At 30.1% G+C, this 144179-nt stretch overlaps 11 protein-coding genes across 14 annotated transcripts; 6 read left to right on the forward strand and 5 right to left on the reverse strand.

Annotated features, from left to right (window-relative positions):
* Window positions 1-17918: 17918 nt before the first annotated feature.
* Window positions 17919-26247, forward strand: jhamt (juvenile hormone acid methyltransferase). Its single transcript, XM_015317725.2, has 5 exons — window positions 17919-18273; window positions 18417-18588; window positions 18685-18817; window positions 19450-19597; window positions 19718-26247. Exons 1-5 carry the CDS (start codon window positions 18087-18089, stop codon window positions 19939-19941), a joined length of 864 nt encoding a protein of 287 aa, XP_015173211.2. The 5' UTR covers window positions 17919-18086; the 3' UTR covers window positions 19942-26247.
* On the reverse strand, window positions 21299-38637 carry Plc21C (Phospholipase C at 21C). 2 transcript variants are annotated; one of them, XM_015317698.2, is made up of 18 exons: window positions 36703-38636; window positions 36240-36386; window positions 35324-35595; window positions 35149-35233; window positions 34602-35019; window positions 34362-34482; window positions 34084-34279; window positions 33652-33994; window positions 33361-33552; window positions 33068-33277; window positions 32668-32987; window positions 31985-32302; window positions 31859-31903; window positions 31529-31733; window positions 31238-31460; window positions 30837-31152; window positions 30503-30694; window positions 21299-30413 (listed from the first exon to the last, which is right to left on the reverse strand). In XM_015317698.2, the coding sequence occupies exons 1-18, from the start codon at window positions 36799-36801 to the stop codon at window positions 30291-30293; spliced, it is 3825 nt and encodes a 1274-aa protein (XP_015173184.1). In that variant the 5' UTR covers window positions 36802-38636; the 3' UTR covers window positions 21299-30290. The 2 variants fall into 2 exon arrangements, with proteins under 2 accessions (XP_015173184.1, XP_015173186.1); XM_015317700.2 differs by lacking the exon at window positions 31859-31903 and having other exon boundaries at window positions 36703-38637.
* Window positions 38638-39059: 422 nt separating this feature from the next.
* On the reverse strand, window positions 39060-41294 carry cnir (cornichon-like protein). Its single transcript, XM_015317664.2, has 4 exons — window positions 40998-41294; window positions 40618-40686; window positions 40025-40278; window positions 39060-39934 (listed from the first exon to the last, which is right to left on the reverse strand). Exons 1-4 carry the CDS (start codon window positions 41076-41078, stop codon window positions 39868-39870), a joined length of 471 nt encoding a protein of 156 aa, XP_015173150.1. The 5' UTR covers window positions 41079-41294; the 3' UTR covers window positions 39060-39867.
* Window positions 41295-41471: 177 nt separating this feature from the next.
* Window positions 41472-43539, forward strand: LOC107064687 (ribosomal protein S24). Of its 2 annotated transcripts, XR_001475510.2 has the most exons (5): window positions 41472-41608; window positions 41978-42040; window positions 42123-42446; window positions 42795-42875; window positions 43393-43539. XR_001475510.2 is itself a non-coding variant. In XM_015317665.2 (4 exons), exons 1-4 carry the CDS (start codon window positions 41606-41608, stop codon window positions 43393-43395), a joined length of 393 nt encoding a protein of 130 aa, XP_015173151.1. In that variant the 5' UTR covers window positions 41472-41605; the 3' UTR covers window positions 43396-43539. The 2 variants fall into 2 exon arrangements, 1 of the variants encoding a protein (XP_015173151.1); XM_015317665.2 differs by lacking the exon at window positions 42795-42875.
* On the reverse strand, window positions 43533-44359 carry LOC149032942 (uncharacterized; the record flags this gene model as incomplete). Its single annotated transcript, XM_089170954.1, is given in 3 exon segments — window positions 43533-43882; window positions 43884-44035; window positions 44125-44359. Coding segments are annotated over 3 exon segments (612 nt in total), but the record flags the coding sequence as incomplete, so codon positions are not given.
* An 888-nt stretch (window positions 44360-45247) lies between these two features.
* On the forward strand, window positions 45248-47301 carry RpS24 (ribosomal protein S24). Of its 2 annotated transcripts, XR_016176126.1 has the most exons (5): window positions 45248-45373; window positions 45743-45805; window positions 45888-46211; window positions 46557-46637; window positions 47155-47301. XR_016176126.1 is itself a non-coding variant. In XM_089171171.1 (4 exons), exons 1-4 carry the CDS (start codon window positions 45371-45373, stop codon window positions 47155-47157), a joined length of 393 nt encoding a protein of 130 aa, XP_089027297.1. In that variant the 5' UTR covers window positions 45252-45370; the 3' UTR covers window positions 47158-47301. The 2 variants fall into 2 exon arrangements, 1 of the variants encoding a protein (XP_089027297.1); XM_089171171.1 differs by lacking the exon at window positions 46557-46637 and having other exon boundaries at window positions 45252-45373.
* Window positions 47302-47394: 93 nt separating this feature from the next.
* LOC107064685 (uncharacterized) lies at window positions 47395-48451 on the reverse strand. The gene is made up of 3 exons (XM_089171170.1): window positions 48310-48451; window positions 47878-48078; window positions 47395-47789 (listed from the first exon to the last, which is right to left on the reverse strand). The coding sequence occupies exons 1-3, from the start codon at window positions 48380-48382 to the stop codon at window positions 47413-47415; spliced, it is 651 nt and encodes a 216-aa protein (XP_089027296.1). The 5' UTR covers window positions 48383-48451; the 3' UTR covers window positions 47395-47412.
* A 2054-nt stretch (window positions 48452-50505) lies between these two features.
* LOC107064684 (uncharacterized) lies at window positions 50506-55538 on the forward strand. The gene is made up of 2 exons (XM_015317662.2): window positions 50506-50664; window positions 51106-55538. Exons 1-2 carry the CDS (start codon window positions 50506-50508, stop codon window positions 53806-53808), a joined length of 2862 nt encoding a protein of 953 aa, XP_015173148.2. The 3' UTR covers window positions 53809-55538.
* A 233-nt stretch (window positions 55539-55771) lies between these two features.
* On the reverse strand, window positions 55772-57287 carry LOC107064688 (BOS complex subunit TMEM147). The gene is made up of 4 exons (XM_015317666.2): window positions 56905-57287; window positions 56668-56806; window positions 56328-56549; window positions 55772-56240 (listed from the first exon to the last, which is right to left on the reverse strand). Exons 1-4 carry the CDS (start codon window positions 56979-56981, stop codon window positions 55989-55991), a joined length of 690 nt encoding a protein of 229 aa, XP_015173152.1. The 5' UTR covers window positions 56982-57287; the 3' UTR covers window positions 55772-55988.
* Window positions 57288-57493: 206 nt separating this feature from the next.
* On the forward strand, window positions 57494-107819 carry LOC107064717 (uncharacterized). The gene is given in 23 exon segments (XM_089171169.1): window positions 57494-57991; window positions 58141-59322; window positions 73121-73220; window positions 75124-75177; window positions 83988-84048; window positions 85851-85971; window positions 86579-86696; window positions 86699-87137; window positions 88008-88352; window positions 88518-88888; window positions 88999-89126; window positions 89692-89812; window positions 90634-90797; window positions 93011-93209; window positions 93608-93760; window positions 97922-98221; window positions 98622-98763; window positions 98994-99172; window positions 99292-99481; window positions 99593-99746; window positions 99847-99970; window positions 100160-100308; window positions 100581-107819. Coding segments are annotated over 21 exon segments (3780 nt in total). The 5' UTR covers window positions 57494-57991; window positions 58141-59322; window positions 73121-73141; the 3' UTR covers window positions 100770-107819.
* A 1897-nt stretch (window positions 107820-109716) lies between these two features.
* On the forward strand, window positions 109717-112914 carry Bx42 (Puff-specific protein Bx42). The gene is made up of 7 exons (XM_015317714.2): window positions 109717-109856; window positions 110049-110202; window positions 110293-110768; window positions 110840-110975; window positions 111047-111305; window positions 111381-111762; window positions 111830-112914. The coding sequence occupies exons 1-7, from the start codon at window positions 109843-109845 to the stop codon at window positions 112035-112037; spliced, it is 1629 nt and encodes a 542-aa protein (XP_015173200.1). The 5' UTR covers window positions 109717-109842; the 3' UTR covers window positions 112038-112914.
* Window positions 112915-144179: the final 31265 nt, after the last annotated feature.

Raw genomic sequence — 144179 nt, forward strand, 5'->3', positions numbered from 1 at the left:
TCAATCTACAATCATCATACTCGATTACAATTTTTGAATCAAGTGACATTTTTGTAATTAATCCTTAACGAATTATAGGATTTGTTTTCTTACATAATCGAATACTTTTATCTTTTTTTTTTTTTTTTATTATTTGATCAACATGAAAAAATATCATTTAACTTTAAAATAATAAATTAATAAATTTTTTGTACGCGTAATGCTTTCGCTAAGAGATTGTTAATAAATAAATAAAATTAGAAACGTTGATTCTATCATTCAGATTTTGGATTTGTAACTTTTATGAAACCAAGCCAGATGATTACAAATAAATCAAGCATTAAAATACTTTCGATCAGTCTACTTTTATTTCATTTTTATTTGTCACAAACAATAAGATCGTCGATACTCGTGGTATAGTGTGGAATGGAAGTAAAGAAGTTTTTCCTCGATAAACAGATAGAAAGGTGATCTATTTCGAGTGTAAAAAAAATTCAAGCCTTTTCCAAGAAGAACAACGCTTATATTTATGTATGTATGTATCTATGTATGTATGTACATATGTATATATATATATATATATGTGTGTGTGTATGTGTATGTATAGTAGTAAGTAGGTATATCATGTTGATTTTCTCGGAAATTGTTTCTCGCTCTTTTTCAATCGGCGTATACCTTAATGAAGTGTAAACGCACGGCTCATTTGTTCAACGGCATCAACGGTGGAAGAAGAAAAAGAGGGAGCGGCGAAGATGCGCGTTAGACGATAATTATAGAAACTTGTGGCGCTCCTGGTTTCTTCGGTATCAAAGCACTCGACGAAATAATCAACGAACGAACAAACCGACGAACGAACGAACGAACGAACGAACGAAAGAACGAACGAACGAACGAACGAGAAGCCCAACGAACGAAGGGTCCATTACACGACGAAGGGTGGACCAAAGGGATGAGGGATAAGAGATGGAGGAAGACGAACCGAAACTTGAGGACGATATTCTTTGCGTCATTATCGCGATTTAATTATGTCGATTCCTTTGAGTCTCTTCATTTAGACGGCTCCTTCTTGTCTTGCTTGAAGTATCTCCTGATTTTCTCTCTCTCTCTCTCTCTCTCTCTCTCTCTCTGTCTCTCTGTCTGTCTTTATTTTCATCCGTCGAGGCCCCATCACCCTCCCGGAAATATCGTCCGGTGTAAATATTTTCTAAAACGTTAATCACGCTAATTCTTTTAATCATCTCTCGCCGAATTAAAGTCGAAAAAATTTCTAGATATTATTAATTAACATAATGTGGTTTTTTTTTCTCTCTCTCTCTCTCTCTCTCTCTCTCTCTACTTTTATATACTTTATTTCTATAAATATTGATTTGTTTTGAAATTATTAATATTTACTTGAATTTATATTGGAAATAAATATTATATTATTTTACAATTTATTCATTTTAAAACAACTAATCGATCACACAATTCTAGGTCAAATAGATCATACAGTTGTTATCGATTTAAAGAAAAATTGTTTGTATATTAAAGATTAGAAACTTTAGTGTGAGTCTATAATATATTAAACACATAAATGTAGAAAAAAAGTATTCAAATGAGTTCCCCTAAAGTTTGATAACCATGGTATAGAGAGATGTAAGAAGAGTTGCGGTTCTTAAGGCGCAATCTTTCTATCTTACCGTCTATCTTTCTCTTTTTCTTTCTTTCTCTCTCTCTCTCTCATACTTTCTAAGGACCCTCGCTTTCGTGATTGATTAACTTCTTTTTTTCCCCGGACGACGAGGACACTGAAGGCTATGTGGAAGGACGATGAGAGAGAGAGAGAGAGAGAAAGAGAAAGAGAGACAGAGAAAAAGAGAAACGTAATTATAATTTTTATTCATTAGTATGGTGTCGGGGGAGTCAGGAAAAGAAGAAAGAGAGAAAAAAGGTGGAATGCGAAAAGACGAAGATAAAGTAAAGAAAAAAAGAAAAAGAAAAAGGAAAAGAACAAGAAAAAAAGAAGGAGATTGTACAGTTTGATTTTTCCATTGGAAGTTTAATCACTCGGCTTGCGGTTTCGAGATATGATTCTTTTCTTTAATAAATAAGGACCGAACGTAATCAATATTCATTTAAAAATAACTCTCGGAGGGATGTAACGAACTTTTTGTAAATATCTTAATTATTTCAGATATAGCCATATCTTATCTCTCTTTTTACGTCCTTTTTCTTCCATTTTTTTTTTGTTTTTGTTTTTTGTTTTCAGCGATATGTAGCTTGAAAAATAAAGGATATAATATTTCGTTAAATGATGGAGAGAAAAAAAAAGATGAAGAAGGAGAGAGAAAATGTATTTCAAAAAAACTAGATTTATTACAATATTCCAATAACTGAGTATCGGAAGATAACCCGTCGAAATCGTAATCATATTATGCTTCCCATAATAAAGTCCAGTTCTTATGTAAACGATAGGCAAAGCTTGTATAACGCGTTCGTGTTTCTCTTCATCGCTTAGTCTGTGTTTTCTAATCAGTAAACCGTCCAACATTTCACGGAGAAACTTTGAGAGAAGACACTCGATTGATGATTCTAAAGGCACTTCCTTTGTCGTACGAATAAAGAACTTTTAAGCATTTCGACTTGACGAACTTCTTATCAGACTTTTAAAAGGAATTAATGACTGTAGAATAAGAAGAAGTAAGAGAGAGAGAGAGAGAGAAAGAGAGTAAGGTTCCAAGAGAGAGAAAAAAAAGTAAAAAAGAAAGAATAAGAAAGTGATAGCCAAAAAGAAAGAAAATAAGAAAACGATAAAATAGATAAAATGTCAAGCAGCAGTTATCGATCATCATTCAAAAATTATCGCTCACTCATTCTTCTTTTCTTTTCATCTTTAAATGTTAAAAGATCATTTATAATTATTTCAAAGAAAAAATACCTCTAATCTTTGATGTCGTCTGGTATTTATCGTGGAAATTTAGAATTGTATTATTAACACAAAAACACACAGAAAAGTCAATTTATTCGATAGCGAACTCGATGGGCAAAGTAAAAAAATATAGAAGCAAAAAAAAAAAAGAGAAAAAGAATGAAGGAAGGAAGGAAGGAAGGAAGGAAGAAAGGAAGAAAGAAAGAAATCTAAATCGTCTTTTCCCCAACGCGTGCCGCCGGCAACGATTCGCCAACGACGATGATTCCACTCGACACAGGGCAATAACTTTAAACCGAATCGAACCCCCGAGACATCGTCCGTGAGTGGCTTATTTGCATGCCGACCTGAAAATCCCGCACCCTCTTCTTATGCCATTCGAAGTCAGCCGGCACTCGACATAAGGTGGCCCTGGCCCTGCTTTGCCAAAGACTAACGCGTCACTCCGCCACGTCGCGATCGTTTAGCACTTTCCCGTAATTTTTTTTTTCCTTCCCAGAACCCCCTCTTATATTTGCATAGCCGCGAGCCCAGCTCTCCTTTTCTCTCTCTCTCTCTCTCTCTCTCTTTCTCTTTCTCTTTCTATCTTCATTCGTTGCTCATTCCCTATACGCGTTATGGGGAAAGCGTCAACTATAAAAATCGATGTGCTCTAATCGAAGCAAAACACTCGGCCCTGTTCATTATATTTGTATTCAGTTCTGGGTTCTATTTTGATCGGGGGTGGAAGAAAAAAAAAAAGAAGGATAAGATCCTTCAAGTATTCGAGAAAATAAGAATCGATCCTGTAGATAGAGAATATGTAAATAATAGGTTACATCCGTCCCCACTTTGGTTTTTATTTTTATAAGCTGTAGATTATTTACACCTTCCCATCAATTTTACTTTTCCGTTTACTGTTAGTTTGTTTTAAAAAATTGGTTCCTTTTTTTTTGTTTTTTAATCACAAGAAACATAAATGAGTAAACACTTTTGTACTTGAGAATAAATTTTTATGTATATGAGTTGTTACGCGTCAGGGTATATATTGAATTTAGAAATTTTGGAAAAACAACCCTTGTAAATTATAGGAGGGAAAATTTCTGACCCTATACGTGGAGACATCTAGAGTGAAAACAGTAGAGAAACGAAGCAAATACCGCTCGGTCGATATGAAACGGAAGAAGACTCTTATGTACTTATATATACATGTTATATGTATAGGAAGAGAAATCGTATCGTATATCCTCCTCAGTTTACTCCCGAAAATATAGGCACGATAAAATCCAGTCGAAACTAATGGACAAGACGTGGATCTGATATTCCAATCAAATTTTATTACAAGGACACGTAATACTAATTATCTTTGACGTCGTCGACAGTAGATTATATTATCGATACTAATTAAAATAGATAATCCGAATTAAAGATATTTCCTTTAATAATTAAATATTAATAGTCATCATCCCCTTCCTCACGAACACACACAACACTTACACATATACACGGGGGCTTACAAAAATATGGTAAAAAAAAATGTATAAATACAAAGAAACATATAGCGTTGAAGAAGTAAAAAACTAAAACTGAAGAATCGCGAAGATGTCGAGACCCGTGCTAGTGTCCGAAACAGAAAAGAAAAGAAAAGAAAAGAAAAGAAAAGAAGAAAAAAGAGTCGAAAGGCTAAAGAAAGATGAGGGGACGTGTTAGGGAGAGATGTCTTTTACTCGCAACAGGGTAGAAACGCTCGGTTCGTTTTAAAAAATAAAGCGACGTACGTAGTGGATTTGCGGCTACGAGGAACGTGTTTGCACGGGGGATGGGAAAGAGATTTGCCAAGAGAAAGATAGAAAGAAAAAAAAATCAAGAAAGAAAGAAGCAGAAGCAAAAGAAGAGTAAGAGGAAGAAGGAAAAAAGGGGGGTGGCGTGTGTCGAGTCTCTGAGCGGGTGCAAAGGCAGACGCCTTCGCTGGTTTCATTAACCCCACGCATTCATAATCTCGAGTGTGTTGGACGTGCGAATATAGATTGAGATGGGAATGAGACCGTTTTGTTTCTGCGTCGTGTATTAGCGCGACCTACGCCACCTACCATCGTGGATAAAGAAAAAGGGAGAGAGGAAGAAGAGAAAAATGCACACCCTCAAAGAAACTAAGGGTGCATTTGAAAAGAGAGAAAATAAGAGAGTCGTGTGTGTATTTGGCTGCGAGAAAAGTACTGTTTGTATCGGGTAAATAGGCAGTCAGTCGATTCCGGTGTCTCTTTGGGATCCTCGATCCTACTCGACTTCACCCCTATCCGATGATCTAAGCGAATTTAGCGGCTAGGATACGCGCCTAATCGACGACCACGACCAAACACCGATTCCTCGAGGGTCCTCAATCTTCAGATCGTCTGATAACGTTTCAACTTATCTCCACTTCGTTTCAAAACCTTTTACTTATACTTCTATACCCAGTTTAATATTTCGGAAAAATGATTATAAACTTGCCCTTCGTTTTATTCAGTTCTATTAATTTCATGTAAAAGAGATTAACATTTTCAAAAGTATCACGTAAAAGAAATACGAAGGATATGATAAGGTGCAAACTGAGAGTTCTTTTTTGAAAAACTGTTCAAAAGAAAGAGACATTATTTTGATATCGCTCTCTCTCTCTCTCTCTCTCTCTCTCTCTCACTCTTTCTCTCTCTCGCTGGCTCGCTCGCTCTCTCTCTCTCTCTCTCTCTCTGTTGCAAAGTTAGTTGCATTTAGGATTGCTGTGGTAGAGGTTGTCGACTGGCCGTGGCTTGCAACATGAGAGGCGGACACCGGTGGGATTGTTCGAAGGGGTGGAGAAGAAGGGGTGGTAGCTCTGTGGTGTTCGAGCTCCGACGGTAGGCAAACGTGGGATGCTGCTGTTGCTGCTACTGCTACTGTTGCTGCTGCTTCTGTTGCTGCTACTGCTGCTGCTACTACTGCTGCTGCTACTGCTGCTGTGAGGACCGACAACTCGTAAGGAACGGAGGAAGCGAACGGAAGAGAAGAGAAAGCAAGAGCCAAACACGGACGAGAGAAGAGAAGAGAAGAGAAGAGAGAGAAGAGAGAGAGAGAGTAGCTTAGGGTGTGCTATGTGTAGCCGGGTCGATTCAGCCCCGGGCACTCGACTCCAAGCTACCTCTATCTGCTGTATTCCCTCTATTCTCTCTTACTCTCTCTCTCTCTCTCTCTCACACACTTTCCGCAACCATCACCACGGTGTTACCTACCGACCATCCCTCCACCATCTCCGCATCCTCCGTTGGCTCTTTCTCTTCTCCCAGCAACCCCAATCCTCTCCTCACCACCACCCTCCTGTGGTCGTGGCACTAGGTGCCGATACAACTTCCCCACCGACTACTACTCCGAACTACTCCGTGGCCACCGGTTATCGCGCGATTCCCAAGAACGAGAGGACTAGATCAACCAAGCACACTGATCTTTCCTATCATCTTAACATTTGAAAATCATCATATTACTAGTAGAAAATCTTACAATTTATTTTAACCTATAATAGTATTTAACGTTTTTTTAACGTTTTTCATTTTTCATTTCAGATTGGTGAAAATGCAAGGGGAGAAAAATTAGGATAGTTTCTATGACATGAAACAAAGTCAGAACATAAAGACACCAACTTCGTCGTCGTAGTAGTCGGCGTTGTTCGCCATCTTGCGCAATTGCACATTGGAGTATGGTCGATGGCAAAGTCGGCCGAGAGAGAAAGAGAGATGGGGTAGACGGGGTAAGAGTCTCCCACCGAGAGAACTAGAGACTTCCGTTCCCCGATTACATCTTGGAGAAACGGCGTACAATGGCAGCGGGAGCTGAAATCAGGCGGGACCCAACATCTCCCTCTCCCCCTCTCTCTCTCTCTCTCTCTTTCTTTCCGCGACTTTCTCTTTCTCTCTTTCACTTGAGCTTAGCTGTACTCAGGTCCCAGGTCGTGGCTTCGTAAGAATACGAGGTTCTCTGCATAGGGGCGGTTCTCCGGAGAAACGGAGAAAGCGTTGAACGAGAAGAAGAGAGAAAGATAGAGAGAAAGAAAGAGGTAGATAGGGTAGGAGGGCGGGAGGGAAGTAGGGAGGTATAGAGAGAGCTATTTGTACGCAGACGTAAACCCACCTGGACTCTCTCCACGCGCATTGGTTTCTACATCTGTGCCGTTTGTCTGTACGTCTGATGACGTCAACGACGAGGCTCCACCCAAGCCGCTTTTGGATGTGTCTGCTCTGCACTGGCTCGATTCCTACCACGGGGTGGCAAACTCTCTCTCTCTCTTTCTCTCTCTTTGATGTTAGTGTATCTATGTATTTGTGTATATATGTGTAAGAGAGAGAAGTGAACCCGCGGTGGAGGTGGTCGTTCCAAGACGGATCTTGGAAAAGCGCTTGCGCACCAAACTACTGGATCGTTTATTTGTATCTGTCATTGCCGGCTAAGGAAAGGGGAGGAAGGTCTTTCTCGTCTGGGTGAGAAAGAGAGTTAGAAAGAGAGAGAGAGAGAGAGAGAGTGATCCCCTTCTTCTTTCTTCCAACCTCTCCTCCTACTAACTTTATCTATCTCTCTCTTTCTCTTTCTCTTTCTACTCAAACTCCTTCCACCCTTATTCCTTTCTTCTTTCCCTTCGCTTCTCTTCCTTCTTCTTCTTCTTCTTCTTCTTCTTCTTCTCTACCTTCTCTTCTATACCTTTCCATGCCACCCACACACCAATTCACAATTCAAAGTTTCTTCCAAAGTCACCGATGGAAATTATTGAACAACGTTACTTTTTAAACGTCTTCCTTGATTAGACTCAAATAGACTCGTATTCTGTTAATAATTATGTTACTAAACATATATATATACATATATACACATTTCCCTATGTATTATTATGGAAATGTAAGCAGGACTATAGTACAGTTAGTTCGATATATCCACGAGTAAAGGGTAAAAGTAAGTTTCCCGTCGACTTTATTTCTTGAAGGAGAGAAAAAGAGATGAGGGTTTGCGTACTCTCACCCTACCCTTTGCCGAACCTTTCGCTAAGAGGTAGCCGTGGCTAAAATTTATTTCTCGTCCTACGTTAAAGTGCTGTGAAACAGAAAACTCCGAGCGTAGACCCGTCGGAGCTGTGGTCCAGACTAAAGGGTTTTAACCTACGTCTCTCTCTCTCTCTCTCTCTCTCTCTCTCTTTCTTTTTCTCTCTCTTTCTCTTTCTCTCTCTTTTAGCCGTGACCTCGTCGACTTGGTCGACCCGCAAGAACGCTCCTCGATGTCCAGGAAATTCAGAATAAGTTTTTCCAAGCAACGTGAAAATAAATAAAAAGAAAATTACGTATACACTCTACATACACGTACACGTACGCATACGTAGTAGAAAAACGTCAAACGCGTTCGATGTACAAATAAAAGAAGGCAGAGATTTTTTTTTTCTCTTTTTTTTTTCTTTTTTTTTTTTTTTTTTTTTTTTGTTATCAGGACAAAATTCACACGAAAATTTCTAGACGCAGAAGAATGTGTATCGGCGAGGATAAAAAATATTTAACGCTAGAAATTCTTCATCGTGCGTTTCGGATGGCAAAAATTGGTCGGCTCTTGACGCGAGAGTCCCTCCGAACATCACTCTATCCCTCTCATTCCCTCTTTTTCTCTCTCTCTCTCTCTCTCTCTCTCTCGCTCACTTTGCCGGCGGCGGGCATCGCACGCTTTGATGAAACCAATTAGCTCGTTTTTAACGACAGCTCGTGCCAGCCCTCCGGTTATGGGTACGCGAGTAAAATGTCACCCCTCTAAACCATTCTCGACCCTCCATCTCTATCTTTCTCTCTCTCTCTCTCTCTCTTTCTTTTTCTATATATATATTTCTTTCTCACTCTTACTGCATCTATCTATACACCTATCTATTCATCTATTTATCTACGCTGATCCAAAGACTCGAAACACACAGGTGCTACGATAACCTTGACTTATAAAAATAAGCAGCACACATCTATTCATACTGACACATACGCACACACGCAAGCGGACACAGCAGACACACACACGCACACATATCTATAAGGAAGCTCATACGATCGTCAATTAACCGTAACGAAGGAATAATAGAGAGTGGTTCGATAAAAATGGCATTGCTCGTAACTTGTTATCGATGCATGTTAGAAGGAAAGAGAAAGAGAAAGAGAGAGAGAGAGAGAGAGAGAGAGATAGATGCCGATCTCGTAAAAGCTTCGTATTTATTCGTTCGCTTGGTCTTTTCTCTAGAACGTTACCTACTTCTATACATACGTATAGGTAATAAGTAAGTATTTAAGTACATAGTTTCGATCGATCCTCGCTATATTTAATGACTTCACCGTTATCACGCAAGCTAACATATCTAATTAAAGTTCCTCGATTGTGACGCACGAAATATTAACATCTAAAATAGAGAGAATTGATGGAGAGTCAAGAATAAAGGAAGAAACATAAATCTGCATAAATCGTCTTCCACATATATGTCTAATCGATTTTATTTAGATGCAATCGTTTAAAGAAATAAATCAAATAAAGAAAAACAAGAAAAAAAACTATTTGACACCAGTTACATAAATAAGATTCTTATAAATAAATAAAATATATACATAAGAGTAATAATAAGGAGAAAACCTACATCAATTGAATGTATTTAGATACAATCGTTTAAAAAGGTACAACACGAAGGAATTATATTTTACAGGAGATACATAGATAAGATTCTCATAAACGAAAATAAAAAAATATATTATTTATATGCAAGATTAATAGTAAGAAGGCACTTATATCTAGGCAATCTTTTTAAAATGCAATCGATTATAGAAAAAGGGCAACTAAAAAAACAAACTCGAAGGAATAATATTTTACAGTAGATACGTAGATAAGATTCTCATAAAGGCAACAAAAAATATAAGTAATAGCAAAAGGAAAAAATATGTGCAATACGTGGTGCTTTCCCATCGTAGAGAGTAGTGTACAGTCGAAACGACTTGGTTCTCTTTCCAGCCTTATATCCATTTGGGCCGTTACCCAAAGACTCTTCCTCTCTTACCAGCATCTGTCCGTGGCATAGAAGAAAAAAGAAAAGAAAGAAAAAAAGGAAAAGAAGAAGAAGAAGAAGAAGAAGAAGAAGGAGGAGGAAAAAGAAGAAAATCTTAGTGCCCAGGCTGCTTCTGATTCCGGGCTTGCTCTGGCCGGAGAAAAGGAGAAAGAGGAAAGAGGGTTGGTAGGGAGAAGGAATGGGAGAATAGGGGACGAGGGGTTGAAAGGGGCCATGGAAGAGGAGGAGGAAGAAATAGGAAAAGAATAGCCGCGATATACCGTTGGAAAAGGCGCCGGAAGGAAGGGTGGCAGGGTGAGAGGCTGCCACGACGGCGGCAGCTCGAAGGTGCTAGAGGAGGAGGTAAAGGAGTAGGAGAGAGGGAGGGTTTAAGTGCTGCCGAGTGTCTACCTCCTTGTGGGATCGAAGCCAGCTCTCTCTCTCTCTCTCTTTCTCTCTCCCCTTCTCTTCTTCTCTCTTTGCGTCTCTTTCTCGGATCGAAGCGAGGCAGCCCTCACTTCCACCCCTTCTCGACCTCCTCACCCGCCTCCTCCTCTCAGAGCTCTTTCTACTCTGGGTACTCACCAATACATACTTAGAAACGTCTACAGAGATACGAGAAGAACGTTTTGCAGGCAAGCAAGCAAGCAAGCAAGCAAGCAAGCAAGCAAGCAAGCAAGCAAGCAAGCAAGCTAGCTAGCAGGCAGACAGAAACGAAAGTCGTACGTATATACGTATAGAGTGAGGAAGGGGAGGAGGAAACGTTACTACACCACCCAGCCACCCTCTTCTTTCCCTCACTTACTCGGAGACTCAGACTCAGACTCAGACACAGACACAGTCGTAAGGTATATAGTTCTAGCTACTCTTACACCGATAGAAAGTGAGACGAATATACAGAGGGAAAGAGAGAATGAGAGAGAAAGATATCGTCGTTCGCCATTCCCTCTTTCCCTCCCTCTCTTTCTCTCTCTTTCTACTCCCCCTTGCCGCTTTATCCTCCTCGTCGTCGTCCTCCTCCTCCTCCTCCTCCTCTTCCTCTTCTCGCTTATATATACATATATAGCTCACGGGGCGTAACCAACCCCTCTGGTATCCGCACACCAAGCCAACGACAGTCGGCATTCGCCGTGCCATTGGCCCCAACGACACTCGGAAACCCAATGGAAAGCGCAAATACCAACCCGGACTTCCGGTTCTACAAACGAATTCGGGAAACCCACCCGAATCGCGCAGGACTGCCTCCCGTTTCTATCCTTCTCCCTCTCGCTTTCTTCTTTAAGTGGTAACCCGTAACATTTCACACTCCCACCAGAAACGAATCCATTCGAGGACTACAGTCGTATCCGAATGCTGGAAACTCTCTGATTGGTCAACAGAAGGACTGCCTCTATTTTACTCAATGACGAATCCACGATCTTTCCTTCGAGATCTTTTTTTTTGTTTCTTTCTTTTATTTTTGATCTTGCTCTCTTATCCTAATGTGCATTGGTAGCATTTTAAGATAAGGCATGCTATTGCGCAGACGTATAGAAATAAATGTTAAGAATTGTTTCGTAGTTAAATATTTAGTATTTCTTTGAAAGAATTCAATGATTCATTCGATAAATGATTTCGTTTAGAAATTTGAAATAGGTACATGTAATATTACATAGATCAAATTCAATTGATAAGGATCAATGATTTATGTTAAGTATCGATGGATAATAGATACGTTCGATAAGAAATACGTTGAAAGATTTCCATCGAAAGTAAGAAAAGAAGGAAAGAGATCAGGAGACTCGAGGTCATCGTGCCTTAGATTAGCGCGGCCAAGCACACGATCCTGAAGGAGCACCTTACCAACGATAACCATTAATCCCAAGTTATATCGGGAGTATAAAGCTCGAGGTAACGGTCTGCATTCCCCTGAAAATCCATTTCGTAGGGTTTACGCATCTTATGGTGGTCTTCGATCGAAAAGTCGAGAAAAAAGAAAAAGAGAGAGAAAGAAAGAATCATAGAGAGAAAGAGAAAGAGAAAGAGAAAGAGAGAGAAAGAAAGAGAGTCCTTTTGTCAAGGAGCTCGATGACGTAAAGTCGAGAAGTTAGCTTTCTTCTCGAGACTGGATCGTTTGGTGAAAAACAATAGACGAGGAAGGAAAGATGGCAGAAAGGTGTTGAATGCGATTGCGTTCTCTATCGATCCCAAAACAGAGTCTTCTTAAAGAGATGGAACACTACCTTCCTACTACCAACGATACGAACATGTCTTCTTGTAGTTTAAAGATTCGACCATTTTTACGATTAAATTCAATTTCTATTAGTCAAGGATTTCTATCTTTTTTCTTCCTTACGTACTAAAAACGCAGAACGGATGGATCGTTCCTTGGTTCGAATTCTTAAAACCGTTCATCTTGATCAATCTTATAGATACGAAAGAAAAAAAATAAGTTGATATTTAGTTTAATAGTAAAAGTTAGACGTATCGTCAAGTTTTGTATTGTACAAAAATATAACAAGTTGCGAATAAAAGTTGTATTGTTCATAAAGTAGTATCGTTCTACCCACGCGTTATTGACAAATAATAAGAGTTCCTGGTAAAGGGTCAAAGTGTAAAAACGTTTACGAGAATAACTTGGTGTCGCTTAGAAATAAGATAATCTTACTAAGAATAACACGTGTAAGCTTCGATCAGAGATGATACAACATCAAAGGTTGTGACAGACGTATATAAAATTAGAATTTTTTCTATGGATCTGATAAGCCTGTCATAAAATGAAGAAAGGGAAAATATCAGAAATTAAGTAATCAAGTAAGTAAGTCATTATTTTTTGATGTACTATTTATTATAAAATGTATATATACATCCTTGAAATAATAATTTGTTACAATTATGTTGAAAATAGATCAGATATAATTCGTATCGTAAGATTCATCTTTAGATTATATCCAAAGAACGATCTCGAAGTATAACTCCGGTCATCTCTTCTCCGTTTCATCTTGGAGAGAGAAAAAAAAAGAGAAAAAAGAGAGAGAGAGAGAGAGAGAGAAAGGGGGAGAAAGAAAGAAAGAAAGAAAAATAGAAAGAGATAGAGAAAGAGAATTCTCTTTCTCTCGCGGAGAAACGCGAAGGTAGATACGAGATGAGCCGCGCTATTGGATAATGCCAGAGACCCCGGGCTTCTCTGAGAGAACCATCCATTTAAAATGTCTCCCTTAAATCTCCAGCACCACTGGCAACCACTAGCAGCAGCCACCCATACTACCACCACCACCACCACCACCTCCTCCACCACCACCACTGCCGCCACCGCCGCCACCATCAGCATCAGCAGCACCAGCACCAGTACCAGCATCAGCACCAGCAGTAGTAGCAGCAGTAGCAGCAGCAGCATCTCCACCACCTCCACTGTCGTCGCCACCTCCATAGCGTCTACCGACTTTCAGTAGTCACCCCTCCCAACCCACCTCCTTACACAATATCTATGTGTCTGTCTATGTGTCTGTATGCGTAGATGTGCCTCTCTCTCTCTCTCTCTCTCTCTCTTTCTCTCTTTCTCTCTCCACCAACACTAAGAGGAACGTTACCACCGGTTTCTTCCACCCCTCACTTTTATATCCACCTAAATCCATCCATTTTAAATGACGGATATTTTCTCCTAGCGACTGTATGGATTTTCATATTTTTTCCACGAGCAGAAAGGCCCTCTCCTCTTCCTCGCGTATAGAAAGATCCTCTCAGAAGGAAAGAAAGAGATGAGAGAAAGAAAGAGAGGCCAGGAAGAGAGGATTTTACAGAGTGTCGGTGTAACTCCTTAATAAGACCGTCAATACTTTTTCCCCTTTTCTCGTCAGCCATTCACTCACTCACTCACTCACTCACTCCAGCTATTCCGAAACTTTCTCTAGGTTCAAATTCTGTTAGGGACGGGAGGGGAAAGGGGGTTAAATAAAAAGAGAAAAGTAATGAAAGAAGGGAAAAAAAAGGGATAGTTTCTTTAGAGAGGTACGCTGATCTATAATCGATTTCCCGAAATAAAAAATTCGATATCTATCTATCTATCTATCTATCTATCAACCAATGATCTCTTCCATCTTTTCGTTTCTTTTGCTTTTGTGTGGATGAGCTAGCTACGTAAAGATAGAACGAAAGGAAGGAGAGTGTGGTGTAGGGGAAAAACTTTTTGAATGACAATGCAATACGTACTAAAGTCGAGTGTTGAAAGAGGACCAAAGAGGAATAAAAAGAGAAAAAGTAAAGAGAGAAGAATGAACGAACGAAAGAGAATAAGAGTGAAAGAGAGAGAAATAGAAAGAGAGGTCACTTGCGTCAGAGAGCCAGTTATAACCCGCGAAGATACGGAAGACAAGGAAAGAGGGCAAAAGAGTAGGTGGTGTGGTGTGGGCGGCAGACGATATGTATTATTGATGCGCCTCTGTCGCCAGTCGACCTCCTCCTCCCCCCGCCTCTTCCTTCTCTCTATACCTACTCTTCTTCCGAGTATCTCCAACCCTCGCTTTCCTCTTCCTACCTTCCTCTCTCCCTCCCCTCTCTCTCTCTCTCCCTCTCTCTATCTATGTCTCGCTCTCGCTCTCATTTTCTTTCTTCCTATTTACCATGGAAAACTACATACTAAATCAAACTTACGATGCATTCCTTCTAAGGTCACAATAGTTACTTCACAGATAGATTATTTTATCCTTTTGTAAGAAAGAAACTTGAATATTTGACATATACTTGTAAAGAAACATATATTATAAATAACAGACACACAATATATCTTTTCAATATGTTTATAAGTACTTGGATTTATGTGCATATGTTTTCTTTTTTTTATTCTTCTTTTTTCAATAGAAATTAGAATACAAATGTTGTTTCTATTTAAGTACTGAGAACTCTTTTTTTTTCTTTTCATTTTTCTTTTCAAAGGAAAAGGAAATATAAAATGACCTCACAATACTTTAAATAATTGAATTTAAATAGAAATAGTTGTATCTTACTTTTAGAAAAATGATATTAGTAGAATGTTGTTTCCATCTAATTAAACAATTCGAAATGATTAGAAAAAGGAGATTAATAAAGGTTGAGTAAGGTGCAATAATTACAAGTCTAAGGCATTATACATGGTCGAACGAGTAAGGATAAGAACGTCACGTTTCCACCGTCAGGATTCAACGGAGAACGGTGCCTTCTTTCATTAATCTCGTAGCAATCGAAATTAGCATAATTGACGGAGCGGAGAATAGCACCCTGTTCGACTCCGAAACGCCATCTCGCATAATCTCACCATATATCTCACTCAGTGTTTTCCGATAAAGCACGCATCCACGAAAGAACGAACGATCGACCGATCCTGATTCCAATGTCTGGACCATACACTAATTTTCTTGATATTTGTCAAAGACGTTCATATTACTTAACACATTCTTAGCCGGTTATCTTCTTTTTGTTTTTTTTTTTAAATTATAATTATTGTTCCAGAAACATTTAACATTAATTAAACGATCAACAAAAAATATTTACAAAATTGTATAAGTACTTGTGATAATTAAATAAATTGTACTGAAATGAGACCCATCATGAATGTGCTACAAAATTGTTGAAATTGTTTGAAAAGAATTTATTTAATATTAATACTTTCTTTCGATCGTTAAAAAAAAATAAATATTTATCTAAGAGTTCGGTAAACATTTTATTCTCATTCTCATTCCACTTCTATTTCTTTGTCTCTCTCTCTCTCTCTCTCTTTCTCTCTCGTTTTCTTTCCAACCCCCAACGACACATATCTCCTTGAGCAAGACGTATCGACGCAGATTTTTTCCACATCAGTCATTTATCAAAGTCTTTCGTATTACGGCACCTCACCGGCACTCAATACATTCGAAAGCTCTGGCCACGGATTTTAAGTAACAAGACTAGACGAAAGTAAATGAAAAAAAAAAAAAAAAAAAGAAAAAAAAAATAAGAGAAAAAAAGAGAGGAAAAAATGTTTATTAAACATTCACCTCGTATCTTTTATCTCTAACTATTCCAAAGATTACTATCTTTAATCGATCATTATATTATATGAATTTTTTGTTCCATCTAATCTATCTTTCTCTCGCAAATCGATTTTTCTTCACTTTCACCCCTCATCCTATATATATAATCCTTCTCTCATGGTCAACACTTTCCATGCGTTTATTTTCCTCTTTTCCACTCTCCATTCTCTTTCTCTCTCTCTCTAAATTCTGATAGAAAGGAATACCTGAATAATAATTAAATTCAAAATTAGACAAATTGTTTTCTATTTTAAAATAACAATTTTATTCCTGGTTAAAAAAAAAAAAAAAAAGAAAGCATATCTGTTTCTGTTAAGAAAAAACAAAATAAAATAAAAAGAAAAGGAAAGAGAGTTGACATAAAAATTCATCCCTCCCATAGTATTTATGTATAATACGTATGTATATGTGAGATACGAATGTTTGATTAGGAAAGCATCCTCTATATAATACAGGAAAGTGTATGGAGTGTGCCGACGCATATTCAAATACGCTGCTGTCCGAAAGGCAAATACATGCGAACGAAAGATAAGAACGCTTCAAGGGTTCGAATTGCTTGATAGGATTTCACCTCTATTATCATCGATATAATGGAACGTGCTTTAGGTGAACGCGTTCCTCTACAAGCTTTCGCATACCTCGATAAATCTAACGAATAGATCAATCTAATCGATACGAATAAGAATAAGAAAAAGATTTTTTTAAATAAAAAAAAAGTGCATCCACCTGATGAATTTATTTCGAATAATTTTTAATATAAATAATAATAGAAAATTTCTTTATTCTAAATTGTTCATATTAAATGTGATCAAATTGTTTATTTTTAATTATATATTTCTTTATGATCGTAGTAAAGGGATTCGCGAACGTTCGGTAAAAATCGGATTAAACCGAGTTGGCCCACTAAAGTGGTCACAACCAGTTTCCCCCCTATCGTCTTTGGATCTTATGTTATTTAGAGTTCCTAACTATACACCAGATCCACTTGTTCGAAATGCTCAAAGTGTTCACGTTCGCCACAGGACACCTCCTCCTCTCCCCGCCCTAATCTAAGACAGTCCAATCTAACAACAACGAATCGTGACATTTCTTTCGCGATCGTTAAGATAATTGTAAATAAAAATTGACGGAGCACAAATTTTGTGATTATATATTAGGTCATTAAGTATCCAAACTAAAAACAATCGAAATAATAAAATACTTAATAATCTAATATATTTGAAGGTCAACATTTAAGTTTTCTGAAGAAATCCTTATAAGATAACCCTTCACCCCATTCGATTATCGGAAAATTAGGCTGACGAAATGTAAAAGACCAGTTAAAAAAAGTATTACGAAGTCGACAGAGAAAATTGATGGTAATATATTTGGGCGCTAGTGTTATCGCTGGTGAAAGAAAAAGTCAAAGTTGATTATGACAGGTCTAAGATGATAATCAGAGTCCAACGATCATAAATAAAAAAAAAAGAGACATAAGAAAAAAAAACATAACATTTAAATAACGGTAAACATTATACGGGTTGAGAAATATTTCGGATTATTCCTGTGGGTATTTCCGTGGAAAGAAGAAGAGTTTAGTTTTGGAGGTGGGTATTTCCGTGGAAAGAAGAAGAGTCTAGTTTTGAAGCTGGGTCATTGACTCAACGAGGTCTACATGGTCCTGTAGGCCTTTACTTTTTCTCCCCTCCTTTTTTCTTTTTACTTCTTCTTCTTCTTCTTCTTCGTCTTCGTCTTCGTCTTCGTCTTCTGCTTCTACTCTCTCCTCGAGACATGACCGAAGCGAGAGAAAAGAATTTGGATGTTGAGGTAGGCACGATAGAAGTAGGGGAAGAGTGTGGTTTCAGGGAAAAAGAAGTAATAGAGTGGGAAAAAAATGAAATCAAATGAAACGGGTAAGACGGGAAGAGATAAAGACGAAGAAGACGAAGAAGAAGAAGAAGAAGGAGAACAAGAAAGTTGCTCTCTTGTGTAGGGGAGTCACCGAATATAAAAACGAAACTCTGCTCGAAAAGTCAGTAGTGAGAAAGTTCGCGGGCATCATATTGAAGCCATATACACGACTTGAAGATTTGATATTTATATGCAAGAAAAAAAAAAAATCAATTATCATTTAATCAAAGTGTACCTCTTAGGTGTATAAGATCTTAGGATGGAGAAAGTCAATGAATACTTGAATGCAAGCAAATTTCAATACCGCGATACTTTAGAAATCGTAGAGGAATTCGACAAGGAATTAAGGGAGATGCATGGACGATGCATCGACATTGGTTGCGGTCCTGGACTCGTTACCACCGAACTGATTTTACCAAGATTGCCACGGGAATCCTTGATAACCGGTAAGACCATTAACTGATTTCATTTATCGATTACTCACAATTCTCTATCACGTTCCAATGATTTACGTTGTTATTATGATTTATGTTCATGAACATTGTCAAGAAGGAAAAACAAATAGATTTTGTTAATATCCCGGTTACAGGTGCAGATATATCAAATGCCATGTTGGAACATGCGAAAAGAAATTATTGCAACAATTTACGCTTATCCTTTCTTCATCTGGACATCGAAACTTTGAATTTGCCAGAGGAACAAATAGAACTTTACGAAAATGTTGTCTCCTTCTATTGTCTTCATTGGTGTCAAAACACGCGGTATTTATTCTATATTCTTTAAAAACTTTCATAGATGAACAAAAAGTCAATTTATCGAGATTGTTATCGAGATAGATCTTTCGTTTACGTATTTAGGCTTGCCTTCGAGAATATCTTCAAATTACTTCGACCCGGTGGCAAGGCATTGATTATGTTCCTCGCATACAACGATGGCTTCGATGCTTACGTCAGAATACACGAAAATCCACGATTTCAACAGTATATGCAGGTATCGTATTAATCTTTTTATGCATATGTATGTGTCTATATCTGCATTTTTTTTTCTATAATTTTATCATTATAGCATACGTTGTCCCACTATCGCAAACTTAATACCTTTTCCGAAGATTCGAAAAAAAGCTTCAAGAACGAATAAAAATATATGTCGAAAATATTATTCTTTATCAAAATAAATCGATTTTAATATGAACTTATTCTTAACACTTTAACGACAGCTAGCCTATAAATAGGCTTTTTTATTACCAATGCTTATCGAACAAAAATTTATTAATCAGCTTTTAATTATCGGTGTTAATAATCATAATTTATCTTATTACAAAAATGCTCATTCAAACAAATGCAGAATGAACATATTTCAAAATACACTTTTTTATCGAATAGATTAAAAAAATTATATTTTCGCGTATAATTCTATACGTAATCTTAATACGATTGCACATTTGAATAATAAATTGCTAAAGTATAAACAAACCAATAACCTAACATCGATCCTATTAAATACAGCTTGAAGAAAATATCTAACAATAATACGTAAGTGATATTTTACTTGTTCTAATACAATAATCTAATCACTATGATCTTTGAACACTGAAACTCGTGAAAACAAACTCTATATTTCAGGATGCACATAAATACATCCCATACTTTCATTATTGCAACGATTCGAGAGGTGCATTGAGATCCATTCTAGAGGACATCGGATTCAATGTTCTCCATTGCAGTAAACGTGAAAAGAGCTTCATCTATCAAAATATTCAAAGTTTGAAAAGTAAATAATAAAAGCAACGAATATATATATATATATATATTTCTTCATTATTCGAAAAGTGAAATATGAAATTTGATAAAATGAATTTAGATTTAATAATAATGTTATTTGTAATTACAGGACACGCCCTCGCTGTTAATCCATTCATTTCGAGAATACCAGACGATTACAAAGAAGAATTCGAAGACATTCTGATACGCGAAATAATAAGCAGAAAAATTCTATTTACGAATAAAGCTGACAAATGTCAACAAGAATACAGCGTGTTAGACAGATATCATCTTTTGGTGACGTATTTACAAAAACCGTATACCTCAGACAATGCAATTAATAAACATATCTAATGTAATGATATTTAAATTAAATTGAAAAAACGTACCTACCAGCAATATGCATAATAACGAATCTCAGAAACGTATGTAACATTTCGCACTTCTAACGCTGTGATGCATAAAACATTAATAAAAAGAATAACAAAAAAAATAGAAAAGATTCAAACGTCCTACGACAATAAAGTTTATTGTATATACTGTGCCTTTAATTTTACAATACAATACAGCCATTTATAGAATATCGTTATAGACTCTTTGATATCATCGTTTAATTTATTAAACAACAACCCTTTTCACGAAATGCCGTTCTTCATTTTTGTTCACTAGAAAATACATTCAGTTTGACGACTTATATCACTTAATGTTTTATTTAACAACAACAATTATATAGATATATGTGCGTGTATTTTGTGTAATGAAGAGAACGAAAAAATGATAAAAGAAACAAAATTCGATGTCCTACGACAGTAAAGTTTATTGTATATACTGTGCCTTTAATTTTACAATACAATACAGCCATATATAGAATATCATTATATACTCCTGAATTATCGCGTATATTTGTTATCATGTGATTTGTTGTTACTAGACGAAGTATAGTTAACAAGTTTTTCTCTAAATTCCATTCCTCTTTTTTTGTCTAGAAAATACATCAAGTTTGACGGACTTATCTTTAATGGTTTATTAACAACAATTTATATACATATATATATATATATACGTGCATGTGTATATATATATATATCAAATAGAAATACATAAACAAGGTTAAAATTTCACCGTGCACAGTAAAAAAAAAAACATATTCGTATTGCTTTTTTGTTAAACATGAAATCGTTCATTCATTCATTTTTCTTCCTACAACATTGTGATTCTTAATATGGGGTGTACATTCCACAAGGGGGAGTACAATTTAATCTTTAAGAAAAACAATTGGAGACTGGATTATTAAGAGTTACAATTTGTTGCACGGAACTTTCCATTTTTTTTTATTTTTCTCTGTTCATTGATGCGATGTTTTTTGAAAGTTTATTTAAATCAAATTAATTGACCTTTTAAGCTTCATCTACTACACCAATAGGAATTCACTATTCGAAGAAAATATATGTGTCAAAAAGGAAAGGGGGCATTCGAATTCTAAAAATGGAACATGATTAACAATAAATTGAATACTACTGCTTTTAAATCACATCAATTTTTTGAATTTATTAAACAAATTAATACTTTATCTTATTTCAAATCTATCGTGATTGTTATCTTGACATAAACACATGCACATATGCACTCTCGTGCGTATATATATATATATATGTATATTATGCAAATTTTCATAAAACGAGATTGAGAAGGAAGACTTAAAATGGAATCCTTGTTTTTATTTTTTTTATTTTTTTCAAAATACGTTTGGAAGCATTACGAACGATCTCGTCTATGTGAGTTTAAAAAGATTATTTTATCGATACAGATAGATAGATATTTCATTAGTTTCTGTAACACAAAGATAGAGAAATAGACACAAAGTTGTTCCATGAGATACACTTATTGAAGATAATTATTATTTGTGATACAATTTAACTTTATATATCAACACAGTATGTATTATTTTCATTAACTTTTTTTCTTTTTCTTATTATTTTCTTTTTTTCTTTTTTTTTTTTCCTCTTTGTTTTACAACGTGTGAGCTGCGAAAAAGGGGAGACATCGATCTTTTTTTTGTTTTTTTTTTTTTTTTATTTATTTCTCCAACAACAAATCGTTTCCTACCAATAACTAACCTCCGCCTAATATCATTTTAATTATCAAGTAAGTTAATTCATTCATTCATTCATTCAAGTAAATGAGTTGTGATTTTTAATGTACAGTGGATCAAATAAATATTGTCACACCATAATTTTTGTAAATATCTTTAATTATTGAAGGATATTGCTGACATTATGTCTTTTAATGTACACTAGTTGTATACCAAAGTATATTACTTAATAATAATAATAGCAAAAATTATAAAAAAAAAGAAATAACCAAAATTTTATAGTCAATAAAGTATTGGCACAGTTACACTCTGTAATCGTAGATTTTCAGTTTCACTTTTTTAAATATTTTTTATACCATTTCTAAGAACACAAATGTAAATTAACATATTATTTTATATCGAAACGCAGAAGTCAAGATAATATGTTAATTTACATTTGTGTTCTTAGAAATGGTATAAAAAATATTTTAAAAAGTGAAACTGAAAATCTACGATTACAGAGTGTAACTGTGCCAATACTTTATTGACTATAAAATTTTGGTTATTTCTTTTTATAACTTTTGCTATTATTATTATTAAGTAATGTACTTTGGTAAACAACTAGTGTACATTAAAAGACATAAAATGACGTACATGATGTCAGCAATATCCTTCAATAATTAAAGATATTTACAAAAATTGTGATGTACCAATACTTATTTAATCCGCTGTATACCTTCATACGTGATTCATTACTGATCAATTCGATAATTATGAAATCTTATTGATTATATCAACCTTCTCTCTCTCTCTTTTTTTTCATTTTAGATAATGTCTATTTCGCATCAATTTCTTTCAACTATAATTTATTTTATAGCGTATTTATATTATATTTCGTTATTTTCTTTTTTTTTTGTTGTTAAATATAAGATGATATAGCATTACATCATAATCTCTCACGAATATTAAAACTCGTGAAAAAATTCCAAATGACGATTCATCTCGTCTTAAAATTGCCTTCGTTATTAATTACTATGCGATATAATATATATATATATATATATACGTACATTTATTATTTCAATTACATTCTACGACGTTACAATTAACGAAGCGATATATATATATATATTTATATATGCGTATGTATATCAAGTGCGTAATCCTAACTCGTATATTCTTAATCGTAGAAAGAACATCGAACATTGAAAACGTTTAATTTTTTCATTATTTTTTTTTTTTCATAAAAAGGATATTCTGGATAGGGATGAAGGGATTAGATTTAAGGGTTAGGATTCTAAAAATTCGAGAAGGAATTTTAGGACTACTGAATAGTAAAGGATGATCGCGAGGGCAAGGCACAAGTGAATGAGAGGAGAAAACATTTTGGATGAAAACTAATCACTTGGTTTTTTTTTTTTGTTGTTGTTGTTGTCTTACGTTAATTAATTCATTCATTAATTAATAATCTACCGTCGAATGTATTTTTATTTTTTTTTCTCTTTAAATATGTTTTACCATTGACTTTCGCTCGGACGCCTTTATACACCCAGTGTACATCATCAGTTAATTGGACAAATATTGAATTTTTGAAGTTAATTTCTAACTTTCGTTTTTTGTTTTTTTTTTTCGTATTAGAATAAAATAATTGAATGATTTTATTTATCTATGATATAATTTATCAATGCATTTTCATTTTTAGATCAAGTCACACTTGACAAATAACTACGTTAAATGATAGATATTTGTTACATCGATTATATTGCAAAGAAATGTTTCTTCTACTATCGTTTAAAAATGTACTATATTATCTGATCGATAGAGAAAAGACAAATAATAATAGTAATAATAATAATAATTATCGTAGACGAATATTGTATTCATTTTACTAATTTGCAAAAGTTAAAAATTGGAATGTGAAAAGAAACATGAAAAAAAAATCGATTAAAATTATTCAATAAAAATACATGTATAAAAAAAACAAAATGGTACATATTTAATTTGTAAAAAAAAAAAAAAGGAGAATAACGAAAAAAAAATAATAAACAACGAAAAAGAAACAAGCGAAACATGAACACAACAAAAATCATTATCGATACAAATCACATTTACAAAATTATGAAAAAGAGAAAGAAAGAGAAAGAGAGAGAGAGAGAGAAAAAAAAAGGGTGAGAAAAATACAAAAAAAAAGAAAAACTAAAATGAAATGCATAGAAAAAAATATGAGTATTGATTAGGCTGCTAATGTATTAAAAGATTCATTCATATTAGATATATATGTCTAATTGTAAATTAAAACCACTTAATTATGATTGACAAGTATATTCGTCATGAAGAAATAATAACATTTGGTATTATTAATTCAATTTAAGATCACCATTGCTAAATGATTAAATTACAGATAATAATGAATTTTTTCACGTGACAAATATATTTGTCATAAGACAAAATATTACAATATCTTCATGACGAGTACATTCGTCATGCAAAGATAACTGGTTAAATCGCTTATAGCAAAAAAGTATTGATGGGAACATGAAGGAATAAATAATAACAATAATAATAATAACAATAATAATAATAATAATAATAATAATAATAATAATGATTAAAGATTGAATTATTAATAAAACGGTAATAACAAAATTGGAACAATCATAAAGCTAAAAATATTTTCTACATTGAAATACATATCCTAGTTTTGTTAAGGAAGACAACATTTTTGAACTATTTGCTATTTCGAAGCAAATTAAAATACGAAAAAAAATATATATATATATATTTAATAAATATAAAGAGTGCATTTCAATTAAATCGATCAAGTAGAATAAATGATATTCTCGTTGTACAAAGATAAGAAGATTTTCTTCGTAAGTAAATTGATGAATGAAAATAAACATTTATTTGTATTTCTGTTTTAAATATAATTGATCGAGACAAAAAAAAATCCCTGATCCATCTAATTTAAAAAGTACTTTGGATAAACTGATTGGTACGATACTCGATACTGAGGAATATTTTCGCTCTCTCCTGAAAAAACAAAAAAAACAACTAAAAATAAAAGAAAACAATATTTAAATATTAAGAACAATAAAAATAATAATGATTTAATTTAAAAACTAATGAACGCATAATCTATCGCTATGATAATCAACATATACTACTAATACATATTGTTATAGAATACCATGAATTAACGTGAAGAGCAGCATATCCCAAAGAAAAGAAAAATACATATTTAGGTACGGAAAATCGTTGTTACATATTATGAGTTAATATAAATGTAATAGAGTATAATATAATATATTCGATAGAGAGATCAAAGATCGATCGTAAAAAAAAAAATATGGAATATAAGATCTACTTCTTAAACCCGTAAATGGAAGATCCGAAGAAAAGAAAAAAAAAACAAACAGATTATCCATTGCACTTCAAATGTCCTACAATTGACTTTCTATTTTAAATCTATTTCTTTCTTTTATTTAAATGAATAAAAAAAAATAAAATAAAATAAAAGCAAAAAGCAATGGATTATTTCAAAATAATAATTAATTATGTAAAAATTAATTTCTATACGATCTTCCGTAGGCCGTACAATGATACTGTACAATAATTTATACAATATTTATATGTATATGTATACATATATATATAATATCAATCATATATAAATAATATTATAATAAAGTTTACTTACTAATGATATAATATAACTAATAAGTAAATTTTATTTGTATAATATTAATTAATGTTATTATACTTATTAAAATAAGTACAATAATATTACATTATATATTTTATATATACATATACATATACATATATATTATGCATATATATATATATATATATACCCAATACATATATACATATAATTTTTCTTTGTACAATACAATTATTTGCATTCGGAGAAATCGTACTTTCATATTACGTACTTTTCGTATATATATGTGTATATATAATTAACAACAAACTTAATACCAAGATATACATAAATAATATTTGAAATTTGGCAAGATTGTGGCGTTGAAGTCAACGGTTCGTCTTGGTTGATCGACGTAAAAATAATTTTAGAGAAATCATGATGCGTTTCAATTGGCACTAACAAAACTAATACATAAATCTATATATATATATATCAGTAAATTTTTTGTGTATTACATTTGATAAAATCAAAAATTATAATAGTAAGGTATTTTTCTAAAAAATATCTCTTATACACCAGGTCTAAATTATAATTAATCTATTCTACTATTAACAACATCAACAGCAACAACACGTAATATATATTCAACATCGATAATATGTGTATATATATATATATATATATATATATATATATATATATTTATATAATATGCATGCATCTATATATACGTGAAAAATACCCATATTTTTACGTACATGTATACGCATATTATATAATATATAAAAAAAATATCTATAATATAGATACTCTCGGATATAAAATATCTCGTTCGTATAATAAACTTACTTAAAGGTACGATAATTTATAATTATATAAATTGTTAATACAATAACACAGAGTTTGTATAAAAAAAAAAAAAAAAAAAAAAAAAAAAAACAAAGATTCGTTTAAAACAATAATAGGAGTAACTTGACCGAAGTCTAATAATATATTAATTGTTCTTAAATTAAATAGGAAATTTTAATGGCAAAGGATCACACTGGAAATTGGGTTGTACGTCTCTGTGCTTTTTCTTAACGTATACAAAATGTAAATCTTCTTCTTTCACAATTGATTATACGGTAATTATTCTAAATTATCATTATCTCTTTCACATTTTTACACTTAGAGATCATCCTTCATTAAAGCCTAATACAGGCTATTATAAAGTCACACGTAATTTCTTTCTAATTTATAGATAACATCAATGTATATATATATATATACGTATACGTACATGTTTTTATTTCTCCCCCCTCCCCTCCCCTCACCTCCCCTCCTCCCTCTACAGGATTATTTTAAATATGACACACATTTATACGAGCCCATACAACAACATTCTTATCACTTTAAATACAGAGTTCTATTTTGTGCACACTTGTTTTTGTAACTCGGTAATATAGATTAACTTTGTTAAAAGGAAACCAAGCATATTACTGTTTCTTTCTTCTTTCTTGTGAAATGCTCGTCCAACTGCAGTTTTTAACACTCTTCAATTAAATATTCCTTTTTAATCAAATTTGAGCGAGTACGGTCTTTAATAAAAAAAAAATATATATATATATATTAACTTATAAACATAATAATTATATGGGAGGACACGATATAATATTTGTATCTCTTCTTGTTAAAATTACAAATGTAATCTTCTCGAATGAATCTTAAAATCAATTGAAAATTTGTAAAAAAAATTGTATGCCCATTTACCGATAAAATATAAATATATATATATATACTTATATTCTTTGTGAAAATATTTGAAAATATTCAATATAGAAAAAATATTTAAATACAAATTCGACATACAACTTTAGTATTGTATACATAAATGTGCATATGTTATATATAAATTTGTTTCACTCTTAAAGAAGAAGAAGAAGAAGAAGAAGAAAACAAAAAAAGGAATAATTAAAGGATTCCTGTAAAATGAGGATATCATTGAAAGTATCACTCATTTAAAATAATCTATCGACATTTCTATCAGTGGACAAATAATTCTCCAAATACAGTTCATCAAAAGATTACACAAAGGAGAATATTGGAAATTGCAGAGACGTTAAATGCCATGAGATCACGTATTCGAAGTATATATTGTATATATCTCTCTTGTTCTATATATATCGATTATATCGCCTATAAGATCACAAAAACATTGACGTTAGGATTGACCCATCTTTTATCGGGTGGTATTATATTTTTCTTTCTCTTTCTATCTCTTTCTATTTCATTCTTTGTTTCTTTCTTTCTCGCGCTCGACGCGGTGCAAAAAGCTTAACATCAAAGTGTAAAAAAATACCCCATTGAAATAAATAAAGAGGCAGCAGCAAAGTATCAATGATAGATCATAGTTTATCAACAACCCTCATCACTTGGGTTCAGTCTCCAGATCGAAGGGAATAATTTAACATATACACATACATATATATGCAACCCTTCGGAAACTTAAAGGACACAGTAGCAATACAGCGCCTCGCTAAAATAATTCAACAAATATCTATAACGCATTAATATCATAGTCTTTTTTTTTCTTTTCTATAAACTCAACTACATACTATAATATGTATAGTAGTAGCTCTTGTTCTTTCTTTCTTTCTTGTTTTCTTTTATTATTTCTATTTTTTGACAATAACTCGTGATCAATTGAAAGTTAGACACGACAGGATTATACACACACACAAGATAAATTCTCTTACCATTAAATAGATCACTCAGATAAGTTGGTAATATATATATCTGTATACCCTAAATTCATTTACAATAATTATTATAAGATTTTATCTTATACGATTACGTTACACCCTAACATTATTATTATTATTAGTATTATTAGTATTATTATTATTATTATTATTTGTATTATTATGTATATATATATATATATATATATACGTATAACTTATATAGTTTTAAACATATACAATAGAAACAATAAGGACAATGTTACACGAAGTAACATTTTTGATTGTCTTCCTCGAAAGAGGTTCCGCTTGTTATAGTCAACCCAATTGTAGACTATACAGCATTGAATTTATACAGATCATTCTCATATTTACGAATTCATTATTCTTATTACAATCATTCATAATTATATAATTGAGAATGAATATTTTTCTATAATGTTAATAATTATTATAAGAAATGTATCTTCTATTTCTAAATACAATTCCAATTTGTTATCATTGAATATCTTAATAGTTAAATGTTTTTCAATCAAATTCGTAAAACGAGAATTATCTGTATAAAAATATATACGCACGTGATAAAGAAATTCTGAGATTTGAAATCTTTCTCGTATTATTTTCATCTTTACATTTTTTTTTTTTTTACTCCTTCTTCTTTTCTTAATTTTTTCTTATTTTTTTTTTTTTGTTTTTTTTTTTGCTATTTCTTTCGCGTCCAAATAAAACGTGTTTCACACAAACGTGTATATACAAATTATCTAAAAATCCTCTCATAGATCACAGCGCTATTCATCGCGATTTGTTACCAAACAAAACTTGACTAACGCATTTAAAAAATATATATTATATTATTAATTTTATATATAATTTTCATATATATATATATATAATTGAAGAGAAATTTATTCTTGTGTATGAAAACATATGAAATATTATCATTGAAAAGGAATTATTCATTATCAGGCGCGAAAGATTTTAAACAAAAGTTAATGATTTTTTTTTTGTCCGATATATAAATAACTCGGGAATATATACCGAAATTTCATTTCTAAAGATGTCTTTAATATGGAGTACTTTCAGTCAAAAATATATACATAGGTATATATCAGATCATGTATGTGCGCCTTTTCGGATCTTCGCTATGTCTCAACGATTCTCTTTTAGGCCAAAGAGAATTCGTTTTCCTTGACTGTGATCTGCCGATGTCGTATGACGTAAAAGATCAATTATCATTCCTGATTATAGATCATTGAGAACGTCGATATAGACAGCATTTTGGAACGCGATTTAGAAGTAGTCTGATTTAATTAAATAACGCCTTATGCATATAACAACAAGATTAAGTGTTAGCACTTAGGAAGATTTACTCTTTTATTTAGAATTATATATACTCTTACTTTTCCTCTTTTTCTTTCTTTCTTTCTTTCTTTCTTTCTTTCTTTCTTTCTTTCCTTCTTTCGTTCTCTTTTTCTCTTTCTCTTTCCCTACATATAAACTTATATGTTTTCCATGTTTTCACAATTTTGTCATACTTAATAATAATGAGAACGGAAATCAATGTTCCATTAGCTTTCAATGAATGCGTAACTCTGTTAATAATACTGTATAATAAACAACGGCAGATTCGATTCTCTTGGTTGTTTTTTAAAATATTGATATCTCATTAGTAACTGAGTTTCAGTATTTAAGTAGTTTATTTTCTCTTTCGTTTTAAAAGAATCGATGAATTATTTTCGATAACGAAGAGATCGAAAGGCAGCATTCTCGTGTTTGCTAAGTAAAGCTCGATCGATCGATTCGTCATTCAAATTAACTTTGAAATTCGATCATTCGATTTAATATAGTACATACATATATATTTATAGTACCAACATAAGAGATTTATTTTATCTAAGAAGATATATATATAAAATTATCTTATCTGTCATTCGAATTTGAACATCGAGACGTTAGACATTAATATCTCATTTTATGTACACAATGTATGCCGTGCTCATCAAAATTTGTTCTATTATTGACGAGCTGCCTAAGATCATCTTCTCGTTCTCTCTTTATTTTTGATTTCATTTTTTTCTTTCACTATTCAGAAAGTATTATATCTGCCGTTTTACAAATTCACTATCGTATCCTACTACTTTTTCAGATAAAAGTTGCATTAGAATCTATTCAATGTTTGTAGCAACATTTTCCGTACTTCCATTTGGTATATTGTCCAAATTTGTTCAGAGATAATGTTTGTCATTATAATATCTCATCTAATTTATTAATATGTATTCTCACTGAGTGATTCAGGCATACTGGTACCACCTGATGGTGATAAAGGTAACTCTCCACTTTCATATTTGCTACAACGACTATTATACTCTTCCTGTAGAGCTAGTTTTACCTACAAATTCATATTAATCGTATATAATCATCATAAAGTATAAAGAAGAAATATTTTTGTATGTATTTTATATAAAAGAGAATTCTTACTTTAGATCTTTCCTTATCCAACCTCTGTCGGACCTCTTCGTGTTGCCTTTCCAACTCCGCTTTCTTTTTTTCATAAATCTTTTTTAATCTAGTACATTCATTAACACCCTTCTCCACTGTCGACTTAGCCACTTCTCTCTTCATTCGATCAAACTCAGCCTTATCTTTGTGTGCTTTAGCTAATTTCTTTACCTGTTTATGTGTGAACAAAATAACACGAATTTAATTAATATTCTATTCGATATATACATATATATATATATTCTTTTTTTTTGTTTCAAAAACAAAATGAAATAACTGAAAATAAAAATATGTAAAAGAAGTATATACATACTTCACCGTGTCTACTGTCTTGAAGTTTACGCATAACATCAGCAGTTTCCTTATCCTGCAGAACTTTCAACGTTTTCAACTGATTGGACTGAGATGCTCGCATCACCTTCTCTACTGTCGCAAATACACTCTCGTGATATTTCTCTTGTAACTCACGTTCTTGTTGCACGTGTACTTTACACACAGCCAATAATCGTTCACTATGACTTCTAGGTAAACCTCTTGATAGACCTTCAACACCTTCACGATTTTCCATTTCCGAACATTCGGAAGTTTCTGCTAAAGCGAAATTACTTAAACCCACGTCGCTTGAGAAGCTGTTTAAAAAAAAAAATAGAAACAAAAGGATCAATTTTAATCATTATTTCAAATAAGTAAAAAATACCGTACATTGATACTAACATGTTTCTACTTGATAATCGTTTGACTAATTTATGACTCATGCAAAACTTAGATTTATGTTTCTCTCCATCCAGTGAACCCTTTTGAGATTGCACTCGCATTTTTTCCTTCTCGTGTTTTTTCCTTAAAGATTCCAACTTTTTCTCTAATTCCATTTTCTTCTCCTTGACCAATTTATTTTCCATAAGTTTTTCCAAAGATTCAGCTACTATTTCTTCGCTCGCTTTAAAAAAAAAACATAATATTAAGCTTTTTTTCTCTCTGAATATTTATACTTAGTTATATACTTACTACTACTAGCATTAACCGGGCTTTTATTTGCAGTTGCATCGACGAACTGAACTACAGGAGATGGTGCATTATCTTCAACTTCAGGTGTTTCAGCAGTATTTATGCCAATAATCGATGGTCTGCCATGTGTACTACTGCTTGCTGCTGGTTGAAGACCTGGTAATTCACCTACTGATTGTAATCGTTTTGTTTTACCAGTCTCTTCCTGCAAAAAGAAAGTAAGTTAATTAGAATTAATGAAAATAACAAAAAGACAATAAATGTAACAAAAATAAATATTAGTAAGATGAGTTAATTGGTTAATAGATTTCATTGTTATAATAAACTTACGGTAGATTTCGAAGAAGTTGGTGCTTCGCTAACTTTATCTTTTTCCTATAAAATGTTAGTTTGAGTGTTAGTAAATAATGTTGTGTTAATATAATTAGTATTATTTATCTATCACCTAATTCTCACCTCAATTTGTTCCGAAGGTTCGTCTAAACATTCATTAAAAACCATTAATTGTTTCTCTCTCTTTTCCACTTCGCTTTGGTATTTGATAGGATTAGCCAAAGCTTCAGCTAATTCGCTAAGGCCGTGTGGTACATAATCTTTCACAATCACACGTAGAAATAAACTTGCTAATGGTAACGGTTGACCACATTCTGTTCTAAGTGCAACGTGTCGATATCCTGGACACAATCCCACTACAGGTAATACTCTGTGACCAATCAATCGGCCGGATTCTTCATACGCAGCTATTCTTATGGAAGCCAATTCTGGTAATACTACCTAATTTAAATCAAATATATTTGACATAGTATTAAGCGTTTAAATGTTAGATTTAACCCCTTGTCCTACACGGTATCAGCCAATTGCACGTGCCATAGTAAACAAGAAAATCAGTGCCATTCAGCTCTTTGGCCGTGTACCCAAACTGGTTCAAAATGTATATTTTTCAATGTATACTTGATGTGAAACAACTGAATTCGCTGGTTGTAGTAATAATACGCGGCAACTTATGCACAAATTCGTCACCACGTGTCAGAACTCGTAGTTTTCGTTTATAACACGAATTCTTTACCACGAGTCAGACTCGTGGATATATGCCAAGGGGTTAACATGTTAGATAAGACAATAACGAGAGAGTTTCTTACCTTTTTAAATTCAAATGGTTCCTCATCGTAAACAGGATTGATTCCATTATTAGGAACAATTTTTGTACGAAATTTCTTCCTAACCGTATCCGCTGGTAAACCAAACATATCCACCTCCACGTATGTTCCTACTCTTTTATCAGTCAAAAATTGAGCTGATATCACATAAATATGTACTGTCCCTGCTATAATACCATCTACCGTTGATTCCGCAAAAGGATCCAATCGACGATCTCTTCGTCTCATAAATTCTGGCTTTTGTATATAACCACAGCGTTTATTGTATTCGAAAATACCCAAATTAAGCTGCATCGAGAGATCTAATAATACGTTAAATAAACAAATAAATATGTCTAATTATCCGATATTTTATTCATAATTAAACTTTATTAATACTTACCAAGTGTTTGATAATTTAGGGCTACTAATTGGCAACCCGCATTCCAAAATACCTGAGGCATAAAGTTACTCGAATCAAATCGCGTACCAGCTGGATAAACTCTTGACAATTGATGTTTATTATAATTAACAAATTCCAATGGTCTTTCCTTTAAAAGTGTCGTAGCTTGTTTTTCGTCAAATGATGACATTTCGTACATTCGATTTTTTTCTATAATAAAGAAATAAACGTACAATTAATATTAAAGAATTAATACAAAATAAAATGCGTGTGTGTAAATAATGGATATTTACTTTCAGCTGATTCGAAACTATTAAAATGAACAGGTTGCACGTAATTGACTAATGCTGAAATTTCTGCGCCTGCTTCTGTTTCTTTAGCTGCAGTTGCCACTTTTTCGGGTACAGGAACTTTATCACCCAATCTTAATTTAATTTCTTCCAAATTAGATTCATCTTCCTCTGTACTTGATTCGTCTTCATCGTCTACATATGTCAATTAAAAAATATTTATTCGCGTTTATATTAAAAGATACAGTAATATTTTGTTTAAATCTTTATTTTTGTAGATAGATAGATAAATACCATCATCTTCTTGCGTACTATCTCTACTATTTTGCCTTTGCTGAAGCATCGGTGCATGAGATACATCCCCATTTCCAATTTGTTGTTCTCCATTATTAATATCCCCATCGACTACTTCATTCTCAGGTATAATATCCGGCGGAGGACCATTTTCCCCTTCAGCAGCTGGATTAACTATGCCATTCTCATCTGTTTCTTGGGGCGTTTCCCCACCCTCTGGTAATAATGCATGTTGCTTTTTATGAAGCTTCTTATGGTGGTGATGATGATGTTTCTTCTTATTTTTTATTATTATTTTACGTTTAAGTAAAGATGGAGGAGGTAATTCTTGACCAGGTTCCAACTAAAATGCAAGACAAATTTATAATATAATTTATTATTAAAATAAAGATTAATAATAAAATATAAATATGAAAAAAAAAAGATGAATACTTTATGAGATTCAAGAGGTACATCTAACAACATGTCACCAAATAATTCTCTACAATATTGCGCTATTTTAGCTTGCTGCCGTGGATTGCAGTGATTTTCAAAACTGAGTATTACAGGAAAATCTGATGTTTTAAAGGCACTCTCAGCAATTGCCTCTATGACATCTCGTGCTTGGATTTCAGGTACAAATGTATACCTAAGAAAACGACATTAACATAAATTAAAATTCCTATAAAGAATTTCATCATTTGTGTTATTTTTTTTAAACTATAAATTACCCATGTACAATAACAGGTTCATCAAACTTTCCATTCCAAAAGTCTAATTCAACGCAGCGGCAGCCAGCAAGTAAACACTGACGATAAATTTCAACAGAACTTTTTCCAGTAAGCTGATGACCTAAAATCAGAGAATCCACATTTATCCTTTAATCAAAAATAAACTACATAACTAATATATATATGCATAATCAATAAAATAGTTTTTTTCTTTTTTTTTTCAGAAATTCCTACACATACCTGTTAAATAAGTATTGTGACTAGAATTTATAAAGTAATGAGCAAGTGGTTGATCCATATCATCGGAAAGTTCAAATTTGGAGACAGCAACAATTGGATTATCCTCACTCATTAAATATCTTAAAAAGCCATCAAAACTTAATTGTCCTCGATTGGCATTATATTTATTTGGTTCGTATTGTATTATTATGTCTTTTGCTCTTGCTTCGTTTGCGTATGGATAAAGTATTTCATTTAATCGCGGATCCCTTTGCGTTTTGTTTAAAAACTCTACAAACTGTTTAACAGACATTAATCTACGTTTATTATTGCCAACAATTCCTTCAAATACTTTTTCTACATCTGATCTCTGAGTAAGAGATTTATAAAAATTAAAAAAATCTTCGAATTGAAATTTCTGAAGGGGTACAGCGTCGTTCTGAAACGAGATTAAACATTTTCTATTTTAAAAAGTGCAAACTCTTAACATTCAAACTATTATTATAAAGATCAATAATAACGTAGTTCTAAAGTATAATAATATAAATAACAATGTGTGTTAACTTACTTTTCCAGATGGTAGACCTGATATATCAAGAGCTTTTTCAACACGCTTACGATCTTCTTTATTTTGCGTAAACATTCTGATTATACTGAAACATAATTCGATTAGAATATATGTTTAATAGGATCTGACTTTGGATACACAAATACATCAGTTGTAATAGCAAAATAGGACATACTTCTTCACTGGTATTTTACCCAACTTATCAGCTGTTAATACTAATCTTGTGTGTGCCTTCTGCAAAAACATAGTTGTACTTGTATTTAGCTGTGTTAAATTATATGCCAATTGCAGAAGTTGATCAGTCCAAAGTTGTGCGATTTCAGCACGTGTTGTGCAAAAATTAATAAATGTCACATTAACGAAGTCAGATCCATAGCAGATTGTTACAGTTTTGTCTTCTAAAGAATCTTGAGATCCCATAGTTACTAGAGATTTTAGTTTTGGATCCTGCAAATCAAATTATTCCGTATTTAAGAAACCCTTTGAATCTCATAAAAGTAGAGATCATTTAAAATCATTATTTCTTATTAAATATTTCAAGCATTTAATAAGTTTGTTTACATCAACATTATTTACACGAGTAAAAATATTTAAACTGGATTATGCAAACTGTAGAAATATTATTCATTATTATCTATATTGATTTATGGGAAAACCGATAATGGGAACTACTTTCCTTTTTATGCGACTAGCATTGTTTTCAACTATATCCAAGGTAGGAAGAATAAAGAAAAATACAGAAGTTATAGAAAGTACATAAAGTAGGTAATGTTCTATTTATACTTTTATCAATAATTATTATGTAGTGTTGTGCGTCATTATCATCTACTCAAAGGCATGGTTTAATTATAGATATCCCTCAAAGTAATATCCGTATCTGTTGCAGTGATGCATATATGCATTGTTAAATACTCTTATCTTTCTCCGAGTAAGCACAGGTGATACATATATAGCATACAGCATATGTAAGATATTTAATACAAATTTTAAGAACAAATTCATACATCAAAATTATACATTCAAATAGGAAAATAAGACAAATGTATAGTTAAAAAGTATAAGAGTAGCAGGAGATTAAACGTTGTTACTACCTTTGGTATTTTGGCATATTTTCCTGTGCGTGTATCTCGTATTGTAGCTATGTCCAAGATATCCATTTCATTATTTTGATCTACCCAATGCAGATAAAAACCAAATTTATCTACTTTCAATGTTACTGGCGTTGCAACTCCAGAATCCTACATATAAATAGCATGAAAAAATTTATAACTAATTAAATATAATATATATTATTTTAATACATACATATATATCGTTTATATATATATATATATTTATTTAATAAATATTCTAAATAAATGGATGATATATAACAACCAACTTAGAGCATCTAATGGAATGAAAACTCTTTTATCGCATACAAAATAGCTCCGCAATGTAACACAGCATCGACTATATTCTACTTGTCAATTGTAGTATCATAGCATTGATACTAAAATGCCAATGCTATATAGTTGCAGCTAGATAGTTATTACTGAAAGGAATGATACTTACCTCATCCCATTTAATAAACTTCTCTCCATCCTGTAGCTGCTGAGAGACCTCAACGGGCTTGGTCTGTACAGCGTTAATTTGTGCTTTATTGGCTGCCATCCTGACTTAGTGATACCATACAAGTATATAATTTGCAGGCACTGAATAACTTTTAACATCGGCTTGAAAGGAAAGAAACGAGAGTCTGGATGAATATAAACAATGTTGTTTGAGACCACTGGTAGAATATAATCGAGGATAGTGTTGTTAAAGTCGATGGTAACAACGAAGACAGGGATGGTGATGATAATGATGAAGAAGAAGAGGAAGAATAAGAAGAAGAAGAGGCCGACGACGACGATGACGATGATGACGACGACGACAATGACGAAGAAGATGTAGACAGCAATGAAGATAAAGAAAAAGAAGAAGAAGATGACAATAAAGAGAATTTAAAGGGCCACGATGAGGGCCACAATAGCAACAACGACGACGACGACGACGACGACGACGGCAGCAGCGACGACGACGACGACGACGACGGCTGCTGCGGCTGCTGCTGCGGCGGCGGCGACGACGACGACGACGACGACGACGACGACGTCGTCGACGATAGCTTCATGGATAACGTTTTAAACATCAGGGGTACCTCGTGGATCACCCCGTTATGCTCTTAGATCCACCAATCTCATCTCATTTCATTTCATTTCATCTCATCTTATCTCATCTTATCTCATCTCATTTTATTTTATTTCATTTCATTTCATTTCATTTCATTTCATCTCACCTCATCTAATCTCACACACGCACTTACGCACGTAACAAAAAGCAACACAACGATCTTGCGACTTATAAACGGCAGCACGTCGTCGCCGTCCCTGTTTCCACTGTCTCCCTCTGGCTCCCCGCGCCGCTCTCTTTATATTCCTCTCACCCTCGCAAAGTTCTCCCTCTTTCTCTCGGATATGATCTCCCTATCTCCCTTTCCCCAAGAGTACGATCGAGCGAACGTCAAACTCTCTGCCTATCTCTCTCACTCCTGCTTTCTATCTACCTCAATTTATCTTTCGTCTTTCCTTCTTTATAGAAAATAAGTTTCTCGAAATTGTCTTTTGTGATGTATATGATCTTAATCACAGATGATCATCATAAATTCAATTCATTGACACATATAGAAAGTAAAATAAAAAAGTTCTGCATATCGCATCTCCGCAAAATTAGACACACGTGAAAAAGTTTGACACTCGAGTTTCATCAAATGAATTCAAACAGGTAGAATAATAGGAACTCTACACGACCATCGTGCACCTCGTCAGAACAATTTTCTATTGACGAACACTAATAACAAGTATACACATTCACTTGTTTGACTGGAGAAAATTCGCGACAACCATTCGCGCGCGCCGTCGTGCGAAAAAACCACCGAGCAGTAGCCGCCGCCGCTTATTCTAACTACGATTGATTGACACTAGGTGGCACTCCAATAGGCACACCTACAATTACAACGCGCGGGTTTATTACGCTTAAATTGATTTTAATCTTCTGATGCGCCGGCTTTAGCTTTATCAAAGACCATTAAAAATACATTAGTTCGATCATGTATAAATCGTTACTTACGTAGCAACAATGATATCGAACTTTTTTTTAGATCTATAGATATGGAATATTCGAGGTCTTTTTCCGCGTTCTTTTTTTCTTAATTATGCATCGCATCTTTCAAAACTTGTCATATCTTTAGTCGCGTCTCATTTATAAATCTTCTTTATCTTATAAAGATAATCTTTAAATAATGAACAATTAATATTGTAATTATTAATTTTAAAAATGTCGATCTAATCGTTGATATATTACGAGAATATAAAAATAGTTTTGATTATGTTAACTTAGGGAGAAAATTCTGCAAATCAGTACACTCCCCTTATGTACACACTTTATATCTAAAAATAAATGCACGCCCTTCGATGAAAGAAAGACTAATCACCTTTACCGCATCCATTAAATCGATCCGTTCTTTTCTCCTTGCTATTAAACTTAAGTCAATTTGGTATAAAACGAACGTGTAAAATAATCTTCAACGCGTGTGTGTTGTCGAGTATAACATTATCAATATTATTACCTTTGAAATTTAATGAAGCTTATAAAAAACACGTTATATGTATTTACATTAGAGCCACAATTACTTTCGAGACACGTGTTTGTTATTGTGTCGATATACATTTGAAAATATATAATTAACTTGTTAGAAAATAAGATTTGGCACTCAATAGAAATATTTTACATTTAGCAATATATACTTGCTAATTAAACAACATTGTATTTATCTAAATGCATATAGATGCTTTTTGGATAGGATTAAAGATATGAAGACTCTTTAGAAATGATCTTATAAATATTTATAATATAATATTAAAATATTATTGTGTGTACTAGTCTTGTAATTATAATAACTAACGTATTAGAAATTGTTATTGAAATATATATATATATATATATATGTATATATATATTTAAGACTAGAATCTGTAAATTTCAAATATTAACTTGCAACATGATTTACCATTCGAACAATTTATGATATTTCTATAATTTATAAATACTTTCTAATCATTTTCTCATATAAAAAGTGTCTTGTAACTGATAGTATAAACAAGCAGAGAGTGATTCCTCATGAGAAACTAAATAGAAAATGTAGAATACAATTTATTCATATAAGACTTTGTTTTTAAGAAAAATAAGTTTACAAATTTGTCAAGTACGTGTATATTTAATATAGGGAGTATATTCTTTTCGAGTTTTTCATGCCGAATCATCTTCAGCTCACTTGTAACACCAGTTACAGGATACTCTGTATATGCCTCATAATCTCTTTCTCTCACTCTCTCTTTCATATATATCTATATAAATTTTTTTTATTTTAAATAATTTTGTAATTTGTTCTTATATAAAAATTATTTATATAAATTGATGTAACAATAAAATAGTACCTTAAAAAAATATTTTTGATATAGACCAAATATTACTTCACTAATCCAGAAATTTGTTTGAGTACAGACGTCTGAATGTGAAATAATTTCAATTATACGTTCTAAACAACATATATGAGATTAATGTATCGCAACAAAATAATTGCTATACACACAACATTATCGCGCAAGTATAAAACATATACAAGAATTATTTATTTGGTTAGAAGTCTACAAGATCATCCGCATTTCTATTTACCGGATCTCCCTTCAACAATGCAATGATCATGCTACAAAAGAAATAAGTAAGTTATTATCAAAACAAATAAATTAGTTAAGCAAGAAACTGTGAATATATATATATATGAAATATTACTTACCAATAAAGATAAATGAAAAAGAATATTAAATAATATCCAAGATAAATCAAACAATTCCTAGTGTGTCTTTTTAATTCTCCACGATTGTGGATCTCTGTGGGATCATATACACCCATATTTCCACTAGGAACACTGAAATACTCATAGAACAACCATAAAGTCATAGGCAAATTAACCAAAGTTAATATTAATTGGCCATGTATTAATAACAAAAATACCAAAAATGTATGCGTCACTAACTTTGGAGTAACCCACTGCAAAATACAATAAATGATTAGCAACGTTAAATATTAATTATCAATTAAATATAATACAAAAATAAGTTTAAATAATTTCGTGAATTTTATATAATTAACACTTTAAGTGCAGAAAGCGCATAAGGATTGCAATCACTGGAGACGTAATGATTTTTCTGTTAATGTGAACTATTTTGATAAAATAAAAGATAAAAAGACAAAAATCTTAAACAAAGGGAGGTTGGCAAAAATGATAAGAGCATATACGCGTTATTAGTCCACACGAATTGTTTTCGATAGACACATATATGAATAGAATCTAAAGGGTTAAAATAATTAATGAGATATAATATTTACCGCATTCAATTTAGAACAACATTGTTGGGCATTTAAATAATCACATTCGAGATCTGATAATGTGATCATCTATAAATATAAATATGTCAAGTAAAATACAGTGAAAGTGTCACAGAGTAAAACAATTATTAAATTAACAACATTAAAAAACATATATTTAAAATGAAATTTAAAAAATTTTAAGGTGAAATCAAATACAGCGCCGGTACAAGTTAGCCATATTGTGAAAATAATACAATCAATAAAAATCCCTAGTAACAACATGAAAATAATAATAATAATAATATATATGTAAATATGTTATTAAAATACAATACGAGTAAGAGTAAATGTGAATTCTAATTGTCATGTGTAACTTATTACAAATAAAAAAAGGATACGAAGTATACTAAAAGAAACAGCACAGATCCGGTATTAATTAATGCGATTGCAAATAATAATGGCTCTGTTATAAAGCCCATTGCCAAAATATATAAATTTAAATGATAAACACTATCATAAATATTGTTTTTTTCTTTGATATATCTCACTCAAGGCTATTTTCTGAACAGAAAGTTTCATAAAGCATGAGGTAGTAACCATCAAGAAATCGAAACTACTTATACGCCACCTTCTGTTGTATCATAGAATTCAAAGCTATACTGTCGATAACGTCGTCATTCATATTCTATTCAAAATAAGAAATAAACATAAAACTTTGTACGTCTAAGTAAGATGCAAATAAAAAGTTTTAATTTGAGAACATCGTAAGTAAAATAAAATATTAAATTATTTATTCCGTTTGTAACATTTTTATAATTTTAATTAAAATAAGAGAATAATTAATAATAAAAATATTTCTATTTACTTTTAAGATGCACGCGCCAACTTCCAACTTTATTAGTTCATTATTCTTACACACGTGTCGCTGCAGTACGAAATTCTTTTTAGGTTGGAACACTGTTATGTTCTTTCTTATATTCCTTCGGAAGAATATTATTATACAAAAATGGTATGTATTTAATATCCATAAATTGCTGTTTAATCGTAACATAAAATATGTAGAATATAATAAATTATGAGACCGTAATATTCATCTACTTAGATTTTTCATATATTATATAAAACATGTATTTAGATTATAAAGTAATTTTAAACACAGTATTAGGTCTGAAGAAATGTGTTCAAACAACGTTAACATTATTGACTTTAAATGTCAATTAAAAGTGTTTTTCTATGTTTTATTAAGACTAAATTTAAATAATTCCAGTATTTTTTTCATTCATTAGAAGATATTATATCTCTAATGATAAAGAATCTTATCTAGGTACCATGTACACATAACATAACCTAATAAAGATATTTGAATCTTTTATTACAGACGGAAGCCACGATCCGGACACGAAAATTTATGACAAACCGGCTATTATGCCGGAAACAAATGGTAAGTTTTACAGAAGTTAATATCATTATTTTAAGACATAAATCTGTTATTCAATTATACGACCAATATACTTATATTACAGGTAGTTGATGTCCATCATCCTGGACAAGCTTCTGTACGAAAAACTGAGATACGAGAGAAGTTAGCAAAAATGTATAAAGTAACACCAGATGTTGTATTTGTTTTTGGATTTTTAACACACTTTGGTGGAGGTAAATCCACCGGATTTGCTTTAATATATGACACCTTAGATTTCGCTAAAAAATTCGAACCAAAACATAGGCTAGCAAGGCACGGCCTTTATGAAAAGCAAAAGCTAACCCGAAAACAACGAAAAGAACGTAAAAATAGAATGAAGAAAGTTCGGGGTACTAAAAAAAGTAAAGTAGGAGCAGCTTCTAAGAAGGTAAGAAATAGGCAAAATATTTGATCTCAAATTAATATGAAATAAATTATTTTAAACAATAAATGTGTTTAAGGAGAAATCATCTGTTACTGCATGTACTTATTTATATTATACAATGGCAATGAGCTTAGCAATTATTTCTTTTCTAAATTTAAAAACTAAAATTTTTCTTTCTAATATCATTCAAGAACAACAACATCAAAAATATCACAGAGATATATAATTCTTTAGTTAAGCTATATTATTTTAAATTGATATAATAAATAGCAATGATTGTCTTTTATTTAGTCACTTATTCTCTTTTGTGCATGCTACTACGGTGGAATACGATTTTTATTTACTTTCTAGGGGAGGAAGTAGACAAATGCTCCTAAATTTGCTCTACAAACCTCAAGAAGAAATAGCCTCTTATTCTGATGTTTATATATGGTCAGCATGTAACTTCAAATATTATTGTGTTTCATTAGATTATAGATTCTATTTGTATTGAATTTAGTTTGAAGTACATACTTTTGATTGCTGTATTATAACACAATTTTTTAGCACATCAGATAACTATTAGATAACTAAATGTGTGGAATATATTCTTTATTCTAAAAGCAAAGATAAAAGAGTGTATTTTCAATTTTATTTATAACTATTATTGTTTTATTTACTTGCTAACACACTTAGACAATTTAGATGTTGAAAAGTATTATAATAATTCTATTGAAAAATAATACAAATTTCCTAATTAAAAAAAGTCATGCTGACTTGACTTTAACTGCATGCATTTTTTTTCTTTATTACATAAAATAAAGAAATAATTATTTTTCCTAACTTTGCTTGGCTTGGCTTTAACAAGACACGATGATTTTAAATGCAATAATTTAATTGCTAGTTCTGAACTGCTTTTCCCAGTATAATCTTTGAATGCTTAATTTTAATACAATTATTTATCTTTCAGTGAATCCATTACCACCATCATGAAGGCCACAATAATACCGGTAACATCGTCGTAAAAATTGTTTTAGTACATTTGAACATCAATATTAACATGGTAACACTTAAGAACGAATTTACGAAATAAAATTGTGAACTTCCTCATTAAAAAGATTATTTTTCATGTATTTTTTTTTTATTTATATATATACATATAATTGATTATTTAAAAAATAATAAGAAAATAAGAACCGATTAATGTATATGCTATCAATTTTGCAAATATTTTATTAAGGAAATATAACTTCAACAGAAGCTGCTGAGTTACCTGCTGATTCAGTATCATTGTCTTCCATTTGTACTAGAGATATTTCAGTGGAAGTGCTTTCAATTATGTCACTTTCCATTGTAGTTTCTTCCATCAAAACTGCATTTGCTGTGGTTAATGGAAAAAACTTCGTGGTAGTGAATGTATCATCATAATTATCGTTTAACCAATCGTTATCAGTCATTTGTTTGCGAGTTTTGATTAGGTACGAATGAAGTCGTGTCCCATTCCCTTGAATAGTTATAAGCAAACTCGTCATCGAGTTTGTCTCCCATTCGAATAAAGTACCAATGACCAATATGAAATCCAATATCGTATCTCGGATCAAATTTGACTCTAGCTAAAATTATATAGAAAATGTTAAATTCAATATAGCGAAAGTAATCTCTGCAATATCCCTTGGAAAGAAAAGTCTCTGTCACGACTCACATAAATCTACGAAGAATCTACCATAGTCACGAACACGATCTTGTATCTCAGCATTACTGGGATTCATTATTTCTTTGTTTTCTGGACCATTACTACTAAACTTTCTTTCTAACCAATTTACGTTTTGCTTTATAAGATTTTTATTAAACTTTGTAAACTTATATGGATTATTTACAGCTAAAGACCGTACATACGGTGTATAGTAAATAGCTTCCTTTAAGTATAGCTGTTTTATAGAAAATTAGAGTAGCCGTCGTATAAATTTGGTCACACGTCAAATCTAACTCTTCTTTCGTATGCCCCCAAAAAAAGAAATGTACAAAAATCGTTGGTTTCTTCTTACATGCACACCAGAGAGATTACCGATACAAAGCCTAATCTGGTAAGATTTTACAATAAAACTAAAGGCGGTACGGACACTTTTGACAGATTATGTCATTCTTACACGGTGAGCGGTCGAAGCGACCGATGGCCTCAACGAATCTTTTGTGGCATCTAGATGAGCGTGAGAGGAGATGTGAACTATGCGGCGTAGAGGCTGGAAGCACCTGAGGGCACCTGATGGAAGGCTGCACGAAGCTAGAGAGAACAGACCTGAAGGAAAAAGAAATTTTAGAGAGGAAAAAGAACAAAAAAGTGGAGGGATGGTTAAGAAATGTGAAGAAACAGAGGAAGATTTGCAGAGCACATAGTTGTTATTTGAGAATATCCTAAGTAAAATAAACCTTCAAGTTAATGAGATTTGATTTGCATAACAACAATGTAAAATCTAGCATTAAATTATATTGATATTTATAAATAGAAACAAATAACTGAACACAATAAAATTTTATAATATATTTACTATATTTTGAATATTATTCTTTTAAAAATCTTTAGAAGTTGCAGACGCTAAAAATATTAAGAAAGCTATTATTTTTTTGTCGCAGCTTATTTACATATAATCCGAATTTGAACTCCAGATGTCAATCATTTTGTTTTTAAAATTGTATGTATATATAATTTTCCTTTTTTTATATATTTTTATCTTCTTTTCGTTTATCATACTTTATTTCTTTCTAATTAAAATAAAAGAATAATTAATAATAAAAATATTTCTATTTACTTTTAAGATGCACGCGCCAACTTCCAACTTTATTAGTTCATTATTCTTACACACATGTCGCTGCAGTATGAAATTCTTTTTAGGTTGGAACACTGATATGTTCTTTCTTATATTCATTCGGAAGAATATTATTATACAAAAATGGTATGTATTTAATATCCATAAATTGCTGTTTAATCGTAACGTAAAATAATTAGAATATAATAAATTATGAAACCGTAATATTCATCTACTTAGATTTTTCATATATTATATAAAATATGTATTTAGATTATAAAGTAATTTTAAACACAGTATTAGGTCTGAAGAAATGTGTTCAAACAACGTAAACATTATTGACATTAAATGTCAATTAAAAGTGTTTTTTTATGTTTTATTAAGACTAAATTTAAATAATTCCAGTATTTTTTTCATTCATTAGAAGATGTTATATCTCTAATATTAAAGGATCTTATCTAGGTACCATGTACACATAACATAACCTAATAAAGATATTTGAATCTTTTATTACAGACGGAAGCCACGATCCGGACACGAAAATTTATGACAAACCGGCTATTATGCCGGAAACAAATGGTAAGTTTTACAGAAGTTAATATCATTATTTTAAGACATAAATCTGTTATTCAATTATACGACCAATATACTTATATTACAGGTAGTTGATGTCCATCATCCTGGACAAGCTTCTGTACGAAAAACTGAGATTCGAGAAAAGTTAGCAAAAATGTATAAAGTAACACCAGATGTTGTATTTGTTTTTGGATTTTTAACACACTTTGGTGGAGGTAAATCCACTGGATTTGCTTTAATATATGACACCTTAGATTTCGCTAAAAAATTCGAACCAAAACATAGGCTAGCAAGGCACGGCCTTTATGAAAAGCAAAAGCTGACCCGAAAACAACGAAAAGAACGTAAAAATAGAATGAAGAAAGTTCGGGGTACTAAAAAAAGTAAAGTAGGAGCAGCTTCTAAGAAGGTAAGAAATACGCAAAATATTTGATCTCAAATTAATATGAAATAAATTATTTTAAACAATGAATGTGTTTAAGGGGAAATCATCTGTTATTGCATGTACTTATTTATATTATACAATGGCAATGAGCTTAGCAATTATTTCTTTTCTAAATTTAAAAACTGAAATTTTTCTTTCTAATATCATTCAAGAACAACATCAAAAATATAACAGAGATATATAATTCTTTAGTAAAGCTATATTATTTTAAACTGATATAATAAATAGCAATGATTGTCTTTTATTTAGTCACTTATTCTCTTTTGTGCATGCTACTACGGTGGAATACGATTTTTATTTACTTTCTAGGGGAGGAAGTAGACAAATGCTCCTAAATTTGCTCTACAAACCTCAAGAAGAAATAGCCTCTTATTCTGATGTTTATATATGGTCAGCATGTAACTTCAAATATTATTGTGTTTCATTAGATTATAGATTCTATTTGTATTGGATTTAGTTTGAAGTACATACTTTTGATTGCTGTATTATAACACAATTTTTTAGCACATCAGATAACTATTAGATAACTAAATGTGTGGAATATATTCTTTATTCTAAAAGCAAAGATAAAAGAGTGTATTTTCAATTTTATTTATAACTATTATTGTTTTATTTACTTGCTAACACACTTAGACAATTTAGATGTTTAAAAGTATTATACAAATTCTATTGAAAAATAATACAAATTTCCTAATTACAAAAAGTCATGCTGACTTGACTTTAACTGCATGCATTTTGTTTCTATATTACATAAAATAAAGAAATAATTATTTTTCCTAACTTTGCTTGGCTTGGCTTTAACAAGACACGATGATTTTAAATGCAATAATTTAATTACTAGTTCTGAACTGCTTTTTCCAGTATAATCTTTGAATGCTTAATTTTAATACAATTATTTATCTTTTAGTGAATCCATTACCACCATCATGAAGGCCACAATAATACCGGTAACATCGTCGTAAAAATTGTTTTAGTACATTTGAACATCAATATTAACATGGTAACACTTAAGAACGAATTTACGAAATAAAATTGTGAACTTCCTCATTAAAAAGATTATTTTTCATGTATTTTTTTATTTATATATATATAATTGATTATTTAAAATATAATAAGAAAATAAGAACCGATTAATGTATATGCTATCAATTTTGCAAATATTTTATTAAGGAAATATAACTTCAACAGAAGCTGCTGAGTTACCTGCTGATTCAGTATCATTGTCTTCCATTTGTACTAGAGATATTTCAGTGGAAGTGCTTTCAATTATGTCACTTTCCATTGTAGTTTCTTCCATCAAAACTGCATTTGCTGTGGTTGATGGAAAAAACTTCGTGGTAGTGAATGTATCGTCATAATTATCGTTTAACCAATCGTTATCAGACATTTGTTGTGGGTTTTGATTAGGTACGAATGAAGACGTGTCCCATTCCCTTGAATAGTTATAAGCAAACTCGTCATCGAGTTTGTCTCCCATTCGAATAAAGTACCAATGACCAATACGAAATCCAATATCGTATCTCGGATCAAATTTGACTCTAGCTAAAAATATATAGGAAATGTTAAAATCAATATAGCGAAAGTAATCTGCGCAATATCCGTTGAAATAAAGGTCTCGGTCATGACTCACATAAATCTACGAAGAATCCACCATAGTCACGAATACGATCTTGTATCTCAGCATTACTGGGATTCATTATTTCTCTGTTTTCTGGACCATTACTACCAAATTTCCTTCCTAACAGTCGATCCCTTAAATTGCGTAACCACTCTCGCACTCCTTCACCAAATTTAGCATGTGTTGAGTCTCCTCGGAAGGAGGCTTTGTTTTCTGGGAAATTACATGACATGGTTTGTTATTATGATAACAGCACATTTCTTAGTTTCAACAGTTATTTTAGTACAGTATTCATATAGTTCGATAATACAAACTCAAATGCATCTACTTTCAGCTAGTTTACAAATTTACGATATTACTCTAAACGTTTAAAATGATTATTTTAGGGTATGTAAGATTCCCAAAAAACTTCAATAATTCAAGTCTAACTACGTGATACTACACCTTCATTATAAGAGCCATTAGAATTAGAAATCTGATACGTTAATAGAAACAGCAAAAAAATGGGTAACCACATATTAACTTGATAGAAGAAAAGTTTTTATTAACAATAGTTAATTTTTTCTCTTTGCTTTATAGATGTACGAACGGAAGTACACTTCGTGCACGTTACGATTGCATCGTTAGTGCTAGCAATTTTATCAATAATCAAAATAAGTTCCAGTTACTCTTGCAAACGAATTGACCTTGGCCATTGTGATATTGATGTAATAGGATCTTTTCTAGATTGAAATAGGCAAGATAGTATTGCACTATACCGGTGTTACATGATGCATGTTATTGGCGCGTATTGTCTTTTTTCCTAGAGTATACAAGTGCTAGGATTAACTTGATTCTTGTCGACTAAAAATGATCTTGCTGAGAGTTGCATTAGAATTGCATAGGAGCCATAGCACACGATCATAGGCATTTCTAACAATCGTGGTTCATGGGTAGACGATAGGATTTCGATAAGAATTTCGTCATAGACATGACATGCGCGTGTGTGGGGTGATATGCAATATTTACTCTGGGATTTTCATTGATCGGAATCCGCCTATGCTACTCGGCGTATTCTCAAGTTCTTTTTAATCTCTCAAACAGCCCATTTCTAACGGCTGTTAAAGAGACACGTCACGTGATACAGTGACGGAGGAACAGTTCTTTAGACCCGTAGTGTAGTTTGTTGCTCATGAGACAGTCCAACGTACTTGTTGTTCTGTTTCTTGGCAAGGCTTTTGTTTAAAGTTATTGGACAACCTGCCTGCACACATTTGGTTTGGTCAGGTTATTTTCTTATAATCATTTATTGCCGAAGGTTTACACGAATTGATAATTTGAGAATACTGTTTGAAGAGTTTCAACATTTATTGTAGGATAAGATGCTGGCAGTAAAACAAGAACTGTTAGCTTTAATAATGTTATCAAATATTGGTATTTCATGTTGATCTCTTTGCTCGTCAATGCTTGCCTTAAATATAATTACCACGTCTTTTCTTAATATTATGAATCTTTGTTATAGTTTAAGATTAAACTTTTCATAGCATGTTGTAAATGTCGTTTATGATGTCGCTCACATATAAGTGCATCGATAGAAATATATGGAAATTTATAATTCTTCATATCATGATGTCAGAGTAGAATCTGTAATGGAATCGAATGTTGTAGAAATTAATGACGGTCATACAGCGCATGCTGCTCTTCGGTCATCTCGATAACGATCGTTATAGCGATGGAATTTGTTTAAAAGTCATACAACGCTAGAAAAACATGAAAAACGTAGGAAAATGGTTTGTGCAAAGATAAAAGAAACGTTACATATGAACAAATTTGATTAACCTTAAAATACTTAAATGTAACTGTTACAAACAAGTGAGAAAAAATAATGTATTAGAATACTACAATATTCGTATAGTTAATGCAATCGATGTTCCGTAAGCCTTAAAACCTAGCTTGATCGTGCATGTGGGTTTCCGAGGCAAAATATTAAAGATATTTAGGTGTTGCAGATTTTTTGAAATAAAATTCTGAAGAATCTTGAGAAAAACTACTATTATTACGCTAAAGGAAACGTGTTTAGTCTAAAGAAGACTTTTTTGTAAAATCAAATTATTAGGTTATAGAGGATATTTAATAAAAATAGTAATAGTATTAGCGGGCAAGAATTATTCCGAATTGAACGAACCGTAGGAATAACTTGGGCCAGTCCTGTACCTACCCACACTCGTCTAAATATTGTCGGACTATACCCCAACGTATGTTGAAGAACAGTTACCTTCCTACCCAGGCGTGTTTCGTACGAAAGGAGAGCCCGAATTTTATCGATTTAGAATTGATATTTAGTTATAGTATTAAAATAATTGAATTCCTAAGCGCTTGCTTATGCTAAAAAGTAAAGAAATGAAAGAAATAAAAGGATAACCTGAAGACAATAAATCGTTATCGCGATTTCAATTGGAAAAGCTTTGTGCAGCTGTGCTTGCCCGTAACGGAGAAGGAAGGAAGGAACGTTAGAAGTGGTCGTGGAGTGGGGAGACAGAAGCAATATGTCTACTAGTAATCCGTGCCGCTTGAGATCGACTCACGATTCAGTTACGATTGATAATAAATTTTTAACCTTCTAATTATTATTCGTGAAATTAAACTTTAGGTTTAGGTAAAATGTTTGGCGAAGGTGCTATGTGGGATGATTATGGGAACAATAATGAGGACAAGAGCAAAGAAGAACAACCCGAAAGACTTGTGGTAGATGTGGATATACCAATGCTGAAGGTTGAACCATTGTCCCCAACAGCTAGTGACTCTTATGAATCCCCACAGGTATATTACTTTTAGTTTTTCTATCCTAATCTTGTGATCGTTCTTAATTAAGTCGTCTCTTGGATTCCTATTTATTTGACTACTATGCATGTGACTATTATGCATGTTTTCGATGAATTAACTATCAGGAAATCGTGGATCAATTAAACACGCCAGGGTTGTACTTTTGATGTTCAATTCTTGGGGACTCCTCTGTGTAGGATTTAACAATGAAAAGCTTTCCATTCGATTTTTTAAATAATAACAAACTTTTGTGATTAAAATAAGGTCAACTGATCTAGCGAAGATGATAGTTTATTCCCGTTTATGATTATTAAATAAATATTTAAGGGATTAGGAATAATTAAGGATTTTATTTATTTTTGTTTTGTTTTGTTTTGTGTGTTGTTTATGTTATTGTAACTATAATCATGTTCCCTTAATATATGTATTTTATTGCAGAGTCCGTTAAGTTTACCAATTGTTACCCCACTTAAATTGAAGGATCCAATTATCCTTCTTGAAAAATGTGATAAAATTTGGAAAACCCTCCAGTTAATAAAAAATGTACAAAGTAATGGGTCAGAAATGATTACTAGTTCTATGTCTTCTACTATAAAAGATCCACGCATTACATATGAACCAATACTGGGCAATAACAACAGTGCACTTCCAAATTTCAAATTCTCTGTTAAGAGCACCAAAAAATTATATCATTGCAATATATGTGGTAAAGAATACAGTGAAAATCGAAGTCTTAGGTCACATTCACAAAGAATACATGGAATATATATACCACCTAAACGTATACACAATAAACCAAAACTCAAGGAAATTGGTAGTGAAAATATTACTTCTGATCTTACTACAAAAGTTACAAGCATAAAAGTGAATGAAAATAATTTTGAAGAGAAGAAAAATAATGTCTCAGATAAGGATATGACCCTAACAACTTATGATACCTATCGTGTTAAATGTCCACTATGTAAACGCTCTATAACAAGCTTGCGAAAACATTTAACTGAATATCATAAAATTGGGTGTCCAGGTCTTGTTATCAAAGAATTAGAAAATAATGCGATAGAGTCTTCAAATCTTAATCTTCAAAATCTTACGAAAGCAATGATTAATACAATCGCCTTATCTGAGAATTCTGAAAATGATAATAATAAAATGATGCTTGAAGCAGTGAATCCAAACGAAGTCAAATCAACAGAGATTGAAACGTCAAATGGTAAAAATGATTCTCAGAATTTACAGTCAAAAAAAGTGTCCAAATTCCTATGCGACATATGTTATGGAGTATATGCCAGTAGTAGTTTCTCTAAACATAGGCGTATTCATAGGAAGCGTGGTGAAACTAAAGATAATTTTGATATTTTCAATTGTCGTTACGTTAATTCTCCATTAAGTAACAAACGGATATTAATGTCAACTGCTTTGCAAAACCAAGAAAAGAGTAAAGTGGATTTATTGAATTCTATAGCAAATGACAATTTACAAAATCCTAAATCTAATGCTAATAACAAAAATAATAATACAAGAAGAAGAAGACGAAGAAAAGTAAGTAAAAATAATCTTGGTAGATCATGTATTTGTGGCAGAACATTTCGTAATTATCATACTTTAATGTTACACAAAAATAGTTGTAAATTAAGAGATAACAGTGAAACAGACTCCATTACGGAAGACAATCTTGATCGAGATTCCCCTAGTGGTATTAATATTAAAATAAAGAAAAAAAACAATTCTTATGAAATAGTTAACAAAGAAAGCAGCGATGAAAATAAATCTAAGGATTCTGGCCATTCCCGTGATCATTCCCATACACTGTCAGACATTTCAAAATTATTTCTGGGAAGAGATAGTAAAATATCTCAAGAAAAGCATTCACTGGATGTACTTGAATCCTTTAAATACAGCAAAGACCATAACATATTGAAAATAGAAACGATTAATGAAAACCTTGATATTAATATAGAAGAAAATTCGCATGATCCTTTAGATAATGACAGGAAAGAAAATAAACAGATTAAAGAAGAAGAGATACATATTTCCGAGATACAAGAAGGAAAAGGAAATGTTGAAGTAGTGCCTACGTATTTGTGTGAGGCAATTATGTCTGAACAATCAGAAACGACAGATGATTCTTCAAATATTTTAAAAGCAAAGAAAAGATCTATCAGTGCGGATAACACTGATAATCTTATCAAACCTAAAAAACCAAAATTAATATGTATAACAAGAAATATAAGTATTTTAAAAAGAAGAAAAGAGAACTTAATGAAGTATAATAGTCAAAAGTTCATATGTAATATACCATCATATGTGAACACCATCTGTCCCTGCGGTATAATATTTTCAACTATGAATAATTGCAATGCACATATAGCTAAATGTCATCCATTATTTCTCCGATGTGGTTTTTGTACTGAAAGATTCAATACTATTAGCGAATACAATAACCACAGATGTAATGTGGAAGAGGGAAAGATGCTTACTGAATTACAAATGGATATGTCATGTCCTTTTTGTCACATTAATGTAAAAAATAGAAATGAATTTAATCTACACATTAAAGCTCAGCATTTTGATCCAGAATTATCTTATCAATGTTACGAATGCACCAAAAAATTTGCTAGTAGTATAGCATGTCAAAAACACTTTCAAAAAGTACATGGAAAATGTTTATGTAACGTTTGTGGTAAAAAATTAACAGCTGCAGCAAAACTTAGACACGAAGGATATCATTATGGTCTTGGTTTTCCATGTCACATCTGTAAAAAGACTCATTCAACTCGAAAATATTTAAGAAGTCATAAAAGAAATATACACGGAGACACTCAAACGTTAATAACATGTTATATTTGCTTAAAGGGAGTTAAGAAAAAATTATTTAGCCAGCATCTTTATGCTCATACAACTATAACATGGTGCAAACTATGTAAGAAGGTCTGTTCTAATGCAAGAATTTTAGAACATCATATTATATCGTCTCATAAAGGCAAGTATCCTTGGATTAAATGCAATTTTTGTACCAGAAAATTTAGCAATAGAAGGTTTCTGGAAACTCATTTAAAAAGAGAGAAATGTAAATGTGACTATCTTCAAATTCGAAAAAAAATTAAAAGGAATCCAAAGGATCATCATTTACTGCATAGTTAGTGTTTTAAGGCAATGTATTTTTATAACCTTAAAGCAATTTTATTTCCTTGATATTTCCTTGATATTTCCTTGATATTTCCTTGATATTTCCTTAGTAAGGGTATTACATAAAATTATATATTATATATATGTAGTTTTATTTTATTTGATAAATTGCTAAATTACAAATACTTTACATTTTGATTTAGACTTAACAAATTCATCATCAATATTGTTAATATAAAACAGTATCATTCCCTTTATTGAACATAATATTGACCGCTTGTATGTTGCGCTTAAATAAATAATATTTTTTAATATTATTAAACATTCATGAATACTTCTATAAATGTAATATCATTTAAGATAATAATTATAGCTTGTGAAGAATTCAATCTATACATTTTAATGTTATAATTTACTGTACTACTTAAAAATTACCAAAATAATGAATATTATTTACTTATGTGCTTTAAATATAATTCTTGAATATTAGAAATTTTGTAAATATTTCTGTTATAGTGATAAACTAGGTATCTAGATAATACGAATATTGGTTTTTCTTTTTTTTTTTTGTAATTAAAATTAACAATGAAATCTAATTAATAAATATAATAATATATAATATTAAGTAGAATTATAAATATATAGTTATGTATACTTGATATAAAATATAAGAAAAAAATATATTTTTTAAATAATATCAATAATGTCGTCATAAATTAAATCATTTATAAACAAGATTAATATAGTCTATAAAAAAAAGTATAATTCTCCCAATACACATTAAAAAACAATGACTAATGAGTATAGTAAAGTTGTTATGACAGTTCCATCTCAAATATACGAAGAATTTGAAAGATCAAATTATAAATTAATTGTAATACACGTACTACATAGTAGATTACAAAAAGTATTACAAATTATAATGGAATCATTTAATTTATTTATTTAATAATAAATAATTGTAAATATAATGATTTCATTAAAAACAATTTGTGGAACTTTGTATACAATTTCTTTTATACGTGTGTACATATATGAATAAATAGCATAATACTTATTTTTATAACAAATTATTCATTGACTGTGCAAATATTAATTTTGACAGAAATTAAAAATTATAATAGAATAAATAGTATATTTCTTTCAATATTTATTTAGTTAAAATACATCTCAATTTTATTAAGCAGGGTGTTAGATGCTTTTCCATACAAACATTATGAGCACATATACTATGTTTAAAAATAAGAAAAAAAAGTTAGTTTAGAAAGTTTTACAATTTAGGTTTTAACTTTTGAATAAAATTTTAAATGATATATTGTTAGATAATATTCATTTCTTATTTTTGAGTATAGAATTTATTCACAACTTTTGTACAAGAAATATCTGACACCTTTTATATTTTCAATCAGTGATTTAGTCCAATTTCTTTTAGTCTATAGGCTAGTTTTTCTTTAACAAATAGGAGTAGATACACGTTTCTTTTCATTTTAATTATTTATTTAGTTTGGGGTATAAAGGTTAATCTAAATTTTGATTTTTAAAAATACATAAGTTTGCAGCTGCTATCTGAACAATGCTGTTTGAAGTTGTTTAACTCTAATACACTTTAAATTATTTTAATAAAAATAAAATACAAATACACATTACATCTTTTTTTTTCTATTGAAATTATAAAATATGATTGTTATTATTTAGCAAAATATTTATTTGAATTATGTTCAATAAATAAATGTTATAAATTTCAATCAAGTTTCATTTTATTTTTAAATTTAGATAATAAATTGAATCTTCTATTATGTCTTATTAAAAAAGTATGAATAATATTCTCTTCTTATGATAATACACTTAAGATTAAAATATTAATTTTGCTTATGTGCGTGTAATATATAAATAAAAGAAAATAATATATAAGTAAATTAAAATATAAATATTCTTGTTCGTGATACTCGTAATAAATAATAAAGAGAATCATAAAAGATGAAATTGAGGTAATTTATATAATGTAGTAACACAGATAAAATATCATTGTATAATATATTAAAGTTTGTAATATATAATAGCAGAATATAAATATGTACAAAAACATTCAATATTCTTATAAGAAATACACTAAATAGTCATTTCTAAATAGGCTATTTAATGTAAAACTCATTAAATTAAATAACACTACGTATATTACAAACTATATGTTATTTTTAAAAGATTCCAATCGCATATGCTAATCCAGCATAAATATGTAAAGTTATAACTCCCATAATCAAAGTAGTAAGTGCTTTAATAACTAATGTTGACCAAGAACCAGCTAATAAAAGTGATGTTAAACAATCTAGAACAAGAGGCCTATATACCGTTAATAAAAGCATACAGATAACAATAGGAACTAAGCTGCGTTTTAAATCGTGTCTTGACCACAGCCATACAAGTGTAGCTGTGGTTATATGTTGAACCTAAAAAAGATATAATATACATATATATCATATATAGCTTAAATAATTTGTATTATCTTAATCACATGTGACAAATGAATATCTTACCAAATTAATATTAGATTCTAAACTCCTTTGTATATATTTCCAATCAAATTCAGCACCACGTGCACCCACCCATAACAACAAAAATCTTGTGAGAAGAACTTCTGCACCTGCCCAACCTATTCCAGCGGTTAATACTTTAGCATGACCTTTACCAGGAATTCCATTAAGTACTAAGAGAATTCCTACTAAATCTGCTAAATCTATAGAAGACTTTAGAAATTCCTACAAGTAAAACATATAATATATAATTTACAAATTATTACTATAATAGTAATTTTATAATACATCAAATTATAGTCTACGAAAGTGTCGATATGAGCGTTATCATTTTAATACGTACACCGAATAAATCGAAACCTTCTTCTCCAACACTATCTGCGGTAGGAAAAAAAGTAGCGAGTGCTAACATCTTCACCAATTGCGTGAAGATGTAAATACCTCCAGCTTGAATGCATTTCCAAAATGCACCATATTCTGACCTATAAATAATATATTATATTAGACATACTTTCATTTATAATATAATACATAAATTAAAAAAACAAATGTATGAATATATTTATATACATATACTTACAAGCCAGAATATTTATAAGTCATATAATATGGTACATATACTAATGCTAAACAATTTCCAAAATGATACAGAGTCATTTTATTATAAATTTTATTAAACTTATTTCACTATTATATGTTTAACATACAAATCACTTCACTAAAACATAGTTACAATTACAAGATAACCTATTTAAAGGTAATATCTTTTTAACTTCATTTTATTCAGGATTACCACTACACATTTTTAAATATTCAAAGTCATCGTACCAACATTTCTTACACGAGTTTTATAAATATAAGCATTTAGAAGCTTATATTTATTATAATATAACGTCTATTGACACATTATTTAACATATATAAATAAATCTGAAGTAATTATTATTTTATTTAATATTTTTAATGATGTTTTTCCCACGCTTCTTCTTTCATTTAAATGTGCACCAATCAGTAACCAAATGTATTATGATATGGAGATTGACATATGGACCTGGTATTGGCAGAGGCGTGTCTTACTCTAGCGGCAAAAATATGAACTAGTCTTCGTAAGTTGCTATGCATTATGTATATAAACAAAATAGAGAACGTTTATATAATTATCATTTTTTAATAACAGCAAGAGGGTGAGCCATAACTAAAGGTCTTTAGGGATTTCTACTTTGTGGTATTGGTAACTGTTAAGGCGTGTTTCCCTTAACCAGAGGATCGTTCCGTGAGTGAGGAAACTGACCAATAGGAGCACTGGGTTAGAGTGAGAGAGATCTCCTTTTTTATTTGCGATCTCAGGGACGAGCTTTATTCACAGACGATGCCGAGCACGTGAACCATGGTGCTGGGCGAGTGCCCGATGGTGCTAAGCGCGGGCAGGATAATGCTGAATTCTGGCCGGATGAAGACGATCTGATCTGCTTCGAGCGTTGGATGAGGGCGAGAGCGAGGCGATCGAGTGATCAACCGTGAGGCCCAATCAGACGGTGCACGTCAGGAAAAAGCGCTTCCTGCTGGGTCATTACCGGTGGCATGAGCTGAAGCTAAGGTTGCTGACCGAGAGATGTCAGCACTGAGCTGGTGCGAGACGCCACAGGCTTATCGTCCAGTTAAGATCAGGTAATAAAAAGATATTTTGTAAGGTTCACACCTTCCTATTACAATATATAAAGAATATAAGGATCAATTATGATTTTTTGAGTATATTTCGACAATTTTTATGATCCTATATCGTATTTTTAATCATTCGAAGTTTGTCTTTATTATAGGTGGAAACAAGAAGTACTGCGCAGTATTTTCGCGCACGCAGTTTTTTAGCGCCAGTTTTGTGTACAGCAATATGGCGAATCTTTCAAATTTTTTAATCTGTCATCTCTATACTTTTTGCAGCGGATTTTGTTATCCCATTAAAGAAGAACAGTTTTTCAACGTATAGGAGGACCGAAAAATTTTCAGTCCAGCATGTAAAACATCTTTAAATAGATATGTAATGGTTATGCAAATGTATATACTTTTAAACAATCTTAAATAAAAGATGAGTACATTAGAGTATTAAAATAATCATTAATTAATAGAAAGGAATGTCTATTGTTGTTTAAAAGCTTTAAACAAAAGCGCTAAAAAAAGAAATATTTAGGTGATATAGTTAGATGCCTTACATTGTATAACATATATATATATATGTATATACATGTATATAGTCAATCAAGCGTGGGCATGGAACTATGTAGAATCGCCCACGCGTATTTTGCAGCAGCTTGCTTTATATAGGTTTACTGCAGGGCGAATAGTTCAGCAGTGTACCTGAGACCGCGATGAACGCACATTTGAATCAGCATTGCAGAAATTCGCGTATCTTTTCAAATTCCCTTGTTGGCTTCTTTCTTTCTTTTATTTTCTTTTATCTTTTTTTATTTTTTATATTTTACAATCATTCTTTTGTCCATTATTTTTTGCAATGAATCCGAGTTTACGAAAAGCTAAAAAAAAAAAAAAAAAGAAATGAAAATAATTAATAATTCGCGAGTGCTGTAGAATATTTTGTCGAAGATTTTTAAATTTGTAAAATGTTTCCTTAACAAATTTCATTGAAATTCAAACTAGTACGAGAATAGGTCGTTTGAATGGGATTGAACTTCGCGCCTTTATTGACGTCCAATGATTATCGTTCGATTGGTTGCTGCGATATCGATAAATGGGTTAATCAATTTCATTGTTTCGTACGTGTAAATAATTTCGAAAAGAAATTTGAATTTTAATTCGGTTTCTTTTTTGTTTTTGTTTTTTTTTTGAAAAAGAAAATAATGTTCGATGAATTATTGATTGGCGAATGATGAGTTAATATAACGAAGAGTTGAAAATTAAACGAAGAAAGGATCATTGAAGAGAATTCAAGATTTCAAAATGTAACTGCATCTTTGAAATGTTAGAATTTATCATCATGTTGCTTTGTAAGTAATATATTTTCAAATTGTAATAATTATATATAATTAATAATTGATGGAAAATGTAGGAAATGCATAAACGTTTCCTCCTTTTTCCTATAATTTTCTATAATTATTAAAATTATTTGTGTATTACTTTCATGATAAATATCTTTCTAATAATGTCATTATGTTCTAACAGATTTGTATCGTTTATTATTAGATAATTAGGTTCTCGTAAATGAGCGCACACGTTTAGTGAATATTAGCATACGATGGTTCCCGATACGATTATTAGTTATGAGAGCTTATTCAAATATGTAAATGATCCAGTAACTTTTGTATATGCATAATACGAAAAGCGACAATACTAACAACACATATATATACATGAATATATATATGCAAATATATAAATGATCTTACATAATTATATACTATACTGAATCGTGTATACTACAGAGTACACATTTACTCGCTGGCATTATTGAAGAATAGAGACTGAATACATGTATATATATATATATATATGAGTACCAGGATGTGAAAGAGAGGATAAAGTATTGAGAATTCATAAAGAGATATAGAAAGATAGGAAAAAAGCTTATCGATGAAGTACTATGTAGTACGTTTATCCGAAAATCTGATGGGACAAAAGCAAGTAAAGTACTGATATTTGATAAAGAACTGATATTTTATATGGAATATGTTATGACTAACAACTCGTCAAATATAACAAATAAAATATCTATTAATATTTTATTTTTTAATATTTAATATTTAATATTTAATATTATTATTATTATTATTATTATACTCGTCAAATATCAAATATATAAAAATGTAGATTTCGTTTGTGCCTAATTGGTAATCTTCAAAAGTACTTTACCGATTGTCTAGAAATTTTGATACAACGTTGCATTCGTATACAGCTAAGTTTTTATTAGATTCAATTATTTATAAAATAATTATTTAATTTTTTACAAATAATTGTTTATATTGCTGTAGATTTCAGTGAATTCTCGAAATATATCAGACTTTGTAAATATAATCACGCAAAACATTTGTGAACATATTATGTAGGATAAAAGAGTATGTATATACGTATATGACTACAAACTATAAAACTACAAACTAGAAAAGAAATATTACTCTTTCTCAGTGTATTTCTATCGATATCTTCTAATACTGTCTAATATTGGAGCATTTACCAATATATATGTAGATATGTTTCTAAATCTGATGCTTCTGGCTAATGTATGTACTTATATACGTATCCCAATAGGAAATACAATGCACACATATAGTCAGTGGCTGCTCGTCAGTGCGAGATGTAAGCTGATTATACGGAATAAACATGTATGTGTGTGTATATTGCAATAGATTTCCGTGCACGTGGCTATGTGCATTTAGATTCGTAGATGTTAATGCAAAAGTGAAAACATTTAATATATCTTAGAGTAGATATTTGCAATTTTTCAATTCAAAGAAAATATTATTATAATCTTATTTTTAACTTAAATTAAAATAATATTTAAGTAAATATTCTTGAACAATTTTTCGAATTATGGAATCATCTAATGTCTTACGAATAAAGATTTGAATATCAGTTATAAAATGACAAATAGAAACTTGATAAATAATTTCCTGTCAAACGTTTCAGTAGTTCAGTAACGGTTTAGTGATACAGGTCGAGATGCAAATGTATGATTCGTATGTAGCAGATCGAAATCGTGCATGGTTGAAATTCAAGCGCATGAAATACACTAGGTCTGTTGTTCACGATGAAATACACGATTTAACCTGGAAATAACACTGGCGTAGGGATGACGAGTATCGTATGGAAACTAGGCTACCTATCTACCTACCTACCTAACTAACTAGTTACCCATATGTGACTTTGTCCTGTTCTCTCTCTCTCTCTCTCTCTTTCTCTTTCTCTCCTGTGGTGCCAAATTGGAAATGTTTATAACATGTGAACAACGAGTTCAATCATAACCAGATATATTGGATAATTCTATTTAATTGGAATTTTAATTTTGATAATTTCATTTATCATACAAAGTTTTGTAAAATATGATTATTCGTTTGACAAAAAGAAGACGAAAAAAACACAAAAAATTGTGGTAGTTTGAAATAATTCACATATGCATACGCGTTTGCTATATACCCGGATATACAATATTAATGTGTAACTTTCCACTTGACTAAGTTAAGAGAAAAGTTTCATCCGATAAACATACGATATTTCCCGTATACTGTATCCACGATATTCGTAGAAATACAAAACGAGTTTTGGAGTGCGAAATGCCCGACAACAAGAGCTCCGTAAACATCGACACCACTTGCATATCCTGCATTTGTCGTCGAATCACCGAAAGTCCCTACCCACTCTGTGGCTGCTGATACGAAAATCCTATACGAAACTTTTCATATTTTTCCTACTGTGATTTGATTGAATTTATTGCGAAAGGGTAGATCAATAGGGTACCTAGATGTTTTGTGTCTGTTTTTGAAATTTGTCAAAACAATTCGTATTTTCTTTATTGACGTACAATTTTTATAAAATATATATATATTTTTAATACGTTAATTGAAATACGAATTAGAGACATTGGAATTTGATTGATAGATTTTTGTAGATATTGTCTTCGATTTTTAAGATCATTAACACGCCCCTCCTCTTTTATCCACTTTCTTTGGATAAATCAATGATAGAAAATAGGACAACGAATCCGTAAAATTTTATAGCCTTTTCGAAAGATTTATTCCTTCTTTTTCAACAGTTCTTTCAATTGTTCCTTGATATTTTTCTAGTTGCCTTCTTAAATGGTATTTAAGAGAACGTTCAAAGAAACAGAAGAAACTGTGCATTCCATGAACGTTTATCTGATTGGAATACGAAAGAAAGTTCAATTTGATACTTTGATGAGTTTTTACATTTTTGTTCTTTTTTTGTTTGATTTCATTTTAAACAAAGCTAAAGATTTCATTTTATCAGTGTTACACGCTTCGTTTCATTTTCTACAATAGCAAATATCTGCTTTGACTTCGAATGAGTGTTTACAAAAATTGACACGAGCTACGTTCAATAAAATTTATAGGGAACATCTAAAAGTCATCAAAGATTTGACATACTTTTGTCTTCCAGTTGAAAAAATAATTAATAGACCTATAAAAAAACAAAAAATTAATTCATCAAAAAAGCAGACACACAATTAAAGACCATTATTTTTTGTAGACACCCTTTAGAATTCTCATTGAAATTTCTTTATGTTACTTCAATTTTATTTCAATTTTTATTATTGAATATATTTGATGAACATAATTAATTGTAGAATTTAGTAGAAATTTGTTATGTTGTAACTTCATTCGCAGACAGGGATGAAATATACGATGTAGGATTGCATACCATTTTTCAGGAGAGATAAACTTCATCGGCATTATTTTCCCTACTTTCTTTCTTTTTTTTTTTTTTTTTTACTGTCGCTTCATCCGTTCGTTTATTATGGAGATGTTTCAAATTCTTGGCACGTTTTTCTCAACAAGCACTCGTGCGTCTTGCAAGGTAGACTCAGACAGACCGTATCGACTGCGTACAAATGGATCCTCTGTTCCCTTTTGCTCTGTTCCTTAATTCCCTTAGAGACATAGACATAGGCATACACACACACACACACGCACACTCATACACACAGACATCCGTAGGACGCGTATCATTTCAAAAGTATGTAAAATTAATTTGCTTACCTTTGTTATTCAATCAAATTGTATCTTTAAACAAAATGACCTTATCAACATTTTATTTCAATAATTTATCATATTTAAGGTCGAACAGAAATATTTTATAAGATTATTTATACAAAATCTAAATCATTTAGAATTTTAAATTGGATTTCAAATAAAATTTAATTGTATTGTTTAATTTAAAGTAAATTAATTGTACAAAATTGTTGAATAATGATACTAGATATTTTATAGAGGATTAATTAGAGGAACTTTTGATTCATTTTGCATATTTATACGTATACGTCACTTGTGCAGTTTTTGCCATTAAATTGAAATCGGCACAACCACAAAAGGGGAGAGAAGTAGGTAAAGGATCGTGTAAATCAGACATTGGAAAGTGGTCCTCGTGTTAACGTGGACTTCGTAGAGAGTAAAGGAGATCTTCTCGAGTACTTACCTTCGTTGAGAAGTAGAGAAATCGTTGAATTCTACAATAGGATGATAGTCTAAGAGTTCACCTAATTTTTGCGGTACTCAGATGTTGTGTGTGTGTGTGTGTGTGTGTGAAAACTGAATTTTGTTAATAATAAAATTTTCTTTCGAATTTTTCATCATTTTATTTCTTTTTTTTTTTTATCTTCAATTAGGTTTCTGTTTTTTCTTTTCTTTTCTTTTTTTTTTTTCTTCTATTAGAAATTCTCGAAGAAAAGTTACTTGACTTTTTTCGAATGAAATAAATCATCGCGGTAATAAAAACATCGATACGTCTTTTCTCTAAACAACAAAGAACTTTATTAAATAAAGCCACGTGTGTTTGATCGGTTCGGGTAGAAGTATCGTAGCCTATTTTGTTTTTTTTGTTTTTTGTTTTGTTTTGTTTTGTTTGATAATCGGTAGAAAACTTATGTGTGTTTGGATCAACGTGTAATACCGTGAAAAGTAGAACGAGAAAAATCGAAGGGAGAAATAAAATAAGAAATAGAAAAAAGGAAAGAAAATAAGAATGAAAAAAAAAAGAATAAGAAAGAAAATAAAAGATCGGTTGCTCGTATAAAATGTAATTTTCATTGAAATTAATTGATATTACTTGCATCGACGAGTCACATGTTAGAAAAACTTGAAACGTCACTCGTCGAATGTTTCTTTTTTCAAACGTTTTCATATTATCAAGGTTAACAAAAACGGGGTTGTGCATATGAAATTGTAAAAAAAAAAAACGAATTTAAGTAATTTGAAAAAACAATTACATTTTTTTTTTTTGTTTTACATCAATTAATTAGTTCGTACAGTAAAAATATTCGCAAGCATGTATTTTTAATATCCGTAAAAGACAATTAACCTAAAGTATCAGGAAAAAGAGTAATTAATATTTTAAAATCAGCTTAAAAACTTTTAATCGATATTGTAGCACGAAAATACCCATATGGTTTACTTTAGAGAGAAAGAGAGAGAGAGAGAGAAAAAACAAATTTAAAGTAAAGTTCAGGGGTTATTAATGGTTGATATATTTTGAGGATGAAGCACGTTTATTAATTGCCCTTAAGGTAAAAAAGAAAGATAGAAAATATATGAACGATTAAATATATATTAAGTTATTTTCACAGTCTAGATCAGTGTCAAGAAATTTGTTCGGTTCACAAAACATTTACAAGTGTACAAATATATATAGACAGGTGGAATCCTTTTATTTGTTTAATGAGGATTTAAAAATTGATGTTTGTTTTATTTTGTTTTTTTTTTTAATATTTTATTGACACACATTGATTCGAGAAAATGTATCTCATTAAAAGTGATAGAAAACAAAACCCCAAAAATACAATACATACAATAAAATAGAAATGTAATTCTAATATTAAATGTCATTCACATTTCATATAAATAAACGTGCAGTAGAGATATCTAATAATCGATAATAATTTAATTATCGAACGAAAAAAAAGAAAAAAAGGAAAAAAAAAAGATGGTAGTAGTAGATATAGATAACACGTTCGAGAGGAAAATTGGAATTTTAATCAAGCTAGGCGGAAATAGTCGTTCGATATTTCCCTCGATTACACGAGAAATCGATGTGGCACGAGTCGTCGTCGTCGTTTATTTTCACGTCGATTTTATTTCTTTCCTTTTTTTCTTCATGTTAACTTTCCTCCAAGTTTGTATCCTTCTCTTTTCGCACTTTATTACGAATCTTCTTCTTCTTCTTTTTGTTGTTGTTGTTGTTGTTGTTATTGTATATTTAAATTCGTATTTATATTCAAAAATAATCGTGAAGTTGTTTCCGGATATTTCTGTTAATCCAGCCAATGTATTTCTGATTGTCCGAGTTTGTGGCTAAAGTTTCATATGTAGGAAATGCAAATTCCGGTTGGTTAGCGCCGTAACTCTCGCATCCGTGCTTTTGAAAGGATAATTTAACGAACAGATACCTTTGGTAATAATAATCTCGTATACAACATCGAAACTTCTATATTTTCAATTATGATTGACATTTTCGTTTCCACTATTTGTATTTGGGTATGCGATATACATGAACATTTCGATTACATTTATGTGTAATCATTTTATCAATAATCAGTTTTAAGTCTCGTTGGGATGAGATCAATTCGTTGTTTAACAGAAAAATAACAATCTAAAATAAACATGAGTTTGTGCCCGGATACGAAGATGAAAATAATAAAAGTGCAGTAAGGAAAAAAAAAAAAAAGAAAAACCAATTGCAAAGTAAATTATTCATGAGGAATAAAAATAAAGATAGGTGTATAAATAGAGAGAGAGAGAGAGAGAGGGAGAGAGAGAGACAGAAAAGTTCGTTTAAAACGCGAAACGGTCAAAATATTTTCCACGAACTGGATGCCAATAAGAGAACTAACGGAGCATCAATAACGCGAATGCAGGTACTAATGAACTGACTCGCACGTGCACAAATATACGAGCTGTCTATTCAGTGAACGATATATTGCTGCCACAGATTAAAGATAAAACCGATTTCTGGGGTGTTATATTAAATCCTCTGATGATTATTCGTTAGATGTTTAAGTTATAGACGTTAGTTAAACATTAATCTTTCCTTTTTTTTTTCTCATTATTTTCACCTTAATTTATTTTATCTCATAATTCAACATTGAATCTCACAATCAGTTAAAAAAAAAACAAAAAAAAAACAAAGGTACATAGAAATAAGTTTATTTCAATTAAATGATTTAAAAATCCTACCTTTTCATAATCATTGATCTTTAGTTTGGTAAAAAAAATTCTTTTCTTTCTCAAACTAAAAAAGGAAGCAAAAAAATATAAAGGAGATCTTATCTTAACGACGAAGGTTGTGGTCCAAGTTGGATAAGTACGAAACTGGTCCTAGTTTTCTCAGTTAGGATCGTATTTTATATCCACCAGTAGAAACGTCGTCGTTCGCCTTTTTCTTTTAACGAACCGAGATAATTTTTCTTTCTCTTTTTCTTTTCCTATGAGAAAAGAAGAAATGAGGAAAAATGAGAGAAAGTCAGGGACAAAGTTGCACGCGGGGGTAAGGAATCGAAGAAGTAGATATATATCCATCTTCCCCAACCTTCCTCACATCTATAATATACGCTATCGCGTGTGTGAGTATGAGTGTGTGTGTGTGTGTATCGTTAAGGGAGAAGGAAATACGACCTAAATTAAACTGTGGGTTTTGTGCGAGCGATGCCCTTTCTGCAGTTCGACTTTTGGTCGTCTTGAAATCGGAAGTATACGCGTTAAAGGGATGAGACAATTCGCTTCGTTGAACAAGCTACGTTTTCTTTCTACCTTTTTTGTCCCTCTGCTACATTATTGTACATATATGTATGTATGTGTGTGCGTGTGTGTGTGTAAATACGGTTGTATTGGAGAGAAGCTTTCGATTGTTTTCCGATATCGTTGCTAACTGACCTCAAACTCAACCCCTGAACGTACAAAGCGAAAAATAACGAGTAGCCAATTAACGTTCTTCTACTATACGTTATCTCGTATAAAAAGTATTTGCGTTACGGTACCTTTGGAAAACGAATAAATTTTTATTACAGCGAACACAGAATTCTCAAATTGCCTGGAATTAAAAAAAACAAAAAAAAACAGAACAAAGAAATAGAAAGATTGGAATGATTGATTTTTTTTTGATTAATCGTTATTATTTTAAAAATCCCTATAGATCGAGATTTGATTCTATTAAAAAATCTGTTTGGTTATTCAATATTGCGTTACTTGAAAAGTTCGTTTGACAGGACTCTTGTATGGGTTGGTTGTTCATACGAGGCCTTTGAAAGGCCGTTAATAGAGAAAGGGTTCGGAAAAATGTAAAAAAAAAAAAAAAACGCGAAATAATATTTGAACAATCGTTAAAAAGTTAAAAATACAAAATTTGGAAAATAATGAAATCATATTAAACGTCATCATATATGTTCTACTATTGTAATTATTATCAGATTCAAAATTAGGAATGAAATTTATGAAAGGTGGTTAATGAATTCATTAATTACTCTGAAGTAACATGCAAACGTACTTAGTTAGAATTCAGTTAATTTCGTAAAGGGGGAAGGACGATGATTGTCGTTGTAAAACGCGTTCATCTGCATAGTGTTGAGCTTGTTATATATTGCAGTTGGAAGCAGACACAGAGACACGCTCGAAGTTGTCCACGCAGTCTGTGTTGATCCCATCGAGCGTGGTATCCACTTAAATTTACATCTCAAGTCGCAAACTCCTTATCCTAAGCACCAGGCTGCAACTTGATGAAATGAATGGCTGCTGCTTTTGCTTCTGCACTGGTGCTGCTGATGCTAGTGATGGTGGTGGCGGTGGGTGGTGGGTGGTGGAGGTAATGGTGGTAGTGGTGGGTTGGGTTCCACAGTTACTCTTGCTACATAACGCTTTACTATTTCTGAATTCAATCTATATGTATACGTACATGTTTGTCTTTGTGTGTGGCTGCATCTAATATGATATCACCACGTGTCCACGAAGGTATGCGTATTACGATATGGAAGATGGACGATACGAAATAACTGTTATTCAACTATAATGTATAACACTTTGCTTCCTACCTATTACCAGATATAAACTTTGAATACTTTTCATAAATTTTGAAAAAGTTAAGTTTATTTAAAAACGCGTTAGGACAATTTCTTTTTTTTTTTTTTAGCATTATTGAAGTCTATTTGAGATGGTCGATACAATAATAATAATAATAATAATATAAGAATTTTTAAATTTTTTCGTTACATGGCATGCTTTGACACGAGTATTGGTTTTATATAAATTTGTTCGTGCATACGAATCGTCGAATGATATTACACCTATATGGGTAACGTAACGAAAGGGTTAATAAAAAATATCAAATATAATGTTATAATATTTATTGGTCAATTAGATACAATTCCTATTTTATTATTTAATTTTTAATCGGATTAAAGGAAGAAGGGATTATTGTTTTTGTAAAAATTATGGAATAATGTAAACGCATTCTTTTTTAAAGATCGATACAAACGATAGTCATTAGAGAGAGAAATGTAAATGTTATCAGAGTATTCGCTATTCAAATAAAAATGCGAATATATATTTAAACCGAGAGAAAATTACATTTAAATATAATACAAGAAAGAGAGAGAGAGAGAGAGAGAGAGAGAGAGTAATGACAAAATCTATTTACCAAATTGAGGTGAAGGTTGTATTCTTTATCAGCTAATGTTTTTTTGTAAATATTTTCAGAGATCACAGAGAACACAAAGAAAGAGAAACGATTAAAGATCCAGATCAATTAAATTTCCGCTTGCAAGATTTATTAAAAAGAAGAAAGTAATAGCGTCGTGTTGTTATCGATATTGATCGTCATTATTTTTAATATCAATAGAATTCTATTCTATAAAGTTTGGATCTCTTAGATAACTACACACAAGTATATACACATGCACATGGATTTTAGGTACACATAATGACGAACATACATACATTCATACATGAGGATGAATAAGGACAATAGAGAATGGAAATTAAAAGAAAAAGAAGAATTTTGGAGCTTTTCTACTTTCTCTTCTATTCCTTTCTTTCCTTTATCTTTTGTCATTTCATCGAAACGAATTTTCAGATTCAGTCTAGCGGAATGAGGCGGGACAATGCCGTTTTCCGATAGGATATCTCAATTTATAGCTATTCCGCGAGGACAAAAGCATCCTACCCGAATGATCTCTTCTTTATCATGAATTGTCCTTAAATTTGCCGTTAAGTTAATCCGATTTATCAATACTTTCGATTGATTCGTCGATATTATTTTTTGGAATTTTGTCATTTTGTTTTTTGTTTTTTTTGGGGGGGGGGGTGAGGGAGGGGGGGGGGGCAAATTTTTAATCCAAATTACGAAATTTTTTAATTACTATCTGATAAATAAAAAAAGCAAAAAAGTTCATATGACATTGTAGTGATACATGTTTATTATTTTAAAATTTTACAGACAAGAAATTGATATATTTTTGCATGTGAATAAACAAAGTATGTAAAATTGAAAAATTTTGTCTTTGTGACATTTGTAAAATATGATAGATATTGTATTCTCCTCTGTATCAAATAATATTAAATTCATGTGACAGATACTTGCGTATGAGTATTATATGTTATTACTTTGACGAATAATTTCTTTATCGTCATCTATATCTCACTCTTTTTCATATTTTCTACCTGGAATAGTATATACATAAGTCCTTGAAAACGTTTGAAAAGATTTACCGTTGAAATTACACATGATGTCTCTGATGTCTTTCACTAAGCATACAATTTCTACAAGTTGATGTGTGAGAGAAGTGCATTTCTATTACCCGTTGAATTTTAGACACGTCGCATCTCTCGAGTTAGTATTTTATTACTTTCTACGTATTTCATCATATTTACATATATCTTCATACTACTTATTATATACAAATATTACACACGTACTGTAAATATATAGTAAATATTATAGATGAATTCAAATTTAAATTCAACACATCAAATTTGACTACAACGTTTCTTCGTTAATCATTCGATCATATATTTAAAAAAAAAGCCTTTTAGATTTTAATTATAAACAAATTCTAATTGAATTTACCATAGGAAAAATTTCACGTGTTTCTTTATAACACGATATTTGAAAAAATAAATGACAATTTTCATTTGTACGATAGGAGTTGTATGATCATTAACAGTGTTGATACACATTTAGATAAATCTATACTTCATCGTCAGTATAGAATAATTCTATTGGTTTCTAGGATACAATTCACGGTAATTCATTCGCGTGTTATGCAACATAACGAGATACAATCGATAGATATGGATATGAAATGGGTCCATGTACCTATTTGCGACGGTAGCAAGGATTTGGTGGGATCGATAATTCCTTCACCTCTCTCTATCTCTCTTTTACTCATACATATTTACACACATATATAGATTTAGCTTCTCTTTTGCACTTTTGTCACCGTCCTCTCTCTCTCTCTCTATATATATATATATATTTCTCTTTTAGTTTCTTTCACTCTCTCTTGCTTTCGTTTCATCATAGGACACATATATAAAATACATACACACATCTTCATGAATCGTCCCCCCTTTCCTTTCCTCTTGTCAGTGTATCTTCCAGTAATGGCCAGATTATCGGAGCCGAGGCGCCATCCAGTCTAGCCAAATAAAAGTTGGAAGTCGTCTCGTCGACATGAATTACGCTGCCTCTTTTAGGGGAATAAGAGAGAGAGAGGAAGGGAGAGATAGAGAGTTGTGTTATAGGGTAGAAAGAGAGGGGTTTGTTGATGATAACGACTGACAATAAGATCACTCTCTTTTTCTCTGTTAAACTTTTATCCTGTAGATTTGTGTAAACTAAGGACAATTCAAAATTGAGGCGTTTCCCTTGTCGAACTTTATTACTCCTTACGGGACATCTAACGTTGAGTATCTTTAAATGTTAAATCGTGGGACAAAAAAAAACATTGTCCAAGGGTTTCGAAGAAAAAAAAAAAACAAGACGACAGAAAGATATACATTTCTTATTGTGTACAAGTATTTTAAATGCTAAGTGTTTATTTCTTTTTGAAATTTTATAAAATATTTTTGTCTTTCGAATTCTCTTGGGAATCTTAGGTTTTTCATTTCCTATTTGAAAGTTATGATGTTCGTATATATTTAATAATATTGTAATAAGTTATTTTTTTTTGATATAGATTGAAATTAACAAAATACAATAAAACGATACAAAAATCGATGGTATAATGTATCTCACATGAATTTTGTTTTTTATATATATATATAATTTTCGTTATATACAAAAAATAATAGTAATATCTAAAGAAATATGATGAAATGAATTATAAAAAAAAAACAGAAAAACAAATTGAGTAAGAAAATTTAATTATCCTCAGATAATTATGATCCCTTTTCGAATAAACGAGCTTTTATTAACGAGCTTCGCTAACTATATCCCATCCACCTCACTCTCCCTTTAAAAAGACATAAAGTGAAGATAAGAAAATAACACCATATATACTATATATATCATATATTTCTCTCGCTAAACCACGCACGTAATACTACAAAAATAGTCCTTGTTTTTTCATGGTGTCTAGACCTTACGCTTTGGTTTAAAACGCGTGCGAATCGTAAATTTAGTCGACGAATTTTGCAAGATTGTGGACGAGTCAGACGATACTAACTCTCGTACGAAACGTTTATTTTCTTCCTTGGTTTTGTAAATCTCACTTGAGTTTAAAGTATAAGACGTGTTTTCTACTTCTACTTTTTCTTCTTCTTCTTCTTCTTCTTCTTTTTCTTCTTTACCGGTGTATATATACACTCTTTTTATTTTGTTCTTCTTTTCAAACCTTTTTTTTTTTCCTTCCTTCCTTCCTTTTCTTACCCATTTATCTTGACAATTTTTTCTCAACTTTCCCCATACCTACAAGATATACGTACTCTCAACGGGATTTATTACTCGTAATAAGTTATGTACAATGAGATAGCATACTCGCTTTCAACCCCTCACCCACCCTTTTTCCTCTTCTACCCTCTCACAACTTCTACCTACACCTTCACCCTCATCCTCATCCCCCATACCTCAGGCTTCATAGATTCAATTACGAGCGAGTATTCGCATATGTAATTTGCTTTTATCGGTCCTCGAGAGATGTTAAAAGTGCTTTAGTTCAATTACAACGATTTATTACAAATAGTATCTGAAAAAGAGAGAGAGAGAGAGAGAGAGAAAATATACGACGTGTTTTATGTGTACTTATTACGTTTAACGATTACAATAGTGTCAGACTAAATACATAAATATTTTTTATTCCTTACTTTTTTATATTTTATTTTATTTTTTTTTTTTATATATTAGTATTATGCACAATAACAATTCATTTATTTTATGAGACTCTTGGGAAATTAATGAGAACAAGAGAGAAAGATATATAGATTTATTTTTAATTTTATAACGATTAACTTGGTATATATATGGTTTATAAGATTAGAGAGAAGAAAAATATTTTCTATAATAGTAGAAATGTATTAGAAAGAGAAAGAGAAAGAGAAAGAGAATATAGATACAATGATTTAATAGATCGATCTATCAGTTGGTCATACTGATCCCTTTTGTTACATTCGTGGCTTGAGTAAATCTTACCACAGCTTGGACTTTACAAACTTGTGTTTGTGTTCTTTGTATTATTTGTCTATGTGTAAGTGTATGCGTGTCTATGTGCACGAAAACTCTCTTATAATCCTAGGCATTTGTCAGGACCTTCCTATTCTAGTTACTTTCATACAACTATTAGAAAATAAAATCTTTTGTTAAAGTTTGATTATAATTCTATTATTATATTGATTTCATAATGATTTAATAATATTTGAAATATTACAGTTATAGATCAGAATAATTTTGATTAAAATTAAAAAACGATTACGATTGATCTGCAATATTGTCATTAATTTTAATTGTATATACTTTTTCAATAATAATTGAATTAGTATGATCGTGAAAAATATGATAAAATTCTTAATATATGATTTCGTTAATGTATAAAAACATGGCAAGGAAGTATAATGAAATTTTTTGTTGCAAATGCAGGACTTCTAGTTACCAGTTTAAATGAATAGAAGAAAATACAAGAAGAAAAAGAAAAAGAAGAAGAAGAAGAAGAAAAGTCGTTTGGAAGTTCTGAGAAAAAGTAAGTAAAGAGGTGTCCCTTCAATCCCTCGAGGATTATTGCTTCTTGTCGTCGAGAGTCTGTAAGTGGCCCGTCTATCAACTATGTCAAGATACCTCGATGAAAGATTCGTAGTAATTTTTCTTCCTTAGTCTATCTAGAAAACTAATGCATAACTTTTCTAGACAAGATATAACGTCTGCAACATTTTATCGATTTCGAATTGTATGATGGATCGGATTTCATCAAATAGGAAAGATACATTTTATTGTTGCTAAAATTGCAATAAAATTTTCACCAAATGTACCATTCCCTGGTTGATACTTATGAATTATTATGAGATCAGTGACAAATGGTTAACTTCTTACAACGACTGTTTTATTAGATTAATGTTGAAATATAAGATTTTCTTTTTGCAATCTATTATTTGTACTGGGCCACTGTGGACAATGATTGTGGTTTCGTATTAATTTCCAGATAAGTTTCTTTTTTGTTCAAATCATTCAGATTCTAAAGAAGTTTTCAAGTTAAAAATAATCCTACAGGTGAATCAAATTGTTAGGGATATTATAATTTTATTTGTATATATTTTTAAATTTTTGATAATTAACGAATCGTTTGAAACACCCAATCTTCAATTTTAAATTACGAATAAATCGAAATGATTTTACGAAAAGATTTATCAAATATCATAATCGTAATTATAATCGGTATCATTTTAGAAAATGAATAGACGAAAGAAGGGGCTGATTAATTTTCGATTATCGAGGAAAGAAAATAAGAGAGGAGTACTATTAGTGCAACGACGTTTGAGGACGAAGTACGGAGTTTGGCAGGAGCGCAAACTCGTTTTCAGCAGAGGACTCGCAGAGGGCGGCGGAGTTTGTTGGAAGGGGTGGAAGAAGCCGCGAGCTAGGGAACTAGAGGGTAGGGGAAATCGTCAGGATTGGCTTTACAGGAACGTGAAACTCAGTAGTACGCTACCACCCACGCACATAGTACGCACGTAGTTCGTTCCACGTGTTTATCTTCCTACGAAAGATTTCGAACATTCATAGGTGCATCATCGAATTGTTTCCGATAACCGGTGACTTTTTGTGCATTCGACAGTGTCAAGGACACATCGGGAAATTCATTGATTAAAAAATCATAGAATTTAAATGATTACATTTGAACAAATATATCTGATCCACACAATCAAGAAGAAGAGGGAATAGGAAAAAGCTGATCTTATGTGAAATATTCAAAGTAAGATTATTAATTAAATATATATATAGGTCAGATTATTATTTTTTTTCTTTTTAATAATTATAATAATAGACAAGGTGTTAAAAATTTGTATTCTCGTATTTGAAGAATTATTCGCATTTATTTATTTATTAATAGTGTTACAAAAAAATAAAAACCAAATTATTTACCAATATTTATTTAGATTTTGACGCATTGATATTAAAAATTTGTTAAAGTTTAATTAATTCGAATTGTCATGTGAAAACGAATTCATTGATGTGTAACCTCAAGAAAACGGTGATGTAACAAAAAGAAAGATAAGAGATTTCGATTGGTCAATCCCTTTAAGTTAATTATTTTTTTTCTTTTGATAAGAAATCGAGAAAAGTTGCGAAAATAGCTTTCCTTTTCTTTCTTTTTCTTGTTCGTAAATGAATAGGGGAAAAGGGTATCTTAGGATAAACTGAGGGCGGCATGTATCTTAAATCGTTTGGAGATGGTGCGTCTCGATAGGATCAGACGATAAAGGAGATGAATCGGGCTACTGATAAATCCCGATTAGAATACGAAGAATCTCTTTGTCATGCCGAAGTTTAAGATGAAGTTATCTGCGATGGATTGTCGTCAACGTGGAAGAACAACAATTTCGATCAGCAGCTACTAAGTAACTGAACAAACCTTTATCGATCCTTAGATCTTTCGAGGACATCGTGGGAACGAACGCTGTTACGTGTTGCTATTATCGATCGTGAGTATATTCAATAAATTGTATATTATTTTATTTATTTATTTATTTGTATACATTTGTTTGCGTATATTTCGATCGATTGATATTATTGTAAAGAAATTGTATTTTTGAATACGCACAAATGAAATATTTTTTACTTATACCAATACATTCTGTTTATTAATTGTTTTATTAATGAGTAATAATAATTATGGGGGTATAATAATATGTATCTATATAAATTATATTGTTATTAATTCGATTGTTCTTAAATTACATATACGTTATTTTGAATATAATAATAGATTACTATTACTGTGTTTAAACTTGTATAGTTTCAAGTTTGATAGCAATCGATTAGTTGAAACAATTTGAACCTTTGTATGTGTTACATAAGATTTACGAAATGAAATCATATCGAATTTGTATATTTCAACAGTTATTAAATTAGTATAAACACTCGAAGTATATTTATGGATAGACGTATGCATAATTTTGATCGTACGATTTTATAACACGATTATTTATTTTATATTTTACTTTTTTTTTCTTTCTATTTTTATTCTTATTTTTTTATTTTTATTCTACTCCTTTCTTTTTTCTTCTTCTTTTTTTTTTTTTTTTTTTTTTTTACTGCGAATATTATCACGTAATAAAATGAGCGGAAAATAAAAGCACCGACGACGTCGAAATGATATTTTCTATTTATCTCTTTCTCTTTCGTATCAAATCGATTTTCACTTATTTATAATGCTATTAATGCTATTTATTAAATATGCTAAAGTAGGAGAGATTTATTAAATTATTTGACCGATTTAATACATTCGAGAAAATCAGAGAATAGAATTGAAATAAATTGAAAATATCCAGAACAAAATAGACAATCAGAAAAAGAAAAAGAAGAAGAAGAAGAAGAAGTAGAGGAACACAAGATGGAAGAGACAAGTAAAGTTTGTTGAAAACTTTTAATATATAAACGTAAAAAAAAAGAAAAAATTGAAATGAAATAAACAGAGCGATATAGAAAAAGTTGATTCTTTTTTTATTTTTTGTTTTGTTTTGTTTTGTTTTGTTTAAAGAATAGCAAAGTGTATATTAACGGTAACGAGAATATAAAAGAGAAAATGTTAATCTGGATGAGAACACATTTTCCTTTCGAGTTAATGTTACTTCGGTTAAATGGTAAATGAACTTTCTAGAGAGAGAAAGATAGAAAGAGAGAGAGAGAGAGGGGGAAAAAGGTTCTTTGCATTTTACTTGCTTTTACAGACTACAGACTATGTCGATCGCATTCCCAAGTATGCTTGCAATTTCGATGCGTTTGTGGTTGTTCGGTATCCAGGAATATTATTGCGAAGGGTTCCTACGGGATCTACGTCTAAGAATTTCTAAGAGGAAAGTGAAGGAAACGAAAGAAAACGAAAGAAAACGACAAAAAGTACAATCATAAGAGAGAGAGAGAGAGAGAGAGAGAGAAAGTGAAAAGGGGGATAAGGGTTGAGTTTCTTTCTCACACGTTGAGGAAAACAGTTGTTGGGTGAATAGAACGAGGAGGAATGTCAGGAACAGAATTCAATCGCTGCTAGAAAGAGAAAGAGAGAGAGAGAGAGAGAGAGAGAGAGTTGACGGGACAAATTTGCAAAAATGACGAGCCGATTTTCTCGACTCTTTTCTTTTTCCTTTTTATTATTATTATTTTTTCCCCTCAAACATTCTTTTCCGATGTTCACCCTACGGGAATGAACTAGAAGAGAGAAAGAAACTTCAACCGATAACGGTAGATGATAAAAAGGAAGCTGTGCTTGCTTTTTGGATATGCTTGTTTGTATAAGGAGAGAGAGAGAGAGAGAGAGAGAGAGAGAGAGAGATAGAGGGATAAAAGGACATTCTATATTTTTGAAAAAGAAGAAGAAGAAGAAGAAGAAGAAGCTGAAGAGAGGGGAAGTTTAGTAGAAGAAAATATATATAAACGATGTAATAAAAATTCCATACAGCTAGGCTTTTCTTCCTTCTTGACTCGTTTTGAAAGCCATATCGATGATATGGCAGATTTTTCGATTTCGCGATAATCATAAAAAAAATAAAAAAAAAAGAAAATGAAAAAAGAATAAAATAAAGAAAAGAAAATATTGTAAGGGAAGAAAAATGAGTGTTCGTTCATTGTGATATTTCACTAAATATAATATAAATATAATATTCAAATAATATTCAAATAATATTCAAAAATAATATTCATACAATATTTAAAAATAATATTCCTACAATATTAAAAATTAAATATTTATACAATATTCAAAAATAATATAAATATAATTTAAATATAATATAAATATAATATAATATAATAAATATTTTATATATTATAATATAATAAAAAGTAATATTTACATTCCAAAAATATCAGCTAAAAGAGAATTTTTTTTTGTAGTAAGGTAAAATAATTTTTAGGACACTTCTTATACATGTATTATACACGTATATACAGGTATATACAGGAGATATTTTTTCATTAGAGATAAAAAGGAACAGGTCGAATATACAAAGACGAACGATTTTCTATGGGTAGCGAAATAGCGATTGGTTTATGAAAAATGTGTAAGGGGGAGGATGTATGAAATCTTGCAAAGTTGGAGGATCATTGTGGCCTTTCTTTTTTTCTTTACAACCTTCTCAATATTATAACATACATGTATACATGTCTCTCTGTGTATTTATAGAAAATGTCGTGTTCGATAAATTTTTGTCGTTGAAGATGCGGTCACATCGTTTAAACCAAAACACTGGCACTGCACGTCTGTGTTATCAAATTCCGTGTATCTATTTTCTCTCTTGAGTGAACTTTTATGATGTGAAAGAAAAAGAGAGAGAAGATAAATAAAAAACAAATCAAGAAGAAGAAGAAGAAGAAGAAGAAGAAGAAGAAAAGTAGAACATTAGCTTATCTTTTATCTATCAGGAATTTTTTTTACAACGACCTTGACGTTTGACTTTGTTTATATCCGTTTTCCTATATTTATGTAAATACATTTAAATATGTTTACTTTAATTAATTTGTATTTTATAACTATATTTTTGTTTGTTTGTTACGATCATTTCTTTTTATTCTTTCACTTTTTTCTTGACTTGTAAGTTTTTTTATTTTTTTATTTTTGGTTACTTTTTTAACGGATCACGTTTTGTAGATTTTATTTTATTCGCATTTGGTATTCAACACAATGACGTAGTATTATTCTTTTCTTTTTCTTGTTCTTTCTTGTGTTTTCTTTCTTTTTCTTGTTCATTTTATTTTAAAATAAAATGCAAGATCGAAGAACTAGACTCGGTCTCGTCCTGCTTTTAGAAAATCAATGTTGTCAGAGTACGTGGACCGTGGGAGTTTGTCGATAGACCGTCGGTTTCGGATGAAACAATATTAGACTAAAATGACATATATATATGTATATATTTTTGTGTATATGTTTAATTATGTTTACGTGATTTATTCGTTTAATTATTAATTTGTATCTTTACGAAAGAATCAGTATTTCTTTAATTTATGTGTTCATCAAACCTAGTCAACTAGTTCAATAGTTTCGAATAACTCGATCAAAGTTTTTTTCATATCAATTGTACAGATTAAGTCCAATTATTATTGTTAAATGAAAACAATGTACGTCACATATTTTATCGATCTTTTGAAAAAAAGTATAAATCTCTTTTCAAAATTTTATTTTTTATAATAAATCAAAATAAAACAACATACAAATAAATTTCATCAATATCAACATGCAAACATAAATGGTTTACAAGAAATTTCTTTTGGTCGATAAAAATAAATTAATTATTTAAATAATATAATAATTGCAAAAATGCAAAATGCGTACTATATAACATTAAAACGATTTATCTGAATTAAATAAAAATACTAAGAGTTGGTTAGAGTGATTCAGATTTGTTTTCTGTTAAGGGATCTTTTCTGAAGTTTATCCGAGTTGAAATAGAAAGGTTTGTCGTGTCGAAGGGTATTCGTTATATACACGTCAAAAGTATATCCACACATGACGGATGGCAAAACGTTCAATCGTATATAAAGAAGAAACAAACATTGATTTATGGCTTGAAAATTCTTCCTTGATTTATAGCCTCGTACCAGTAACATCAGCATCAACATCAGCAACCTCAACTGTAAACTACAACTGCAACTGCAATGACATGCTGCATATCCACCATGTAACTTTACATTTTATAATATATATATAAATATATATATAAAAATAACACTACACAACTTTTCTATTGGTTATTCTTTTTCTGATAACGCGTCAATCATCAAATGTCATTTGCATTCATATTCGATTTCAATTCGATATTCGGGGACCTTTGCCAGCCATATAAATTTCTCATCAATTTTTCTTCCCCTAAATTTCCATAAATTCGTTTTATTTTTATTTGTATTTTCTTGTTCTCCTTCTCTCTCTCTCTCTCTCACACACTCTCATATATACCATATAAATATATAAACAATTTTGTATTTATCCCTATACGTTACAATTTATTTAGAGATTACCAAGATATATTTTTGATATATTACGAATAGGATAATCATTTTTTTTTTCTGTACTTTCTACCTTCCATTCATTTTGATAGGTTGCAATTTCATATAAAGAATTTTGTTCATAGGATTTATTTTTCATATACACGAGTAAAGTTTTATTTATATTTATATTTATATTTATATTTATGTTTATCTTTCTTTCATATCCGATGTGTGTTAAAAATTCGTTTAGGGATTTCTATCTATATATATATATATATTGGATTTAAATAAAGTAAGATTTACTTTATACTTTATTAGATTATTTCATTTGTACGTGTTATGTAGAATGTTGTATAGAAATAGTAAGAATATATTTTTGATGTACATAAGTAGGTCATCAATTGATATGTCATGGATAGTATTGTATTGATAACGGTATAGTCTACTGAGAAGATTTCATGATGTTTCTTGTTAGCGAAGAGGAAATGTAAGGAATCTAATACTAATCATTTGTATTTTTCACTTGAATGCTTTTGTGAAAAATCGAACCTAACGCGATACGTATTTTTCTATTTCCGTTTTTGTTTTCTCTCTCTTTTTTTTATATCATATCTTTCCTCCTATTTTTTTTTTTTTTTATGACATATGATTAATTTATATGAATTTTTTTTTTTTTTTTATCAGAAAGTCAATAAACTTTCGTTCGAATTTGTTATGATTTTTATCATGAAAATTGTCAGGATATAAACCATGATACAAATTTGTTTATTTTATTTATTGATTTATTTATTTTATTTTATGAAAAAGTCAACAGACTTTTAGTATCATCGTACTTCGTTATGATTATTATCATCATCATCATCATCATCATCGTCGTAATTCAAATTTATGAAAATCAAAATAAAAGAATGCGACCTACATTTATGTATTTCAATCGTTTATGCCTGCGAACATTTTTTTTTTATTTCTAATTTGATAAAGTTACACTTGGACAGGTTGCATGTAATCTTTTTATCGTATAGCGATGGAACATTCAATGACCATTTGTGAGGATCAATTTGAGAGAAAGGGAGTATCCAGAACCATTAGCCGTGTTTTACGTGTTCGACGATTTAATATAGTCGCCCTATTGCGATCGATAAAGGTCATAGTTATTAAAATTCTTTTTTTGCTCTATTCCTCTCTCTCTTTCTCTCTCTCTCTCTCTGTCTCTCTCTCTTCTTCTTTTTCTTATTTTCGATTAAAGTCTAGATTTGTTTCACGTGATATACAAAAAAACAAAAATCAAAGATAAAACTTGTATTATCGAAAGACGATTGAAAAAAAAAAAAAAAATAAAAAAAAAATAAAAAAACAAACGTGCTAGACACGTGTCAATACGTCTTGTATTTATTTTGCATTAAATGTTAACATTATGGAAAGATCAATAAAAAATAAAAAACACAACGATTATATTTATTTTATTGGAACAATATTTGTTATATTTGTTAAATAACGTTTTAAAAGGGGGCATTTTAAACATTTTTTTGGCTTTTTTTAACATATTATCTTTAGAAAAAATACATTTTCTACGGTGTTAAATTGAAAATAGAAAGAAAATGGAACAAAAAAAAGGAAAAATTGTCAAAAGAATCGTAGAAAATGGACGTTTTTTTTTTTACGTCGTTGGGCTATCTCGACGGGTTATCGATTTCGTTGAAGTTCCTTTTATGAATCTTTCTTTTTTTTTTCTTTCTTCCTCTCTTTCAATGGTCCTTTAGTTTATTTTATTTTATTTTATTTTATATTTCTAAAATAATATCATCCTATTTTTTCAGACTAAATTTATTTATTTATTTTTTTTGTTTTATTTAATAGAACGAATTCTATTTAATTGTAAGATAAAATTAGTGTATAATAATTGGAAGTATTATTAATCATTTACAATTGTTTCCTATGATAAATGAGAGAAAGGTACATTTGGAATACTAATTTTGTGAATAATTAGTCCAATTAGAATAATTTGAACAGTTTCTATTGCAAAATTTGTAAGTAGTCTTGAGAGGTATATTATTAGCATTTTATATATATATATATACATATATATTAATAATACTACTACTATTATTATTATTAAAGTTTAATCGAATTTACTATATAGGATTTAATCGCATTTACGTTTGGCTATTTCGAATGTGCTTTAATGTATTTTCTAATAATTATTTATGCGAGTATTTTGATTGGATTTTACAAAGAACTATAATAATAAAATAATTAATAAAATATATTAATTAATTAATTAATTAATTAATATTAGTCATATTAATCATTTATGTATATACAGTAATCATTTAGAATTATTAAAGATAGAACATGATTTATCTTATTCACATAATTTTATTCAAAATTTATTATTAAATAATACATGGTGTGTTTTATGCATTATATCGTAGAAAATAATTAACATTTATATGAATCTTTTTATATATTTTTATTTTCATTAAATAATTTATATTAATTAATAAGAAATAATTTACGAACGTACAACACGTTCATGTTAGAGATTTATTTTAATTGCGATTAAGAATGACAACACAAAAAATGTAATAATTTTTAATTAGATTTGTTGTTGTTATTGAATTACGTGTGTTCGTTTTAAGAAGAACAAAATAATATAAATTAGAACTAAAAGAGGAGATTTGTTAAAAGTAAATGGATTAAAAAGCCGCCTCGTAATAAAAGTAGTTGTTGGGAAAGATTTGATTCATTAAATAGAGTACATATACCTTAGTCCAGGGAGAATTGTTTTGACGGTTGTAAGTTAAAAAAAGGGAAAACATTTCGTCGGGTCTCTTTGGTTCGGAAAATAAAGGAACGAATACAAAGGAGGAAGCAAGAAAAAGGAATAAAGAAACGTTGATGTAAGGTATGATGAAGGGAGGAAAAGTAACGAAAAAGAAAAAAACAAAACAAACAAACTTAGAGAAAGAGAAGAGAAGAATGAAAAAAGGGGCGTTCGGGGTGGAAGATAAAAAAGGGAAGGAAAAATTATTATAAGGGAAACTAACTTTGATAAAGAAAACAAAAATATCATATAATATAATAAAATAATATATATTAAAAAAATATAAAAAAAAAAAAAGAAAGAAGAGTGAGAAAAATTTATTGCAGATCTCGAATAAAAATTTAAGATTTGAGGTACTACGAGATTGTTAAAATATGTATGTATGTGCATTCTCACGAGTAGAAATGTACGAAGGCAGAAGTAGAAGTAGAAGTAGAAGCAGAAGCAGCAGCATCTCATCTAACTGCTGATGCTGCTGTTGGTGGTGATGTTGGTAGTGTTGGTGGTGTTGGTACTTGGATAGGATGGAGGAAGCACATCGATCCCAAAGAACGAAATGTTAGAATGGACCTTCCATACTGTCTGCTGCTAGTAATAGACGATGTGGAAGCGGCTTGAAATTGAATAGTATGTTCCTACTTCGTGTGCACAGTTGCGAAACCATTTTGAATAAAGTATCATCATCTTTCTCACAGATAAGATGATATATTTATTTCCTGACAAATTAATAGAATTCGTCTCATTGTAAAATGACCATTATTTATTATATTAATTTTGTATATTATTCCGACAAACGTGTTCCTATTATTTTCATGGATTTTTATATTTTTCTTTTTATTTTTTTTTTAAGTATTTTCGAATATTACATAAATATATATATATATATTTTATTTTGTGACTTATTATTATTATTATTATTATTGTTATAATTTAAAAATTAATGCACGTTCGTTATCGTAATTTGTTCATTTCATTGAAGAAATACTTGCAAATAATTATTTGAATTGGTTTTTCGAATTTTTTGTCTCTCTTCTTTTTTTCTTCTTTTTTTTTTATAGGGTTTCTCGAACCATACAAAATATTTATTCAATGACGTTTGGATAAGAATAAATATTTATTATTCGCGAATGGTAATTTCCATTGAGAGAATACGTACGAACGTTCCTTTGTTTTTTCACTTCTTTTTATAATAATTTTTTTTTTCTAATCGATTGCAAATGCAAATATTTGTCGATTTACTTGTTTATTTTTGTTTACTTCGAATTTTTTTTTTAATTCGATGGAGTAATATATTTGTTTTGTAATAAATAAAATGGGAACGGGGGTGTGTATGACGTCATGAAAGTAACAAATATTTATATTAACTCGTTGATATTAATTGCATCGAGTGAACACGTTAGAAAATTTTAAACGATTAAGAAAAAAAAAAAACGAATCTTTCAGTTAATTAATGGTTTTTTTTGTTCTTTTCTTTTTTTTTTTTTTTTACAGACAAAACCATGTCGACGATGAATACTCGTGGCGGTGATTTGAGTCCAACTCGACAACCGAGGTAAAAAATATCAACAAATTGATGTTTCATTTAATAATTATTTCATTTTGATGTTCGTGAATTGATAAGAACAAATCTAACTGATTAATTTTTGAAACAAAAATACGAATGAATATCGTAAAATTATAATAATAATCAAATCGTCAGATTATATTAATTCGAAAGTTAACTTTTAAAGGAAAGATGCATTTATTAAAAAAAAAAAAAAAAAAAAAAATAATATTTGTTTGTGGAATTTGAATCATTTCTAGATTTCAATTAAGTTTTCTATAAAATGTATAAAAACAAGAATATTTCATTTCTAAGTAATTTCATTTTTTTATTTTTTTTCATAGAAATGATGAATTTATCTTGACTATGTTTATTTCAATCTAAGAGAGGATTATTATTTTATTACTGACCATTTTATTTCTTCTTTACGAAATATATAGTATCAAATTGATTATATTATATTTATTACGATCATCGTTATAACGATTGTTACAGTTTACAAATTTATTTTATACAACACCAACCTTTTAGATGCACCTGAGTCAGATATTATTTTATCCATTAATCGTTTTAAGTTTGAAAGATTTAAAATAAATGTTTAAAATTATTAAAAACAATTTAAAGCAAGGTAGACATTTTGAAATTTGTAAATACATCCAAGATTTTGATATAAATTGAGAAATATTTTTGAAAAATTGATTTTACAAATATAATATACCATTTAAAAAGGATACTGAAAAGTCTTTCAAAGGATATTAAACCTTTTTATTTAATATTTCAAGTAATATACATTTAAATCGATCCTTTATCAGTCATGAGATAGAATAGCGAATGAATTTCGATTAGCTTGCAAGGAAGCATTCATGGGCTTCTAAGAGTTGAAGTTTGTCGGTTGGTAAACAGTCTTCAAATTAAGATGCAACGAATAGAGAAAGGGTGAGCAAGAACGAGAGAAGATGCTGATGCATATGAAATGGATATTCAGAATACGTAGACTTTCATCCGAGAAATTTTACGTATCCCTTTATGAATGCACTGGTGTGTGTTCATATTTAATCTAAGCTTATACGTTCATTCATCAATGTCTACTAATATTTCTTGCTCTTATTTTCTTTTCTTTATATTCTTAAAATAGATATAAATTGCACATCTTCTTTATCTAATTATCTTTTTGTCACATATCAATTAATTATTAATTGCAAACAACAAATGTTCAATTAATTGTCAATTATTTTAATTATTTTTATATAATTTAGGATAGGTTTTATGATAGAACATAATTTTCTTCTTTTTGTTGTTGTTGTTGTTGTTGATTGAATAAACATAAATATCTGATTATCGAATTATCAATTATTTCTCAATTTACTTTACCCTTTCGATTTCTAATATTGCAAACTTGAAAATGTCGATAGCAGTAATAGTTCGTTGAGTGCTTCTGTCTGCTTCTAACACTTATGCCGAAGCTTCAGCAAATCCTGTAACTTTGGTCGACGTTAATAAGAACTCTTTAGCTTTTGCAGATTTTACATGAGCATTACGTTATAAGTCTTAAGATAATAACGGAAGTGAAATTAAATTAATAATAACAATTACCCAAGGGGATTATGATTTACAACTTCAAAGAGGATATCTGTGCAAAAGAAAAAAATGTATACATAATTAATTGAATGTAACGATAAAAGAAATATAATCATAAATTATAATCTCTTTTACTACACGTGCTAATAATTTATTTATCTAACAGCATGTTAATGAAAATTGAAAATGATGGATCATCGGTAAAAAGCAATGTTTTTTTTTTTTTATTGCAGACAAAGTAGAATTCATAGCGTCGGATTACCACCACGTGCATCACTACTTCCAGAACCACCACCTACCAACGAAAATAATATGCCACCACCTATTCCACGTCGTCATTCGGCGGCACCTACGGTAATTATCTTTTACTTTATAAATATCTGAATTACAAGTACACACACACACACACAGACGTGCCATCATATAAAAAAAAGAAAAATAATGTTTTAATCAATTTGTTGGTTTTTTTTATTTAACAGAAACTATTTTGGATGCGTGCATAATTATTCGATCAATTCGTCATCACACATAAATACACATATATATAAAAGTCACAACACGACACACGTGCAATCTGGAAATACATCTACAAGCACCCATACAGTTATAACATTCTTCAAAATACTACACAGCAAGTATATACGATGTTAACTTTCATTTATTTGAACACGTTCCTTGCCACGTTGAAATTCATTTATACATCAAATGAATAATAATATGTTACATGAATTATGAATGAAAGTATTACATGAAACTATGAATGAAAAATAATTAAAATAAATATATGTTTATAATTATATTTTCTTACATATTCACTGTTGCATTGCTATGAGTTTAGTTATGTTATTTTTAAATAATTTTCTAATATATATTTTTTTTTATTGCTAATTAAATATATTTACAAACACCAAGGAATAAATTAAAAGTAATCAAAGAAAATGTGTGGACGTGTTGAATTTAGGTAGCACCACCTCCAATACCAATACGTCCACCAGCAATACCAAAACGATCGAAAAACGAGAAACCAATACCAATTGAAAAATCAAAAAATAACAGATGCGAAGGTGGTACGTCGAACTGTAAAGGAAAAAAAAAGATTCAAATACGTCATCGTCATTATCATCATCACCACAAGTTGCTTGTCATTTGACGAATTCTTCTTGGAATGGACAGACGGTCCTGATCGATAAGAAATTGATAGACCTTGGACCATTTAGAGCTCATAATAATCATCATCACCAACCATCCCAGGATTTCTCTTTGGCTTTTGAATCGAAGGACATGGCCAGCGCCAATGAGAATAGTAACTTCATAGCTAACTTTCCTAAAGTTAATTTCTCGGATGAGGAAAAGCTTGAGAAACGACAATCAAACCTCGATGAACTTCGAAAGGCTTCACGTGATCTTGAGAAGAACCTTCACGAAAGGACTATCAAGAACAACGAAACTAATTTCAATGATATTTTAAATGAAAGAGAAGATGATAGACAGCAACAAAATCTTCAAAATCAAAATATCAGGTAAATGGACAATTATTTTATTTGATCAATTTTTGGAAATTTTTTTTTTTGTTAAATTTACTCACCCAATCATTTCATAATTTTTTTCGGTGTAAATAACAAATATTCACATTTTTATTATTTTATAGAACAATAAATATACTTTTTTTTTTATTTTTTTTATTTTTTGGAGCAATGATTTTCAATTCGTTTTTTTATTAAATTATGTCTTTCAAATAATCATCATTTTGTTCTTTCTAAAGTTTACTGCTCCATCACTTGTCGTAATAATCTTGACAGCCTATCTTTTATACGTGAGGGGATGACTTCTTTTTTTTTCCCCTTTAAGAAAATAATTAGAAAAATTTCGCAAATTAGTTTTTAATCAAATTCGTTTTGAATTGTCGAGTTGTTCGAGTTGAAAGTAGATTACAGTTTGAAGATTATTTTCAAAAAAAAAAAAAAAATTAGACTATCCCGTATCTACTTATAGTTCTTTAAAGAAATGTTTCAAGTGTATAGTAGTAGTAATCTATCTTAACAATGTTTGAGTCTACTTGATTCGATGGCAATAAGCTTTTCGTTCGAAGATACTTCATTCGAATTAAATTTGAATCATCTAGAATTCTGGACGGTTGCACGTGTAAGAGGTTCGTCAAACCGACCGTAAATTTCCTGCTGCATCTTGATAAAGTATTTGATTACCTTACCCATACGAGTGGTAGGTACTCTCAACATTAAGAATTTTAATCAGCATTTAACCTATTTAATCGATTTATATCGTTTGCAGTGGTTCATTCAATTTCTTACAATTATTTTATGAAAAATACATGATAAAAATGAAATCTTGCAATTGAATTGAAAATGATTGAATATTTTTGGCTCGCTCAGACAACAGCCAGGAGAAGGAGGAGGAGGAGGAGGAGGAGGAGGAGGAGGAGGAAAGTTTCGTAAAGAAGAGAAAAGCATCGAGGGAAGAAGTGTCGAGGAGGAAACACTGGAGGGAATATCTGAAGAAGAAATGTCTGAGTCTACTCGAGACACTTTTCAGGAGGAACGAAAGTTCGTCGGACTGGTTAGATTGTATCGAGAAGAAGAGAAAAGATCGAAGTTTGAGGAACTTCAAGCAGTTTCGAAAAATCTCGAACGACGTCTACAGAGTAAGAACGAGGAGGATGATCAACGTCGTTACAAAGACATGGAAAGACGTTTGAATAAAGATAGATCAATATCTAGGTAAACTTTTTATTATTCTATTCGCGTATATATTATAATCAAGATATTTTCAAATTTTCTATATTCCAAAATATTTCTATTATTGAGAGAGATACATTTATTAAAATGTTAAATAAATCTTTTTGTAATTCTTTTTTTTTTTTATTTAATCAAATGATCAAACAGATACGAAGATCCTTCGAGATTACCGCAAGAATTGGAAAGAAGATTGTTGTCCGATCAAAGATCCGTCATAGATCAATCAACGCGTGCCAAATATGACAATGATATGGAAAAAGCTAGAAATATGTTACAACATAATACGAGAAAGGAAAGATCAAGTGGTATTGAAAAATTAGAAAAATTACCTAAAGCTACGCAAACTAATTTACCACCACCGCTTAGTGCGATTTGTCAAAGTTATGTGCCAAAACCAATCAACGTTAGACAAGATAGCAATGTTTCATCAGATAGTTTTAGTCAAACAAGTTCACCGAGTTACACAAACAAAACTATGGAAGCACCTTTGCTACCACATAAATATGGGAAATTGCCAGGTAATTAAGATCTTATTTAAATGTAATCGTAAAAGTTCTTCTTTTTTCTTTTTGTCCTTTTTTTGATTATAATTTGCAATGTACAATCGTCATATTATTATTATTTATAGACAGAGCTTTGGTTCACGAACCTGACAATTCATCGGGTAGGCCAATAACTAAATCAACTAGCACACCTGCGAGCTTACAAACTATCGTTAGAACTCATGGTAGCAACAGCACGTCTTTGCATCATAAGGTAAGTTGTAGACAATTTTAACTTTACATTTATTATTAAATATACAGCCAACGAATGCATTAAGAAAAAATAATTAATTATTACGAATTTTAAAATGAAATGTTGTTTTCTTTTTTTTTTTTCAAAAGAAAACAAAACAAATGTCTATAGCATTTAACAAGCTTTCTCTCTCTCTCTGTACAATTCAGAAAATAAAAACTTGACATTGCGATTCACGTGAACACTCTGTTGGCTTGGTTAATGTTCGTGGTTAAATACTCGACACTATTGTGAGGCATTTAACATTTTCACGAGCAGAAGCTTGAAGTATTTGAACGATAAACTGTGAATCATTGGTCAGGAAAATGGGGTTGAGTTGTGAAGTGTTAAAACGATGTCCATCTCGTAAATGTGACCATAATCGTTGTTAACGGTAGTTTAATGTTCGAACTATAGTCTCGAGTATACCACATGATTTATATTATTATACTTAATATGATTGAAATTTATCACACGTGTTCTCTCTCTCTTTCTCTCTCTCTATATATATATGTATGTATATTTTTGTTCTTATTTTTTTTTTTAGATAATCAAGGACATGGCTAATCGTCATTACGTAACGAGAGGAAGATTCAGATACGTGCAATTATTGGCCAACGTTGTTGCACTTTTAGCCATTGTTGCTGGATTTAATGCATATTATAAAAGTAAGATTTAAATTGTACTTAAAAAATAATAACATTTCTTTTTCTTTTTTATACATTTTGTTTATTAGAAATAATACACGTTCACATTGAGATATTTAATAAGATCGTTTTACTAATTATCTAGTAATTACTAAATATACAATTTCAAGTTTTACATGACCTAAATTTCGACTAAATTGTTCAATGGATCAACATCAGAGTTTTTCTTTTTCTTTTTTTTTTACGTAGATTCAACGAAGTAATGAAGTTTTTAGTCAATATAGTCAATCATTAAAGTATATTAGTCAATTTTGCTGATGTTTTCAAGGCTTTTGGTTTCATTATGAGATTTTTGAAAGCAATTTCAAGGATTAGTCGAATCGATCGTGCAATTTCGATGTAGAACGTATGATCTGCTTTGTGGTACTAAAAGATCAATAATACTCCTCTCTCTCTCTCTCTCTCTCTCTCTCTCTCTCTCTTTGTTTCACCTCCATCTCTTACGTGACTATTTCAAATAGGAGTATTATGTTTACAGTAAACACAGGATTGCATACGGTGTTTGTTTATACAAGAAAATATTCTCTGTTATTCTTATGTCACGATTTAAGTTTCTAATAAAAGACTATAATATACTGTAAAGCATTTTCATATACATGATTATACAAAAATGATTGATCATGATGATGAATTTTTGTATTGGTATAATGTTCCAGGATCATTTTAAAAATGACAATTGTTTTTTTGTTTATTTCATTCGATAAAATTACATGTTTTTAAAAATTGTTGACTTATACTAAGATGATTTAATATTCGTTTTCTTTTTTTGGGAAATTTTACAGCGTATCCTGAAATTGCCATAAGATTCGAGAACAGAACGATGTATACGAGTATAATTACAGTGACTGAACCTATGCGTATAATGATACAGGAAGAAGAAGAAGAGAAGAATCCTGCACCTGGTATCTGTTTGCCAGTGATAGTCAGCTTTTGTCAATATCACAAGGTAATTAAGAATCCGCTAGTGTTTTGTCTACAGTATGAACTAGGTTTCATTAGACAGACTTAAATAAATATTTACCTTCTTTATATTGTTCTATTATAATGAAACTTTTTATTGAGATAATCATTTCAATTATTTAATCTTTAGATATTATTTTAGACCACGTTCAATTTTTTTCTAAATTATTTTACAAATTTTCAACCAATGAAAATTGCACGAATAACAGAAAATAAATAAGTTGTGTTACGTTAGAAGAATATCCGTGATTTCCAGAGGTATATATAGTTTTTTTTTTTTTAAATTACTATATAAAATCTAGTTTATTATTATAATTGTAACATGTGTTCCTTAACATTAAATTCTATTATAATAATTATAATTAATTATTATAATTAATTAATAAAATAATAATTATATTATAATAACTATTCAATTTAATTCTAACAAAGTTTTGTTTTACAGAACAATAAATAAATCATATATTTAGGTAATCCAATGAAAATAGTTCACTCTGTATAATGAAAGATAGTTATTCTGGTACGACGTGTATTCGCATAATCAAAATTTCGAGTAAGAAGAGAGAGAGAGAGAGAGATGTATAAGATGTTTCAACAACTAATTCCTCGAATGATTTCACTGTAGTGAATGAAAATTAATTGACATTTGTCAAATGATCGAGGAGGGGGGGGGGGCGACAAAAGTGGTCAATTAACATACCTTCTATTTCTTTTTGATTATTATTATCAATATGAAATTATTCTGTTGTTTTGTTTAGTCTTCTCTCTTCGAATGATTACGTCAAACCTTTTGTTTTGTTTTGTTTTTATTTTAACTCTGAATAAAATCATCATTAAATGAATTAATTAAGACGTGGAGAAACATCGTGAGTAATTAGAAGTTAATCTAAACGTAATTGAAAAGTATCCCTTTTCTCTCTAACGTAATTTAAAGTGGCAGTGTGTCGGTGTGTTCTAAATGGAACCCGTAGTCATCCTCTTTAATCGATCGCGGCTGGTACAAGCAACGTCTTCCGACGGAATTCATTCGCGAGATTCCAGGGTTTCACTATGTGGCAAAGATATTACATACACACACACACACAAACATATGAAATTAATTAGTCCATTAGAAAAATATGCTTTAAGAATATTTCTACATAAAAATTAAGTCGATAAACGTTAATTATTATAAAATCCGAAATTTATTTCAATTATCAATTTTATTATTTTGATCAGTTCCTTTTTTTAAAGATTTATCTACTATATGAGCGATATCCTTTTGAAGGTTTTTTTACAATGATTGTTTGAATATGCTTTTGTGTGTGTGTGTGTGTGTTTGGATGATAATTTCACATTTTCCACGTTCAAATAAATTGTTGACCCTTTCAACATTTTCTATGTTCATTCGAATTCTCTCTCTCTCTTTCTCATTTGATTTTTACTAAATTTTTCTTAAAATATATATTCAGACATATGTGTGCGTGTTCACGACGTCTTCGACGATAATTTAACATTTCCGTCGTTGGAATAAATTGTTCGTGTCGTTTTTGCATCTACCTTCTATTACTTTATTTTTTTTTTTCTTCTAATTCCTTCCTTTTTTTTTTTAAGTCGACCCTTTTTCAAGTGTCACCTTTCGCTTAATTCTCTCTCTCTCTCTCTCTCTCTCGGTCTTTCACGAAAAGCTTTCCTATTAAAAATTCATAAAACGACTCTCGCGTCATCCCTGTGCTACGTGAACGGGCAACTCGGCCGAATAATCGGCGAACTCTGCGAAAAAAAAAAAAAAGAAAAGAAAGAAAAAAAGAAAAAAAAAAGAAGAAGAAAAAAGAATCGACTGCTTTTAGAAACGGGATTTTTACATACATTCCCGTAAATCCTACCACCACCCATAAGTGTCATTTCCCATCTCCCTTCCCTCCTCATTCGATTTATTTTTGTTATTATTATATTTTTACTAATTTTTACTTTAGGGTTTTTTTTTTTTATTATTCTGTTTTCCCTCTTTTTATTTTTCTTTGTATTTTTTTTTCTTTGTTAAATATTTTTTTATTTCACCGACCGACCAACGAACGTTTCACGATCATAGAACAATTATTTGCCCTTTGTAAACTTTGTTCGTTGGTAAATTACAAAACTTTGTCTTTTTCTCTTTCTCTTTCAGTGTTTCTCTATCTTTGTTATATAGAATCGTTCGTATATAAATTCGTTTTACAGATCCCTTACAACTTTACGGTCTTCCCAAATTACATGGGTAACTTTGGTCAACGAGACGCCCAACAGGAATTGCAATTATATAACGCAGTGGTAGACGTTAGGTGTTACGAATTGGCAGCCCTATTTCTCTGCAGCATCTTTGTACCCAAATGTGGACCCCGTGGTCAGGTTGTTCGACCCTGTCGCAGTCTATGCAATGGTAAATTGATTTACGTATCATTTTATAATATTATTTGTCTTTAAAATGAATTTTTCTTTTTTTTTTTTTTTTATTATTTTCAATGTAATTATAAAATTAACGATTATGAATGATAAAATATATAAACACGTTGAGTGTCACGTCAGTCATAAGTGACTGACACCGGAACTTTAAGTTTAGGCCATGTCAAGCACCTGTGCCTGACGTTCACTTTTCATTTTGTCCCACGTGGCCTGACGAAGATTTCCATAAGAATTCATGTGGCGTTCAACGCATTAATTGCAATGATTCCTTTCGCGAATTGTGTAATACAATTGTTTAAACTTTTATTTAAAATTTGTGATATTGGATTTTTTAGAAATCAATTTTTTGTTTTTTATTTTTTTATTATTTTACAGAAACCAAAAGACGATGTGGATTCTTTTTCGAGGTATTCGACTTGACACTTCCGGATTATCTCGATTGCGATCTTTTTCCTGAAAATGCTAATCCGGATTTATGCGTGGGTCATTCCGAAGTGATCGAAACTGATTTGAAAGCTATGAAACCAGGTAAGCTTTTTAAAGATATGTATATATAAAATCAATGTAATTTGGAAAAATCGAAAATAGGAGTAAAATTGATTGACGATTTATTTTGCGAATGGATTGGAAAAAGTTGTTTATTTGTTCGTATGGTCGATATGATATTTTTTGTATTTTTATTTGATAATATCCTTCTCCGATGTTTTCTTCTTCTTCTTCGGAAAATTTACGATTGGTTAAAATATTTATTTAAACCTATTCCGACCGTCAATAAGATTAATGGTAGAAAAGAGCTTGAGAGAATTCACGATTAAGAGTTGGGATAAGAGTTGGAGGATTAAAATAATCTTGACGGTACAGTCATCCGGTCTACGAGATTATAACGGCTCAAGTTTGAGGGCTTTTAACAGAATGGGTGCATCCTTTAAGGCAATTAGTTTCATCTATAAAATTTCTAAGATTACTATAAATGACGTGACTATCTTCTTATTTTTTTTCTTTTTTTCTTTTCTTTCCAATTAAAAAACAAACGTCAATAAAATTTATACGATTATATTATTATCTTTTAGAAAAATTAAATATTAAACATTTTCTAATAATCTGTCGTAAATTAATTCCAAATATTATATTTTATACGGTATTAAAATTAATATAAATGTTATTTATTATTAATAAAATATTTCTTAGTAAGTTCATAGAATTTACTGACAAATATTCTAAATTAGAATTTGATGTCATTTGAATAGTAAATTACATTTTTTTGTTGTTTTTTTATTTCAATTATTTAGTAGTAATGTAAATAGTAATTTAAATGTAATTAAAATCATATTAACTTAATGAACATTTTTCGAATGATGATAAAATTTCATGAACTTTCAAATCTAATAATTATTACAATGATAACTTGATATTAGAGTAATAAATAATAGAAAATAATAGAAAGTTCGTTAAAATTATCTTTGGGGATTAAAAAAGGTAACGTGACCAAACTCGTACGCATAGTTAATGCAACAGGTGTGCCGAACGAGGATCAATAACGTTTATAGTACGTTTTCATCTTAAAACCACGGCTTGTAACTATTTAATGAATTCTACTTGGTAATGCTTTTGCAGGGACCGAAATTGCTTTGCCATAGAGTGCATATACTTCTATGCCACAGACAAAACCGATACCCACTGAGATTACACTTTCCTTCGTATAAATAGACAACGGTAACGTTTCGTAATTATTTTACTGAGAATCTCTAACCTTCTCTAAAGAGAATTTACATTTAATAACGGGTTAAACGTTATCGTACTCTATCATAATATTTTCTATTTACATCAATCTTATTTATGCAAATATTTGTTTGCATACATTTTACAATATTACATACATATTGAATCGTTCGAAGTTATTTCGTATCTTTAAATAAATAAAGAAAAATCTAAAACACCATTTATACGCAATCTGTGCACGTGTCAGTATAATTAAAGGTTTATATAAGGTGCAGTGCTTCATTTCATTCGTTATTTTTGTGAGATGTGAAAACTTCATTAGACTGAGTGTGATTTGACAAAATGAAACGCGGTTATTCTTATTTATAAAAATATTTTATTTATAAACATTTTTTAAAGTGTTTTATTATTTACTTTTTTTTTGTAATTATTATAAAAATGCGCGCCAGTATGAATGCAACCCTCCAGACACACTTTGAAAATGTTGCTTGCGAGCGTCATCTGTCGGGACGGAATTTTTATTTCTGCCCAAATGATAGGCAACCCGTCATACATACGTGTATAAACAGTTTTGACTGCACAAAAATTCCGTTCCAGTAGATGACGCTCGCAAGCAACATTTTTAAAGTGTGTCTGAAGAGTTGCATACGAACAGGCGCGCATTTTTATAATTAAATTAATAATTAAATAAATATAATTATAAATTAAAAGTATAAATAATATTATAATAATATTATATTATAAATTATCCTCGAAACTTGTTTATTTGAAGGTTTCACTTCTAACTTGTGTGATATGCACACATATATTTTTTTTATTTATCTTGTAATAAATTTATTACTTTACGAATTAAGATAGAAATGATAAAAGGGATGATAAAAATGAACCTGTGATAAATCTTTTAAAATTCTAATTTTTTATTTTTTTTGTATTTATTCTTAAGATGAAAATTTTCTAGTGGTGGTACCTCGTACGAATCGCAATTGCAAAAGCAAACATTGCCGGGATTGAGAGTAGCAAGGTATTGATCGAGAATAGTTAGGGGATGATGGTCTTTCACGTCGAATAATCGGCCGATCGGTGTTTTAGATCGACTCGCCTCAATAAACCGAGTCATTTGCGTCTACGCTTAATTAAGGCTTTAAAGTGTGCCACAACTACTATCGGAGGCTTGCCTATCATCGAGTTTCAGAGTTTCAGTCATTTCTATCTCTCTCTCTCTCTCTCTCTCTCTTTCTGCAATTAATCCTTGCCTTTACTCTTCTTCCGTTCGTTTACTTTTCACTCTGGTTTGATCGACCTTTCTTTCCTTTTTCAATTCACAAAGAAACCTAAATTCTTAATTTATTTACTTTTATTTACTTTTTTTTTTTTTTTTTTTTCTTTTTTTTTTTTTTTTAGGAGAATGACCAACGACTTTTTGAGGAAAAAAAATATATTACAAAATATATTATATATATAAGATAATATAATAATTATTATATATATATTATAATTAAAAATATATTATATAAATAAATATATTATATAAAATGGAATATTTTAATTGGAATTTCTAGAAATGTATTCCATTTTAAATACCTCATAAAATATTGTATTTTTTTTTTGTTCTTCTTTTTTTGTCTTTAAAATTTTCCAAGACGTACTGAATTGCAACATTTTTCTCTTTTTGGTTTGAATTTTTTTCTAAACGTATTTTTGAATAAACGTACATATAATATACAGGATGAAACATTTAAATTTGGAGTTTCTAGAAATGTATTCTATTTTAAATACCTCATAAAATATTGTACTTTTTTGTTCTTCTTTTTTTGTCTTTTAAATTTTCCAAAGCGTACTGAATTATAACTTTGTTCTTTTTTTTTTTTTTGGTTTTAATTTTTTTTCTAAACGTATTTTTGAATAAACGTACATATAATATACAGGATGAAACATTTAAATGCGGAGTATTTAAAAAAATCTATATCGAATTTTTTTAAATGCCTTCACACAAAGTATATTTATAAAAATATTTATACACATTTGTTTGTAGAAATATATATTTACATAAATATACAAGAGATAAAGAGAGAGAGAGAGAGAGAGAGAGAGAGAGAGAGAGAGAGAGAGAGAGAGAGTTAATAGCACGATGATGGCTTTTGCAAACATATGTTGTTTCCTTTCGCACACACACATGCAAATATACATTTATACGTTACTACTGGTAGTAAAATAGCACACCAGAGAAGACAGATTTTAAATTCATATTAAACTATCCCATGGTGGATTATATACGCTAGACAATGTTAACAGTTAGCACTGTTACGTGTAGAGTTGGTTGGTGGTTTTGTTTTACCCTTTTCCTTCCCTTTCCAAACCCCCCCCCTCCCACACTCTCTCATTTTCCGGGGAAACATGCAAATCGTGTCTCGACGACGTTTCAACCAATTATTTGGATTTAAACGTAGATTATGATTTTAGAAAACACAAGTCTGCTGCTGCTAGTGACAAATTACTTCTCACATGTCGTATAAATATAATTTTTTAATGCGATAAAATAAAAATGAAGCAAAGAAAAAAAGAAAAAAGAAAAAAGAGGACGAGGATACAGGATAAGAGTAAAACGAATGAAAAATTGTTTAGAGGAATTTGAAAGATCGGAGCAATGTTTTTTTTTTTTCTTTTTTATATACGAACCCGGTGGGTGGGTGGTGGTCGAGATTAAAAATCGATAAATACTACAGATGTTTTTTTTTCTTTTTTTATTTTTACATTTTTTGGAAAAACGAAATTCCCGCTGAATATTTCTTTTTATTTTTTTTATTTATTTTCTTTTTTTTACAGAGTTTTAAACCCACACTTTTACCAGCTTAATTTTACTTTAGCTTCTACGTCTTTTTCTGTAGATTTTTTTTTTTTTTCAATATTTTTTCTCCTCGTTGTTTTTGTTCTTTCCATTGTTTGTTTATTTGTTTGTTTGTTTGTGTATAGTATGTACCAGTGGTTTTCAATGTGACCGTAACCGATGCATACCGGTTGATTGGCGATGCGACGGTCATCTGGATTGTGCCGATCTCACCGACGAGATCGGTTGCGGTGATTGCGGTTCCATGTCCTCATTGTCAAAGTTTAATAACACCCATAGTAAAATTGAAAAAAAGAAATTTGGACAGTCGAAGAATAATCAATCAAAGGCAACTATACATTGCGGGGAAAGAAGGTGCATGGAAGCTAGTCACATTTGTGACGGTGTCATGGATTGTCCATGGGGACAGGACGAACGTTATTGCGGTAAAATAATATATTTTACTTTTTTATTTATTTTTATTTTACGATTGAAACAAAAAAAATGAAAGATAAAAAGGATAAGAAATGTTTTAAGAGATCTTTAAATGTTAAAAAATAAATATACATATATATGTATATATTTAATATATTTATATTAATATAAATTATTTTATTAAAATAAAAAATAAATAAAAAATAGTTAAATTAAATTTTATATTAAAAATTATTATATATATATATTTTATTTAATATATTTAATTAATAAATATTGTGCCGACAAAATGGCGACCTAGGTAAAATTGTCAATAGTAATTTGTTTGCTTTATTTCTATGTTCTGAAATGAATTGTTTTTCTTTTGATTGAAAATCGTAATAAAATTGATATAATTTAATTTTTGTTTAGTGAAATTGAAAAAAAGAAATGGCGATATAGGAGAAGGACTTGTGGAAGTTTACCACGCAGAAATGGGCAAATTTATGCCAGCATGTATACCACCAAAGGAACATGTCACCGCCCAAGCTATTTGTTCCCTTTTAGGATACACGTAAGACTTATCGACCTTTTATCATCAACTTTTTTTTTTCAATTATTTGATTTTTTATGGTTATATGATCATTTGAAACAAATTAAAAATTGTCCATAGAATAAATTATTTGTATTTATTCTCAGTAGATGAATAAAATGGTTGTACGATTGAATTTTGATTTAAATTAATTCGATGACACGTAAATGATTAATCTTGACAGTTCGATATTTTTTGTTTTTCATTTTTAGCGTAGTACTTTCATCCAATTTTTCTACGAAAGATAGCAACATGATCATGATTCAAACCTACAATGAATCAAATCAATATCAGAGATTAACACCAAAGCGAAGTTTATTGAAAAAATTTCAAGCATGCATTAAAGAGGACGAGGATTATCCAACGGTAGAACTCACTTGTTCGGAATATGGTGAATTTTGACAACACAAATTTTTATTTTTCTATACAAAAAAAAAAAAAAAATCAAATCATCTCATTTTCCTTATTTTTTTTTTCATTTTTTTTTTTTTTTTCACGAATAAATTGCAGCTTGCGGCAGAAGATTTCCACTTTACGGTAATTCAAACGTTAAAACTAGAATAGTCGGTGGTGTTGAATCCTCTCCGGGTGATTGGCCCTTCTTAGCAGCCCTATTGGGTGGCCCAGAACAAATTTTTTACTGTGCCGGTGTACTCATTTCTGATCAATGGGTTTTAACAGCATCTCATTGCGTTGGAAAGTAAGCAAATTTGTTATTAAAAAAAAAAATAAATGTCACGTTTAATTTGATCATTCATTTGCAACAATAAAATGAAACGTGTAAAACAACCAAAAAATAAAATATTTTTAGTCTTTCGGATGTTTCTGGTTGGACAATTCAATTAGGTATTACTAGAAGACACAGTCATACTTATCTTGGACAAAAATTAAAGATCAAGAGAGTGATTCGTCATCCTGATTACAGTTTGGGTATCGTTCATGATAACGATGTTGCATTGTGTCAGGTATTTTTTGAAATTTACATTTTCACCCCCCATGAATATAATATAAATTTTAATTAACAAAAATTCCAATAATATTCTAATATTGATATCAAATAAACAGTTAGAGAAACGTGTTCAATTTCATGAACATTTGAGACCAGTGTGTCTACCCACTGCTACAACCAATCTTCCCCCAGCAACCCTGTGCACAGTTATTGGTTGGGGTAAGAAGAACGACACTCAAGGTAAATCCTTTAACAAATAAACTTATAGAAAAAAAGTGATTCGATTGTGGGGAGTTAAAATGCAAAGTGTTTTCTCGTTGAAATGTAATCGAGTAAATAAAATCGAATTGTTTGGTCAATTGAAATAAAGAAAATAAATGTTTATTTAATAATTACATTCATATAGAATGATAAGACGATTAATTATAGATGCTGAATATGAACCAGCTGTTAACGAGGTACAAGTTCCTGTTTTGAGTAGACAGGTTTGTAACATGTGGTTGGCTTATAAAGAATTGAATGTAACCGAGGGTATGATTTGTGCTGGTTATCCTGATGGTGGAAAGGATGCTTGTCAGGTAAATCTATAATTATATTTTTATAATAAATTATTTGTTATTTTTATTTGGAAAGGAACTTTGAAACGAGTACATTGAAAATATTGTGTTGTCTTTTCTTTATAATATTATTACACATGTATTATATTATAATACATTAATAATTAGTGGATTGAAATTTGTTGTGTATACAGTATTATATAGTATAGTATATATTATATTATACTGCAACATATAATAAATTTTGTAACTTTATCATCAATGTAAGGATTATCATGAAAATTTGATTAAAGGGCGATTCTGGAGGGCCTCTATTATGTCAAGACAAAGATGACAAAGAGAAATGGTTTGTTGGTGGTATAGTAAGTTGGGGTATAAAGTGTGCTCAACCAAAATTACCAGGCGTCTACGCCTATGTACCGAAATACGTTCCATGGATTCGCAATGAAATGGCTAAATATTCTGATAAGGAAGAGTCATAATGAGAAGAGTTTTCATCTCTTTCAGATGATATTAATGTATCATTCAAAGGGTTGAATTCTCTTTTGTACAATGATTCTTAGTACTCTGAAATAAACACAAAAATATGAGAAAGATATATTCAGGAAGTAACAAAGATGCCAAATAACGTGACAATAATAATCGTGGTAATAAATAAATCAAATAAATTCCACCCTTTAGATTGAATTTCTAAAGAAATATATTTGGTGACAATTTTAAACACATTGTAACATTATAATGTGTAATTAAAATACAAATTGTCTAATAATATTTTAACGTTAATTAATTCTACGTAGGGAATTAAATTGAATGAAAAATAAAAATAAGAAAAAGATAATTTTTGCATTGGAGGGGAAAAAAATTCGTAAGAAAAAAAAAGAGATTACAGAATTAAAAAATGAATATTATGTATTTTACATGTCGTCGAAATTGTTAGAATGCTTATTTGTGTTTTGAAGCATTGTAAAACTATCTGACAATCGTTTTCTCGAGCTTCTTTCTTATACAAGATGATATATCCCACTTTAAACGATATTGAAAAAATGAAATTATGGAAAGGTTCGTTTTTAAAAATAGAAAAAAAAAAACTCTCTCGTTCGGGTCATTTGTAGATTTGTCTCTTTCTGGGATTACAGTGTATCCAATTTTTTACAGACGTTTTGAAAATTGTTATACGATACATTTGTCCATAATTTAAGGGGATATCGATAAAAAGATATTATCGAGAAAATAGAAATTAGGGTTGCTAATTAATAACTCTGATTATAATTCAAAATCTTATTTATAATAAAAGATGTGGTGATGTTAGTAAAATTATGATTTTGAATTGAGGAGTGTTCATCGAAATGAGAATTAAAAAAAAAAAAAATGGGGAAAGTTGAAGTATTGAATTAAAAAAAATAAATAAATAAAATAAATGAAATAATCGGAAACATAGTAGTCATTAAAATAGATTTTTATTGTATAGTGAAAATCTATAAAGCTTATTTGAATGAATGTGAATGACAATGATGATGATGATGATGATGATGATGATTATGATGATTCCTCCTCCTCCCATAAAAGTTGAAGTTCAGATAACGAGAGTTGCCATTTTTTTAGAAGAAAAATAAAAATAAAAAAAAAGTAAAAAAAGAAAATCAACGAGTATAACAAGGATGTGTTGTACTTTTGGTAATCGAGAGATTGAAATATTTCAATTTAGTAAGATTTCAAATGAAGACAAAAATATAATAATATATTATTCGCGCATCTAATGTGCATAAAAAAAGAAAAGAAAAGAAAAGAAAAGAAAAGAAAAGAAAAAAGAAAAAAGACATTTTCTATCGCTACCACCAACTTCTAACGTGCCCCCGCGTATAGGAGACCACCAAGTGGTCGAAATTAATAATCCTTTATAATGTGTCTAAACGTGGTGTGTGTGTGTGTGTGTGTAAGTGGATTCGTGTATTAGCATGCATGTATGTTTGTTCGTGAGCATGTGCAGTTTTCTTTAAAAATTTTTTTAAAATTTATTTTAATTTTGTTTTTTTTTGTGTTAAAACATTGCCAATGAAAAAATTGATGAACTCTTAAAAGATTGGGGGGGAAAAAGAAAAAATTGATTAATTATTGATAATTACTATTCATGTGTTGTTGCACATTAATACAAGAAAAAGAAAAAGGGGGGAAAAAACTGTACTTTTATAAAAAAAAAAAAAAAAGAAAAATATTTTTAATAGATAACACAATGCAAGTAGAGTATCGATAGTAAGAGAAAAAAAAATTGCATAAAATGCAGCATAGTAATTACAAAAAAAAAAAAAAAAAAAAAAATAAATAAATGAAAAAGAAGAGAAGCAGTTTAATGAATTTAAGATTTAATCGAACGAATGTTTGGTGTGAATATGAGATATATTTAGGAGGAATGTGTGTTTAAAGAAAATATTACGTGTACGTGATCTCATAGATATTTATAAATATTAAATATGCAAAAATATAATTAATATTAGATTTATAAATGATCAGAAAGAAGATCTTTGATATTTTTTATGAATTCATTGAAAAATTCTAGAAATACACTAAAGATGGGATTTTATTTGAACGCATAGACAAATATATAATAGTTTCGTAATAATAAATAATTAACAAAATTATTATTATTATTATTATTATATATAACAAATATTCACACAACATCGAAAAATTTGCATCGCATTTTAAATTTGCTAATGAAATTTATTTATTTATTTTTTTTTTAAATATACAATAGTAAAAAAAAAAACATTTTTTTTTTACGATCGTTTAAAGTAAAGATAAATTTTTTTTTAAAATAATAAAATAAATATTTGCTATAAATTTAATTGCAAAGTTTCCTTGCTAATCGTTAAAGTCATCATCGTATGTATGAGATATTAATATTATTATTAATAATAATAATAATAATAATAATAATAATAATATATACATGTTTCTATAATGTTGTGTATAACACAACAATTTAATATATTCTTGTGAAGAGATAATAAAATATTAGTCGATAAAAATTAGGAGAATAAAAAAAAAATATACATATATATATATAGATATATAATTGAACGGCTTTTAAAATCGTGTATATAAATATTTAAATGCAATTGTTTAGTATAGAATGATAAATAATAAGAATAATGTTGACTGAATTCTAGGGACAATAATTTGCACCAAGCACTTTTTTGATCTGCACCATAAAGAAACTAATAGTTTTTAAAACGAATATACTTTATAATAATATTATATTGTTTGTTATAAATTTAGGGCATAAATTAAACCTAGATTTTTTCTAAGTATATATTTAAAAAAAAAAAATAAAATAAAATAATAAAAAGAAGAATATGAAAAATAGTATTGTTGGTTGCTATAGAACATTTGTTATTTTTTAGCTAATATTTATATATATATATATATTATTTTTAATTTTATTGTTTAATTTAAAGAAAATTTTTTACAATCTTTGAAACAATGTTATTAGATTGAAATTTTTCAAGTAAAATTAAAGCTTCTTTTTGAATAATATTTTTTATTCAATGCTAATTTGAACAATGAGGAATTGGTTGACAATAACAAATAAAATATTTGACAATAATGATGCTCCTTAGTATCCAGACAACGTTTAATATTAAATTAAGAAAAAAAAATAATAATAATAATTATAATAATAATAATAATAATAATAATAATAATAATAACCGACAATACTGTGTGAACAGACAATAAATAATTTTAGGAATGTTCTCAAATGGACAATAAATTAACATTTAAGATTGCTAATAAATAATATTAAATATAATAAGATTTGCATGTGATCAGCAAGTAGTCATTATTATTATTATTGCTATAATAGTATTAATAATAATATAATGATAATAATTATAATAATATTAATAATAATAATAAAATATATTCGTTATAACTATTAGTATAAATGCATTCTCTACTTGCATCGGACAAATATAACGCTTGTTGTTAATTATAGAAGAAGAAGAAAAAAAAATATATAAAACTTACAAAAATAGGAAAGCTTTTTTTCTAATCTGACATGAAATTAAATCAAAATGTTTTCTCCATACTTTTGTGTGGATTAAGTTTAAACATTAGAAATGTTATTTGCTTTATATTATAAATCGTGTAATTTATTATTTAACAAACATTTTTCTTATAAACTATAATTTATTAGAAAATTTCAATTTTTGTTTATTTTTTTTTTTATTATATTCATAAATATATGGTATAGAGTAAATAAGAAATAAATAAAATAATAAAATACATATTGGATAATTTTTAAGGATATATTTAATTAGATAATATCTAAAAAAAAAATAATAATAATAATAATTATTATATGACAATATTACGATAAATGTTACTACGAATACTATAATGAAATACGTTGATGAAAAAAAGAAGTAGATTATTTATATATATTAAAAAAAAAAAAAAAAAAGAGTAAAATTCTATTTTTCTTTTTTTTTTTTTTTATTTATATTATCCAATCAAAATAGATGATGCACGAAAAAATTTGCTTTTTTTTTTTTCAATCATTTTTTTAATCAAACTCCATATATTTTTTTACGTAATGCCTTGAAAGAAATAAAACAATTTTAGTGACATATATAAAAAAAAAAAAAAAAAAAAAAAACAAGAACAACCATTAATGCAAGAGATACCGAAAGAATAGAAACAAATTTTGGTCAAAGATAAATACGAAAGAAATAATTTAATCAAAAGCGTTGTAATAAATCACAAGGCAAATTATTAAGAACAAAAATTACACCTTATCGCATATTTTAATTAAAACAATAGTATATTTTTGCAAAAAAGAAAAAAAGAAAAAGAAAAAGAAAAAAGGAAGAATACTAAAGAAAGGATATAAATCATAATAAATAATAATATTCAAATTAAACGATATTATATTTCATGAAAAATCTCTTAGAAAAATATGATTGAAATGATTTTGGGAAAAAGAAAAAAAAAAAAGAAAAAAAAAAAGACAAATAAAAAAAAAAAGGGATAAAGAACAAATTTTTCTACTCCACAAGATACATAAGTCAATGCCTGTAGTCAATAATAATGTTTAAAAGGAAAAGGAAAAAAAAGAAAAGAAAAGAAAAGAAGAAAAGATTAAAAAATAAAAACAAGCTACAGCTGTGAATAAAATATAGTAATCTAATAATAGATCTAGTTCACATAAGTCGAATAAAAACAATTTTTGGGCAGGAAAATGCACTCAAATTATTGCAGATGAATTTAATATTTTTACAATACTTTTTTTTGTCTATTTTTCTTTCAAAATATTATATCTTTTTAGAAAATATCTCTCGCTGTAACTGTTACGTTTTTTTTGCACACAATGTTTTTGTGTTATCATATAATTAAATGATAATTATCACGATCACATATAAGTTTATGTATTATGAAAAAAAAAAAATGAAATTAAGTTTAAAGAATGTGAAATGAAAAAAAATGGTGCGCACAAAAGTACAGGTATTTCTATTAAGAAGAGATAATATTCTTCTTCTCAATGAATACGATTATAAAAAAAAAAATGCGTAATTACTCCTGTGAAGTCAATGTTAAATAGAATTACATATATACTTATATATACATATATAAATATATATATATATTATATTTAATTGTATTTTAATCGTAGAATTGAAACGTTTTAAATAAGATACAATTTCTATATACCAGTATTTTATCTTCAATTTTTTCGTTAAATATTATCTTTCTGTATAAATTCCTTCGTACATGCTTATTGATGTATGGTATATGACTCCTATATGGGTCGGTGGGTCGGTGGGTCGGTGGGTCGTTCATAAGGGGCCTTTATTATTGACAACCCGTATATGGGTCGTTTATAACGAAAGGATTAATATAGGATTATTCATATTTTTTTTGTTGATATTGCGCAAAATTTTTCTTTTTTTTTTTGTTCTGGTTCATTGATGGATGAATATTTGTATTTGTGTAAATTTATAAAGTATATATATATATATTTATTTATTTAAAAAGAAAAAAAATAATATTTAAACAGATGAGATAATTGCAAAGCTTAAACAATGCTGACACGTGTGATAATTATAATTAAATAATAAAAATTAGCAATATTCATTTTTTAAAAGATACTTTGAAAAATTCGTACGATAATTATGTTTCAGTTTGAAATGTGTTTAAGTAATTATATATTGAATTTAATTTAAGATGTACCTCACAAATTAACAATACCTACTAAATAATAATAATAATAATAATAATAATAATAATAATAATAATATCAATGTTAAGTATATTAATATAATAATATAAATATAAATATAAATAAATAATCAGGAAGAAGGATAATTTTATAAGATTTTTATAAAATTATCCTTTCGATCATTGCATTCGAAGAAAACAAGAAAGAAAAAAAAAACCTCTACCTTGAATTTGACAAAACGATATTAAAATAATTACTAATAATAAATGTAAGTTAATGTTGAAAGTAAGATGAAAAAGTTCGCTTTCTTAGAATAGTTTTAAAGAAAACGAAAAAAAAAAATAATAATAATAATAATAATAATAAAAAATAGGTAAACGTAGCTTACTGTGAATGTGATTGCTTATTGTGCTACGCACAAATCCTAATTGTATGATTAGTGGTTGATATATATATATAAAAAAAAAAAAAAAAAAAAAAATGAAAAAAAAAGAAACATGAAACAGTATAATAATTAAATAAAAAAAAAAAAACATACACGATAAACACAATGCTGCAAACGTAAAACTATGTAATATTATCAAATGGAATATTGTCTATATCGAAAATTAAACAAAATGTCAAAAATCATGACAAAATAATGTTTATATGTTGAATATGTAACTTTGGCTATAATATAGGTACACAAATACATACATATATACATACACACATACATAAAAAAAGTTAACAAGTTATATGTTGCTGTGATTGATAAATAGTATTAAAATTAGGCAGTGTTGTACTGTTAGATCATAATTAGGATTAAACCAAGTCGCATATGTCAATCGTCATTTATATATATATATATATATATATATATATATATATATATAATGAATGTTGTATATGTAAACGGATCGTTGTATTCAACGAAATCAAACGCTAACAGACTAATCTTATGTTAAATAATTTTTTATTTAATTTTTTCTCTACTTTTGGATCACAAATAGATTTCTTTTTTTTTTTTTGCAATCTCGTTACTACCCCGCTCATTTATAGCGCTGATATTTTTTTATTATTGTTTTTTTAATGCTACAAGATAAAAAGCCAATTGATTTTTATAATTTATTTTTATCAATTAAATGTCGAGATATATTTGAAATTCTCATTTGAAATTAATGCATACATACGAAAAAAAAAGATACAAATAAACTTGATAACGATGATGTATTTACGCTTTATACGTGATTTATCTCTGCTGGCAGAAAAGAAGAAAAGAAGAAAACTCTCCCTGCAAAAAAAAAAAAAAAAAAAAAAAAAAAGATAAAACAAATACTTTCTTTCACGAGTGTGTGAAGTAATTAAACTCGAAGTTGACTTCGCGGTAATTACCGTAGTATTCAACGCTTGCACTGCCTTTCTTCCCTTTTCATTAGTCTAATGTCATACGAAAAGAAAAATGGAAAAAAAGAAAAGACGATTAAAATAAAAACAAAAAAATAAATAAAAAAAAAAAACGTAAAAAATTAAAATCAAAAATTATAACAAATTAATAATAATAATAATAAAAAAAGCGACTGTGTTTGATCCTCTTTGGTGAAAATTAAAAAAAAAATCAAATAAAATAAATAAATGCCAGGAACTGCTGTTGCATATTTACACACGTATATTGTTCTTAAAAATCTATTCGAGAGAAAGCAAAAAAAAAGAAAAAAAAGAAGATTTAGATGAAATAGTTACAAATAAAAAAAGAAACCGTGACACACACACGCAAAAAAAAAAACGAACTCACTCTTGCTGGTCGAGAGTCGTAGATATATTATTTGAAATAAACGTAAATACGTATTTAGATATATATATTTAGTGGTATACATATTATGTACTTACAAAAAATAAAAAAATGTCTTATCTCTTTCGTTCCAAATAAATTTACTCGTACATACGTATCGTATGTGGTATACGATCCCTATATGGGTCGGTCGGTCGTTCATACGAGGCCTTTGCATGAATGTCCTGTATATGGGTCGCTAGTAACGAAAGGGATATTAGCCAATTATATATATACATTTATTTAATAGTATTGCAAGTGAAACATATAAAATACTAATAATACGTTTTAACAAAAAGATCTCAATAGGAATGATGATTATATGCGCTTATGAATCAGAATTGTTATGTTTGAAAAGGATAATAATTTATTTGTTAGTTTCAAATTTTTTAAATCATGTCTCATTATTTTTTAGCAACAATTTTAGGTAATGTATTATGTAATATTTGTTATATACATATAATGTTCATGACACACGATCATCGGTTGGGTTGCTTATACATGTCTATAGTTAGTACATTTATTTTTGCAGATTATCTTGTTCCATTTAAAAAATAAATCAATCATTTATTACATTTCTTTTAACATTGTCGATCTGTACAGTACAAAAAATGTATTGTTTAATATGGAAATAATAAGAAATAAACTTTGAGAAACACATCTCCGTACATATCAACGATGGATTTATTTTAATGAGTAATTTTTTTTTTTTAATATTAATTAATTTATTTGTTCAAACACATAAGACCTCGATATGCAGTTTGTAATATTTCTATAAAAATAAACAAAAATCTGTGAAATGTAGACAATCTGCAAAAATAAATTACATTAAAATATATACATATATGATATATATATAGAGAAGGTATGTTACGAAAAAGCGCATTGTGAGTTCATAAATGCAACTCAAATTGGTACAAAAAAATACTATATTGAAAAGTATATGGAGATTATATATATATACACACACTCTCATACATTTAAATAGTGTACTGTAAGAGTATATTATTATATGCAGGCAAAAAAAAAGTATATAAAACAAAAAATACAGAATATATATATATATAATGAATATTGATATATGATATATTTATGGAAAATACGTGTTGACAAATAAATTATGTACTAATGGAACAATCAATTTATTACAATTTTATCCCTTTAAGAGATTAAGAGAAAGATTTTATTATTTTTATCTACGATACGAATTTGAAAATTCTTTTTTTGGCGCCATGAAATTTGCACGAAATTTGAAATAAACATGTCTCTCGTTCTTTAGATAAATTTAATTTGTTAACAAAATTTATACATAATTTAACATTCTTAATAATAATTTAACAACATTTATTAATATTATTTATTATTTAATATTTATTATAAATTGTCTTTGTTTTCACGAGACATTAATTCATTAGTTTCAGTTTTTGTCACATTGGCGCTGATAGCGCCATAACTGAATACGTGATTGACTGTGGTTACATTATTGTCAGAATTATTTTACATTGTTTCTTGGTAATTAATTTAAAAAATGTCTTTAACAAGGTAAATTTTTATATAATTATAATTAATAATATATTATATATTGATTTTATATTAATTTTCTACATTATAGAACAATAGACACTTGAATTATTTAAAATTGTGATTTCTAACCTCTATAGGTTATAACACAGAAAAACTAATTAATGAAAATATTTATTTAAGAATAATTAATAAGTAAATTTTTTATTACAGTTTATTACCTGTACCCAATCAAGTTGTTTGGGATAGAGAGGATGAAGCTCGTGAACAAAAATTACGTCAACGTCCAGTCTCTGCTTTGGTTAAGGCTGTTATTACAGCACCACCCTATGGTCAAAGAAAAGGATGGGTTCCACGGAATGGAGAGGTTCATTTATTATTATTATTTATTATTTTTAAACAAAACATGGTATTTATACAGTTTACGTTAACTAAATCTCTTATGTAACTATTATAGGATTTTGGAGATGGAGGTTCCTTTCCAGAAATTCATGTCGCTCAATATCCATTGGGAATGGGAATGAAAGGAAAAGAAACGACAAGCAATGCATTAGCAGTTCAACTTGATGCAGAAGGAAAAGTTAAATACGATGTAATAGCTCGACAGGGTCATTCTAAAGATAAAATAGTTTATAGCAAACTCAGTGATTTGTTACCATCTGAAATAACAAATGAAGAGGATCCTTCCTTACAACGTCCAGCTGATGATGAAATCGATGAAATTACTGAGAAAACGAAGAAAGCTTTAGAAAAAATTACTAGATCTAAAATAGCTGCTGCTATGCCTGTCAGGTGTGCAGAAAAACAAGCACCAGCTCAATATATTCGTTACACTCCTTCGCAGCAAGGACAATCTTTTAATTCGGGTGCCAAGCAAAGAGTTATTAGAATGGTAGAAGCTCAGATTGATCCATTGGAACCACCAAAATTCAAGTAAGAGTAATTATCTCTAAATTATATTTTTATTATATTACTAATTGTACATATTTTTTTTTTTTATGTAGAATTAATAAAAAGATTCCACGTGGTCCACCTTCTCCACCAGCACCGGTTATGCATTCTCCGACAAGAAAAGTAACAGTAAAGGAACAGAAAGAATGGAAAATACCACCTTGCATCAGTAATTGGAAAAATGCTAAGGTATTGAGTTATTTCATGAGATATTGAGTGTTTTAATTATTATTAAACATATCATTAATATCTTATGGTAGGGTTATACGATTCCCCTTGATAAACGTCTAGCTGCAGATGGTCGTGGGTTACAACAAGTTCATTTAAATGAAAATTTTGCTAAATTAGCAGAAGCTTTGTATATTGCCGATAGGAAAGCTAGAGAAGCTGTTGAGATGAGAGCTCAATTGGAGAAAAAGTTAGCGCAGAAGGAAAAAGAGAAGAAGGAGGATCATTTGAGACAACTTGCTCAGAAAGCCAGAGAAGAACGTGCAGGATTAAAATCCAGTGCAGCATTAGGTTTGTTTGTTATTATTATTGTAAAATATAATTATTATATAAGAAACATATTAATGTTTTTTTTTTTTATTACAGATAAGGCAGAAGAATCACGCGAAAGAGATCAGTTAAGACAAGAAAGACACAAGGATCGTGCAAGAGATAGAAATCTAGCACGTGCTGCACCAGACAAGAGATCTCGCTTACAACGAGAACGTGAACGTGATATTAGTGAACAAATTGCACTTGGACTTCCAGCAAAGAGCATTCCTACTTCCGGAGAAGCACAATTTGATCAGCGCTTGTTTAATACCAGTAAAGGAATGGACAGCGGTTATGGTCATGACGACGAGTACAACGTTTACGATAAACCATGGAAAGATGCTAACTCTATTGCTTCCCACATCTATCGACCAAGCAAAAATATCGATAAGGATAACTATGGAGATGATTTGGAAAAACTCGTTAAAACGAATAGGTTTGTTTATTGTATTTTTTTTTTTTTATTTAGATACATTTGATTGATTATATTTGTGTTTTTGTAGGTTCGTACCAGATAAAGAATTTAGTGGTACTGATAGATCAACGACACGATCTGGACCTGTACAATTTGAGAAAGATGAAGAAGATCCATTCGGTTTGGATCAATTCTTGAAACAAGCTAAGCACGCTACAAGTTCAACTAGTACAACTAAACGTAAAGAAGACAGAGATCAACGTCGTGATGAACGCGATAAACGTAGGAAACATTAATAATTCTTTCTTTATATTTTCTTTTTTAAACATCTCTTATCAATTGTATCATATATTTATACAATAAAAGCGGTATATATCTATATATACACACACGTATATATGTATGTATAACGGTGTGTATGTATATATGTATATGTATATGTATATATATATACACCATTTAAGAAAGTTTTGAATAAGTTAGATGGTAAAAAAATTGTTATACTTATAATAATCAAAGTAATAGATGTAAGTAAAATTTAACGTATATTAAGTATTTTAATATGTTTATAATTAAGAATATATATATACATATACATATATAAATATATATGTATATATACATAAATATACAAATTAAAATGAGAATATTGGACAAATTTCAATATATTGCCGCATGTAGAGAACTAATGTAAATGTGTGCGTGTTGATAGTGTATAAATACGTACACATTAAAAAATAAATTATGACATTATGACGTTCAATACAATTGTGGAGATACTGTATTGATTTATAACGGTGGACTTATTTAATGATATTGCAAACGTAAACAACAAACGGTATCGACTTGATCGTCCTCTTCTAAGGAGTCAGTTCGAGCAGGACTTTCACAGTGTTTGCATCGTATCTTCTCAGAAGTAATTTAAATGTTTAATCATTTTATTTTATTTCATTTTTTTTTTTAATTATTAAGGACTGTAGTCTATAATATTTCATAATAGTTATTAATTGTAATTAATATAGTTTACTTCATATAATAAACATTGTAATTTTTTAATATCTTGTATTACCGGTTTTCATAGATAGGATCTTCCATGTTATTTTTAATGTAATTTTAAAAAAATAATCTTTTGTTTTATTAAAATATTTATAAAAATAAATTTTGTATATCATATATATGTAAATATTAATTACATTAAAAATAATATAGTTTTTTTTAAATGCATTGATTGCATATCTGTAAACTTTTTTATGGCTTTTAATCAATATGTAAAAATTAGAAACAACGTTATTGCTTGTCGATAAAACAGTTTTGAGAAATCTTTTATTTATAAAACTATGCAATTTAAAAAAAATTGTATATTTACATTTATTTATCATTTTATTAGTAGTTTTTCTTATCTTCTTAATTTATTACAGGTAAATACGGATCGCATATTAAATATCACAGTAATCTACCTTACCGATGAGAACATTAGTACAGCGCTATCCAGTTACCAACATAATATACATTATCCGGAAGACCATTATACTACGCTGGATTCACGAGAGGACAGTGCTGCAGGAGATATATACAATATCGTATATTTTAAACACTTGGTAAGTCTATTAATTTAAAATAATCAATTTTTTAACAAAATATATATATATTTAGCAACGCGAAAAATTCAAATTATTATTACTTTTTTTTATATATTTTTTTCTGCAATATTTAACGCTGAAAAATAATATTTTTGATTTAGCCTCCCCTTCGTTTACTCCCTCACTGTTTCTTTTGTATTTTTTCTATTTTAAATAGGAAACAAATTTTTCAAGCTTTCGAAATGTTTTATTAGCCTAATCCGAAGGCGTCGATAATTCTATTATCAAGCGTGTCGTGTTAGATAATATAATGTATGCGCAGGACTGTAATAAAAATCGACTTACACGTTTAGTTATCCCGAAAGCATACATATATAGGTACCTAAAAGCGTATCTATCTATCGGGTAGCACCCTTTTAGGTGTCGCTAAAAGTTTAATCAAAGTCAGATTAGCAGGGCTCGCTTCCACCTCGAGGGTGCACAACCGACCACCCTGCTTTTATTAAACGGGACTTGATTAGGGGGTTGCCAACGAATCTTTCGGAGTTTGTTTTTAGCTGGTTTTGTACGACATCGCACTTTCATTACGTGACTTTCGCATAATTGACTCGATTATTTACGACTAAACTTTGCTTTAACTTAATACACAAAATTCTAGTCCTTTTTTTCTTTTTTTTCTTTTCTTAGATGTTGCATTCTGTTAATAATTTTGAATGAGATTTTTTGTAGGATTATGATATATTATCATTTTATTAATAGATAAAATTCTGTTTTATAAAGTTTCTTAACTATTTCTTGTTTATAAATGTTGAAAATATTTTCATAATTTATACAAAAGTAGTTTGTTGAAATATTTTTCAATGAAATATTTTCTTAGCTTAAATTTGGGGTTGTTCAAACTAAATGTAAAAGTTTAATTTTGTATTGGAAGGATTGATCAATTTAAAAGGATTTGTCTTTCTCTCTCTCTCTCTCTCTCTCTCTTTCTCTCTCTTTTAGTAAACGGTACATCGAATTTCGAAGGATAATTTCGAATCGGAAACGCGATAACGACCTCTGCTAAAGACACGATGATTAAGGGACAGCTTGGCGGAGACACGTTTAGGCATCGCCACGGGAGTGGGTGGGAAATGATTCAATCTCCGTGTAATCCCTGTAATCCCAGGGGTATATCTTCGCGCTCTCATACTCGAACCCTAGGGAAAAGCTACGTTAGTACACGCCTCTTTGTCCAAATGTTTCTCTCAGCCTCATTCACTCTCCCTCACTCATTCTCTTTCTCTCTTTCTCCTTCTTTCGATATTCCTTGATCATTTTCACAATCATTTTGCTTTGTCACTTGTCTGAACTTTGACCTTTCCAAAATGAAAATTAGTTTCATCTTTATTCAAATTTTATTCTTTTTATTTAATATAATTATTTATTTATATATGTATATATTAGATTTTATTATTGATTTTATATTTAATTTTATTTAGTTTTTTGTAATTAACAAAATTATACTTTGTCGATAATAGATTAGAAACAAAAATGAGTTTTATCTTTGTCCAAATTTAATTCTTTTTATTTAATATAATTATTTATTGATATATTAGATTTTATTATTGATTTTATATTTAATTTTATTTAGTTTTTTGTAATTAACAAAATTATACTTTGTTGATAATAGATTAGAAACGAAAATTAGTTTCATCCTCACCAAATGTAATTTTTTATTTAATATAATAATTGATTTATATATGAAATTTAATTATACATTTTATATTCAATTTAATTAATTAATTAATTTATTTCTTTTTTTGTATTTAATAAAATTATAAGCAATTGATAAAAGATTAAAAAATATTTTAGATAATATTTTGTATATTATTGAAATAACGAATGTTAGATTGAAAATGTCAGGATCGTCAGGACAAAGTGCAAATGCATTTAGGAAAGAGATGAGTGTCAGGAGGGGTTGGTGTAACCGCGCAATAACTACCCTCGCAAATACCAAACGGAATACGACGTGTATCCCTCGACAATATCACATCTGTGTGAGTATTACGTGTGTTCGTATTTATGTATGAGTGTGTTTACGCGGTGGGATCACATCACCGAGCACGTTTTCCATCCCTATGTAGCTTAACGCTAATGAATCTGATTTGCATCTGATCCTGAAAACGATCTTCGATTTTCCCTGAGTTAACTGAATGAATTATTTAAAGACCTTTCTCTCTCTCTCTCTCTCTCTCTTTCTCTCATTCTCTCTTTCTCTCCTTTCTTTCTTTTTCTTTCTATTTCTTTCTATTTTTCGAATGATTGATAACGTAATATATATGTTTTCAATTTCTTAAAGGAATTTTTTCAAACATAAATTCTAATTGGATAGTTTCTCAAATTATCTGAAAATTTATTAGAAATGCATTTACAAAAAGATCCATTCGATTTGTAATTATTATTAATTTGAATATTTAATGTTCCTTTTTTTTTTTTTTTTTTATTAATGTTTGATTCAATTTTAAGATTCATTTTGTATATGTTGAAAAAATGAAAATAAAACTTAGAAATATATTTGATCAATTTTAGATTTAATAAATATTAGAATTGAATTTTTGTTTAAGTTAGAAGTAAATTTGAAAAATAAATAGTATTTTGTGTTATTGTCAAATATGCGATTAGAATCGATAAAGATTAGTTAAAACGGAGTGGGGGTGGGGTGGGGTGGGGAGGTAAAGTAAAACTTATTTGACGTTTCACGAATGTGATATACTTTATAAGGATTTCTCGATAAATTGATAAAAATCGTGGCCTTCGATTCGTTCTCAACGTTGGAAATGAAATTTCCAATAGAAAGATTCTCGAAAAAACGATAAATATTAATAACGAGATAAGACAATATTCGTTCGGGACGATTTCGAAAAGAAAAAGGATAACAAAGGAGAGAGGATTTTTCTTAAAGAATAAGATTTACGTTAAAATGAAAGAGAAAGAGGGTGAAACTGAGAGGGTGAGAAAGGGAAGAGAGGGAAATAGAGAAAGATTTAGAGATCTAAACGTAGATCTCGTACGATTTTTTGTTCCTTCCTATCTTTTACCTCTTTTGCTCGAACAGGTTCCTGTTTGGATGGGCGGAGTGCCCTCGGGATAGTTTTCTCGTGCCCCGCCCTTTTTAGGGCTCGTATTATTTACTCGACTCACCAAAATTTCATTTCGTTTTCTATTCTCATTTTACCTTTCGTGTTGTAAAAACTGTTGGGCCTGTGTTTTTCAAATTTTTAAACTGAAACCCAGTAAAATCACATTATCATTCAAACATCTACGTAGTTATTTTTATTTATGTTTAATTTATAATATAAATTGTATTTTTAATATTTTTTTTTTTTTTTTTTTTTAAATAAATTATAGATGCTTGTACATTTTTTTTTTTTGGTAACATTATTATATGTTATTTTTTATATTATTAATATTTATTTTATAATTTGTTTTGTATCTTTTTAAGTGGAAGAAATGAAGTGGAATTTGATTATATTTTTGTATATTTAATTTTTTTCTTTTTATATTATTTGAAGATGGAAGGAAACAACAAATTTTTTTTTTTTTTCAATTATATATTTAGAAATTTTATTTAATTTTAAGTTTATATAAACCCATCATAATTTTATAAAATAGAAGATAATTTTGTAACATATCACGTACACATCTAATCAAGAAAACTTAACAGTAAAACTAATTAAACGTGAAAGAAATTGAAATAACGATCAATCGATTAAATAGATCCGTTTAAATGAACTTGAACGAATGCATGATCAATATAAGATCATAGATCGTACAGTAAAGGATTAATAAACCATAATAAATCGTTTGTGATCTAATTAAAAATATATATTCCCCTGTGGTGTTAGTGGCACGCGCATAATACTTTACTTTTCCCCTTTTTAAATACATCTTCACATTCTGCGATATATAAATACACATACACACACATATATATATACACATACACATACATAAAAAAAAACACATATTTAAGTGTTCTATATATTCGATATTAAATATTAAAATCGGTAGGACTATAGGAACACGTGCAGTAAAAAGAAAGACGACTACGTCACTTGTGGTTTTGATGGTGGATGAGGTGGTGGTGGTGGTGGTGGAGGAGGGATAGGGGGTGGGCAGTCGAGGGTACGACAAACGTCAACTTTAATCTCCATTTCGTTTACATTGGGACACGCGTGAAAAAAAGGAAAAATGTTTGATAATCTGGATCATTAATCATACGTTGACAGAGTGGTTCCTTTCGTCGTTATTAAACAGCGCAGGGTTTGTTAATGTGAAAATGATAACACGTTTTTGTATAGGTTTTGTATAAGTTTTTTTGCACAATTTTTAAAGATATTTCTATTAAGAAATTAAAAAAAAAAAAAAAAAGGAAAAGGGTTTGAATTAGGGATGTAATTTATTTGACATTAAATTTTGATTAAATTTATTTGTAATTTGATCAATTGATCAATGTGTAATACGTAAGTAAATTAGTTGATCAATTTGACAATTTGTATTTATATTACGTGTATGGGTGGGGTGGGGTGGGGTTTAAGTAAGTTTTGAGTTTAATATAGAAACAATTTTTATGTGAGTTAAATTGTAATATTTAAAAAATATTATATCATTAAAAATTATATTAATATTAATATTATTAAAATAATATATAATTATTTAATTATTTGATGATAATATATATACATTTTATTAAACATTATTTTAAAATTAATAAATATATTACTTAAAACAGAATATTTACAGATAATATAAATACTACAATAATATTATTAAAAATATAACAAAATTATAATATTATTTAAATCGAAATAAAATATATTGAAACATGTATATGTGAGAAACTATTCGTATAGTTTATGACATCATTAACATAGATATCTCGATGCACGATATATCAAAAGACAAAAAATCTTCCAATTTTATCCATAAAAACGTTTTCATACATATTTACTTAGGACACTTCTTGAATGTGTGTTGAATGTAGGGGGAAAGATGGTTGGATCGTGATTCGTTGCAAGCTCCGGATGGAAGGTCGTTACATGGGATCGTCTCGCGTATAATACGTTGATCTCTCTTCCCAAAGAGTGTGTGTGTGTGTGAGAGAGAGAGAGAGAGAGAGAGAGAGAGAAGAAAGAAAGAGAGGGAGGATTTCAAGAGCACGTGGCTTCAGCTGGTAGATTAAAATTGTGGTGGGTCAGTTCGACGACAATGTTTCTTCTTTTTTAATTATACCAATCACGTTAAAATTTAATTCAACATTTACTTTTGTTCGTTTGTTTGTTTGTTTTTTTTTTTTCGTCAAATAAATAAATCCCCAAGACTTCTTAATAAAAATTTAAAAAAAAGAAAAAAAAAATATACAGGATACTCGCGATGTAAAGAAAAATTTGAAAAGTTAATCCCATTGATGGGAATTTCTTTTTCTCTCTCTCTCTCTCTTTCTGGTTTTTTTTTTTTTTTTTTTTTTTTTTTTTTTTGATAGTAGTAACGGTAAGAATTAGATAGAGATAAATATTGGAATTAGAGTTTTGAAGATGCGCGAGCACGTATTTGGTTTGACGTTAGATTCCTCTTTATTGCACTAATCTCCTTTGACGTATTGCAGTGAATGCAAACGAGCTAGGATACAGGACTAACAACGGGCATTAAAAGTCTTGCAGGTACACTATCAACCAAGAATTTGGAATTTTCATGTAAATTTTGTCGAAAATATTAGATACTTGTAAAGAATATATACAAATCATTTTAAAATGATTCAATTCAATGAATTTTTCTAAAACATTAAAAGTAAAACATCGTACTTGACATCGCGTTTTTATTATTTATATCAATTAACGATATAAAAAAAAAAAAAAAAAAAAAAACAAGCATTTTTATTTGTTACGATTACGTGTACACATTCCAGTCATTTTGGAAAATGCATTTTTTCAAGTCGTTTTTTAATTGAATATTTTGTCTATGATTTTTTTTATAAAACTTTTGAAAATGACGTCCAAGAAAGAAAATTTATTTTCAATTGGATCTATGAACCGTACAAGATCATTGTAGATTATTTAAGAAGATATTGAAAATCTCTTTAACTGTAATTTAATTTGTTAATACTTGATATAAATAAAAATCGGTATAGTTTGATTTTTATTAAAATTAACAAGAGAGAGAGACAGAGAGAGAGCTATTCCTAGTTTTTGAATGGTAGTGTATTTATATACTTCTACTTACTATTATACATAGCATGTGTATATGTGTATAAAAGAGAGAGAGAAAGAGAGAGAGAGAGAGAGAGAGAGGGAAGAGGATGAAAGAATTGTGTATTTCGTCGGAAAATAAGGAATTTACCGGGGCTCGTATAACGATCAAGTTGTCATGGACGCGATCATTCGTTTCCAGTTCATAAACTTTCAGTGGGCACAATGCTAGCTAACTAGGCGTGGTTCGGTTTTGAAGAGGGTCACCCGGTATTATGCGGTACAAGTTCTGTAGATTTTCTTTCTCTTTCTATCTGTTAATGTCTACTATGAGCATTTATATATGTGTTTGTATGTATATATATATACATATATGAAGTTGAAAGTATAGGTAGTATACCTTTACTCGAGAAGGATTTCTCTGGCAGGCAGAAACATCCTCTGACAGGTGGATACCCCTATATTCGAGCATACGCACGCTACGCGTCGAAAGTGTCAAGATTTCCTGTCAGTAGACGATCGTCTCCTTTCGAAAAAGTATCAAACCGAAAGACCTTGTAACCAAATACTCGGATCAATGTGCGGACTGTTTTCAATATTTCTTTTGGTATATTTATACTGCCATTTTACAAAGATCAAACAGTTTCTCTCATAGTCCTTTTTCTATTCATAGTATTCAAACATGAATTCCCTGTTTTTTTTTAAATTCCATTTTTTGGGTTCAATCGTTTACATTCGAATAGGATAACATTGTTAAGGTAAATACAATTTATGTTTATTGAAATAATTAGATTTATTTTGTTTAAATTGTTTTTTTTTTATTTCACTAATTTTTCAATATAATTTATTTCAATCAGACAAATAAATAATTTTCTTATAAATGATAATACAAAGAAAAAATGACTTTTATTTATTTAATAAGATAATATGATAAATTGCTATCACAAACATATATTTCATTCGGATAGATTAAATAATAATTTGAGTATAGACCTCCAAGAAGGTGTACGAGAGGATGCACAAGAAGAATAATCGAAAAGTCAAGTGATATTCTTAATCAAAAAAAAAAAAAAAAAAGAAAAAATAAATAAATAAAACGCAGTTTTATCCGTATTTTTGATCTTTGCTATTCCGCGCTTCCTGACGCGAGTACAACATACACACCGACAAAGTGACAAGGCTTATCTCAACTGCGGGATCTCGATAGCAAGAAGGTGATGTATATGCGTAGGCGTGGCACCTTCAAGGACCAAATTATAGTCTCGATGGATATGCACAAGCTCGCTTGGGATGCCATTGGTGCTAGAACGTCAAATGAAATCCCTCGACCTTACTACTCTCTGTCGTTTCTTCCACGATCTTTGCCCTCTTTCTTCTATCTTCTTCTTATTCTTCCTCTTTTGATCCTTTTTTCTTATATATACATGGAATATATATATATATATATATATATATATATATATATATTTATACAACTCTTTCTTTCTCTATCTATTCTCATCTGAAATTCTCCTTCACCCAATCTTATATATTTTTTTTCCAAGTTTTTTTGTTTTTCTTTTTTTCCCTTAAATTCTTTTTCTTCTTCTTCATCATCTTCTTCTTTGCCATTGTTTGCTTGATGACAGCTGATCTCTTTCTCTCTTCTTTCTTAAATTTGTTCTTTTTATTTTGTTTGTTACGTCTTTGTAGAGGAAGTTGTCTTAACGTTGATATCTTTTCTTTTTGACACGTTCTCGCTTTATCTCGTTTTAATTATCTATTTTAATTATTCAGAGGTGTCTGTTTTTTTTATTTTATTTTTTTTTTTTTTTTATAGATATTTTTATTTTGTGTGGTAAAATGTGTTCGTTAGACTTTGGTATGTTTTAGAATTAGTTTCTTTTTTTTAAGCGTCAAAGTATTAGTAGAATTTATGTTCATTTATTAATATATATTTTAAAGAATTTTCATAAATAATAATAATTTAATTATCAATGTTGTAGGATTTATAGTAGGTTTTTGACTTAATTATTAATCATTTTTCTTTTAAAATATATTCTTTTGTTTTAATTAACACATTTACAAGATTTTGATCAGGGAATTTGTTTTTAAGGGTATTAGATAATCGGTGTGATATTAGTTTGATAAAAATTCTTTTAAAATTACAGCTAACACAAAGCTGCTTATGAGTTTTAAAAAAAAACACGTTTTTACTCACACCTCAATTCTTTCCATCCGTAACTAATTTCCTATTATTCGTTTTTTATTTTTTATTTTTTTTTTTGGATTTGACAGATTTCTTTCTCTCTTTCATTTTCTTTTTCTTTTTTTTATGTATCCGTGAAAAGACTTTTCGAGCGAACAAATCTACAATCCTATTTTACCACCCTATACACAAACCTTTTACATTCCGAAAATTTGTCTACAGAATTTCTTTTATACGCACGACTTAACTTTTACGTCAAGTATTTAAAAAAAAAAAAAAAATAATTCCCATATATATATTATACAAATTTATTGACCACTTTTTTTTTTTTTACAACTAATCAAATCACACACAAAACTTTGACGTGTATAACATAAAATATTCTTATGAACAATACAATAATTACAAATGATTTTCTGCAACAATTGTCGTTGAAAAAAGATAATTTAGATCAAGTGTCAAATAAGATCATGTAAAAATCATGATAACATTTGTTTGACCATATTTTCTTTTTTAAGTGAACCTTTCAACAAAACTACAACATGTTATATCGAGGAAGAGATCAAATCAAGTTGAAATTTACGGATAGCTAGAGAAACCATGTAAAAGGACCGCATGGGTTTTCTTGCGGTAGCCATGTTATCCTCTCTATCCCTTCTTCCTCCCCCCTCTTCCCTTTTCTCCTTCTCTGTTTTTTTCTATGGGTATCTTCACAGGATCTCTGTGTTTTACATGGGCAGCTGCTACCTTCTATCTTACCTGTGTATTGTTTGTGTCCCTTTACGCATCGTCTCCGTTGCATTTGCTCGGATTTTTTTCTTCGGTTTGACTCTCCACGCAGTTTCTTTACCTAAATTGAAAAGAGAAAAGAAGAAAGAGAGCAATAGAGAAATAGAGAGAGAGAGAGAGAGAGAGAGAGAGAGAGAGAGAGAGAGAGAGAGAGGGATATAGAAAGAAAAGAAGTAGTAGTTCTTTAGCAAAAGGATCATCCTTGGCTTCTTCTTCTTCTTCTTCTTCTTTCCTACTTGTCGGCTTAGCTTCTCAGGATTATAAGGATTTCTTTATTCCTTCCTCGTTCTTCCGAAATAACTCTCTTACTTTTCTTTTTTTCTTTTTCTTTTTCTCTTTTTTTTCTTATCCTTCTTTCTCGTTTCTACGTTTATCCAATACACGAACTCGAATACGATTTTAGTTAGTATTTTTTTTTAACGATTTTATTTGTATATTTCAATGGGGTATTTTGTAATTTTTAAGTATTTATCAAAAAGTAAACATATTTATATTATTTATATTATAAATAAATATTATATATATAATATATATATATATATATAAAATGTTTCGTATAAATTACTTTAATAATTTATTATTAATATTTTCGGTGTTTTTTTTTTCTTGGTTCTAATTAATTAATTAGTCGATACTACATTGATCACCATATTCCATATTATATATATATTTTATAAATTAATTTATAAACTTGCAATTGATCTAACTTCGAGTTATAGTTATTTAGAATATCAGATGAAGTTTGAACTAAAAAACAAATTAGAAACAAAAATACTATCGGTGTTCTTTTTTTATTAATTAATTAATTAAATCGGTGCAACAACGATCACCATATTCCACGTCATATAAATATATATCTATATATATATAGTATAATTAATTTATTTATAAAATATTAAAATCAAGAAAAATAAGAATCACCTCTCTTAAATTAATTTATAAACCTGCAAAAGGATTTGATTTCGAGTTAGTTATTTAGAGTAACAGATGAAGTTCGAGTTGAGAGAGAAACGAGGAAAAGGAGAAACGTGCAACAGGCGAGAATGAAACAATGGCGGGCCACGTGTCGACCAATCGCAGAAGACTCGAGAATCCAACCTCGACGAGTGCACGTATACGAGTCCTCCGATCGAGGTGGAGCCTACTCTCAACGGTGGATCCTCCAGATCCTTCCTTTTTTCATTTTCTTTTCTTCCTTCTTTCCTTCCTTCCTTCCTTTTTTTTTTTTTTTTACGGTGATCAACTTGTTTCTTTTATTGTTTCCTACTTATTTAACCCCCCTCCCCCTTTCCCCTTTCCCCTTTCCCCTTTCCCCCTTTTTTCGTATCAACCATTTCTATCCTTTGCTATCATTCTTTTTACTAAATGCACTCATTTTCTTCTTATTTTTTTTTGGTTTTTTCTTTGTGTTTTATTTTGTTTTTCTTTTTGGTTTTTCATTTACGTCACGTCGTTTCTCAACAGGATCGATAGAACCGTCGTTTTCCTCGATCTGAGAACCCCATGAAGAAGAAGAAGAAGAGACTTTTAAAGGCACCTTAAAAGATATCCAACATGGATTAGAATTATTCTATAGGGTTTTAAATCTAACAATATTACCCTTTATGGTATTCTTTACTAAGAATACTTAGAAAACGACATTTTTATATCAAACTCGATGCTACGATACTTTTTTTCTGTTTTTTTTTTCTGTTTTTTTTTTTTTTTTTTTTTTAGGATTCTCTATGCAGTGAAATATATATAAAAGAACTTGTTTATGGTTTAGCGGCGGTTGTGGTTCGTGGTTCGGTTATGGTGTATCGATAGATCGTTTCGTAGAAAAACGTATGGTTTGTATGGTTTTTAACTCTTTTTTTTATGGGTTTAAGAAATTTTATTCTTTTCTTCTTTATGTAAATTATAAAATATATTCTTTTGATTTGATTTATATACAAAAATATAATTAAGTAATTATAAATTATATTTTTAATTAATGTAATTATAATTAAATAACTATAAATTAAATTATATTTCATTTAATTATAATTATACTATTATTTTTATTTTATATTTATCAATATAATTATTATTATATAATTATTAATTATATCAACATTTTTTATAGAATTTCACTTTTCATTTGTTTCATTTAAATTAATTTTCGCGCGTAATTTTGTCAAATTCCATACATTTTTGTATAATTCGATAGATTTTTGTATTTCGGGTAAAGAAAAAAAGAATAAAAGAGATATCGCAATTTTATCGAGAATGTCAGTTTTGGATGTCGGAGTAGATAAGGAAAGAATACACGTAACTTTGATGGTGTATATTCGTTTTAAAGGGGGTAACATCCACCGGCAGATGTTCTCCAACTTGCCCTCGCACATCCATCTGTCTCTTTCATAAATTTTTGCCGTTTCTGTTTAGTGTCCTGTGGGTGCATGCATGCACCTATTTCTCTCTCACTCTTTCTTTTATCTACCCACGTATACCACTCATTACACACTGGTTGATACTATTCTCCTGACATAATTATGAATCGCGTATACACATTTATACCATCAAGAATGAAAATAATTTAGAAAATGAATAAAAAAAAAAAAAAAAAAAAAAACACCTTGTGTTATTAAACATTTTCTATGAAATGCACTTTTGTTTTATTTCACATATCAAACTTACAAACACATGCATTAATCACACAAGCACAGATTTCTTTTTCACGCGTTCGTACAGATTACAAAACATCAATTCCCATAGATTTTGTCAAAGGTACATTAAACTTTTTCATGTTCTAACCACATTTCAAATGTCTTTTCATAGATCTTTAAAGACTAGTACACACATACATGAACTTACACGTTCATTCCTTTTAATATATCAAGCGAACAAACACATACACGCACGAGGAACACGCAAACAAATAACAAGGAAAACACACGTGTACAAAGTCGAGTATAATCGAGAACGTCTTGTTGTAAGTCTCGTTCGAAGGGGGTTGTGTGTTGGTAGTGAAGAAGGGAAGAGAGTTTAAGCAGGTAAGGGGTAGAGGTGGGAAGAGGGTTTAGAAGAGAAGTTCAGGGAGTAGTACGGCTAATAGGCACCTTTATACGACGAAGATTCAAGCTCGCGATGGGTGGTGTGCCGCGAAAATTGCGTCATTTTTCACGCTCTCGAACGGTGCTCGCTTGAGCTTGCTGCTTGGTTGTGTTTGGTTGGTTGGTTGGTTCAAAAATTCGCGTGGCACCTCCTTAGGAAGGTGGAAAGAATGAAACACGGGGGACCGTATAAAGGAAGAATGAAGGAGGGTAAGGAAGATGAGTGGAAGAAGAAAGAAGGGGTGGGTGATAGGGTGAGAGAGGAAGGTGTGGTTCTCACACACGCTTTGTATATGTGTTGTTTGTGGGTACTCTATTTCTTTCTCATTCTCTCTCTCTTCTTTATGAAGTAGAAAGAGGATGTGTGTCTTGTTGCATACAACGGATAAGATCGCGAGTTTATTAATTAAACGTAGCTGAGTAAGGATTGAGAGGATAAGAATTTTCGATTCACCGGTGGTAAGGTTTAATGTTAAAGAAGGTGGTGTTGTTTTATCGTTATCGTTAAACCCTTTTAATTTAAACCTTTTTCAATGGATTTAACAGATGGTAAAGAGTCAAAAAATTTCATAAACAAACGTTGTTTGTTCCATTTTAATCGATTATAGTTAAAGTACGTTATTTTTGTTATATTTTTATTTCGAATTTTTTTTACATAATTAAAATTTATTTTATTTTCTTTGTTTCTTTTTTTTTGTAGTTTTAATAATTATGGATGTAAGTATTTCATGAAAATATTTTTTCATCGTAAAGATTATAATTTATCAACACCTCTAGCTGCTTAAATTTTGATTGTCTTTGAGAAAAATGATGAGAGAGAGAGAGAGAGAGAGAGAGAAAATATAGATCTTTCTCTCTTTCTTTCTTTCTTTCTCTCTCTTTCTCTTGCTTGTTTCTTTACAAGCCCTGATCATTATGAATTTCGTAGCGCTTTTTTCGGCATAATAAATTAGTCAAAGACGCTCATCAATTTTATGACGTATACGTCCATAGCATCCATAGACAGAGAGAGAAAGATAGATAAAAAAAAAATCAAAATAAAAAAAGAAAGTAAAAGAGAAAAAGAGTGGGGTGGGTGGGGTGTGGGGTGGAGGGAGAATGAACCGATGTCTAAAACATCGACCGTCTACCGGCAGTTACGTGGATGGCCTCGAACGTGATGGATGATTTTTCTTTCCCATATACACCGTTCTATAAGACTCAAAAAAAAAAAAAAAGAAGAAGAAGAAGAAAAGAAAATGGAAAGGGTAGGCAGATAGATAGATAGAAGAAGAAGAAGAAGAAGAAGAAGAATAAGAAAAAGTTTTGAACGATCTTTCTACTGGTTCTCATTTGCGCACATACATATACCTATATTTACCACCCACGTTCATGTGTATAACATTTTTCTACGTATATGTAGTTATTTGTTAGTAGATCGATGAACAAATCTAAAATCGTGTATGTGTATAATGTTCGTGGGCGTTCACGTGAATTGCATCAGATGCATTAGACTGTGCATACGGGGTTTGGATTCATGAATAATAAGTGCCAGGAATGAACTGTTTCGATTCTCTTTCTATGTTTCTCTTTCTATTATTTAGATTCGACTATATTGCAACGAGATCATCTTCTTTTTATAGATTTTTATTATTTTTTATTATTTTATTTTATATTTTATATTTTATATTTTATATTATAATTTATTTTTATTTTATATTAGTTTACACTTAAAGAAACATATGTTAGAGTGAGAAAGAGTATAGTGTTATACTTACCATTAGATTATATTATAAAGAGCTCACGTTTTTAATTTCTAATTTTTAAATTATTTATTTTTCTTTATTTGCAATATTTCAAATGTTATTTATAATTGCATTTATATTAGTGTTTAACCTTAGATTAATTATTTGTTTTTTTCCTCACAAGTTACTTTTGTAATATTTTTCAAGATATATTATGTTATACATATTTAATCATGTTATATGTAACTTAATGCATTAGATGATTATAATAATATACTTTGTTAGGTATCTATATACATATATATATATATATATATCGATCAGATCTTTCAATCTTTGGTTGTTCGTTAAACGATAATCTTGTTTCTAGGTGTTAACGATCGTTCCTCTATACTGATCGGCGAACGATTTATCTCTCTAAAGGTTTACGCGTCTGACTCTGAACATATGTATGTATGTGTGTGTGTGTGTGTGTGTGTAAGAGAGATGGAGAATGAAAAGGAAAGATTGTACGAATTGGTTGCATGAATAATTCAGAAGTCGACGAAAGGGAATTCGCGAATCGTGCCGATCGCGATTATTCTCGAGAATAAGTTGATCGCCAATTTCGAGAACAGGAGGAGAAGGAGAAAGAAGGGGGGAACAGTTGGAGGGTGGGAAGAAAGTTATGTTTGCCAGGTGTAAATATATATAGTAGGTTGATTAATCAATACTGTCAGAAATTTTTAACATAAGAAAATACGAGAGCTTTATTTATTTAGATATTAAATGATTTTAACATCTTTTTCCTTAAATAATAAGATATTAAAATGTTATCTTTATTAAGTGTTTTTTTCTTCTTTTAATATAAAATATTAAATGTATAATGTTTAACATTTTACATAATATTAAATAAACAAAACGTGTATTTTTACACGTTATATCGAATTACTTACAAATGTTTAAAAATACATATTAGAAAATATGATTTTATTATTTATTTGAATATAAAATGGTAAATACATAAAATATAAGATATTATATTTAAATATAAATTACAACAAAATTCTGACATCATTTATTAACCAATCCAACAACGAGTTAACATATATGATACACGCATTTAAAACACATATAATATTATTCATGGTTAGTTTCATATCATTAACACGATCGCTACAATGATTTTCTGTTGTTATACGTATCATGTGTCTTTTAACAGTTTCTTTTTTTCATAGCTTTTTTTTTCTTTTCTTTTTTTTTGTTATCGTAGACAAAGCTTCGTATTACACGTATGCGAGGAGGTAAGGGACGAGTAAAAATCGAAGGAAGGAAAACGGGATATGGGAACGGGCATGCTCGTGGGGACGATGGTTCACACTGATCCATAAGTTTTTGAACACAAGTGTATTAAAAAGACTATCGATATATGTAGAAAAATATCGATGTAAGTATAAGTGTATATATAGTATAACGTGTGGAATGATAAATGACCGTGTCGAGAGATGCGCGGATAACATAATGAGACGTATTGTGTTGGTGAGGGACCCACGAGTGGACCCACGGCCAAAATTCACCCGAGGGCAGCACACACGTATCGTGTTGGACCCCGAGGTGAAACATTTTCACCAAGATCCTTGTAAAACGAGCTCTCTCTCTCTCTCTCTCTCTCTCTTCTTTTATATATATTTTTTCTTTTTTTTTTTTATTTCTCTTTCACTTTCTTTTTCGATTTTTCTATCTTTTTTTTTTTTGACTTGCAACTTTCAACTTTCCAAGAATCGTAATTTTCTAGAGGAAAGTAGTTTTTAGATGATATTTTCGACTTTCTAACAGCCTGTTGCTTTTATAATAGTAAAATGAAGACTGATTTTTAAAGAGAACATATTTTTAGCGTTATATTGTACAATTTATTCGCATAAAATGATTTTAAAGATGTTTCATAATATTTCATAACAATTGTTTTAATTTTTTTATTAATTTTTTTGTATTTATCATTTATATGTAGATTAATTCTTTTGTGTTATAATTTATTTCCTTGATTTAACAAGTATTGTAATATAAAAAATAGAATTTTTTTTATTTAATTATAAATTGACAAACATTTCCTATGTGAAATAATTTCTATTAAATAATAAAATGCAATAAGTTATATTATATTTTATTTGTATTTTTTCTAACCTTTAGATATTTAATATACTCATACACACAATTTATGTTTGAATAATGTAAAAACAAATTATGTGAGAAAAATATTTCGTGCAAAATCTGATAAAAGCTTATAGCACAGCATAAACTATGATTCAATCATTGATATAAAATGACTTGAGAGTCACTGTAAGAAGGTTCACGTGCAAGGTCGTGTCAGAACTGTCGGCCTGTCATCCAACTGGCAGCAGGACCTTTTGCATTATTGGTTTACTCCTCTCTCTCTCGCACTCTCTCACACATATGACTTCTCGTTTCGATGGAATCTTCAGTGTAAGGGCATCTCCGGGGAATCTAAGAATGCGTTGTAAAGCTGCGGAGGATCGATGTAAACGTAAATTGGATGTGTCGCGTAAGGTAACACTCAAGAATACGAGTTTTCCTAGTCCGTTTTATCTCTCTGTCCTATTTCATCTTATTTTCTTATTCTTTATCTCTTTCATTTTCTTTCTCTTTTCATCCTCCCCCTCTTCCTCCTACTACTCCTTCCTATGGCTATGAATATGAAATCGAGACTATAATAGAATCTTCGTACATAAACGTGAAACAGTTTACGGGATAAGGTTCTGACAGGTCGGCTATTGTCCAGCCGATGACAGAAATCTTGTTCATCGACGCACGACATCTTCCAAGATTCTATTTAACATTGGTAGAACAGGTTCTAGGTGATATCTAACATTTGATAACATTGATTCATCCTATTGTTCTATTAACTAAATTAAATTGTTTTCAATAACTTTTTCATCACATTATATAATCCTAATGGGATGAATTTCTTATCAAAAATTTCATTGATTAGATTCTTACATTGTTTGAACGTTTAATTTATACATTTTGTGTTTACTCGATAATAGCAACTTTGTTCATATTCATTGATTACTTTTATTGTTCTATTTAAGGTAGCGGGTAGACACTGTTTTTGTAAATCCCAACAAAAACAGGTCTACTTCAGGGATGCGACCCTGCCTACGCGAGTCATGATTCTCTCCTATTTCCAAAAATTGGGAGAAATCATGTCCTAACCTAAAATCCTACCCATAACCTGATCACACCTTCTCCTATAACATTTTCAACTCCTGAATATTAAAGTAGGCTTATGTTCAATAGTAAACTAGATGAGTGATGATTACACGATTGTATTTTATTTATTTATTGAAATGAAATATTTGACCTAAATTTAATGCAACAATATTACTTTATTATAAACAATTTCAAGAATAAGATTTATTTTTAACGATATAAGTAACACAATAAAATTGTACACGTTTAAGTGACACGTATATGCGTTTTGATTGATATCAGAATATAGAATTCCGATAAGACGGTAGCAATTTACAAGAAGATAGTGACAAGTCGAGTCTTAGTTGATGACAGGGACTTCCCTTTAAACATGGTCACCATAAATATCGTCATAGATAAAGACACCAATATTATCATCCAAGTGTCTATCTCTCTTTAACTTTGTTGTTGTTGTTGTTGTTGTGCGTTGTTCATCTCCTTTTAGAGAGTCGAGTCTCTTACGGGGGTGGGTGGGTGTAGGGGTGGGAAGGAAGAAAGAGAAAGTTGTGAGAAGCAAACTTGAGGTGAGGGGTTGAGCCAGGGTTGAAACGTAGAAGTTGGATGTTAGGTTAGGGGGGTAGATAGGATAGGGTGTGTCGTCATGGCTACGCAGCAGGGGGCGGGGCAATCGATACACCCTCGCCTCACGCACTAAGCGCACGCAATGCGTTTATAACACAATGAAACAATGACGGCTACCACAGGAGTAGAAGAAAGTGAGTCAAACAGAGATAGATAGAACAAGGCGGTTAAAGTAGGGGAAGGGAAGGGAAGGGAAGGGAAGGGTAGGTGGGTAGGTGGGTCCAAGGGTGAACCATCGCGCCTTCTACTTCCGAATGTATATCCTTGTCACCGGTTTATGTCAGGCAAAGTCTTTCACGATACGCCATTATAAACCGGCCCGCAACTGGAAATGAAATTCTTCCTCAAACGCATCTTTCTTGGGATTCCTCCTAACTTTGTTTAAGAGTGTGTTTTATATATATTCAGTTAGCTTATTTCTTTTGGTTTCTTCTTTTTTTGTGTCTGATGTTACTACTTTTTTAATAGTAGTTTTTATTACGATTTTACGAGCTACATTAGGATAAGTAATGATAATGATCGAGAATTTTGCCTTACGTAAGAATGATTCTCCTAATGAGTGGGACCATTCTTACGGTACAATGTTGGCAGGATAGATAAATTGATATTTATTTTTGTCTCTATTTCTTTTTCTATTATGTATATAAAATATCATACGAATTAGGGAATTAGGAATTAATGTTCTTCCTAATATGTGCGAGTTTTTATAATAAATGAAATTAAACAAAATTCTTCTTTTTTTTTTTTTTTTTAATCTACATGAACATGTTAGAATTATTCGAAATAAGAAAATGTTAAAACGATATTTATAACATTCCTTTTTCTAGTTATTTTTTTTTTTTTTTCTAAGAATTTGCTTCGTTTTCGAAGTTTAGCGGATATCTTCGGAAAAACGTTCGTCGGCTAGTTCATTGTATTCCTTTAGCATCAACAACAACAATGAACTACGGACACGTCCGACAATGGACAGGAACCACCTGAAAACTTCGCTCGGACAATGAGCCCTCGAGTGTATCATTTGGTCGTTTAGAAGTTTCGAGCTCGTTTATCATTCGACCGTAAGACATTTTTCATCGTTCCGTTCTAAATGCACACGAGCTTTTCTATTACGTTTTTTTCTACTTCTTCTTCTTCTTCTTCTTTTTTTTCTTCCACCTTTACAATTCGTTTGTTCCACGATTCGCGAACGTGATGGTGAACTATTTCGTTTCAATTTTCTTCGACAATTTATTTATTTATTTAGGTTACAAGTTATTCATACAAAATGTTCTCATAGTTTCGTTACCAAATTTTTTGTTAGACGATCCGATTCTTGTTTAATCGGAATTTTATGACATCCAAATTGTAGAAATCCCCGTAAAGAAGTAAAACGGTGATTGATTAATCTTAAAAAAAAAAAAAAACAAAAAAAAAGGAGAAACCTGATCGATATAAAGGAAGATAGCATTTTGAAAAAAAGTCGAACAGGATGACATAAAAGCTACGAGACACACAAACCCGAAGTTATTTCCAAACGCGATAAGATCGTTCTCGGTGATATAGCATGAATAAAAGGTTGGAAAAGCGTAAAAAGTGAATCGTTTTGTGGCCGAGGATGGTACCTAAGAGAGATTTGTTCGTGGAAAGGTAGCGCGTTACGCGGAGTTGACGATTTTAGGAGTGCTCGTATAAAAAAGAGAGAACAAGAAAGAGAGATACGAAGAAATCGAACCAGAACAGTGAGGAGAAAAGGAAAGAAAATAAAATCAAACGAAGGAATCATTAAACAGTGGACATCCACATTGAAAGAGAAGTGTAGAAACGCAATAACTCAGTTGATACGTTCCCTGACACCCGAAGGAAGCACAAGTTTTCGTTTTATTTCTTTCTCTTGTCTTACTTTATCTCACACTGTCTTTTCTGAAGCTTAGGGCAGAAAGCGGCGGCGCACCTGTCCCAGGTAGGCGGAGTCGCATAGGACTTCACTGTTCCAGGAATCTGGGCCGAGGAAGGCTCCAGCCTGTCTGCTGGGATCAGGATCATCAGGATCGTCAGTTTTGTCTAGGAAAGGACTCTGCAGGGGTCGTCTTAATGAGTTTTTGCTGAAACACCGCGTTTCTCTCTATCTCTATCTGTCTTTATCTTTCTCCTTGCGTGGATCCGAAGCTAACGTCAAAGTGGAATTTGACGTGTTTAGATACGAGAGTCCCTCTCTGCTATTCTCTTCGTTTCTTGCATATATGCGTGACAGCACTCTCTCTCTCTCTCTCTCTCTCTTTCTCTAAATGTATTTAATCTTTTACCTCTTCTATTTCTTTTTGTTTTATCATCTTCTTTTACCTTCATCTTCTACTTCATCTTCCCTTTCTTCGTCTTTTTATCTTTCATGGTTTGCTAGAAATGTCTCTCGCGTGATTTTTCGTTTGGAACCGGACGACGAATCGCGAATTTTCAAGGTCCTTCAGTCAACGTCAACGAACAAATTCACGGAATATCAGCAGGATTCGATAGAGATTATTTAGACGGAATGAATATAGTGTTAGTGGGTTTATATATATATATACATATATATGTATATATACCGTTGCACAATTTAACGACTTCTAAAGGCGAGATGCGAGAGATGCGTGCTCGTTTCGTTTTCTCGAATTAAGCGAAGGAGGCATTAAAAGTGATATTACTTCTCTCTTCTTCTTTTTCTTTTTATTCCATTTTGTTCTATCTTCTTCTCTTTCTTACTCATCGTGTGCGGTCAGATCGCGTTACCCTGGCAGAGCTCGAAAACATTCATTTAAAGCATCGGCCACGTTTAACGCTCCATAAATCATACGCTCGGTAAGTGCGATCATCTTCTCTTACGAGCCCTAACGTTATCCAATCTTTCGATCGAACTCCGACTTTATATCGATTTTTCGATCCATTTAATTGGATCTCCATAACGGTACGAATATCTCTTTTGTTTCTTTTATTTTTGTATATCTTCTTTGATAATATTCTCGCAAGGATCCAAGAGATTATATTATTTTTGGGGGAGGAGTAAGAGAGAGTGTATTAATCAGTATGATTAATTTTGTTCAGAGTAATACTTACGTGATATTAGAGTAATTTTTTTTTTTAAATACAATGCGTAAAATTGCGAACGTTATAATGATATATCAAGTAAAAATGTTCTTCTCTTTTTTTTTATTATTTTTTTTTTTTTTTTAATTGATATCTTTGCTCGTTGGATTTATAAAATATGCGTAATTTGAAAGGGACAGTGATAAAGAATTTATTGGCTGAACAAAATTGATTTCCAATTTTCTCCAAGGGTTAAATAATTAATATAATAATGAAACGTTCCAAATTCTACCTAAAAACAATATCTCAAATTCAATTATTTTTATCAAAAATTAACCATCAATAATTATAACAAATATTTCATCAAACAATTCGATAAACGGATCAACTTATTCAAATCTCGCATAATTATCTCGAATACAATAATTAGATAAATCCGTTCCTTCAGTTTAAAAAAAAAAACAAAAGAAATAAGAAAGCAAGTTATCAAAAAGTGGATATGGAATGGGGATATATGGAAGGGTTTTGCAAAGAAGAAGAGGGGTTGGGGAGGGGAACCACCTGTGCACTCGACACGAGAAACATCGAGGAAGCAAGCAAGCAAGCAAGCAACCAAGCAAGCAAGCAACCAACCAACCAACCAGCCGGTCAGACACATGCACGAGGTTGGTTGTGGACATGTGGGCCGCAAGAGTGACGGATGGCCACATCGCATTTCGTGGCTCCATATCTCTCCGATTTCGCGGGTGTAATTCCCGTAAAGTCGTTTCGAGGCCCTGTTTCGTAGCGGCAACAAAGCGGACTAAACTTATATTCTTATTATTATTATCATTATTATTAATATTATTATTATTGTTGTTGTTGTTGTTGTTATTAATATTATTATTCGACTATTTTATTTTTTCCTTTGATTTCTTTAGGCACGACCTATCCTTCCGATTACTTTTTTCTTATATATTTTTTGTTTTATTTTTTTTTTATTTTTTTTTATTTTTTTAACTTGGAAATCTTTTTTTTTTATTTGTCCGGTCTCTTGCATACCATTAGCCGCCGAACGTTAACGGCCTCGATGACCTCTAGACTCCTTCGGTAATTACCGGATCATAGCCGAAAAGCTCCGACTCCCTCGAGGGATCATCCTCTTTCTTCCTTTCTTCCTTTCTTCCTTCTTTCCTTCCTTCCTTCCTTCCTTCCTTTCTTTCTTCCATCTTTCTTGCTCTTACCACCTCGTGGGAACATAACATAGATTGCGAGAACGATCCCTGACGATGATGCGTCTTTATTGTCTTACTTTATTATCTTACTTTTCTTTTCCTTTTTTTTTTGTTTTTTTGTTTTGTTTTGTTTATTCATTTTGTTAGCTATTTTGAAACTTTTCTTTATCCTTAGAACAGTCGTGATGTTAATTAACACATTTTCTTTTTCAATTCTTACTATTACAGCTAATTAATTGGATTATGTTGATCATTGGGAATGGAATATGATCCAGTGGTTTGGAATATGACCGTAGTACGTTAATTATAGTGATTCAGAGATAATTTAGATCATTTAATAATTATTAATTTAATTTTAATAGTAACAAAAAAAAAAGAAATAATCGATCAATATGTTTAATTAAAGTATAGTTTAATTTATTATGTGATATACATATATTGCATATTATGATGCAATTATATCAACTAATCAAAACGTACGATACTTTGATTCACATAAAATCCTAATTGTTTCTTTTTTATTTAATTAACATAATTTTAATTACATTAATTTTAAACGTATGATAATTTGGTTCACATGATTTCCTAATTTTCTTTTAATTAATTAATCAACATAATTTTCATTCTATTAACTATAAACGAAAAGAGGGCTAAAAGAGGAAACAAAAAATAACATTAAAACAAATTCCGAAATAATTAGATTTAAAAAAAAGGATCGTATCAGTTAAAACCGATTTTACTACTTTTTAAGCGATCTCAAACTTCTTGATAGATCGAGATCCATCCATCGATCGATCCATTGATTGATCTTTACTTATGCGCATCGATTTACGTACTTTCGCGACCGATGAAGGGAATAGTTTAAAGCTAGGTAGTAGTAGTAGTAGTAGTATTAGTAGTATCCTTTTTCAGAAAGAGAATCAACCCATCGGCAACTCATGAGCCTCTGGTTTCGGTACTCTCTCGAAGAGAACTTCCCACCGTCATGAGAAAGAAAGAGAGGGAAGAAGAAGAAGATGAGAAGGAGGAGGAGGAGGAGGAGGAGGAGGAGAGTCTCTGGGTCTCTGTTTCCTTGCACAACAAAAAGTGATTAATTACGCTTCTCAAGAGAGACAGAAGAACAGAAAGAAAGAAAGAGAGAGTGAGAGAGTGAGAGAGAGAGAGAGAACAGTGGCTGTTCGTTTCCTGAGCATCGTTTCAGCAACAACGCTCTCTCTCTCTCTTTCTCTTTCTTTCTCATCTCGTAACCTCTCGTCTCCTCTTTTAGCTGATGTGTTCTCTCTTTCTATTTGATTCTCTCTTTCTTGAGAGAAGATCACTGCTTCTCTCTTTTTCTCTCGAGCGAGGAGAATCGATCCTCTGCTCTCCGGCATTGTGTCCCTTTTTCTACGTCCACGGCGCAAAATATTGTCGGGTCCGAACTTTCCGTCGACTCTCGTGACCTCTTCTCCTCCTCCACTTTTTATTCTTTTTCTTTTTTTGTATCTTCCTTTCTCTCTTTCTCTTTCTGTTTCTCTGTTTCTGTTTCGGTTGTAAGCTTCCACGTTGGGAGAATCCTCTACTCGCGAAGAAGAAGAAGAAGAAGAAGAGATTTTAACGACACCGCGGGAACGCACGAACGCTTTACTCGATTATTTACGGTACTTAAGTAACTACGAGAGAAAAGCCAGGTTACAGGTGGATGAACAACAACCGTGTTTGGCCGAGTTCCGATCTTAATCTTTTTCTTAACTTTTATTTCCTTTCTTTTTCTTTTTTCCTTTAAATTCTTTTTTTCCTTCTCTCCTATTCCTTCTTTTTAATTTGCGAGAATATTTGTTGAATCGATGTAGACTTGTTTGTTTAATTTCTTTTTTTTTTGGGTTAGGGGGGTTCTCATTATTGTTCTTTTTCTTCTTCTTCATCCATAAGTTAGAAATGTCATTTTTATGATTGGATATTTTGTATTTTATTTCTTTATTTATTTATTTCTTTATTTCTTTATTTATTGTAGAATGTTTTTATAGAATATTAATTTAAGACAGGTTTGAGAATTTGCATTTGTTTGATTGATTGATTTATTTATTTCTTTATTCTTGAAAATATTTCAAAATTCATTTGTCAGTGCAATGGGTAGTAGGGAAGTTTCAATTAATTTTTTTTAATCATTTTTGTTTATTAATTTTCTTCTTTTACTTTATAAAATATTAAAAGTCATTATTCATCAATGCATGCATTCATTTCACATTTATATGATTTGATTTTATTTGATTTTATTTTATTTTATTTTATTTGTGACGATATTTATGTAAAAGTAAATCAACGTTTAACGTGATTTAATTTATTATTTTATTTCTTTTTATAAATAATGATTAATATATTTTTCGAATTAAAGTAACACAAGTGAATGAAGATATTTCGGTCAATGAGTCAATGGAGTCGGTAAAGAAGAGAAGAGTCCTCGAGAGCTAACGTCAACGACCCTCTGTGCAAACTCATAATTAGACCCCGGGGGCTGTTTCTGACACGTCCATCCCCCTTTTCTCCGCCCTGTATACCAAATATATATATATGTATATATACATACACGTATACATATACAATACAAACACACTATGCGATTGGACGACTAGTCGCGTGCCTTACGTAACTCTCTACGTAAACTTTCTTTTGAATTTGCTTTTATATATAAATATGATTTTTATTTTTGTTAAGTACATTTTTAATCGTTCAACAGGACAAAAATATATTTGACAAATCGGTTAACGTTATAATATCAAATTTATTGATTTATTTTTATCGTTGTGTTTTTTGTTTGTTTGTTATTTCATTAATTTATTTCTACGCGAGTAGTTTACGATTTAAATTATTCTATTTTTAATATCTCACATACGAGTATTATATAATTATATCAATTGTATTTATTTTCAATTTAAGATGATACAATTATCGTAACACATTCTGTTATTTAAAAAGAGAATTTACATGAAAATTTCAATCAATCGATTGAATTATATATATATATATATATATATATATATATATATATATATATATATATGTATAATATGTGTGTATGTGTGTATAAGTCGAGTTTAATGGTTTGATAGTCCGTGAAGAAAAGCGGGTAGAATAATAACAGTCAGTGGAACGAAGGAAGCGGTATAAAATTAGCAATCGACGTTTTAAAATCGTTTGGTTGAAAATTTAGGTAAGAGATTATATAGAAGTATAATATATTACGCGGAAGTCTCAAAGAAGTTGGTTGCTTGATTTTATTCATTCAATGGTTTAAGATAATCGAACTTTGATCGTAACTCGTATATATCCTGTCGTCAGCTTTAAGATTTAAAGCCTATAAATTTCTTCGATTTATATACTCTTATTTACAGAGAATATATTCTTTAAAATTCACATACACAGAGAACACACACACACACACACACACATAAGTAATTTCTATTTAATGATTATTCCTACATATATATTATATTTATTAATTTTTTCGTTTTGTTTTTTTTTTTTTCTTTTTCTTTTTTATATGCACAGAGTATCCAAAATATTCTCCCCATATTAAATATTTTTCCCACCATATAATCTAAGTTAAAAATAAATCTCGTCAATTAAAAATGTATAATTTAAAATACAAAGAACAACATTCGTTTGAACGTATTCGTAAGAAACGCACACTCAGTTTTCTTTATTATTTCGTAAAAATTTTCGTAGGTGTGTATTCGAGAAGAAGAAAAAAAAAAAAAAGAAATTCAGGAAAATATGGCGACATGTGAGAAGATTTTTCTCCGAGATTGTCTCCTCTCTCTTTCTCTCGTGTGTTTATTCTGTTTTCTCTTTTTTTCATGGGGTTTTTCCCTCTTCCTCCGATCTTCGTCGTGCTCGAGTAATTCCGAGTAGGGGAATAATATCGGATTCATAAGCGCGGGCATAGAGGGCTGCGGCGGTTATCATAAATAATGCAAACAATCACGCGTTTCACCCTCACCCCGTTACCACCCTCTCCCCTCTCTTCTTCTTCTTCTTCTTCTTCTTTTTCTTCTCCCTCTTTTCGTCGCAGTCAGCATGCCGCTTTCCATGATTCGTAACTCGCGTCGGGGGCGCGAATTCGACGCCCAAGGACAAAGAGACTTCTACTTCTACCCCATCGTTAAAACCTGGTCCATCCGTTCGTTCGCCCTTTTAATACTGTTAGGGGTTGCGAATCGCGCCTCTCGATGCTTCGATGCTCTTTCCTTTTTCTTTTATTTGTATTTTTTACTTTTGCGATATTTAAATTTCCAAAATGTTTGTTTTTATATGTGGATGTGTTTATTCGTTTAATTTAGAAATGTAATATAATAATAATAGTGTTGTATTAATTATTGCAATTTTGGTAGAATAATTATTATCACTATTATCAATCGTATCAATGAACATTATTTTATTATTAACCCTTTGTACTCGAATTTATATTGTTCATTTATATAATTTTATTTTTATATTTTTTATTTTTTATTATATATTCGCATATTATAAATAAATAGAATATGCGTAGTTAAAAGAAAAAGTCATAGTTGATATGTTCTAAACTGTATTGAATTAATTTCAGTTTTTTAATTTTTGTATTTTTATTATCTCCGTAGCGGAGCCCTTTGAGTGCAAAGGGTTAATTTATTTTTTTTTTCTACAAATAATTATTATTACATCCAATCAATCTAAATATATAAATAAAACGTAAAACGTTAAAGAAATAAATCAAATCTTTTCAATGTGCATAGAAAAAATTATAATCTTTTATTTCGGAAACAAGAAAAGACATATAATCATGATGAAGAGGAAGTGGGGGATAAGGAAGGGTGTGTGTATATATATATATATGTGTGTGCATGGAATAAGGGACTTTCGTTTGCAAAAGGGAGAATACCTTCGCACGTGCATGGTTTAGCTCGTTCAGTACTACTCTTAAGCATTTACGAGCGTGCTCGTGCTTGTAACATCGGAAACGACTAGATATTATTTCGAACCTATTCGTGATATATAGACACATACGGAAGAGAAAAGCCTCCTCTTTATATGCTTCCCATTTTTCTACGGAGTTCTCCTATTGCGGGTCGCTATAACGACGACACCCAACCTCGCTTTCACGCAACACGAAACAAGAATCGTTTTTGTGTAACGTGCATGCTTTATTTCATCTTATGATTCATCGTTTAAGTTCACGTTCTATATTAGCATTTAGAAATATTTTCTTTTCTTTCTTTTTTTTCTATTTGTAATATAATATACAAAATTTAATATTAATCATAATTATATTTTATAATCACATTTATATTTGTATTTTGTGTTTTATTATATTGATATTTTATTATTCTATTAAAATTTGAAAAGTAATTGTGTTCAACATTACGTTGAATAATATTTAGAATAAAATGTTAAATAATTTTACATATAATATAGAATTTGTGGGACGTTTTACTAATAGTTACATAATTTTTCGTTTGGTTTGGGGGCGGGGGGGGGAGAGAGGGGTAGGTAATTGCTACTTTCTTTAATGAATGATCCAAACTATTTATCCTTACATCGAAAGAATTCTCTCGTGTTTTTAGTATAACGCTTTAGACGTTGAATATTACTGGCAAATATTTCTCCGTGTCCAACTTTTTCACCCTGAATCAACATCCCGAAATACGTGGTTTATTTATTCGAACGCGCGTTGCGAGACTCGATTCGACATGGTTAAAAAGAAGATGGACCGAGAGAAAACGTGTCTGTCTAACGTCAATTAGGCGACCGATTCGAAAACTCACGTTCTTCTAGAGATTTAAATTATTCCTAATTTAAATAGTCTTTCTCTTTCTGTTGTTTCCTTTTTTTATTCTTTTTTTAAAAGAACAATTCTATTTATTACATAAATAGAAAAGAACCTCGGAAAAAGTACTTTTCCAAAAAGTAGTGAGGTTAGGAATAAACTATAAAAATATAATTTATTTATTATTACGAATATAATATCATTATAAAATATTAATTAAATATACAAGTCGAAGTTTAAGCGCAGTATTCACAAATATCATTAACCAATATCGTTCTAAACAAAAATTCAGTATACCAAGAATCGTATGATTCCGATCTGTTAAAGTCTACTTTTTACACAACGATCAAAACCTTCAGTTAAATCGTCTCTCCTTTTCTATAGATAAATATATAAGAAAAGGAAAATGTACATCACGAACGTTTGTGGTCATCCCTCTTAAGTTCACGAAACTCTTGTGAGATACATTCGTCGTTGACCCTAAATGGAACTTGAACTTGCCGATTGAACTTACATTAGTGTAAAAAGAAAAAGAAGAGGAGGTTTAAGGTAGGAAAAGATAAAAAGAGAAATAAATAAATAAATAAATAAATAAAAGCAAGAAATTAAAGAAGAAAAGGAAAGAGATTCATTCGGTCGGTTAGTTCGATCGATTCAACAACTAAGGGCGCATACAAAATTAGCCGATTTACGAATGCATGCTTTTTATAGTAGAATTATGGCCGGTGCATTCAACAAATTGGCGATTTTTCTTGTCGTTTGGGTTACGGACCTACCGGATTCATTCTCTCTCTCTCTCTTTCTCTCTCTTTCTGTAGGTTGTTGGTTTGTTCGTTTTATTTTTTCTCTTTCTATCTTTTCGTGCCCTTTGGCTACTACACAGGCGAGGGAGTGCTTTATCGATGAGATCGTTAATACTTTGGATCGTCGGATGTTTTGCTGGTACGATCGGCCGTCTATCCGTCGCGATCGGCGACCACCCGACGTGCCGCTTCGTGTCTCCTCGAATCGATGCAAAAGGGGACTACTACTACTACTACTACTACTCTACCATCTTTTATTTTCCTTTATCTTTCTCTCTTTCTTATTTACTTTCTTTGACTTTATCTTTCTTATAAAATTGGTAGCTGAATACTCTCTCTTTCTCTTTCTCTCTTTCGTCACCCCGTTCGATACATCAAATCTTTTTCTTCTTTTTCTTTTTTTTTTTTATTTCTATTCAACAATTTCTAACCATTCGCAAGATCTTACCAAACAGAAGTATCAATGTGTTTCTGGTTAACGTCAGTTATATTTCTTTTTCTTCTTCTTCTCCTGCAATTTCCGTTTCGACGAGTCTATAAATTCAACCCGTGTAACAACGATCTGTTTGCTATCCGCGAGTTGGTATCCTGATGATTTCTAAAGTGGTTTAACTAGATATTTGGATAATTCATTTCATAGTGGTAACATCTCGGTGTTTAGTATAACATTGCTTGAATGTATATTCTAATCTCAATTGAATATACACGTGTGGGTGTTACGTATACACGTGTTCTAATTTAAATATCTTCTATCATACTCACGTGTTTTAGATATTTGTGTACACACATATATATAAGTATTTTATTTTTTAATTAAATGGATATTAATTTAAATATGTTTATGTGTGTGTATATATAGATATTTAAATATATGAATTTTTTTTTGTATATATATATTTAATGCATTCTCGTTTACATTAAAACAACAATTTACATAAAAATTAAAACAAAATATATATATGTGTTTTATTTCAATTATATTTGTAAGGTGAATTCTCGTTTTATGGTGTTCTCGTTTAAATGTTCCACATTACACGTGCGTATTTAATATTTTTTATTTTATTTTTTTGTTTTTTAAAAAAAGAATCTCTAAGAAGACGTCGCGTCGTAATTCTCTCCAATTATACTTTCATATTGGAATAAGAAAAAGTAGAAGAAGAAGAAGAAGAAGAAGAAGTAGGTGGAGTATAGCTCGATCACATTGACTAACCAATCGATCGATCGATCGATCGATCGATCAGGATTTTATGATAGCAAATGCCGTATTTTTACGATGCGTCAGACGGAAGAGGAGACCGCTCCTGTGCAAAAAGGCGGCGTGCGTTTCGCGACGAAGTCTCCAAGAGAGATAAATATAAATATTGATCGAACGAAAGTTTCATCGTTACCGAGTTACCGATTTTCTTTAACCCCCGTCCCCAATTATCGTATTAATCCTATTAACCATCATTTTATTTCATTTCATCAATTTATTATAAATAGATGCATTTTTATTATCCTAAAATTATCGAAAAGAATATTTTTATTTTTAATTACGTTAATTGGATCAAATGTTTCCATATGGTATTATGAATTTAATAAGATTGTATTAAATTATTTTTTTTTCTAGGTTTATTATTATTACTATTTTTTTTTTTTTATAAATTGTGGAATTATTAATTTTAGGTAAATTTTTTTGGCAAATAGACAAAATACGACTTTTGGAAATAATTTTTTTTTGTAAATTCTAATAATATGCAACTTTGGATAGGAATTTTGTCAAAATCTTTTAAATATATTAACCGATAACAGGGGTCAACAAATATTATATATATATACTATTAAATAATAATTTAAATTACTTTACAAATATACAACGTTCATTTTTTAATAATAATAATATCATTGTGAGAATTTTATGACACACTCAATCTTCTTAGAAAATAATTCAAATAGCAAATTTAAAAATTACTATATTTCCTATTAATTGAAAAAATATTGATTAAAAACAATCATTCCTATTTAATAACATTTCCTTTTAACCCAATAACATCGAAAAACGTACACACGGAAGAAGAAAAAGTACAAGTAACAAAAGATAAGGTAGATGAGAAACGTCGGGATTGTTAAGGAAAAGAAGTTAGAGTAGGAAGAGAAATAAAATAATAAAAAGAATAATCAAAAACAAAAAGACAAATGAATCAGCAAAAGAAT

This window comes from Polistes dominula, unplaced genomic scaffold (assembly GCF_049000335.1).
Source record: "Polistes dominula isolate Pdom_NZ unplaced genomic scaffold, Pdom_raw_medaka contig_31, whole genome shotgun sequence".
NCBI classification, from domain to species: domain Eukaryota; kingdom Metazoa; phylum Arthropoda; class Insecta; order Hymenoptera; family Vespidae; genus Polistes; species Polistes dominula.

Coding starts and splice junctions, on each gene's coding strand:
- Plc21C (XM_015317698.2), bottom strand. CDS start 36,801: ATGGCAGCCAATAAAGCACAAATTAACGCTGTACAGACCAAGCCCGTT. Junction 35,596..36,239: donor AATATGCCAAAATACCAAAG/GTAGTAACAACG, acceptor TTTGATTTGCAG/GATCCAAAACTAAAATCTCT. Junction 33,278..33,360: donor TAGTTTCGAATCAGCTGAAA/GTAAATATCCAT, acceptor TCTTTATTATAG/AAAAAAATCGAATGTACGAA.
- LOC107064687 (XM_015317665.2), top strand. Junction 42,041..42,122: donor TATTATGCCGGAAACAAATG/GTAAGTTTTACA, acceptor CTTATATTACAG/GTAGTTGATGTCCATCATCC.
- LOC107064685 (XM_089171170.1), bottom strand. CDS start 48,382: ATGTGGTTACCCATTTTTTTGCTGTTTCTATTAACGTATCAGATTTCT. Junction 48,079..48,309: donor TAATGGCTCTTATAATGAAG/GTGTAGTATCAC, acceptor GTAATTTCCCAG/AAAACAAAGCCTCCTTCCGA. Junction 47,790..47,877: donor TGGATTCTTCGTAGATTTAT/GTGAGTCATGAC, acceptor ATATATTTTTAG/CTAGAGTCAAATTTGATCCG.
- LOC107064684 (XM_015317662.2), top strand. CDS start 50,506: ATGTTTGGCGAAGGTGCTATGTGGGATGATTATGGGAACAATAATGAG. Junction 50,665..51,105: donor ACTCTTATGAATCCCCACAG/GTATATTACTTT, acceptor ATTTTATTGCAG/AGTCCGTTAAGTTTACCAAT.
- RpS24 (XM_089171171.1), top strand. Junction 45,806..45,887: donor TATTATGCCGGAAACAAATG/GTAAGTTTTACA, acceptor CTTATATTACAG/GTAGTTGATGTCCATCATCC.
- cnir (XM_015317664.2), bottom strand. CDS start 41,078: ATGGGCTTTATAACAGAGCCATTATTATTTGCAATCGCATTAATTAAT. Junction 40,687..40,997: donor TGTTTCTTTTAGTATACTTC/GTATCCTTTTTT, acceptor TTATATTTATAG/ATGATCACATTATCAGATCT. Junction 40,279..40,617: donor GTTGTTCTAAATTGAATGCG/GTAAATATTATA, acceptor TGTATTTTGCAG/TGGGTTACTCCAAAGTTAGT.
- Bx42 (XM_015317714.2), top strand. Junction 110,203..110,292: donor GGGTTCCACGGAATGGAGAG/GTTCATTTATTA, acceptor TAACTATTATAG/GATTTTGGAGATGGAGGTTC. Junction 111,763..111,829: donor AAACTCGTTAAAACGAATAG/GTTTGTTTATTG, acceptor GTGTTTTTGTAG/GTTCGTACCAGATAAAGAAT.
- jhamt (XM_015317725.2), top strand. CDS start 18,087: ATGGAGAAAGTCAATGAATACTTGAATGCAAGCAAATTTCAATACCGC. Junction 18,589..18,684: donor CATTGGTGTCAAAACACGCG/GTATTTATTCTA, acceptor TTACGTATTTAG/GCTTGCCTTCGAGAATATCT. Junction 19,598..19,717: donor AAATATTCAAAGTTTGAAAA/GTAAATAATAAA, acceptor TTGTAATTACAG/GACACGCCCTCGCTGTTAAT.
- LOC107064688 (XM_015317666.2), bottom strand. CDS start 56,981: ATGACTCTGTATCATTTTGGAAATTGTTTAGCATTAGTATATGTACCA. Junction 56,550..56,667: donor AAGGTTTCGATTTATTCGGT/GTACGTATTAAA, acceptor TTTTACTTGTAG/GAATTTCTAAAGTCTTCTAT. Junction 56,241..56,327: donor TAGAATCTAATATTAATTTG/GTAAGATATTCA, acceptor TATCTTTTTTAG/GTTCAACATATAACCACAGC.